General features: G+C 37.5%; 10 protein-coding genes, 1 non-coding gene and 12 pseudogenes across 14 annotated transcripts; 1 reads left to right on the top strand and 22 right to left on the bottom strand.

The window, feature by feature from the left end:
- Positions 1-13,124: 13,124 nt before the first annotated feature.
- On the bottom strand, positions 13,125-13,197 carry TRNAM-CAU. Its single transcript has one exon. It is a non-coding gene; the product is annotated as a tRNA-Met (tRNA).
- A 24,769-nt stretch (positions 13,198-37,966) lies between these two features.
- LOC113324829 lies at positions 37,967-40,084 on the bottom strand (annotated as a pseudogene).
- Positions 40,085-43,365: 3,281 nt separating this feature from the next.
- Positions 43,366-47,437, bottom strand: LOC113323871 (annotated as a pseudogene).
- A 2,404-nt stretch (positions 47,438-49,841) lies between these two features.
- On the bottom strand, positions 49,842-53,729 carry LOC113320279 (annotated as a pseudogene).
- A 105-nt stretch (positions 53,730-53,834) lies between these two features.
- LOC113320278 lies at positions 53,835-58,363 on the bottom strand (annotated as a pseudogene).
- A 220-nt stretch (positions 58,364-58,583) lies between these two features.
- On the bottom strand, positions 58,584-61,705 carry LOC113323076 (annotated as a pseudogene).
- A 1,348-nt stretch (positions 61,706-63,053) lies between these two features.
- Positions 63,054-66,946, bottom strand: LOC113323473 (annotated as a pseudogene).
- Positions 66,947-67,054: 108 nt separating this feature from the next.
- On the bottom strand, positions 67,055-71,586 carry LOC113323471 (beta-fructofuranosidase, insoluble isoenzyme 1-like). The gene is made up of 7 exons (XM_026571789.1): positions 71,375-71,586; positions 70,102-70,110; positions 69,138-69,994; positions 68,886-69,044; positions 68,546-68,784; positions 68,346-68,436; positions 67,055-67,495 (listed from the first exon to the last, which is right to left on the bottom strand). The coding sequence occupies exons 1-7, from the start codon at positions 71,553-71,555 to the stop codon at positions 67,280-67,282; spliced, it is 1,752 nt and encodes a 583-aa protein (XP_026427574.1). The 5' UTR covers positions 71,556-71,586; the 3' UTR covers positions 67,055-67,279.
- Positions 71,587-71,804: 218 nt separating this feature from the next.
- On the bottom strand, positions 71,805-74,929 carry LOC113323014 (beta-fructofuranosidase, insoluble isoenzyme 1-like). Its single transcript, XM_026571244.1, has 7 exons — positions 74,701-74,929; positions 74,000-74,008; positions 73,039-73,898; positions 72,789-72,950; positions 72,453-72,691; positions 72,268-72,361; positions 71,805-72,150 (listed from the first exon to the last, which is right to left on the bottom strand). The coding sequence occupies exons 1-7, from the start codon at positions 74,873-74,875 to the stop codon at positions 71,971-71,973; spliced, it is 1,719 nt and encodes a 572-aa protein (XP_026427029.1). The 5' UTR covers positions 74,876-74,929; the 3' UTR covers positions 71,805-71,970.
- Positions 74,930-76,355: 1,426 nt separating this feature from the next.
- LOC113323603 lies at positions 76,356-80,172 on the bottom strand (annotated as a pseudogene).
- A 108-nt stretch (positions 80,173-80,280) lies between these two features.
- LOC113323602 (beta-fructofuranosidase, insoluble isoenzyme 1-like) lies at positions 80,281-84,804 on the bottom strand. The gene is made up of 7 exons (XM_026571920.1): positions 84,592-84,804; positions 83,326-83,334; positions 82,362-83,218; positions 82,110-82,268; positions 81,770-82,008; positions 81,570-81,660; positions 80,281-80,721 (listed from the first exon to the last, which is right to left on the bottom strand). Exons 1-7 carry the CDS (start codon positions 84,770-84,772, stop codon positions 80,506-80,508), a joined length of 1,752 nt encoding a protein of 583 aa, XP_026427705.1. The 5' UTR covers positions 84,773-84,804; the 3' UTR covers positions 80,281-80,505.
- Positions 84,805-85,020: 216 nt separating this feature from the next.
- LOC113321803 lies at positions 85,021-88,145 on the bottom strand (annotated as a pseudogene).
- Positions 88,146-89,577: 1,432 nt separating this feature from the next.
- LOC113321804 lies at positions 89,578-93,389 on the bottom strand (annotated as a pseudogene).
- A 108-nt stretch (positions 93,390-93,497) lies between these two features.
- Positions 93,498-98,027, bottom strand: LOC113321802 (annotated as a pseudogene).
- A 219-nt stretch (positions 98,028-98,246) lies between these two features.
- Positions 98,247-101,317, bottom strand: LOC113323020 (annotated as a pseudogene).
- Positions 101,318-102,704: 1,387 nt separating this feature from the next.
- LOC113323447 lies at positions 102,705-106,736 on the bottom strand (annotated as a pseudogene).
- Positions 106,737-106,787: 51 nt separating this feature from the next.
- Positions 106,788-111,231, bottom strand: LOC113322125 (beta-fructofuranosidase, insoluble isoenzyme 1-like). Of its 2 annotated transcripts, none has more exons than XM_026570147.1 (7): positions 111,019-111,231; positions 109,747-109,755; positions 108,783-109,639; positions 108,533-108,691; positions 108,193-108,431; positions 107,993-108,083; positions 106,788-107,144 (listed from the first exon to the last, which is right to left on the bottom strand). In XM_026570147.1, exons 1-7 carry the CDS (start codon positions 111,197-111,199, stop codon positions 106,929-106,931), a joined length of 1,752 nt encoding a protein of 583 aa, XP_026425932.1. In that variant the 5' UTR covers positions 111,200-111,231; the 3' UTR covers positions 106,788-106,928. The 2 variants fall into 2 exon arrangements, with proteins under 2 accessions (XP_026425932.1, XP_026425933.1); XM_026570148.1 differs by lacking the exon at positions 106,788-107,144 and adding an exon at positions 107,463-107,486.
- A 220-nt stretch (positions 111,232-111,451) lies between these two features.
- Positions 111,452-114,583, bottom strand: LOC113322556 (beta-fructofuranosidase, insoluble isoenzyme 1-like). Its single transcript, XM_026570663.1, has 7 exons — positions 114,355-114,583; positions 113,653-113,661; positions 112,692-113,551; positions 112,439-112,603; positions 112,103-112,341; positions 111,917-112,010; positions 111,452-111,797 (listed from the first exon to the last, which is right to left on the bottom strand). Exons 1-7 carry the CDS (start codon positions 114,527-114,529, stop codon positions 111,618-111,620), a joined length of 1,722 nt encoding a protein of 573 aa, XP_026426448.1. The 5' UTR covers positions 114,530-114,583; the 3' UTR covers positions 111,452-111,617.
- Positions 114,584-115,263: 680 nt separating this feature from the next.
- On the bottom strand, positions 115,264-115,929 carry LOC113324827 (germin-like protein 9-3). Its single transcript, XM_026573115.1, has one exon. The coding sequence runs from the start codon at positions 115,927-115,929 to the stop codon at positions 115,300-115,302; it is 630 nt and encodes a 209-aa protein (XP_026428900.1). The 3' UTR covers positions 115,264-115,299.
- A 661-nt stretch (positions 115,930-116,590) lies between these two features.
- LOC113322557 lies at positions 116,591-124,311 on the bottom strand. Of its 3 annotated transcripts, XM_026570666.1 has the most exons (4): positions 124,188-124,311; positions 124,034-124,092; positions 117,265-123,119; positions 116,591-117,141 (listed from the first exon to the last, which is right to left on the bottom strand). In XM_026570666.1, the coding sequence occupies exon 3, from the start codon at positions 119,602-119,604 to the stop codon at positions 118,423-118,425; it is 1,182 nt and encodes a 393-aa protein (XP_026426451.1). In that variant the 5' UTR covers positions 119,605-123,119; positions 124,034-124,092; positions 124,188-124,311; the 3' UTR covers positions 116,591-117,141; positions 117,265-118,422. The 3 variants fall into 3 exon arrangements, with proteins under 3 accessions (XP_026426451.1, XP_026426450.1, XP_026426449.1); XM_026570665.1 differs by lacking the exons at positions 124,034-124,092; positions 124,188-124,311 and having other exon boundaries at positions 117,265-122,837; positions 123,032-123,900; XM_026570664.1 differs by lacking the exons at positions 124,034-124,092; positions 124,188-124,311 and having other exon boundaries at positions 117,219-123,900.
- Positions 124,036-124,898, top strand: LOC113322559. Its single transcript, XM_026570667.1, has one exon. The coding sequence runs from the start codon at positions 124,199-124,201 to the stop codon at positions 124,757-124,759; it is 561 nt and encodes a 186-aa protein (XP_026426452.1). The 5' UTR covers positions 124,036-124,198; the 3' UTR covers positions 124,760-124,898.
- Positions 124,899-124,924: 26 nt separating this feature from the next.
- Positions 124,925-131,300, bottom strand: LOC113322555 (kinesin-like protein KIN-5C). The gene is made up of 23 exons (XM_026570661.1): positions 131,106-131,300; positions 130,854-130,983; positions 130,483-130,641; positions 130,017-130,366; positions 129,798-129,936; positions 129,526-129,623; positions 129,289-129,445; positions 128,918-128,987; positions 128,710-128,786; positions 128,463-128,516; positions 128,282-128,362; positions 128,077-128,188; positions 127,916-128,002; positions 127,626-127,801; positions 127,366-127,527; positions 127,137-127,244; positions 126,883-127,041; positions 126,640-126,723; positions 126,352-126,557; positions 126,137-126,238; positions 125,848-125,957; positions 125,570-125,721; positions 124,925-125,433 (listed from the first exon to the last, which is right to left on the bottom strand). Exons 1-23 carry the CDS (start codon positions 131,162-131,164, stop codon positions 125,236-125,238), a joined length of 3,030 nt encoding a protein of 1,009 aa, XP_026426446.1. The 5' UTR covers positions 131,165-131,300; the 3' UTR covers positions 124,925-125,235.
- A 2,061-nt stretch (positions 131,301-133,361) lies between these two features.
- LOC113324826 (auxin-responsive protein SAUR50-like) lies at positions 133,362-134,776 on the bottom strand. Its single transcript, XM_026573114.1, has 2 exons — positions 134,659-134,776; positions 133,362-133,744 (listed from the first exon to the last, which is right to left on the bottom strand). The coding sequence occupies exons 1-2, from the start codon at positions 134,774-134,776 to the stop codon at positions 133,362-133,364; spliced, it is 501 nt and encodes a 166-aa protein (XP_026428899.1).
- Between the last annotated feature and the right edge of the window lie 9,403 nt (positions 134,777-144,179).

Below are 144,179 nucleotides of genomic sequence, written 5' to 3'. Positions count from 1 at the left end.
AAACTACCAAAACCAGAGTTATGAGTATAAGATACTAGATAATGACGATTATAACTGAAATGCAAAGAAAAGAAAACATGACCACAATGAAGTACTTGAAACTAAAAAGATGAAGAGATTAAGCAAACCACTTGATTTTTCCTAAACAGTTGGTGTGCAGTCTTGGTTGTGTAGAGAGGTATTTTTTGGATATAGAAATGTGAAGAAAAGGATACAAAGTAAAATCCCAGTATAGATATAGATATCATTCAAAAGTTATAGAGATGCCTAATCATAACTACCTCATAATAACAATTTAAAAAAATCAAACCATAAGTGATACATATATCTACCATGTGGTATCACAAAATCTGAGATGAAAAGTACTTTGTGATTTCTATCTATCTTGTTCCTGATCTATAGTTTGGAAACAACAATAATCCATAAGAACGAGTTTTAGATAACAAAGAACTATCAGGTAAAAGATAATCTGACTGGACTTCACGAATCCCTTAGGGAAGTCTTTCAAAGTGGTAACCTAATACGGTTTTATCAGAGTAAACCTATATATTTAGAGGACGACTCTAGCCGCAACTAGGACACATAAGTGCCAGGATTGAGATTTTAGTATGTAGGAAGTCCTCTATTTATATTGATAAATGTGGGTTGGTAGTTTACAAACAAAGCTAGGTTTGTGAACTAATTTCCGTGCTTACGAATTACTTTGTAACAAAGTATGCTTAACTTCTCCATATAGATTGCATATGTAAGCATGTGAGAAGTTTGCTTTGAATCACAAAGAAAATGTGTGCAGCCATTAGTATACGTTATGCACTAAGTGGTTTGACAAGGAACAATGGTTAAGTAGTTCCGGAACCAACAAGCATAAATTAGAGTTTCACTATCACAAGACCAAATCAGTTCCTGAACTATCCAAAATAGTTTATGAAAAATAATCATCTTGTAACTCAAGAGCCTTTTATGTTTGACAAGTTCGTGAACTGTATAAAATAATTTACGTACTTGTATACAAAAAGGTATACAAGAAAATTTCTAAATAAACCATTTCTTGAATCACATAAATCAGTTCATGTACTATTGAAAGAAATAGCGTCCAAGAATATCTCAAAATAATCCAGTTTGCGAACTGATAAAATTAGTTCTTATATACGAGTTATTTGAGATTTATTCATCAAGTCTTTACTTTTTATAAATTCAAGGTCGCGAACTGAGTAAAACCGTTTGGGAACATAATAACTAACTTGACTACTCCTTATAGCTTGAGTTCTTCATTGCAATATTCATCATAATACTGAAGTCCTACGACATGTCTCAGTGGATAAAATGGTAGATAATATGATTAAATAAGATAGTCAGCCTTCACATACCTCTATTAATGAAGTTTTCATTGACGTTGTTGTTCTTCAATCTTCAAGGTCAACTACCATGCTCTATCCCAAGTTCGAGACTTACTCTAGTAGACTACAAATCAAGATATAATTTTAATCAACTAAATATGATAACAAGCTTGACATACCAAACTTGTGAGTTTGACTAAGAAATGTTCTACACCTTTTATCTGCTTTGGGTTCAGTAGAGTTTAGTATATGTATGCTCGTAACATCAGAATTTCTGTTTTTTAGAATTTCTCCTTCCATGATTTTTTAAGTTGCTGGCTTGCTACTGATCAATTTAGTAATGTATATTTTAACTTTGTTATTCTTAGTGACGCGGTCTTTACGGTATAATAGAAATCAAGTTATTTGTATTTAGGCAAGAAATCCCGTTGATTGTTATAAAAAAGAACTTTATTAAAGAGCATTATTCCCGTTATTACTGATCTTGTGAATATAATACTCATCTTATTTCTCCTTCCTCTGTAAACCGGCTCCTCCTATGTAGTAGGATGGTTTTAAATACCACTGATTGTATTTTAATGCATGGATCAACTAACTATTTGATAAGATATATACATTATTAGATGCCACCTAAGTAAATTTACTTTTGCTGCAACTACAATATTTCAAATGCCTATTCTGTATAGTTGTAAGGAGTTACATGGAGTTCGAGTATGACTATGGAAGTTGTGGAGCTATAACTTACTCATATCATTTTGGAGAGTAATTCTCGTGTCCTTGTTGAAAAGATTGTTATACTATAGTTTGATGGTTCCTCTCTCACAGATGTTTGGTGGAAGGATGTCAAACTTTATATTTCTTGTATTAAACACTAATCAAGGGTCCCTCCTTCCCCGCTTAGGCTAGAACAAAAACTCTGTTTCATGTTTTGGTCCTCTCCTCTTTTACAGTTGTCTAGCACTTGTTGAACGTGAGTTCTATCTAAAAATTTGCGTTTACGTAAAAAACAAACTATCTAATACTCTTTCGCTATCAAATAAAACTTGTAGAAATTATTAACAAATTGTGAAATTCTAGCTCATCCAAAACCGTCTTTTTTTATGTAAGTTTTTTCTTTGATGGTCAGATGCTTGTGGGATCCGCCATTTCACCAAAAAGGGATTCAATTTTCTCATAAGTTAAGACATTGTGATCATGAGGTTAGTTTTTTTGGATGGTTTGTTTAGAATTAGTTTTACCCTTATACTTCATCTCTAAGCTATTTAATTGACTAAGAATGTGTGTACATTTATGAATTTGTGTAAAGTGTCCTAAAAACATGGTTGAAAGGGTAATAAAAAAAAGACATGAAAAATTATTGAAATCTAGGAGGTTTGTTAAAATGTTATAAAAATTCATGCGTTTTACGGGGAAAAAAAAGAAAAAGAAAAAACATTAAACAATATGATAAGAAGTCGGATTTGGGGATACCTCCACAAATTAGGAGATGCTCACGGTTAAGTGTGATGGGTTTTTGTCATAAAGGGAGGTTTTAGTGATGAAATTACTATACTATCCTTCATTTTAATGAAACTAAAAAGAATCTAAAATCCAAATTAAGGGGGATACTTATGGTTAGGTGGAGATGAATTCTCTTCTTCCAGAAAAATTCAACCAAAATCTAAAAAACAACCTAAATCCAATGAAAGATAATGGTCGATATTGTATGCATGATGAATTCAATGCCGGCAGTGACAATCGGCATTGCATGCATTATGAATGCAATGCCGACAGTGATATCGATTCTCATGTGTGAAAATACACCTTATCGACCATCCATTGGCTACATTCGACATGCTCGAAAAAATGATCAATGTCGATTGTCGACAGTCAGTTTAGAACTTATTTACGCTTCTATGCCACTCACGTCCAAAGTTTCTGCATAATATCAGGAAATGATCGCCATAGTTGATGAACACTTATTATATGCCAGATAAGCAACCAACAGTCGGTAGTGTCTTCATCATTTCGACCATGCCCAATCGTCTCTTGATGAATTGGGGAATACCTAGTATCGGCATAGATAAATGATGAATACAACGTCGATTAAATAGAGTCGACATTGGTTTTATCATTTATCTATGCCGACTGTAAGTATGTTTCTTCATTTTTCTTGCGGAACAAACCAAAAAAAAAGACATTTAACCTGGTTTTGAGTACTTGTGTGGCTCTTCACTTGACCGTCACTAAATCTCCCAAAATCCTTCTTATTCTTCTTACACCTATGGATTCTATACCTAATAATTAAAAACAAAAAAAAATAAAAATTACCCAATATTATAAGTTTAATCTTAATGTTTTCCTATTAACTAAGTAGGAAATACCAATAGGTCCTACAAAGAATATATTAGAGGGAGTCTAGTCCAGTTGACCTAGTCAACTATCCGTTTGGTCCTTGAAATAATGATTTGGTCCTAGGGTAACGTCATGGATGATGTAATTGTCATCTTGTAGTGGCAGAAATACCCTTTTGGGTCCATATATACACAAAAAAAGAGAAGAAAATATCTTATTTTCAGATTTACATTCTCTCTCTTCTTTATTTCCATATCTATTTTTTCTTCTCCCCATTTTTTTTCTCTGCTCATGATGAAGAAGATGAAGATGATGATGAACGATGATGTTTTTGGGCTCTTTTTTCTCTGCTAATGCTGTTGTTGTTGATGATGATGATGATGATGAAGACGATAAAGAAGATGATGATGATGAAGTGTTTGCGTTTCTTTTTCGTTTTTTATTGATTTTCTTCTGCTGTTGAATATAAGGAAGATGATAAATACGATGAAGATGATGTTGTCGATGCCAAAGACGATGATGATGACTTAGCTTTTCAAGAAGATGTAGTTTTTGTGTCTCTTTTTTCATCTTTATTGTTTGATGTTGTTGTTGATGATGATGAAGATGATGAACATGATGAATACGATATTGTTGGTGCTGTTTTGAAGACTATGATGTTTGCTGCTGCTGTTGAAGACGACATAAGAGTTTTTATCAGGTTGTTTTTTTAGCTTTTTATATGGAGTTCATTTCTGTAATGAACTCTGTTTTTTTTAGCTTTTTATATGGAGTTCATTTCTGGAATGAACTCTGTTTTTTTAAGCTTTCTACATGGAGTTCATTTCTGGAATGAACTCTGTTTTTTTTTAGCTTTTTATATGGAGTTCATTTTGGAATGAACTCTGTTTTTTTGACTTTTTATAGTTTTTTATGTGGAGTTCATTTCTGGAATGAACTCTGTTTTTTTTTAGCTTTTTATAGTTTTTTATATGGAGTACATTTCTAGAATGAACTCTATTTTTTTAGCTTTTTATATGGAGTTCATTTCTGGAATGAACTCTGTTTTTCTTAGGTGATCTTTTAAAAAATAAGTAGAAATTAACAGGAGTTCATTTTAAAGAATGAACTGCTACAAAAAAAAAGTAGAAATTAACATGGAAGGTACTTTTATCCATTTAATATTTTTAAATAATTATGGACCAAACATTAAAGGCGTTTTCCCAAAGGACTAAACATACATGGGACCACCTAAAAAAGGACCAAACGATATTTTCCCATTAACTAATTAGTCGAGCTTACAACTATTCTAATCAATACTAACTAGTTCATAACGCTAGAATAAGGGTAATTTAGCCATTATTAAGATTATTTGGATAAGGAGTTCTTCAAATTACTTCATAATATTATATTTTTGTTTGGGCTTTGTTTGGTAGAATTTATGATTATATATAATCATAACTTAGAAAAATGATTTTGATAGAATCATTTCTATGATAAATTTTCACAAACACCATTTTTAGATAATTGATTATCTTAGAAAAGCGCTTTGAAAAAGGAGAGGAAAGAATGAGGACCTATGATTTTTTTTAATCCCCTACTATTTCTTTTGTCTCTCTATTGATAGTTTAGAGAAAATAAGAAGAAAAAACCCAAATAGATGTTATTAAAAAATTGTTAGTTATGTTAATTTTTAAAAACAACATTATAATGAGTTTTTTCAATTATAATTCAAATATCCAATTATTATAAATTTTAACAAACACTCATATAATGGATTACGAGCCGGATAATTGATAATGATCTCAAAACCAATTACAATAATGGTTGCCAAACAACCCCTTAATTTGTGGAGGTATCCGCAAATGTGAGGAGAGCACCAATTTAGATTGGTGCTAGACAAACTGTGTTTTTCACCGAAAAAGCTCCCGAGAAATAATCTGATGGTCACTATCCGCATGCATAACAGTGGGATTGGTGCATGCAAAAGTGGGGTGCATGGTTTGTTTCAGTCATTGATTACTTCGAGATTTCTCCTGAAGTGAATGTAGAGTTATTGACCAATTTATTGATTTTTTTTGTTTTGTTTTGGAAATCAAGTGTAGTTTGCGGAGCACAACTGATGATGAACGAATGATTAATGTAATAGAGTTTTTATCTCATCAATGGATCATATGAAAAATATCAAATCATTTTTTTCTGTTTTTTTTCCTGTTTTTTTGAAAGTAAGGAACATATATTACCGCAGAGACAATAAATCTGCAGATTCAGTTTCTACTAGAACTAACTCAGGTTGAGTTTTCTTTCCAATAGTTGAATCTATATGATTAAAATCGTCTGAAACTGGTACAAAGTTGAAATTAATAATACATATATCATAAGCTTTGAAAATGTCAAAAGCTATTGTTGGAATTAAAAACATAGGTGCATCATGAAACTTAGAAACCATGTTAACTTCATTTCTTCCTTTCTTCATCAAAAGATTTGTTGCATTTTTTGCTCTTCTATCCACAAACTAGAAACCCCGAAAACATACTAGTTGTTTTCTCATCTTCTTAGCTTCCTCTAAAATTGCTACACATTGTCAACTGATTGATGATTTTTTGTATTGTAAATACTTGATAGTTGCTTGATTGTCTCCTTCAATGACCAGATTATGCAGATTGTTTGCGGTGGCACATGTTGTTGTTTGTAACAAAGCTACAACTTTTGCTTCTTCAGCTGAGGAGGTCCTACAACTTCCCATTCCCGCTTCTTGGAATGTACTTGTCCAGTTACACATGATGAAACCGAAACCTGCATCAGTCTTAGCAGATATCCAGGAAACATCACAATTTATTTTATATGTATTTGCATTTGGAAATTTACAATACTTGTCAAGCTGTAATCTTCTAATACAATTTTCTATTACTGAGTTCAGATTTCCTGGGTGCTAATAATTATAGTGTCTTGTGATACCTAGTGCTAATTGCTCTGGAGTTCTGGTTTTGTTTTCAAAGATTCGAAGGCATCTTTCTTTCCAAATAAACCAGCACTTAGTGGATGCTAGAGTTATTCATTATATACATATCTAATAAAGAGTGATTCACGGAAGTTGAGTTAGAAAATACTTCATCTGAAGGCATTAGAGGTAAGTTCCATACCGTTGTTGCATATGCACATTTAAAAAATAAGTGAAATATGGATTCCACAGCCTGTTGTCAGAACACACATTTTGCATTGACTTCCGTTACTGATCCCAGCTTCTGTCTTGTTGGTAATGTGTCTTGGAAACATTTCCAGCAAATAATTTGATCCTCTGAGAAGTATCCTCTTAGAATAACTGACCTCCATGCTATTCAGCTAATCATAGCTTGGTTAACCTTATTAGCCTCTTTGAAACCTAGCCCCACTTTGTCTCCACGTCTACACAAGAAGTCGAAAGAATTGATGTATATTCCTTTAAAGTTTATGTTTTTTCCCATCAAAAATCTCTTTGAATGCTGAAAAAGGAATAGCTTATGATGGGAAGCCGACTTTCATTAATGCTGTAGAAATACCTGATGTTTCCTACTTTAGATTTTAATAGTTTGCAAGTTTTTTGGGTGGCCTCTTTTCTTATAAATTTATCTTGTATTTACTTTTGTAACTAAAGTTTTCTTTTAATACAATTTGGATTAACCAAAAAAAACCTCATTTTCTCGACTAACGAATGTACCTAGTATTGAAGCTAAATCCTCAATACCGGTTTATCCAGCTGACCTACCTGATGGACCAGATTCTTCCCGATCACTCGGCCCAGTACCACCAATATGAGTAACGGAATTTCTAAACCTTAGCTTAGAACCAATTCCTAGAACTGACCCACCAAGAGATCCAAGGTCACCAACTAAGTTAGAAATACCAAGACGACCAGATGGACCAGACCGACCTGACTCAATAGACATATCTCGCCCTTCGCCACAACTTTCTCCAAAGCTTAAATATATTCACACAACGATAGCACGTAAGATCTTTGCTAACCTTAACTCCCACTGCCTACTTTTTATGATGGAATCGAGCCCAAGCTAGCCTTCTTACCCATCTCTAGCCCAAATTCGCTTTTTATTTGACCAAGAGTACTTGCATCTGCGATAAACTTATCTACGAATCCTGCACATACTGAGCACTTACCACCTGACCCTACTGAAGGAGTGTTTTCTTCACTCTAACCAGCAGATACATCTGACCTACATCAAATGTATCATAAACTGGGTCTCCAGAAAGGGATCTACTAATGAAGGTTTCACCATAATGACTTGGAAATGACATACCTGATGAACCAGATTATGTCCACTTCTCCCAATCAAGATGACCAAGAAGACCAGATCCCACTTTTCCACTTGCACCTATTGACCGAGATGACGTTGTATTATATTCTCCAAGATCACCAACTACTGACCTATTTGACCAAGGTCTTCCTTATACAACAGATTCTCATCCAATAGAGTCTCGATTTGACCTAGTATCCCCAACAACGAAGAAAAAATACCTACGAACGGGGCATTTTCGGGGAGTATCCCATCCTGCTTCTTATGACACTGACTGGCTAAGGCAGCCATTGAAAGGTGACTGAAAAACCAGAAACGGAGACTACCCGAGCTAATGATAGATGCAAGAACACTTTCCGACCAGGTCCCATTAATTAATCATATCGATATCGTGGAAATGCTGCACAAACCCATATATATAGGAACGAAAAGAGAATCACCTTGATATTAAACCAGATAGAGCCCGAGATCTTATTTGAAATGGGAAGATCTAGGATAGGCGGCCAACCTCTTGGGGAGAGCGATGTGCATAGACCAGGTGAGTAGGGATGCAGCTCCGTGGACCGCTCGTCGGGCCTGATACGTGGTGGTATCACACCCTTCTCAAAGGAACCGTAAGTGACACTCTCACGTTATACGGCTCCGTCCCGGAATCAGAATCTACTTTACTTTGACCAAGGGGTCCTCGAACCAACCTGTCCTTACATGAAAAGGAATTTTCATGGAATTGATAGCAGACAATGCCTACTCTACGAAAAAGTCTGCAACTAATAGAAAAAACTACAACATCGACACTAGTAGTTTAGTGGCGGGTCGTGACCGGGTCCGAGCTTCCCAAGCTCTATGTTGTTGGGGAACTCTGCCAAGGTCTTACCACCCTCTTGACTGACTATACTTGAGTCTTTGGAGTACTTTAGGATTATATTCCTGTTGATGGTGGATTTTTGTTCAGGACTAAAATTATAAATCCAAATTTAATACGCTGACATCCTGCGAAAGATAAAGCCGTTTGATAAGTGATGAGTACTTCTTCGCTTTATTGATTCACCTAGAATGGAGCATGTGGCAAGAAACCCAATATTCTGTGAATTAAATACACAAAATTCACCTAGAACGCTGCATGTAGCAACAATCCCGAATATTCTGTGAATTTTTAGCATTATTAATTAATGCATGGTTTGCCTAGTCTTTCATGTGCTGTTCCAGGGAACTCTCACTGTTAGTGCGGCATGATGACTGAGTGTTTCTCTTAATAGAGTAACATGAATATCCAAGTATCAATAATGAGGCATGCAAGAAAAACCCGTATAGGCAACATATCTCGGTGTGCTTATATTAGCCCGATTGAGAATATTTAATATGGAATGACCGTATCAGTCTCAGAAATGATCACGGCCACGCAGGTTGACCGCATGATTTAACCAGCCTAGACGATCCTCAGCAGGAGCAGGCTACCACCTTGATGACCACCAGCAGGCCTATTTATGCCCTGGACGGTCGAACATCACGTTTTACTTCCCGGCATGCTGAAAACGCCAGCCTTAATAGGGTGGCTGTGGTGCTTTTGGAAGAAGTTCGAACGAGCAAGACTGCTTAAAACAGTCTCAAAACAATCGTGACCGTCCAACTTCACTATCATTATTGGACGACTTAGATCGCCATGAAATATGGAGGAGGTGCTAACACGCACATTGGAGGGCCCACTCTATCCCTACCTGATCGGTTTGCTCACGACGTGGTCATATAGCCACGATCGCATGCCCGAAACATGGCTGGTGTGATGCTTTGCAAGCGTCACGAAAATTCCACTAATGTCTTAAACTGATCACAACCATCCAATTTCACCTGCATGTTTGGATGGCTTAGATTGCGCCTAAGACCATTAGAGAAATGCACACACGTTCACCGTCGGCCCAACGTGGGCCCCACACAATCGGTCCCTCCAAAAAGGGAGCATGACTTGCCAAACCGTTTGGTGGAAGTCGCGTGTGCGTGGCTGTTTTAAAACCCTAATTAGGGTTTGCGGCGCTGCGTAACTGTCACAGTTCGATCACGACCATCCGTCTTCGCAAGCTTAAATGGAGGGTGTAGATATAGACTTAAAAGGTCCCAATCATGTCAACATGATCACCGTGGGCCCACCTTTGCGTGGAGATGGTCGGCCTAGGCAGACTAGGACTCGACGACCTCGAAACGCGCGCCCGAAAGTGGCATGCTGGGCGGCTTCCAAATCCTTTGCGGCAATGGATTTCTGCCGTAAATCGATCACGACCACTCACCTTTGCCGGTCAAATTGAGTGGCCTCGATCGCACCTTCATGAGACAAAGAGGTATGGGCGTATACACCGGCAGGCCGTCTACAGGCATGCCTGGTCGGCCCCACCAAAACTTACGCCCAAGCTCGGATTCGGTCAAGCATAGGAGTGATGCTTGAACGCCTCCTAAAACCCAAAAAAAATCCATCAACGGTCGTAAATAAGGGTCATAAACCATCTCGTCCGTCCAACTTTGCTAGCTTGGTCGGACAGCCTAGGTTAAGAGCTAGACGACCAATGAAGCATCCCTGTGATCACCGTCCGTCACTCTTCCACATCGAGTGATCGTCCATGAGATGGCTCTCCCATGCGGCCTCCAAACGATCACTCGAAGATGGCTGGACGTGATGATGTTTTAAGACGCTTAATCCGTGACTTATTCGGTTAAGCCTTAAAATAGCGACGCTTCATACATATTGATCATATTCGATGCATTACATGCATAGAATACACACGATATTTTATAAATATCGATTTCTTGAATAACTTAGTTATTTAACTTAGCATCATATGCTACTTCCAGTGGGTCCTACGATCCGCTCATTCGAGACATCAAGCATGTCACAAACTGAGGGATACTTACTGGGGTATTGGTATGGAGGTTTACAGCGTGCAGCGTGCAATGCATCATCACAAGAACGTGTTAGGAGGCATGGACGGTTAGCGATGATGGGAGAAGTTGGCAAAGACTGATCATGTGACACTAACACGACCCCACTATTCCATCACTCCACTTCCTCCACTTCCAACGAGATACGAGGGTTGTGCTCAATAACTTGTATAAATAGGTTCTCCTCCCTATTTCCAAGACAGATAGAAATCAAGTGTTGATACAACATATTCAAACACCCAGAGATGATTACCTTCACAATCGCTTCCCTCCCTAAGATCAACCCCATCTCCTTCACTTTGTGACCGAAGCAAGTATGGAACGACCATTTCTTGGTTTAGGCCATAATTGTATAGATTGATCTCTCGAATCAGAAAGCACTCCCGTGCAGTGCATTTGTTTAGGGTTTAGATTCTTTTCTCATCCACACACACCCAAATTTACCAAAAATCGTAGAAAAGTTTTTACCCATAAAAAATTCTGCGCTGAGGTTTTGTGCTAGTGGGCTGGGGTGAATATATCAGACCAGCGAATCTGGTGGTCAACAATCGTTCGGACTTTAAAAAAGTTGTCGCGACACATGTAGTAGGACATAGGACTGATAGCGATGTCCGCGGACCCGTGAGTGAGGTACAACAAGGCCATTTCTGTCCACCGCCCTTCTCACAGAGCCGTACTTGGACATTACCGCTCATACAACTCCCAACCGACAAGCTAAAGTGACCTCTACGAAGAATGAAAGTCTGGGTGAATCGACATTAAATACAGTAAATTGAAGTAATGGAAGTCTGGATAAATCGACATCAAATAGAGGAAATTTCTCTTTTCATTATAGATTGAGATATTATTTGATTCTCTTCAGAATCCATTTCCAGAAGCCGGAAGCCATGCTCTTTCTAGGTTTTTTTCCCCTTTCCCTCGACACCACAATACAACAATGAGACAAAGGAGAAGAAAGAAAAAGAGATCGAACAGTAAGTGCACGATTCCTTCCATTTTATAGGTTGCTATTCTAAACCACAAGAAATAGCATGAGATAAAAATTGAAGTAACTGAAGAAACATTATAACAACATTCTGCCTATTCAGGAGGATGCCCCATGTTCCCAAAAGAAATAGGATTATGGAAAGAAAAAGAGTTTCCATCGGTGTCATCATGGATAGAGATTGAATGATTCCCCTTAGACAGACAGATGTAGGTGTTGTGAAGAATAAAACTCTCTTTTTCTCGCATGCCTGCAACTGACTGCGCATTGTTTTTCTGTTGGTTGTTGACCAACAAAAGGTTGAGAGTTTACTGACTTGGAAAGAGACAGATTAATGTGCTTGGCCGATATATGAAATTATATACTTGATGTAGATATATAGCATCATTCAAGTAGATACAGATCAAGATCGTAGAAACATAAGCTTGTGAAATATCTACTCCTAATTCCAGACCTGTCAATGGGAGAACTATGAATAATGGGCCTAGATCACCTATGAAGAACAAGACATCGTTCATACATAGCATTGTCCAAGCAAAGCCACTTAATATCTTAACAAGGCTATGACCGTCCATCATATTAGCAAATAACTGGATTCCCAAGCTTAATGCTCGAAAACAATAAGAGATTAGCTCAAGGAGTACTAAGAAGGGGGCTAATGCGACAGGGACTCCTGTAGGAAGCAAGAAGCTTAAGAAATGAAGCCCGTTCCTCTGAAATCCCACGATTTTGATCCGGATGAAGATCGAAAACGAGAGACCTAAAGTGACGAGGAAATGACTTGTCACTGTGAAGCTATAAGGTATCATACCCTGTAGATTACGAAATAACGAAAAAATAAAAGTGACCAAGATGCGAGGTTAAAACGTTTGTTTCACATTGCCAGACAGACCTCCAATCTGCTCGTTTATCAAGTTCAGTACGAAGTCATAGATTTGCTCGACCAAGGATTGCCAGGCATTTGGCACTAAGTTGCGTCCTCCATTTTTGGTTACAAAATGAACTAGAAGTAGGACCAAACTGAGAGTGATCAACATAGACAAAGATGGATTTGTGAATGAGAAGTACAAGTTACCTATCTTCATAGGAATGAGCGGAATAATGGAAAATTGCTCAAGTGGGATGTGTACCATTCAGACTTTGTATTTTCTCTTCCGCTTCTTGCTCTTTTAAGAAAGACTTATAAGAAATAACCGGTTGGATTTTTCCAACCAAGAAAAACATGGGAAAGATTCTTTCTTTTCTTTCTCTTCCAAAGCAAGTAATTAGCGACCTTACCTACTATTGGATTTGAACCAATGACTCTTGCCGTATGAAAGCAATACTCTAACCGCTGAGTCAAGTAGGTCCTTACTATAACAAGTAAGTGAGTCAATAACCTTGTGAGCCAAGTCAAAGAAAATATACCTATGAGAGCCACAGAGCGCTAATAAAGTGAAAGCGTTCTCACTAGACGAAATGAAGCAGCCGCGTTGTCGGTCGACTGAAGAATCTCATTTCTTTAAACAATGACTATGATCCATTTCTGAACTTTTAATAGACCAAGATCTCCCATCTTCTTGGAAACGCATCAACTAAAGAACATCTTCTAAGATCACATACAATTTAAGTAAACTGCTGTCAGAGCACCTATTCCGCTTTGTATAAGTTTCTTTATTATTATACAGACCATACTTACATATGATAAAAGAAAGACTTCAATTCAATGATCGAGATTGAAACTGAAATGCATATTCCTTCTCGATTGACATCGAGAAAACTGAATGCGTCAATCTCACGCACCAAGCGGATATGCAGGATCTTTGAATCTCCTTTGAGAATAAAGCTTATTTCGAAGAACTCCGAAACGGAAGAACTTGACTATGCGTTGTCCCCCTTGACCAACCGAGGATGTGTAAGCGGTGTAACAACCCCGCACCAATTATGGGTGTCCATCTATCTCTTAGATGCTTTTTTTACTTGTGCCCCTCGAGAAATCCTTAGAACTTCTCTACTGTGAATCAACTTTTTTTTACCCAATGTTATCTAAAGCCTGGAACTGCTGCTACTCGTCTCACTGTCGAAGCAAGTGAGGAACCGAACGATAGAAAAGGAAAGAATTCTATCCATAGGATGCATACTTGAATATCTCAACATGGGGTAAGCTTCAGCAATAATGGCAGGTCGGCTCAACTTCTTTTATTACGGCGTAAGGAAGCAAATCCCTAGCATACAATATGAGAAACAAGGAGATCGTTAGGAGAAAGGAATTATGTTCGTAGTGTTCCCAGAAAAAGAAGATACCATTTTTATCCATGAAAGAGCAATATTATAGGAACAAGAAACGAACTCAAAGAAAGAGCACGAGAACGCAAGTGAAAAAGTATTGACGATAGAATGTATAGCCGTTTCTATGGTATTAGACTACAACCATCGCACGTCGCAATAGCAGCATGATACTTATTCATCCTCGGTTTTTGTTACTTCAGCCTTTTGAGATAGACACAGGAGAATGAGCGAGCGACTTTATTAACCTTCGGAACATGTGGTGGAACCCAGCGCCCTACGGGCAACGACCAGCAGGAAATGACAGGGATAAAATGGCGTCTCGCCCGAAGTCAGGGATGCCAAAATACATTTGCCCCAGAGTCAAAAATGGGCTGGGGTATGAATGAAGTCGCCTTTAGTGCCGCAGACAGAAGCAAATATCGACAGCCACGAGAGATTCAGTACAACAGAGGACAAAGAAAATACAGATTCCAAGAAGCGTGGTGTACAAGCCACCGATATTAGATCATGTTTCAAGCAAAGTAACGAAAGCCCTAGACTGGAGTCAAATAAAATGGCATAAAAAATAAGTAAGCCTACGATCGATAGCAAGGTCGTCGCCAAAGCTTCCAACTAAATAAGAAATTCCGCACCAATAAGTATCGGTTGAGACGGACATAGCTCTAAGGTAATTTCATTCTGAGGATGCTACCGACTAAGGACAACCAGTTTCTTCAACTAATGGATAAAACCAGGTCTCCTACCTAACTTTATTCAATGCATCCTCTTCGGCTAATCTTGCTTTGCTCTCACATCCATAGGACATCCAGCTCACTCACTTTCAATCTACTTTCTGATTTACATGAGATCCTTATCGAACTCGATACTTATTATAGTTGGTTTTGATCATATCTTATGGGGTCAGCTCCCTTTAGAGTCGCCCTTTGGAGAGCTTTCCCTCCCCTCTCTTTTGACGGATTAGATCACTGGAAAGATACTTGTTAGAATGGGATGTGCACATCTTATTGATAAAAATAAATGACTTTGAAGTAAGGCCCTGAACGGTAACCGGTCAGCGGATTTTCTCTTACAAAAAGAGACAAAACAAAGAATCAACCCCCTCGCTGTCGGTCGCATTAACGATGCGCGACGATTGGGTAGTCAGTCTAAACTCTCGAGAAAGGGTTTCGAAAGAAAAAAAAAGCCCTAGTGGATAAACATCGGGGATCTATGCGATACACCAGTAGAAAGTTGTATGTTCTAATAGACCTTGCAATCTATAAAGGAAGCTACGACATATGCGGTTCAAAATCCTACTCAAGACTTGAATTCGAGAGGAGCTCATGGTACATGGTGGATTATAGTCGGTGGAAAGTAAAATACTAAGAAAAAGTCTACACCTACAACACCATTGTGCAAAGCATCTTGGCACGAGCACACTATAGTAGAGTCCCCGCGTGTATTGAAGAAGTAAAGGCATCTGATTAATACAAACATGACTAGAGCAACGAAAGACTTCGTAGAGCACCGTCGTAGCGAATCTAGTTATACCCTGGGTCGGTATTGGTTCATCTTGTGCAATCCATCGATGCTTCGGGGCACGGTCCTGATTAGGTATTTATTCTCCTGCTTGCACTATTGAGGAAGCTGCTGAGGTCGGATATGAATGCGAAAGGAATTCTTCTTTTTTCATTTTACGTAACATACCGAGCAAGAGAATAATTCTTCCACTGGGAATGGATTACCTTAGTGAGGCTTTTTATTTGACTATATAAAAACTTAAAAGTGGGGGCAGTGAGCCTTTTTATTTGACTATATAAAAACTTAAAAGTGGGGGCATTCTTCCAAGCTGTGGAGGACATGCATGCAGCTTTTGAAGCATGGGATCCGACGGGCAGAGGAACGTGCCTTGCACTGACTCTTTTTAGGAGTCATAATGCGCAGGGAAGTTCTCCGACGACCCGTCGAAATAACTGAGAACTGATTAGCCGACGTAGGCTTAACAAGAAAGAAAGCACCTTTCCCCGTTTTAATTGTCAACAGGAACGAGAACAGATATGCACCCTTTATTGCGAAATCAGGAACGAGCCACTTAGCTTGATGAAAGAGAATAGAAGGCCTGAGATTTAACTTCCTATATGACAGGGGAATTCTAGAAACTTCTTCTCAGCGTTTGGACCCCAACCCGCATAGAACGCCATTCCTTCAATCGATCGTCTTCTTTCAGGAGCGTTAGCTATAAGTATCAACCATGGAGTCGCGTTTTTTATGGAATATTGAAAAATTGAAGATAGGAAAGGTCTAAAGAGCATATGTATATGTACTGGCATGATCCCCTATTACTATTACTTTAAGATTAAACCAATAGGTGTTGATCGAATGAGCACTCCACGGTCTTTTGTTTTAAGGATGGGTAGTAAGAAGCTATAGCGCAGCGTTATGCTGCATAAAGATTGGTATACCCTTCTTTTTAACCCATACCTCGCACTGCGCAACATGATCGTCTTTTCTTGGTCCATCAGTTATAGGTTTGATTCCGGTCAATGGGCTAGTCAACCTATCAGACATGAGAAAGCCGCGATCATAGATATAAACCAATTAAGTCTACGTCTGAGATCAGTTCATATATATATTGACACTCTCTACCCAGGCCCGCGCGCGTTATCCGACGAAAGAAGGGAAGCTAACCGCATGGTTTTTCTCTCTGTCGACATCAATCTGACCCCATGCTTTTAAGATGGTGTACACAGCTAAACGCTTAAGTAGTTCTGTGCTCTGTCTTTGAGTGCGCTCTACTTTTCATCTCTTTATCGAGATCTAAGCTAAGCCTGCCGCTAACGCTTTGCGGGTCGCATTCGTCTGATCCACCAGTTTCACACGGATATAGATCTCCTCAGCCAACCTATACTGGCGCAAGGGCTAGACTCGAATGGTTAAGAAAAGAGTGTTTTTATTGCGTAGCTTAAGAATGCATGGGTGGGCCCGTATGAGGACTCTAACGAGGGAACTGGTGCGAAGCCGATGGACGCCCACTTCATCTTTGTCACTGGATATGTGCCGCAGCCTATTGGTTACAAAGAAACGAATCAATTTCTTTCGCCACAAGGAGATCGGCCGATGGCAGCTGTGCTTCAACGGCACGACCAGGCTCAGAACAGAAAGAGCAAAGCATGAGCGAAAGGTACGAAATATCTTCTATAGAAAGGCTCTTCAATCTTTTGAACAAATCGAGACCAAAATGGGAAAAAGAGAGACGAAGAGAAAGGAATAACCAATCGATGAAGGAACATGAAACCATTCTGTTTCAATAGAGGTACGTGAAACAGTTAGGGGTAATGAAGTAGGTGAAATCGTTGAATTTTGCGAGCTGTTCCAACCACTGCTAGATGTAATTCCAAGATCCGAACGAGAATGAATACCACACAGAAGAGTCAAGACTGGGCTCCCTAATAGAATGTTTAGCCGATCCATTCCGGATCGATCGAATTGGTACAGAAGTTGCAACATAGGAAAACCACAGAAAACGCGACTTATTTGAATAACCCGATGACCTACCAATTGTAGAAGTAGGATTTTTGGCAAACAATAAGTACTTAAGTAATACAATTCCAGTATACCATCCTCTTTCTCATTTCAAGGAAAAGGTTCGGTAGGAGAAGGAAACAACAGAGGGATCCGAATCGAACCTAAATGGGAATAACATGAAGAGTCTTTTTCAAAACCTATCATTAAGGGAGTGATGACGATATGCGAGAGGAATAGAGAAAAACTCGTGATTGGCGTAGAGGGGAACATCTGTTTATGGAATAGTTCAAGAAAGAGTCGTCTCAATTTCTTACTTATTCCTTCTAAATCATTCACTTCTCGACTGAACGTCGCGTAACATCGACTCTTTTTACGCAATTATGAACTAACCTTTCTCGATCCCAATGCAACTTCTCCTTTTTGAGGAGAATTCTCAAACTACGCGAGCCTCCCGACGAAGCCAACTGAAATCCTATCCGAATACAAAAGATAAAAGGCAGTTTCATTAGGGTCGTATACCAGCCGTCTGTTCTGGAACTTCCTGTTCCAATCGAAGCATATAGATCCATAAATAGTTTTGTATGTATAACTACTTCAGTCGTGCTCATCATTTCTCCAATAGAAAAGAAGTATCTTTTTTCTGGCAACATGGTCAACCAGAAATTCTTTTGTTCGCTATTTTTCATCCACCGATGCAGAAATTGCTCCAGTTTTCCATTCTCATATGAGGTTGTTGGCAAGCTTGTCAGGGCGGCACGAAGTGATGAATCATTCTCAAATATGAGCCTATCCTTCGTTAGGGACGGTTTATAGTCATCAAATTCACACAAATTCCACGAAAAGTGGGCCCATGTAAATGATAGAGACCTCGCAAAGAACAACGCTCCTTGCCCATATTGAGTTCGGAAACCAAAGGCAATCGTTGAGTGAACTGTATCTTTTTTGTGTTATACAGAAGAACACCCAACATAAAGATGCACACTCCTCCATGTGAAAGATGAATCTTCATTCTCCGCGCCCGCTCATGATTCGCTGACCTATCGCGTGGTAAAGAGAAGAGAGTACGAAAGAATAGTAAACAGAGCACACCGCATAAAGATTCTAAATATGACAAGTTACCCTTGGATTCGAGAAGAAGGAAATGAAGAAGAGGAACGAAAGGAAATGAAGCGTTTCTAACTCTACTTTTGGATGAGATTCTCTTAATTATGTATGGTAATAGAATAGGACGGCTTGCTCTGACCAAGACTCCACTTTTTGCTCCGTCAATGGAGCGTATGAATTTCCTGGAATGTAGATAGACCAAAAGAGGAAATACATAGATAGAAATAGGAATTATAGTACCATTGAAAGAAGGGGCACCTGTGGAAACATCTCTACTGACAAACCATTTCAATAATACGGGTACTTCCGTGCCACAAAGGACGACCATGGAAGTAATGAAAAAGAAAAATTTCTTTAGTTGGACCATCTGCTCTATCTGAGAACAAAGCTTCTCTAGAAAAGACGCTCAAAGTAAACGCGAATAGTTAACTGAACTTTTTTACCCATCTTGCAAGGTGCACCTGAGATCAACCACGACCAAGATCCTCTCCTTTCAGTCGAGTGACTTCGTCCCTCTCACTTGAAGGGTTCAAGGTTTTATTATTTTATACCTTAGTAACTGTTTTACTAAGATTCCGCCAAGACTTTTACCTTTAGATATGTAATTTATAGATTGAATCAATCATTTACTCCGTAAAAGGTATTACTGTGGATTTAATATTAGTGACCCACCCTAGTGATAGGTTGTAAACTGGATTTTTCGCTTCGGTAAGCGAATCTTCTTTTCGTGATCTAGCCAGTCAGTAACGGGTAACCACAAGCAGGCGCATGGATAGATTACTGAAGAAGTGGATCCGAGGAGCCTCCTTTCTCTAATATAGCTTGAAGATCTTCCTTAAGCAGCTCCCGCATACGAGAAAGGAATTCGATTTCTCGCCTTGCCTACTTAATATAGAGGGTATCTCTAATATATGGGAATAAGGATGAGTACTAACCGATTCTACTGGTAAATATGACGGGAGACCCCTTATGCATCCAGTCTTCTATTGAAACTCCCGTATCTTGGCTGAATTGCTTATAGACTCTAATGCGCCTTCCTTCTTAGAACCTTTTGGTATGTAGTGCCCCCTAACTTTAGATCAGATCCACCGGACGAGAAACTAAATTTCGCACCGCTGCTGAGTCGTCGAACGTATCCACCAGGCCAAAAGGACTGGGACAGGGGAATCGTGGACTTAATCTTTATGGATTGCGTTGGAGAAATATACCAAAGCTTGGAAGATAGATAAACTCCTTTCCCGCTGCTAAGGCAGAGCAAGAAACAAAAAAAAATTCTTTAACCAGCGCCTCGGCGGGTACTAAGAGTCCTGTCACTACCAACCAGCAGACATCATTTGGATGGGTCTTGCCGGTATCAACAACGAGAAAAAAGAAGCAAATGGAAACAACAACTCACCATGGCTCTTGGCCCAGATAAAGTCCTAGGCTTCAAGCTTGTCAGGGAATTCCTAGACGACGACGACCGTCCTAGGCTGCAGTAAGTAGATCGAGAGGTCGTTCCGCCCCTTGTCCCAGAAGATGGGTAATATGTTTTCATACAATCTTGCTCCAATCTGACCTAGCTGGCGAGCGATCCTAGTTCACTGTAGGTCGATGGCTACCTAAGGAAAATCGGATTCGATCGCCCCCCCGGCTGGGAGGCATCTACCTCATCCCGAACACAAGGATAGGTTCACCATGATGGGGTGTACTTCTTTTGGGACCATCCTTTTTTGCGTTATGCTCCTCAGATTTACGGATTTGCAAGGGGCCTCAAACCATACTTCTTTTTATGACTTCCACTTCTCGATCCCGGACCGGTGACCAACCAGGGACTTTAGTGACTCGACCAGCGGGAGAGGCTCATTAAAGACTCAAGCGTATGCGAAAGGCTCAAAGAGACTCGACTGCCAAGGAGAGGGACGAAGGCACTTTCTTTTTAAAAAGGAAGGCCCTTTCTTGTAGGACAAGAAAGTCAGTTCCTCCCTCACATGTAGGACATATGAGTCTCTAAAGAGCCTTTATGGATGAAGTCACTGTCTTTTCTAAAGGCAGGGATAGATTTGCTTGTGGGCCGTCAAAAGTAGGTTTCTGAGCCCTCTAGCCCTATAAGCCCACACCTGTGTAGAGTATATCGTTCAACACCTGCGACACATTTTTGACTCATGGGCCCTAGTATCATAGGAAACCGAATGGTCGCCCCCCTAATTACTAGACCGAGCTGCTGTAATAATTCCATAAACACCTAGTGAAGATATGGAAAACAAATAAATTATACCTATGTTCGGATCTGACAATACCATACCATAATCAAAAGGTAAAACGGCCCGAGCGACCATACTTAACATGAATGTAGCCACTGGAGCCATTCTAAAAGGGAGAAATTAGCACTACTTGGTGAAATAGGTTCCTTTAGAATCAATTTCGAACCATCTGCTGTAGGTTGTAACAATCCGAACGAACCCACCACATCATGACCCTTTCGACATTGAACAAAAGCCACGACTTTCCGTTCAGCTAGCACTAAAAAGGCGACTCCTAGTAGATGTGGTAAAATGATTCCAATGATTTCCGCAACTATGTGCGTTTTCAATTTTCTATTCACTTCTGATCGGGCCTGATCTGGTTGACCCAGTCATGATATTTCATTCAAGATCTGGCCTCTTCGACCCATATCTTGATATTGAGGGAAGGGACCTTTTCTCGAAAAACTCCGGATGTGCGAGAAGCTCCGGCCTGAATTAGACCTAAAGCTTGCGCTGCTTTTTGGCCCTGCTACTCTACTAAGTCCAAGACAAAGAACTATAGGCGCCGCGAACAATAGCACTTTTTGAGGATGTTTGTCATACGACTGGGTCCTTTCTTGACACAAGTTTTCCGTAATGCTGGAGCTATGGCGAATGCATCTCATTGATGCGTGAGACGATTTGACTTTATCTAAGTCCTTTCTTTACGTCTATAGGGTACGTGCTTGTCTTCGAGGATTTTTAAAGTCATCCATTTATTAAATTTGATCGCTTCTTGATCCACTCACCGGTCTTTTTCCCGATATCTGGTGGACTGAACAATCAGATGACCTTTCTTCTTAAATTAACTTTCATCGGTCATTGCTACCTCATTCAGAAAGAATTTTCTTGCGAGATTGAGAGAAGAATTTGAGCTTTCCTTCCTCTTGTTCTCTAGACAATCTCTCTTTCTATACGAGTTTATTCACGTTCTTATCTTGAGTCGAGTTCTGTTTAAGAACGGGTTCGTTCGAACAAAGAAAGATTATTCTATTACGATAAAAGTTAATTTCTTCCATTGAGATCTTCTCTTCTTCGGAGATTAATTTCTATGCTTGAATGATGTGAGATTCGACAACCTGAAATCGGAGAGACCTAGAATGACTATGCATAGAAAATATGTACCCTAGCAGCTGATTCAAGACCAGACAATTCAATTATAGCTACTTCGAAAAAACTTGTTATCATGGCGGACCAACTTCCCATAAAGGTTAATGCCCTATCCTGGGATTGGATTCATCCCATATGAAACTAAAACCAGAGCAAGAACCTAAAAAGTGATAACAAGCTAAAAGGTGCATCTCTCTAAGCCAAGATCGTCTGCTCCTCAGCAATTGATCCAAAAAGTACCACATCTCCTTCCTTCTTAGGCGAGAGAAGTGACCCTCGTTGGACGTTGGAAGAAATAAGCTAATAGAGAAGAAAAGAAAGAAATAGGTGAACTCGATCGGGTTAATTATCAAATCTGATCCTTGCATCATCTGATATCGATCAGGTTAACTCAAAAATTAAGAGAGTTCGCATCGAATAAGCCAATTGAGACTATCGTCTGTTTATAACAAATCAAGATTAGATGGAGAAAGAGAGCTCTAGTCAACACATTCCTATAAGCTAATATACATTCATGCCCACTTCTATTCCTAAGAGCCCATCATTCTACTAAAGGATGGAGGCTACTTTCGGGACATTGTTTGCAGCGACTTGTAGACCAATATCAAAGGTCTTCGCTCCTGTCTCGTGATTCACTGTGCATCTGAGATGAATAAATGAGGGTCATTCTTTGTTCAAAAAGAGACAACTGCCTATAATAAGTAGATATCACAACTAATATCGTAGAATAAGTATCTTTTTTCGTGAGCAAGAAGTCAGGAATCTCCCATGCTTTCCGTTGGTCAACAACCAACAAAAAAATAGAGTTTTCTTCTTCGAAACACCTACAGATGTAGGGGGAATCATTCAATCTCTATTTTATGACAAATCTGAATCGATGACTCTTCTCCACTAACCATAAAGATATATGTACTCTCTATTTCATCTTTTGCGCCATTGCTGGAGTGATGTGTACATGCTTCTCAGTACTGATTTGTATGGAATTAGCACGACCCGGTGATCAAATTCTGGGTGGAAATCATCAACTCTATAATGTTTTAATTACGGCTCACGCATTTTTAATGATATTTTTTATGGTTATGCCGGCGATGATAGGAGTATTTGGGAATTGGTTTGTTCCCATTCTGATAGGTGCACCTGATATGGCATTTCCACGACTAAACAATATCTCTTTCTCGTTGTTTCCACCAAGTCTATTGCTCCTATTAATCTCAGCCTTAGTCGAAGTAGGTATTGGTACTGGGTGGACTATCTATCCTCCCTTAAGTGGTATTACCACTCATTCTGGAGGAGCAGTTGATTCAGCAATTTCTAGTCTTCATCTATCTGGTATTTCATCAATTTTAGGTTCTATCAATTTTATAACCACTATATTCAACATGCGTGGACCTGGAATGACTATGCATAGATTACCCCTCTTTGTGTGGTCCGTTCTAGTGACAGCCTTCCTCATTTTATTATCCCTCCAGGTACTAGCAGGTGCAATTACGATTTTATTTACCGATAGAAACTTTAATACAACCTTTTCTAATACTGCTGGAGGAGGAGACCCTATCTTATACCAGCATCTCTTTTGGTTTTTCGGGCATCCAGAGGTCTATATTCTCATTCTGCCTGGTTTCGGAATCATCAGCCATATCGTTTTCACTTTTTCGGGGAAACCGGTCTTCGGGTATCTAGGCATGGTTTATGCCATGATCAGTATAGGTGTTCTTGGATTTCTTGTTTGGGCTCATCATATGTTTACTGTGGGCTTAGACGTTGATATGCGTGCCTACTTCACGGCAGCTACCATGATCATTGTTGTCCCTACTGGAATCAAAATCTTTAGTTGGATCGCAACTATGTGGGGGGGGGGGGGTTCGATACAATACAAAACCCCCATATTATTTGCAGTAGGGTTCATCTTCTTGTTCACCGTAGGAGGACTCACTGGAATTGTCTTGGAAAATTCGGGGCTAGACATCGCTCTACGTGATACTTATTATCCCGTTGCACATTCCCATTATGTACTGTCTATGTGAGTCGTTTTTGCTTTATTTGCTGGATTCTACTATTGGGTTGGAAAAATATCTGGGCGGACCTATCCTGAAACTTTAGGCCAAATCCATTTTTGGATCACTTCTTTCGGGGTTAATTCGACCTTCTTTCCAATGCATTTCCTAGGTCTTTCAGGTATGCCACGTCGTATTCCAGATTATCCAGATGCTTATGCTGGATGGAACGACATTAGCAGTTCTGTCTCTTATATATCTATAGTTGGGATTTGTTGTTTCTTCGTGGTCGTCGCAATCACTTTAAGCAGTGAAAAAAATCTACTCTAAGTGAACTGAATTGGGTTGTTAAAGAGAATTCAATCATACTGGAATGGATGATCCAAAGTCCTCCAGCCTTTCATACTTTTGGAGAACTTCCTGCAATTAAGGAGACTAAAAACTAAATGAAGAAGAAAGGAGAATAAAACATAAATGAAGTAAAGAAGAAGGTAGTGCTACTAAGAACCTAGCAGAACTTTTGATTGATCGGTGTAATGTAATGGAAAATGAGACCAAATTCCTTTAGAATAGGTTCGGGCACTTGCGTATGAGGATCGAAACATCGTGTATATGATTATAAATTTTATATAAAGAGTTTATCCGTAAGAGTAGCGGGCTAGGCCTGCCTGGAGAGGACAGTTCAGGAGCATAACCATTTATCTGGGCTACTAGATCCAAAGTTTTTAGTTCCTTAGCTGTTGCAAGCGTACAACCCGAAAGTTGATCTTATGTTAGTCCCTTTTGGGAATTGACCTACTTATTTTCTTGGTTCTTAACTATGAGGTCTCGAATATACTACCAAAGGCCCTATCTTTTGATTTCGATACTCTCGAGCACACAAAGCAAAGGAAGGGACTCACCAATGGATTTAGGATTCAATCCTGCGACATATCAGAACCGAGGTCTTTGTTTCCCGTAACGGAAAATGGCTGATAAGAATGACTACTATTATTAGGGGCAATCAAATGCCTTAACCGGAGTCCTCCTTCCATGACTACGGCTTATCCATCGGCGTTATACAACGACAACTACAGAATAGGAAACTGCAGCAATTGGTTGGATAGGTTTATCGCAAGAAATCCCATTATAATCCCTCTATGATTAAATTGAGTGGCTTCGCTCCTATCCTTGAAGTCGAGCTGTGTTGCTCCTACACAAAGGGCAGCTGTTAGCGGAATCAGAGCTCTTGGGTAAGATGGCAGGAAAAAGTTCACACTAGGCTCAGCGAAAGACGATGGAAAAGGCTACTTGTAGAAGAACTAATGAAGTGATTTCAGTAAACTCATAAGAGAAAAAAAACTTCAATATGGACAAAATAAAAGAAAGATTCACGAGAATGACGTGTCATGTTAGAAGGGATGAAATTAATTGGAGCCGGTGCAGCACTAGTAATTCAGATGGACCCGATAGTTTACTATGCTTCTTGCAAGCTTCAGATTGCAGAAATGAATTGATTAAATTGGAGGCAAGGGAGAAGAAGCGGAAGAGAGACAGAATTAAAAGTCTCTCTCGGTTTTCCCCTTGCCCTAAGATAGATTTGGAATGTAATTATCTACCCTTCTCTAGGGTTCCATTCGGACAGCTGAAAAACTTGGGGATCGTAGTATCTTCCATGTCTTAGGGATTATGCCCAAGCATGATGAATAGAGGGATCCTCTCAGTGGAGCGGTGTAATGCCAGAAAGAAGCAAGATTCATAAAAATGACCTGTCATGTTAGAGGGGATGAAATTAATTGGAGCTGGAGATGCTAATATTGCCCTAGCAGCCGCAGCCATTGGTATTGGAAACATTTTTAGTTCTTTAATTCAGTCTGTGGCGAGAAATCCATCATTGGGAAAACAACTCTTTGGCTATGCAATCTTAGGTTTCTCTCTGACAGAAGCGATTGCTCTGTTTGCTTAAATGATGGCATTCCTAATCTTGTTCGTGTTCTGATCCCTCCGAGACTGAACTATACTATAACGAACTTTGTTTACCCCATAGAAAAGGGATAATCTCCATGGACTTGCTTCAAACCATCGAGGTTTCACGCATTTCAGATGGTGCTGAGACCACAAGCAACTTTTATCACATATAATGTCATATAATTAGTTATCTGAGAAAGAAAGAGATAATAAACATCACCCCTCAGTCACTTAAGGTTCGCCAAGTACTATCTAACTAGGGAACTCAACTACAACAAAAGGGAAGTTACTCGGCTCAGGTGGGACCGTTAATCCACATGCAACGGGTGACTTAGGTAGCCAATTAGATGGCCAGAAACAACATTTTGATCAAGTTGTAGAATTAAATAAAATTAAATAAAAAAAAGAGAATAAGCAAGGTATGTAGGCTAACAACATCTCCTCGGTAAACCTCTGCGAAGAAGTGCCGATTTATAGTTTTATTTGTTAGGGTCCCCTGCAGCTGTAGCTAGTTGCTCCTTTAGGAAGCCGCGGGCATTTAGGTGGTTCGGCAAACTAAGTATCTCTAAGGTCTCTCATATAATGAGGATAAAGTAAATAATCTCCTCGAGAGCGTCCAGTACAGGAGTGCAAGACCCAACAGGAGTGCAAGACCCAACTTCGTAATCAGCCAAAGGTTTTCCTACGCGGTCCAAAAGAATAAATTGGTACCCTAGTATCAGCTGAATCTGTGAGTGAAGCTATCAATCGAAACGCAGTCAATGTTGAAACGAGCAACGAATCGTATACTGGCGAAGATCATGCCGGAACTAATAAATTAAATCTGTTTCAGGAGCCACCCCGTAGGCTTTCATTTCGGGTTCTTTCTCTCTTCCCTTACTGAGCCACCACTTCATCCAGTAGCTTCTCTCTGCGACTCTATTAAACTATTTAAGATTTTAGGTGATCGGGTAGATCCAGAAATAGAATGGGTCAGTCAAAGAGAACTCGAACTCTCGTCCTGCCTCACATTTCAATAGCGAATTGGCTTCTCAAGGTAGGAGCTTAATCGATAGAACGATGCAAGTCAAATAAAAGGCAAGCGTAATTTCTGCTGTATTCCCTTGGTCATAGCTTGTTGCTCAACACCCGTACGTGGCCTCGTCCCTAATTCTTTCATTTCTTAATCTCAGCGAGAACAACCCCGTGATTTTTTAATTTCTTTTTATGCAATACCTTGTTTTTTTTACTACCCCTGGCCAATCGAGATGGGGAATCCAAACAGCTATCTTCTTAACAACGCTGGCTACATTATATAGGATGGGGGCCACTAATGAAAAAGAAAGAGTTCTGCTCGTCCCGGGGATTGGAAACTTACTCGACTACTGGATTGGGACTGAACTCACTAGACGGATTCACTTTCCCTTGCTGCTTGAATCGAGATCCCTTATTTAGAATGCCCTTACACCCACAGACGGATCCAGTTTCTTGCTTCCACCACCACACCTTTCTCTTTTTTGGGTACAGGGTACGACGAGACTTAAGGACCAACACGATGATCTCGACGGAAATTATGACTTCAAGGACTTTGGCAACGGAATGACTACCAACAGAACTTTGTTTTCATCCCACTGCCCATTGAATCCACCTTCTTTTGTTTGGGAAGAAGAAAGAGTCGGCTACGGCTAGCGCAGAGCACAACAGAGCAAGAACCTACAGGTCAATTACCCGCAGGACCGGACACCTGACTTCTAACCCCATTTTTTTGCTTAGGTAGGCTTTTGAAGAGTGAAAGACAACGATCATACGGGAAACCGATCTACCCCACTTCTTCTTTTGATATAAGATTTCATTCCCGACTTCTGGGACATCAGTCTCAGAATGCTCATCTTTCCATATGGTATTTCACTGGAACCGACTGCTCTAAGTAAGGATTTATTATTATTCCATATCGATGGGACAAGGTTCCCCCTAGGTATCCAGAGAAAATAGAGAGACGAATTAATATTTCATGCGGAGAGAAGAGGGAACGGAGGTGTAGTCGGATGGCAAGGAAGCCCCCACGAGGGAAAGCTACGCTAAGTGATGCTCTGCTTGCTACATTCGAAGCAAAAAGAAAACAACCGGACCAGAGGCAACTATCAATATGTGTCTATGCAAAGTAAAATACTAGGAAAGAGTCTGTGACTTCATCTCAGTAGTCAGATGCTACAAAAGAAGGTGGTACGGCATGACCCTACCTCTCAAGCGAGGCCAGGGGCCCATACTTACTATTATATACGATGTTCTACTAGACACTTTCAGAAAAGAAGGAACTTAAACTTTCGTGTTGCGATGAGCGTACCTAATCAATTTTATTAATCTTTCACGACTTCTCTAATAACAAAAATCTCCCCTTTTCTAGTTACCAGTTTCAGGAAAAGAGAAGATTGCGGCACTTGTGCAACCATGTCAGCAAACATTTCCTAAGTTACCAGGATCCGGTAAGCAAGCCTCTTAAAGTAGAGACGGGAAGTAGTCTTTTACTATCTTGGGTTTTTCTTATCCTGTAATCCGGGGGACGGGGTATAAGTGCATCAATGAGATCGTCCGTGAAGTACGAACCAGGACTGCTTTTCTTGTTTGAAAGGCGTAGGGCTAAGATCCAGAAGAAGCTTCTCTTCTGTTAGCCCACTTTCTTTATTTAATAAGAATGTATTTTTCATTCCTGAATCTTTGAGACAAGAGGAAACGAGCCCAGCTCTTCACTATGCTTTGCTTCGAATGATTCATTTTTATCCTTAACTTATCTCTCTTTTTTCGGTCGATGAAGAGGAAGAGAAGGTAGGCTTTACAGTGGGAGTAAGCGGCAGTGAGATCCTTATCCAAGAAGTGCTTTCTTCCCTGGGCCCAAGCCTTTCGAAACCAGATCAACGAAATCAAGCCTCTAGCCTCGCCTTTACTAACAAGTTCATCCTGCATCCATAAGCGCCTTGCGTCATTTCCTTCCTTAGCTTGACAATGAAAGGCTATCCCTAGCAGCATCGGGGCTCCATGGGAAGAGAAATGGATGAGACAAGAACAGGGACCAATGGGCGCTATAAATCGTATTTAACCTTATCGACAATATAATCCATTATATATCTACACCTCAGCCCTGAGAAAGACGCCATGCGCTTCTATTCCACCAAAGAGAAAGCAAAACGCAGCAGCGTCTACGTTAGCAAAAGATCCGATCTGGTGCATTACAAACAATCTTATCTTTCGTCGTTGAATCAGATGAGGACAAGGAGTTTGGTCTCTCAAAATCAGAGGAGCTTTCTATATGATATAGAATTTTCTTACGGATCCCCCTTTCCCTATTTACTTCAACTGATGCTCTCCCTTCGAAAGATGATCTATAACAAGCAGCATGATTTTTTACCAGCTCTGGGTCGTTGTGCTTACCAACAGAGAGGCCCCTCCCCATCTCTAGCTGGAAGGGATTAGATCGTGACCGTTAGTCCGAGATATAGAATCACTATTTGAATTTTTGCTAGATATACGAGGATAGAAAGCTTCGATCCCCTTCCTAGGTTCAGTTAGCGGTTGTGGGTTGTTGTTCTTGTGGGGCCCTGGTTTCGCCTTCCTGGTGCTTCAATTTGAAAAATTGAGATTGGGCGTTGACTATGCATTGTGTTATTGATATACGAGTTCGCCTTAGAGAGATGCCTCTGGAAAACTATATGAACGGATGTAACACATCCTTCTTGGTTACAGTACTTGATCGGTCGACTAATGCCAACCACTATAGAATAGTTCTTTATTTCTTGAAAAATAGGTTCTTGCTCTTTGTATCAGTGAGGAGATGCACTTAGCTTGAAAGAAGAACGAGGTGGGCCACTGACTTGATTCGGTGTGTCACAAGCTGAAACTTGAGTTGAGGCGAGAGCAGCCTAGATTTATCGGTATGGGATTCAATCTGGCCAACCAGGTCCACGCATACCACACAAAGAGGGGTAATATATGCATAGTCATTCCAGATCCACGCATGTTGAAGATAGTGGTTATAAAATTGATAAAACCCAAAATCGATGAAATACCAGATAGATGAAGACTAGAAATTTTTGAATTAACTGCTCCTCCAGAATGACTGGTAATACCACTTAAGGGAGGATAGACCGTCCACTCAATACCACTACCTACTTCGACTAAGGATGAGCTTAATATGAGCAAGAGACTTGGTGTCAACAACCAGAAAGAGATATTGTTTAGTCGTGGAAATGCCATGTCAGGTGCAACTATCATAATGGGAACAAACCAATTCCCAAATCCACCAATCATCGCCGGCATAACCATAAAAAATATCATTAAAAAAGTGTGAGCCGTAATTAAAACATTATAGAGTTGATGATTTCCACCCAGAATTTGATCACCGGGTCGTGCTAATTCCATACGGATCATTACTGAGAAGCATGTACCCAACACTCCAGCAATAGCGCCGAAGATGAAATAGAGAGTACCTATATCTTTATGGTTAGTGGAGAAGATCCATCGATTCAGAGTTGTCATAAAATAGAGATTGAATGATTCCCTCTACATCTGTAGGTGTTTCGAAGAAGAAAACTCTCTTTTTTTGTTGGTTGTTGACCAACGGAAAGCATGAGAGTTTCCTGACTTCTTCTCACGAAAGAAGATACTTATTCTACGATATTAGTTGTGATATCTACTTATTATAGGCAGTTGTCTCTTTCTGAACAAAGAATGACCCTCATTTATTCATCTCAGATGCACAGTGAATCACGAGACAGGAGCGAATACCTTTGATATTGGTCTACAAATCGCTGCAACCAATGTCCCGAAAGTAGCCTCCATCCTTTAGTAGAATGATGGGCTCTTAGGAACAGAAGTGGGCATGAATGTATATTAGCTTATAGGAATGTGTTGACTAGAGATCTCTTTCTCCATCTAATCTTGATTTGTTATAAACAGACGATAGTCTCAATTGGATTATTCGATGCGAACTCTCTTAATTTTTGAGTTAACCCGATCGAGATCAGATGATGCAAGGATCGTATTTGATAATTAACCCGATCGAGTTCACCTCTTTCTTTCTTTCTTTTCTTCTCTATTAGCTTCTTTCTTCCAACGTCCAACGGGGGTCACTTCGCTCGCCTAAGAATGAAGGAGCTGTGGTACTTTTTGGATCAATTTCTGAAGAGCAGACGATCTTGGCTTAGAGAGATGCGCCTTTTAGCTTGTTATCGCTTTTTAGGTTCTTGCTCTGGTTTCAGTTCTATATGGGGATGAATCCAATCCTAGGATAGGGCATTAACTTTATGGGAAGGCGGTCCGCCATAATAATAAGTTTTTTTCGAAGTAGATGCAATTGAATCGGATGGTCTTGAATCAGCTGCTAGAGAATAGGCTGCTAGGGTACAGATTTGCTAACTGTTAAATTAACCAGTGTTCTGTTTACAATTAAATAGTAAGCGCTGCAGATCCGGATCCTAGTGCTTTCGACAGATCCTTCATTTCAGTACTTTCCCTCCCGGAAAGAAAACTTATGCGCGTGAGTAATCGCACAACATCGATGGCAAGCAGATGACTCTTTCATGATTGGACTTAGCAGCAGTGGTGGATCATCACATATCTGGCTATCTGATCTCTCCGATCTGCTTGTGTGTTCTCATAGGTCTCTCTCCTTGTCCCTATCTCTCAATTTAATGAGACCTACTGAAATGAAAGACTCGTTTCTCCGCCAATCTTTCTAGAGAGGGATCAAAATTCAACCTATTGGAACTTTAGGCGTTAAAGGATCTAATGCAAGGAGGAGGATCTAATTGTGTGTGGAAATGGAAAGAAAAGCTTCTTATTTTGTGGGTTGTTAGTGGACAAATCCAAAAAAGTAAAGGTCATATGTTAGGTATAGGCGTGTTAAGTATCGACCTAAAGGTCTTTACACACTGGACTCTTGAGGAGAGGCCCTACCCTCCTGTTTTAACTGGACTCATAAATAAGACAACCTGAAAACGAGAGCAAGAAGAACGCCGATTGAAGTATCTGATTCATGAATGTTAATCGATCGCAATGAGTAGTGCCCCATGAGAAGGACTGTATTTTATGTATTATCTCCGTACCTGGATACCGGGTCTGATTCGCGGACAGGTCATTCGGGTGCCGATCCTTACTTGTCATTACTTCATCTGATGCGCAGTGTAGATGACCTCGAACCTCTTTAAGGTGGATTAATCGCCTCTATTTTCTCACTCAAATCCCAATTAAAATCATAGGTAAGAAAGTTTTCCTTTTCATTAATTAATTATCTAGTCAACTCGACTGGACATAAGAAAATATGAAACTTTAGGAAGACATGAATTTTGTCTCTTTTTTCGGACTTGCAAGAAAAATCCGATGCTTTGAAACTCATCATAAAATAAGAAGAAAAACTCCAATCACATTAACTAAACTCATAAGAGAAGAAGTTCAAGAAAGACATGCAACTTCGATGCGAAAGGCTTTGCCCCGGACAATGCGGGTAACCGGAGTTTAGTAGCAGAAAGGATGTCCGTCTTTCATCGCTTTCTTGTCCGATGGGAAATGTAGCTGACGATGATCATATCTTTACATCTTGCAATAAGATCTCGCTCACTTTCATCGTCAGATAAGAACTAATGAAGTGAATTCAATAAACTCATAAGAGAAGAAAAACACAACCTTAAAGAACTTGGTGAAAGTACAGAAAGAACCACTTTCATCATAAGAGAAGAAAAACTTCAATCACTAGAGTTCCATGAAGCTATCGAACTCGGAGTCAAAGAAAAATGCACTCTAAAGGCACCAAGAAAAGGGATGGGCGTGCTAACGCTGCCGGTCTATTACTAAGGGGGCTATATAGGTAAGAACTATTGCTTGTTGGCCTTGGTATTCAGTTCTGAGTGCCTTAGCGAAGAGAATGCACTGGATGGATGCTCGGGCATTGAGAAGGAAGGACGCTTTCAGAGGCGAAAGGCCATGGGGAAGGAAAAACTAGCAAGCGATGACCAAGGTTCTACGTGTGCAGGGAACTGTATTGTGAAAAGGTTGGAAGATCTGGCCAAAGAAGGTGATAGCCCTGTAGATTCGTTCAAAGGTTCGATCCTTCCCAGTAAAACGCAGCGTGTTCGAATGATGATCGCGTTTACGCGAGAAGGGGGACCACCCTCTAAGCCTAAGTATTCCTCAATGGCCGATAGTGTACAAGTACCGTGAGGGAAAGGTGAAAAGAACCCTATTTAGGGAGTGCAATAGGGAACTTGAAATCCGATGCGAACAATTAGTCGAAGGAGAAGATGGCTCTAACGGCGTACCTTTTGCATGATGGGTCAGCGAGAAAATGGGGAGAGCAGCTTAAGTTATTAGGTGTAGGGACTTTCCAGAGGTTAATTTTCTAGTTCTTCTTATTTAATCCGAAACCGATCGACCTAGCCATGAGCAGGTTGAAGAGAGCCCTAACAAGCCTTGGAGGACCGAACCCACATATATGGAAAAATACGGGGATGAATTGTGGCTAGGGGTGAAAGGCCAATCAAGATCGGATATAGCTGATTTTCCGCGAAATCTATTTCAATAGAGCGTATGAAGTCGATGGCCCGAGGTAGAGCACTCATTGGGCTAGGGTGGCCAGATACCAACCCCGGGGAAACTCCGAATACGGGTCTAAATCGTTTGTACCAGACTTTGGGTGCTAAGATCCAAAGTCGAGAGGGAAATAACCCTAATTGTGAGTTGAAAAGTTGCTTTTTCTTGAAGCCAATATTTCTGGCTTCTGACTTCTGGCAGAAGTTGCTTCTGCAGCTTCTCCTCGGGAATATCTTTTCTTCCCTAATCACAATTTCATCTTTCCTCTTTTCTTTTCCATTTCCATAAACTCAAGAATAATTTGTGCAAAGAAATAAGAAGATACACAGAAGTTTGAAGATATAAAATAGTACCATTAAAAGGTTAGTTGATTATAAAAAACTGAAATTATAAATTTTCGGCCATTTTTTTTTAGGTTTTTTTCTCCTAATTGGTTATGATAGAAGTACTGAAATCTTATGTAACTTGTTGCTTTTTAATTTCTTAGTTACTCTTTATGATATCAAATCAATGGAAATTAAATTGGGTCTGATTGATATCTACGCTTGTTGAAATTTTGGAGATTTGTGTTACACTGATTGACGGGGGAGAGTTGTCTTACACTAGATGTATTTGACAATATTTCTGTGATTCATATGAAGCATGTTGTTTACTCTCCTTATGGCATTTGTTACGATGCCAGTACCGTTTGTCATACATTTTAGGTTCATATACAGTATTTGGGTCATGGCTAACTACCATTTTACGATGCCACTATCGTTTATGGACACCCATTTTCGTCGCCGATGGTTTTCTTCTACGGATGGTGAAGATGAAATCAATATGCCTGATAATAAAGTTCTTGTGCCAAAAATCAATATGCCTGATAATAAAGTTCTTGTGCCAATACCAATATGCCTGATAATAAAGTTCTTGTGCCAAAAATCAATATGCCTGATAATAAAGTTCTTGTGCCAATATGCCTGATAATAAAGTTCTTGTGCCAAAAATCAATATGCCTGATAATAAAGTTCTTGTGCCAAAAATCAATATGCTTGATAATAAAGTTCTTGTGCCAATATGCCTGATAATAAAGTTCTTGTGCCAAAAATCAATATGCCTGATAATAAAGTTCTTGTGCCAAAAATCAATATGCCTGATAATAAAGTTCTTGTGCCAATATGCTTGATAATAAAGTTCTTGTGCCAAAAATCAATATGCCTGATAATAAAGTTCTTGTGCCAAGTTCTATGCCACCATTAGATGGTAGTACACAAGTTTCTCCTCATGGTGGTGTCACAGGTGATGGGATGGAAAAAATATTGATTACAGATTTTTTCATCGCTCACGTACACAAGGTGGTAGCCGAGTGATATTTTTGAGTAACCTATTAGAGGGGCGGCATGGTTTATTAGAGGGACGGCAGTGTGATAGTAATCTCCCTCTAGTTGGTTAGGGGATGTCCTATAGGGGTGTAAATTAACTAGATTATCCCCATTCTTTAACCTAAATAAAAGCTAAATTGAAAATTTGTTTTCTTTCTTCTTCTCTTCTCCTCCTCCTCCCATCAACCGTAACCTCCATTAAAACTCAAAATTTCATCGTCTTCGATTAATCGACGATTCGAAAATTAACCAAATGTAGTGTAATGACTTATATGAGGGATGTTTTGAAAACCCAGTTACGATTTGGTTTATTTTGTTCGATTTAAGTTTAATTTCTATCAAAAATTAGGGATTTAGATGAAAATTGAAATTGAAATTTCTGGGTTTATGTGAGTTACGGTTGATTTAAACTCAATTACGAACCGTAACTGGATATTTTGATGTTGTTACAGTTGATAATAGTTCAATTACCAACCGTATGTTCTTATATCTGAGAATTTTCTTCAGTTACGGTTGGTAACCATTTTAGTTTACGAACCGTAACTCAGTTACAGTTGGTATCGAATATTTAGTTACCAACGTAACTGGTTTTACGATTGGGTTATCTTCAAATTTAACCAGTTACGGTTGGTAGTTCATTTTTTACGAACCGTAACTTCGATTTACAGTTGGTTATGAGCAAAATTCCAACCGTAATTAGCTCCGAAAATGTAAAAAAATTGAATTCTTTTACGTACTTTAGATAACTTTAAGCAACAAAAAGCTAGTTAGGACTAATTTAGAAGTATACCCGGTCATTTTCAGGTCCTAGTTCTTCATTTTGTTGGTTAATTTCTTCAACTGATTGATATTGACCTTCTCCTTTAAACTTTTTTTTTAACTCTAAAAATCTGATTTTGGTTTTGATTTTGAGTTAATATAAGTGAAATTAATCATTAACACTAAACTTGATTATCATCACTAAACTAGGTTATCAATTATGAGGGTTAATTTGTCATTTCCAGTATTTTTGTTTATAAGGGACACCTTGAATGATCATGTAATGACCCTTTTTGTCCTATTAAAATACCGCCCCTGTAACAGGTTACATTTTTGAAGCTACAATTTATGCCAATTTCTATGCAAGTGAATATCAAAAAAGACATCGCAAAATAGATTCTTATCGAGAGGTATCGGCACCGGCATGTCCTTGCATCAACGTTTACGTATGTGCAAAAATTTGTATGTTTCTATAACTTCAATAATCAAAGATTTCACAAGCATTACGTTCGGTATCCGTATATATTGTTCATTTATTTCACTATTACTTGCAAGTTTTTATCATCATTGTTAACACGGTTTTAATACTAAAATAAAACAATAATAATGATATTTTGACTTTTCTGATTCATAAATTTGCCAAACTTACTTATTTACTTTTCAACTTATAAGTTAGGTAGTTGCCAGACTCACTTATTAACTTTTCAACTTCTCAGAAGCAACTTCTAGAAGTTCAAAAACAGAAATACTTCTGCTTCTGGTATCCAAACGCGCTATAAGGTCCCCAAGCAATCACTTAGTGGAAAAGGAAGTGATCGAGCTATGACAATCAGGAGGTGGACTTGGAAGCAGCCATCCTTTGAAGAAAGCGTAATAGCTCACTGGTCTAGCTTCATGGACCGAAAATGTATCGCGGCTCAAGTGATTCACCGAAGCGACGATACATTGAATCAAGTGTCGGTAGCGGGACGTTCCGTCAATCGGTGAAGGTTTTTGGTGACAAGACCTAGAGATATCAGAAGTGAGAATGCTGACATGAGTAACGAGAAATCCTGTGAAAAACAAGATCGTCTGCCAGTTGAAGGTTTTCTGTGTTCAGTGAATCTACGCAGAGTGAATCTACGCAGAGTGAATCGGTCCCTAAGGAAAACCCGAAAGGGCTTAGTCCAATGGGTACACGAAAGTGAAGTTCCTTTGACTAATGAATCGTGCCTGTCTCTTGGAGCGTCGGATCGGGGAGCAAAGTAGGGGCGACTCATATGTTCTACATGTGAGGGGTTTAGCCCGCTAACGAGCCTTGCCTTCTAAGCAATGAAAACAATACGTCACCAAAACCTGCCATAGTCAACAAGGTTGAAACTTCCAGGAAAAAACTTCGAATTAGGAGGGACATCTTCCTGATGAACTGTGACCGTACCCCAAACCGACACAGGTGAACAAGTAGAGTATACTAGGGCGTTTGAGAGAACCATGTCGAAGGAACTCGGCAAAATGGCCCGTAACTTCGGGAGAAGGGTTGCTCTCCTATGAATTAGGAAAGCGGCACATACCAGGGGGTAACGACTGTTGATTCAACATGATTTTACTTGGTTGGGAAACTCAAGTTTTATGGATGGCAAATGGATGTTCATGGAATCATAGGGATAGGGACTCTGACAAACATGAAAAAAGAAAGTAAAAAAAAAAAAAACTTAAGGCCACCAAGAGAATCGGATTATCCAACGTAAAAAGAACTAATCAGGCTCAGAAAAAGAAAAACAACCACCACCACAACTGACAGACAGAACAAGCTCAAGCTGGCCAAACTAGGGCTGCACAACGGGTAGGGTGGGTAGGATATGGCATATACCCGTCACCCTACCCGTTTACTGGCGGTTAAGAAAATCTTTACCCGCCACCCTACCCGTCAAATAATGGATAGGGTAGGATACGATTAAAAAACTGGCGGGTAGGGTAGGGTTGGCGGGTATGGATAGGGTATGTGCACTCTTAGGTAGGGTGGGTAGGATATGGCCTATACCCGCCACCCTACCCGTTTACTGGCGGTTAGGAAAATCTTTACCCGCCACCCTACCCGCCAAATAGTGGATAGGGTAGGATACGGTTAAAAAACTGGCGAATAGGGTAGGGTTGACGGATATGGGTAGGGTATGTGCACCCCTAGGCCAAACAAAAACAAACAGCCACAGTGACGGCTATATAATAGACCGACTTCCTCCAGTTCAGTAACTCCGAGTCCAACAATCTCATTCGCGCAGCAAGTCTATCCCATCATTGAGATTCATTTCAGGTGTTTTCATCGCCCAGGCATTTAATTTTGCAATCTCAACAGCCTCTGATCCGTAGTTGAACGCATGTAGATGGGCTTCTTTTCCTACTGCAAGTGTCGGATAAGTCCTAGTTGTGATACAAGCTTTTCCTCCGGCACAGAAGCTTTCCACCACTGAGTGATCGATCTGCAATCACAGTTGAACTAATTCAAACTAACAAATATGCGCAGCAAAAATAACCATTTAATCGTATTCCAACCCCTACAAAATGATCAATGCTACAGAAGAAAACTATAAAAGAAGAAAGAAATTATTACCAGGCATCTTAAAGAAATTTCCCCATCAACCAAATCAACATCCACAAATGCCCCATACGAGGGTTTCTTTAGTCCTTCTCCTTCTCCTCTTAAGGATGACATATGTTTATTGCAAACATCAAGTTAGTTTGGTTATAAAATGGCAGCTTCAAAAACGTTTATAATTTTTTTTTGTGATTGTCACCACCAGAACCCATAAGCACTACATACTTGTCTTCAGATTTTAAAATCCTAAAGAATACTGCTGTATATTCTTCCAAGTCTTTAGAAGCTAAGGTTTACAATCCAAATGGTCCAATCCCACCTTTGACAGCAGCACCTTTTTCACCACTGAGCTGTTGGGCGTCAACCCATGAAGGATCAAAGACTTCTGCATTTTTTAAATTCGGTATGCGAAACGTAACTTCGATATCGGCCTGTGAAAATATTATAGCAAGTAAACAAACATCTGAAAACCAAGACCATGAAATAGAGTTGAGAATTGAGTTTTCAGAACATACCTGTGCCGCTGTTATGTTTTCAACTTCAAAATGTTGTCCCTCAGTCAGAAGTTTCTTAGTGTACTCCATTTCATTTATTCTCAAGGTTTCGAGTTCCTTGATTGGCCATTGTAGGAGTTGTCTTTCATTTTTATCCAGCCATAATGTCCTCGGAATCGACTGTTAGATCAAATCAAAGTTTTCGTTTAATCGTTATATTCACAAAGATAAAAACAAAAAACTGTGATAGTCTAATAAACAAACCTGAATACCAGCTCATTGACCCATCCCCACAGTATCCTTCTGTTTTTCACCTCATCGAAGAATGTTTTAGATGCATAGAATTTGCCATAATCCAATCTTAGACCAGTAACTGGAGAATAAGGATCGCCTACCGTGTTCTCAGGTACATAGTACTCACCATTGTTCACAAAATAATTCCCCACTGTATAAAAATCGGTAAATGTATCCTGAATGCTCACCTTCAAGACATACTTAATATCGTCTCCCTTTGCAGAAGTGTCTAATGCTTCTTTCCCTTTCAGTGACACAGGAAAAAAATCCAGGCATTCCCACATACCGGTATTTGGTTCCGCAGAGTGAAATGCATATTCAGATTCTGTCCATGTCATGAAGTCATTACTTTTAAACAACAAAGCAGCCACTTTGTTATTTTTCTCGCTTCCTATTAGAATTCTCCAATACCCATCTTCACCTAACCATCCAGTAGTCGGGTCTCGAAACTTATCTGGAGTAATGTCATCCGGTCTCAAGATAATAGGATTTTGGTCTAGCTTTTCCCATTCTACCAGTAAGGGATCTGACAAATCCTTTGGCACAGCAATGTTCTGAACTTGTCCGTTGTTTAAATCAATGCCTGTGTAGAGCATCACCAGCTTGTTACCAGGGAGGATAGTGGCAGAGCCTGACCAACACCCGTTGATATCATACGTTTCCGTAGGTGACATTGCAACATCAAGGCGAAACCAGTTGACCATATCTTTTGACACAGAATGGCCCCATGAAAGTGCACTTTCCCAAATGACAGCTTTGGGATTGTATTGGTAGAATAAATGGTAGATACCATTATTGTGAGCACTCAAATCACGAAGGCATCCGAACGCTCATAACCAATCATCGTATTCTAGAGTGATTTGTGATGATGATATCTTAGTGTTGATTCCTTGGCTCAAAACCTTCGGGTTTATCACAGCCTCATCTAACAACTCCATGCGAGGCGTTTGCGCACGGGATATAGTTAAAAATAAAGAAAGCAATACATACAAATAAAGATCCATGGGGTTAGGCAAATATAAAGTGCTGAAATATAAACAAGACCGAGGTTTACGTGGTTCAGCACTAAGGCCTACGTCCACGGGGTTGGTAGTTTCACTATGTTCTTCGCGGTTACAAGAGTAGTCGAATGACTTTTGGGTTTACATGTATTTTCTCTTCTAAAGGATTAACTTACACTCGAAATCTCTCTCTCCTTCCCTTCCTGATTTTTCCGATCCTTTAAATCTTGATTTTCTCTGGCCAGCAGAGCTACAACAACTGCGTAAACCTGCTGGCTCTTCTTCAATTCTTCAAGCTCATCCATCAGTCGATGTGATTGGTTGGACCCTTGATTGGGAGTCCCCGCCCGTGCCACTACGGCCATGGTGCCGCCTTCCTCTACGGTCTGCACTAAAGGTGGCAGAGGTTCAGCTTCGGTTGCTGGCATTTCCAAATCGGGGTGAGTGCCCCTCTGCTGTGCTAGAGCTGCCGGTATGGTTTGATTTTGATCATTTGTTGGTGGCATTCCGAAAGTTGGAAGGTGCATGAGTTGGTATGTTCTGGATTCATCCACCCTTTCTCTTGGTTGATGAAATTGATTCATAGCACAAGTTTTGCTAGCCTCTGCAGCCTTCGGGACTACCGCAGCCGCACCGTACTTTGTCGACGCTGCTCTGAGAGCCACGGCTGCAACTAAATTAGCGTTCATAGGTGAAGTGATTTCCGCAGTATCTTGCCTTTGACTGGTCATTTTAGCTTTGTCTCCTTTCTGCTTGCTTCGGGTGATGACCGGGGTCGTCCTGGGTGTTTCCTTTGACAAAGCTTTGGATTTTCCTGCTTCCTGCGTCTTTTCAATCACGGGTCCTTTTGTCGACAATGAAATCTCGCAGAAACTCGCCTTCTTTACTCACAATCTGTTCTTTCTGCACAAGGGAATTTCAAACAGCGAAAAACGGGAATATCCGCGTGAATCGGGTTAGTTGGCGAAATATCTTCCTCCAGGAGAGTATTAATACATACGAGTTACAATACACGGGTTAAAGTTTTATTAAAAGAGATCCTTTTAAAAATGCAAGTAGATCCTTTAAAAAAAACTATGAAAACCCCCCTGAGAGACAGGTTTGCACGAGATCTAAAGAAAAACGTAAATCCATGGATCAAAACAATAAATCTTATCGAAGATAATAGGTGCGTTTTTGAATATAATAAAGTTAACAAATGATCTATACGGTCCGAGCTAATAAATCAGAGCAATCGTATGCCAGTTTAAGGTGAAATCACAGGACAAGATAAATCTTTTACCGGGACGAAGTCCCTGTTTCTAGCGCCAAATTGTGAGCACTCAAATCACGAAGGCATCCGAACGCTCACAACCAATCATCGTAATCTAGAGTGATTTGTGATGATGATATCTTAGTGTTGATTCCTTGGCTCAAAACCTTCGGGTTTATCACAGCCTCATCTAACAACTCCATGCGAGGCGTTTGCGCACGGGATATAGGTAAAAATAAAGAAAGCAATACATACAAATAAAGATCCATGGGGTTAGGCAAATATAAAGTGCTGAAATATAAACAAGACCGAGGTTTACGTGGTTCAGCACTAAGGCCTACGTCCACGGGGTTGGTAGTTTCACTATGTTCTTCGCGGTTACAAGAGTAGTCGAATGACTTTTGGGTTTACATGTATTTTCTCTTCTAAAGGATTAACTTACACTCGAAATCTCTCTCTCCTTCCCTTCCTGATTTTTCCGATCCCCCTTCCTCTCGGTGGAGAGGGGGTATTTATAGGGTTAGAGTGTGGGACCCATCTCTGAAGGCCGTTGGAACCTTATCTTCTAGTGTCTTGTGTCCATCACGCAGAGGTCTGCGTTTGCCACTTGATCACGCAGAGACATCCTCGCTCGTCCCACGGGTTGATCGACACGTATACTGCTCAGAGTGTTTAATGAGGGTGATTGAGATGCCTGCTCGTGTCAGACAAGTGTCTTCTGCCCCTGTCACGTCCGTGTCAGCTAACTTTCTCTCCACCGTTGATCTTCTTTTGGGGATGAGATAAAGTAACTCCTTGGGGTTTATTTGGTGTTCCGTAGTGCATCGTATTTTGATGTCTTGGTCTGCATGCTTTCCACGTATCTTTCTATATACACGTGTCATGTTTCATGGGTCCTGTTTCATGAGATATATGTATACACAATTATAATACATAGGTCCTGTTTCAAATAGAAAGCAATGCGAAATCTAGTAAGAGCAACTGCAGTGGTGCGAGTATAACCAAAGACCAAAGAGGGAAAAAAGGATCAAATTTTGGGCTTAGTATGGTGTGTGACGCTACGGTGGAAAGACTAAATTTGGTCAGACGTACATTATACGTTCGCCTGGTGTGGGGCGTAGACTATACCAACGCCTGATTGGGACGTGCACTAAAAAAAAAAAAATGAAAGAAGTGGGGCGGAGGTATAAAGCCCGCCCCACTAAATTGATTTTCAAAACAAAGAATGGGGCGGGGGTATAATGCCCGCCCCACTAAATTGATTTTCAAAACAAAGAATGGGGCGGGGGTATAATGCCCGCCCCATACAAAATAATTAAAAAAAAAAATGGGGCATAGACTTTACATACGCCCCATGTGGAGCGTAAACTATACTAACGCCTGGTGTGAGGCGTAGACTATACCAACGCCTGATGTGGGACGTGCACTATATGTCCGCCTGGTGGTGGGGCGTGAAGTATATCAACGCTCGACTATATCTGGGTTTAGTCTTGGTCCCAGACCAAATATACTCTGGGTTTTAGTCGTTGATCAAAATTTGATCGATAGTACGTTCCACTATGTCTGTTCAAAAGACCAAATATTTGGGTTTACTCTCCCACTGTGGACGCTCTAAGAACACTAGCGTAACACCCTTGGAACAAATTATGAAAAGATTGCTTATGTAGTAGATTAGACAGACTTACCATTTGGGTCTGTTAATTGTTTGTTGAAGATGTTTGAATGCGAATCAAGTAACAAAAACAAAAATGTCAGAATTTTACTCTTATAAAGCTGAAATACCAATATGATGAAACTAAACTGCAAATGATTATAAGCACTAAATGAGAAAGCAGAAGAGCTTATCGTTAATCCAGTTTTTTGGGGACTGAAAGTGATAACCTGTTCTGTTAATTCCTAACCCGTCTGATGATCCAGTTTCTGACATGACTTGGTTAAATGCTCAGACAGTTCCTTATGAGATTCAGACTTTGTAAACTCTCAGAATAGAACTAAGGAAGAAACATAGAAAATATAAAAGAAGTACAGGAGATAGGAAATTACCAGGTATATTACTAGTTCAAACAATTCTAAATAATTAAGAGGACAACTAAGCAAGCAACTTTGTGCTGATTATAATATACAATGACTCTTGACTTGAAGAAATTTGTAATATTTAAATCTTTCATTAATCTTGCCTCCACTTTACATTCATCCCCTCTGTAACTTTCAGTGTGAGAGATGCTGATGCGGATAGCATACCAGCTCCCACTACCAGATCCATATGATGGTGACCATACTTGCAGCACCATCAATGGCATCAGCAGTATTCTTCCCTTAGTGCAAGAATTATATAGACCCTCGACATTGTTAATAGTATTTGGGAAAATTCAGAAGGGAAAAGAAAAACAGAAACAGGAGGGGGCAGAGAGCCAGAAACTGGAATCTATATGTTAACTGTGTTCACATGTGAAAAACGGGAAAACAATAGAGGATGCCAATATTTGCAGTACGGAAGACATTCAGCATCACTCTAAATTTCTATTGCAAGAATACAGTAACATGGACTGATTTTCCCAGAGTTGTAACTCCTCCTCTAATGATAATTGACCTTATGTTTAAGCTGCGAACAACGAACTTATCTCATGGCCAAGATTCATTTTAGGTGTCTGCATTGTCCATGCATTTAGTCTCTTAATCTCAACAGTCTCAGTACCGTTGTTGAAAGCGTATAAATGAGCTTCCTTTCCTACTGCCAAAGTTGGATAGACTCTAGTCGTGATACATGTTTTTCCACCAGCACCAAAGCTTTCTACTACTGTATGATCAATCTGCAATCGAATTGAACAAATTTAAGTAGAAATAGTTTGTTCCTCTCACTCTAAAACAACAAAGGAAGATAGATTTTTTTTACCAAGCTTCTCAGAGAAATTTCACCATCAATCAAGTCAACATCCACAAAAGCCCCAGATGAGGGTTTATCTAATTCTGCTTTTAATGATGACCTGGTACCACCAGAACACATAAGCACAACAGGCTTGTCTAGAGCTTTGAAAACCCTGAAGAATACTGCTGTGTATTCATCTAAGTCCTTAGAAGCTAGAGTTAACAACCCAAACGGTCCAATGCCACCTTGAACAGTAGCATCCTTCCTTCCGCAGAGCTGTTGGGCGTCATTCCATGAAGGATCAAATGATTCTGCACTTTCTAAACTTGGTAAACGAAATCTAACTTCGATATCAGCCTGTGAATATTCAGAATCATAGTCATAAAAATATGGCTACTAAGTTTAACACATTGCTCTTAAATTGATTCTAACTCGGAATACCTATGCAGCTGTTATTCCTTGAACTTCAAATAGACTTCCTTTGGTGAGAGGTGTCTTTTTCAACTTCACTTCGTTTGTTCTTAAAGTTTCGAGCTCTTCGATTGGCCACTGTAGAAGTTGTTTTCCATTTCTATCCAGCCACAGTGTCCTTGGAATTGCCTACAATACAAGATTGGTTAAAAACTACTAGTATTAGCAATATCATTTACAGAAGAATCAGCTATTCTATCATATTAAATAATTATCACTGATATAAACAAACCTGAATGCCAGCTAGGGCTGTTCATGGTCGGTTTTGGTTCGGTTTCTAGCCAAACCAAAACCGAAACCAATATTATTGGTTTCTAAAAATCTAAACCAAACCAATCCATTAACCATTGGTTCGGTTTCCAAATGGTTCCAGTTGGTTTCGGTTTGTCCCAGTGGTTTTTGGTTAACCAATAATTATGTCAAACCAAAAAAAAATACAAATTTACAGATAAAAAATCGTAGTTGCCGATAGTATTGGTTTACACAAATATACAGACAAAAAAAAATCAAGAATAGTTAAAGCTTACTCTAATTCTAGAGATCAAATGAAGATATATAATATATCTTAATTTATATATTGACAAATAAAAAGAAGGAAGACGGGAAGAAAAAAGTCGAATAGCAGCAGCTGTAGTTGGGGGGGAGAAGGGAGGTGGCTGAGAGAAGGAGAAAGAGAAAGAGGGAGAGTATCATAATGAAATATTAGATTTAGGGTTTCTATTTATCCTCTAAATTAATGGGTAGAATCTAATACTTTTAAATCGACGGTAGAAATTAAGTTTAAAAATTAATCGGTTCCCCAATGGTTTTTGGTTCGGTTTTCAGGTCAAACCAAAACCAAACCAGTAATGTCGGTTTTTCAACATTTTTTACCAAACCAATCCAAATCTAAATGGTTTGGTTCGGTTTCTTGCTTATTGGTCTGGTTCGGTCGGTTTCCAATGGTTAACCGACACCATGTTCAGCCCTAATGCCAGCCCATCCTTTAGCAAAATCATCTGCTGCAGAATCGGATTCGTTAACCCACGCCCACAATATCCTTCTGTTTTTCGCCTCATCGAAGAATGTTTTAGACGCATAGAATTTCCCGTAATCAAATTTCAGTCCTGTAGTTGTTGAATAATGGTTACCTGGAGTGTTATCAGGTACATACTCATCCTTGTTCAGATAGTAATCCCCAACTGTGTAGAAATCTGACCATGTTCTTTGAACACTCACCTTTAAGATGTACTTAACATTGGCTCCACTCGCAGAAGTGTCTAATCCTTTTTTACCTTTCAGTGGCACAGGAAAGAAATCTGGACATTCCCAAATACCAGTATCTGGTGCAGAATGGAAGTTATTTTCAGATGCTGTCCATGTCATGAAATCTTTACTTCTAAACAACAACGCCGTCCCCAGATTACTTCTCTCACTCCCAACTAGAATTCTCCAATACCCATCTTTACCTAACCATGCAGTTGTCGGATCCCGGAACGAAGTTCCGTTAATGCCATTGGGTGGCAAAATCAATGGATTTTTGTCTAGCTTTTTCCATTCTACAAGTAAGGGATCCGATGAATTCTTTGGCACAGCAATGTTCTGAACTTGTACATTATTTATATCTATGCCAGTAAAGCATCACCGGCTTGTTACCAGGGAGGATAGTGGCAGAACCTGACCAGCACCCATTGACATCAAATGAATCCGTAGGGGCCATTGCAACATCAAGGCGAAACCAGTTGACCATATCTTTTGATACAGAATGGCCCCAGACTATATCACTTGCCCATGCAGCAGCTTTAGGATTGTATTGGTAGAAAAGATGGTAGATTCCATTATAATACATTGGTCCTGTTGCAGATCATGAGAGTTCTTTTAAGAACACCATTGTAACTCTAAGTAACTAAACAACAAAGATTTCTCATGTATGTGTAAGAGCTAAGACTGGCTTACCATTTGGGTCTGGTGAATTGTTGTTGGAGAGGTTTGAATGCCATCCAAGTAAGAAGCATGAAACAATGTTAAAATAGTACTTCAGTTGATAACACATAGCAAGATTGGTAACAATGAGCAAGAAAACATAAAACAGTACTAGTTGAGATAATAATAATGGAACTGCTAGCAAGGGCTAAAACTTTCAATCCCATTTTATGTTAATGCTTGTGAAACACCAAAATTCCACGGGGTATGATCGCCGTTTATCTCCGAGAAATAAATGACGGAGGTCCGGGATTAGATTAAGTTGAAATGCTGATTATATATGATTAGTTAAGTTGAAAAACTAATCAAACAAACTAATGATGATATGTACAATCAAGTGAGAAGTGAGAACTTACCATTGATCCAGTTCTTGGGAGACTGAAAGTGATAGCCTGTTCTGTTAACTCCAACCCCATCCAATCCAGTTTCTGATATGTCGTTGTTAAATGCTCGAACCCCATAGTTGCTTATGAGAGTACAGCATAAGAAGATGAAAATCATTTTAATCAAATGAACAGAACTTTCTAAAATCGCCATCAGTTACAATCAAATCTAAGAACAGAGAGTAAGGAAGAAACGTAAAAAAGAAGAAGAAAACGAGATGATGATGATGATAAAAAGCCAACACCAGGCTTTTTTACTTCAAACTCTTGGATTTTTAATCAAGAAGACAACTAAGCAACTTGTACTAACCCTGATTATAATATACTACATCTTGACTTTAAATAATTGATAAGTAAAGTTTTTATTTTATTAATTATGAATTAGGAATATTCAATATAAGATAATTGTAATATAATATTAAAATCTTCCTTAACCTTGAATCTGCGTAAACCTGCTGGCTCTTCTTCAATTCTTCAAGCTCAGCCATCAGTCGATGTGATTGGTTGGACCCTTGATTGGGAGTCCCCGCCCGTGCCACTACGGCCATGGTGCCGCCTTCCTCTACGGTCTGCACTAAAGGTGGCAGAGGTTCAGCTTCGGTTGCTGGCATTTCCAAATCGGGGTGAGTGCCCCTCTGCGGTGCTAGAGCTGCCGGTATGGTTTGATTTTGATCATTTGTTGGTGGCATTCCGAAAGTTGGAAGGTGCATGAGTTGGTATGTTCTGGATTCATCCACCCTTTCTCTTGGTTGATGAAATTGATTCATAGCACAAGTTTTGCTAGCCTCTGCAGCCTTCGGGACTACCGCAGCCGCACCGTACTTTGTCGACGCTGCTCTGAGAGCCGCGGCTGCAACTAAATTAGCGTTCATATGTGAAGTGATTTCCGCAGTATCTTGCCTTTGACTGGTGATTTTAGCTTTGTCTCCTTTCTGCTTGCTTCGGGTGATGACCGGGGTCGTCCTGGGTGTTTCCTTTGACAAAGCTTTGGATTTTCCTGCTTCCTGCGTCTTTTCCATCATGGGTCCTTTTGTCGACAATGAAATCTCGCAGAAACTCGCCTTCTTTACTCACAATCCGTTCTTTCTGCACAAGGGAATTTCAAACAGCGAAAAACGGGAATATCCGCGTGAATCGGGTTAGTTGGCGAAATATCTTCCTCCAGGAGAGTATTAATACATACGAGTTACAATACACGGGTTAAAGTTTTATTAAAAGAGATCCTTTTAAAAATGCAAGTAGATCCTTTAAAAAAAACTATGAAAACCCCCCTGAGAGACAGGTTCGCACGAGATCTAAAGAAAAACGTAAATCCATGGATCAAAACAATAAATCTTATCGAAGATAATAGGTGCGTTTTTTAATATAACAAAATTAACAAATGATCTATACGGTCCGAGCTAATAAATCAGAGCAATCGTATGCCAGTTTAAGGTGAAATCACAGGACAAGATAAATCTTTTACCGGGACGAAGTCCCTGTTTCTAGCGCCAAATTGTGAGCACTCAAGTCACGAAGGCATCCGAACGCTCACAACCAATCATCGTAATCTAGAGTGATTTGTGATGATGATATCTTAGTGTTGATTCCTTGGCTCAAAACCTTCGGGTTTATCACAGCCTCATCTAACAACTCCATGCGAGGCGTTTGCGCACGGGATATAGGTAAAAATAAAGAAAGCAATACATACAAATAAAGATCCATGGGGTTAGGCAAATATAAAGTGCTGAAATATAAACAAGACCGAGGTTTACGTGGTTCAGCACTAAGGCCTACGTCCACGGGGTTGGTAGTTTCACTATGTTCTTCGCGGTTACAAGAGTAGTCGAATGACTTTTGGGTTTACATGTATTTTCTCTTCTAAAGGATTAACTTACACTCGAAATCTCTCTCTCCTTCCCTTCCTGATTTTTCCGATCCCCCTTCCTCTCGGTGGAGAGGGGGTATTTATAGGGTTAGAGTGTGGGACCCATCTCTGAAGGCCGTTGGAACCTTATCTTCTAGTGTCTTGTGTCCATCACGCAGAGGTCTGCGTTTGCCACTTGATCACGCAGAGACATCCTCGCTCGTCCCACGGGTTGATCGACACGTATACTGCTCAGAGTGTTTATGAGGGTGGTTGAGATGCCTGCTCGTGTCAGACAAGTGTCTTCTGCCCCTGTCACGTTCGTGTCAGCTAACTTTCTCTCCACCGTTGATCTTCTTTTGGGGATGAGATAAAGTAACTCCTTGGGGTTTATTTGGTGTTCCGTAGTGCATCGTATTTTGATGTCTTGGTCTGCATGCTTTCCACGTATCTTTCTATATACACGTGTCCTGTTTCATGGGTCCTGTTTCATGAGATATATGTATACACAATTATAATACATAGGTCCTGTTTCAAATAGAAAGCAATACGAAATCTAGTAAGAACACTGGCGTAACACCCTTGGAACAAATTATGAAAAGATTGCTTATGTAGTAGATTAGACAGACTTACCATTTGGGTCTGTTAATTGTTTGTTGAAGATGTTTGAATGCGAATCAAGTAACAAAAACAAAAATGTCAGAATTTTACTCTTATAAAGCTGAAATACCAATATGATGAAACTAAACTGCAAATGATTATAAGCACTAAATGAGAAAGCAGAAGAGCTTATCGTTAATCCAGTTTTTTGGGGACTGAAAGTGATAACCTGTTCTGTTAATTCCTAACCCGTCTGATGATCCAGTTTCTGACATGACTTGGTTAAATGCTCAGACAGTTCCTTATGAGATTCAGACTTTGTAAACTCTCAGAATAGAACTAAGGAAGAAACATAGAAAATATAAAAGAAGTACAGGAGATAGGAAATTACCAGGTATATTACTAGTTCAAACAATTCTAAATAATTAAGAGGACAACTAAGCAAGCAACTTTGTGCTGATTATAATATACAATGACTCTTGACTTGAAGAAATTTGTAATATTTAAATCTTTCATTAATCTTGCCTCCACTTTACATTCATCCCCTCTGTAACTTTCAGTGTGAGAGATGCTGATGCGGATAGCATACCAGCTCCCACTACCAGATCCATATGATAGTGACCATACTTGCAGCACCATCAATGGCATCAGCAGTATTCTTCCCTTAGTGCAAGAATTATATAGACCCTCGACATTGTTAATAGTATTTGGGAAAATTCAGAAGGGAAAAGAAAAACTGAAACAGGAGGGGGCAGATAGCCAGAAACTGGAATCTATATGTTAACTGTGTTCACATGTGAAAAACGGGAAAACAATAGAGGATGCCAATATTTGCAGTACGGAAGACATTCAGCATCACTCTAAATTTCTATTGCAAGAATACAGTAACATGGACTGATTTTCCCAGAGTTGTAACTCCTCCTCTAATGATAATTGACCTTATGTTTAAGCTGCGAACAACGAACTTATCTCATGGCCAAGATTCATTTTAGGTGTCTGCATTGTCCATGCATTTAGTCTCTTAATCTCAACAGTCTCAGTACCGTTGTTGAAAGCGTATAAATGAGCTTCCTTTCCTACTGCCAAAGTTGGATAGACTCTAGTCGTGATACATGTTTTTCCACCAGCACCAAAGCTTTCTACTACTGTATGATCAATCTGCAATCGAATTGAACAAATTTAAGTAGAAATAGTTTGTTCCTCTCACTCTAAAACAACAAAGGAAGATAGATTTTTTTTACCAAGCTTCTCAGAGAAATTTCACCATCAATCAAGTCAACATCCACAAAAGCCCCAGATGAGGGTTTATCTAATTCTGCTTTTAATGATGACCTGGTACCACCAGAACACATAAGCACAACAGGCTTGTCTAGAGCTTTGAAAACCCTGAAGAATACTGGTGTATTCATCTAAGTCCTTAGAAGCTAGAGTTAACAACCCAAACGGTCCAATGCCACCTTGAACAGTAGCATCCTTCCTTCCGCAGAGCTGTTGGGCGTCATTCCATGAAGGATCAAATGATTCTGCACTTTCTAAACTTGGTAAACGAAATCTAACTTCGATATCAGCCTGTGATATTCAGAATCATAGTCATAAAAATATGGCTACTAAGTTTAACACATTGCTCTTAAATTGATTCTAACTCGGAATACCTATGCAGCTGTTATTCCTTGAACTTCAAATAGACTTCCTTTGGTGAGAGGTGTCTTTTTCAACTTCACTTCGTTTGTTCTTAAAGTTTCGAGCTCTTCGATTGGCCACTGTAGAAGTTGTTTTCCATTTCTATCCAGCCACAGTGTCCTTGGAATTGCCTACAATACAAGATTGGTTAAAAACTACTAGTATTAGCAATATCATTTACAGAAGAATCAGCTATTCTATCATATTAAATAATTATCACTGATATAAACAAACCTGAATGCCAGCTAGGGCTGTTCATGGTCGGTTTTGGTTCGGTTTCTAGCCAAACCAAAACCGAAACCAATATTATTGGTTTCTAAAAATCTAAACCAAACCAATCCATTAACCATTGGTTCGGTTTCCAAATGGTTCCAGTTGGTTTCGGTTTGTCCCAGTGGTTTTTGGTTAACCAATAATTATGTCAAACCAAAAAAAAAATACAAATTTACAGATAAAAAAATCGTAGTTGCCGATAGTATTGGTTTACACAAATATACAGACAAAAAAAAATCAAGAATAGTTAAAGCTTACTCTAATTCTAGAGATCAAATGAAGATATATATATATCTTAATTTATATTGACAAATAAAAAAGAAGGAAGACGGGAAGAAAAAGTCGAATAGCAGCAGCTGTAGTTGGGGGTGGAGAAGGGAGGTGGCTGAGAGAAGGAGAAAGAGAAAGAGGGAGAGTATCATAATGAAATATTAGATTTAGGGTTTCTATTTATCCTCTAAATTAATGGGTAGAATCTAATACTTTTAAATCGACGGTAGAAATTAAGTTTAAAAATTAATCGGTTCCCCAATGGTTTTTGGTTCGGTTTTCAGGTCAAACCAAAACCAAACCAGTAATGTCGGTTTTTCAACATTTTTTACCAAACCAATCCAAATCTAAATGGTTTGGTTCGGTTTCTTGCTTATTGGTCTGGTTCGGTCGGTTTCCAATGGTTAACCGACACCATGTTCAGCCCTAATGCCAGCCCATCCTTTAGCAAAATCATCTGCTGCAGAATCGGATTCGTTAACCCACGCCCACAATATCCTTCTGTTTTTCGCCTCATCGAAGAATGTTTTAGACGCATAGAATTTCCCGTAATCAAATTTCAGTCCTGTAGTTGTTGAATAATGGTTACCTGGAGTGTTATCAGGTACATACTCATCCTTGTTCAGATAGTAATCCCCAACTGTGTAGAAATCTGACCATGTTCTTTGAACACTCACCTTTAAGATGTACTTAACATTGGCTCCACTCGCAGAAGTGTCTAATCCTTTTTTACCTTTCAGTGGCACAGGAAAGAAATCTGGAATCATTCCCAAATACCAGTATCTGGTGCAGAATGGAAGTTATTTTCAGATGCTGTCCATGTCATGAAATCTTTACTTCTAAACAACAACGCCGTCCCCAGATTACTTCTCTCACTCCCAACTAGAATTCTCCAATACCCATCTTTACCTAACCATGCAGTTGTCGGATCCCGGAACGAAGTTCCGTTAATGCCATTGGGTGGCAAAATCAATGGATTTTTGTCTAGCTTTTTCCATTCTACAAGTAAGGGATCCGATGAATTCTTTGGCACAGCAATGTTCTGAACTTGTACATTATTTATATCTATGCCAGTATAAAGCATCACCGGCTTGTTACCAGGGAGGATAGTGGCAGAACCTGACCAGCACCCATTGACATCAAATGAATCCGTAGGGGCCATTGCAACATCAAGGCGAAACCAGTTGACCATATCTTTTGATACAGAATGGCCCCAGACTATATCACTTGCCCATGCAGCAGCTTTAGGATTGTATTGGTAGAAAAGATGGTAGATTCCATTATAATACATTGGTCCTGTTGCAGATCATGAGAGTTCTTTTAAGAACACCATTGTAACTCTAAGTAACTAAACAACAAAGATTTCTCATGTATGTGTAAGAGCTAAGACTGGCTTACCATTTGGGTCTGGTGAATTGTTGTTGGAGAGGTTTGAATGCCATCCAAGTAAGAAGCATGAAACAATGTTAAAATAGTACTTCAGTTGATAACACATAGCAAGATTGGTAACAATGAGCAAGAAAACATAAAACAGTACTAGTTGAGATAATAATAATGGAACTGCTAGCAAGGGCTAAAACTTTCAATCCCATTTTATGTTAATGCTTGTGAAACACCAAAATTCCACGGGGTATGATCGCCGTTTATCTCCGAGAAATAAATGACGGAGGTCCGGGATTAGATTAAGTTGAAATGCTGATTATATATGATTAGTTAAGTTGAAAAACTAATCAAAAAACTAATGATGATATGTACAATCAAGTGAGAAGTGAGAACTTACCATTGATCCAGTTCTTGGGAGACTGAAAGTGATAGCCTGTTCTGTTAACTCCAACCCCATCCAATCCAGTTTCTGATATGTCGTTGTTAAATGCTCGAACCCCATAGTTGCTTATGAGAGTACAGCATAAGAAGATGAAAATCATTTTAATCAAATGAACAGAACTTTCTAAAATCGCCATCAGTTACAATCAAATCTAAGAACAGAGAGTAAGGAAGAAACGTAAAAAAGAAGAAGAAAACGAGATGATGATGATGATAAAAAGCCAACACCAGGCTTTTTTACTTCAAACTCTTGGATTTTTAATCAAGAAGACAACTAAGCAACTTGTACTAACCCTGATTATAATATACTACATCTTGACTTTAAATAATTGATAAGTAAAGTTTTTATTTTATTAATTATGAATTAGGAATATTCAATATAAGATAATTGTAATATAATATTAAAATCTTCCTTAACCTTGGATCCCTTATACATTCATTTATATGAGGGCCAGAGAGAATACTAAACATGACGATGACCTTATTCTATTTCTGAACTAATTCAATGTATTTAAAAATGATTATTTTGCATCTGAATCCTGATGCCAATTAGGTTAATCACGATCCAGTTTTCTTCGTGTTTGTGCTTTAACATTCATTTTTGGTCTTCCTATTGACCATGCTTTCAACTCTGCAATTTCAACAGCTTCAGTACCGTTGTTGAAAGCATACAAGTGAGCATTTTTCCCCAGTGCAAGAGTTGGGTAAACCCTGGACGTTATACATGTTTTTCCTCCAGAAGCAAAACTTTCGACCACTGAATTATCAATCTGCAGTAGAAACAATAGAACAAAAAATTTCAACCACTGAATTATCAAACTCATCATCCACCCAGAAACTAGGGATCATGGATCAAGAAAAGAATACACAAAGGGCTTGATATTGATAAGACTCATGGGGAAAGAGTCCACGTATGAAAAGACCACTGGATCCTAAACCTTGCACCTACTAACGAATTACCAGATGTCTATAAAAAAAAATAAAAACTGGCAACAGGAAATGCTACATGAACTTACTTACAGATAAGCAAGTGGAGACAATAAAAGGATTGCAGCTTTACTGTATACTTGTATAACATCAAAAACTCGCAACTTGTAGCACTTTAATCTAACTTCTCAAGAAGAACGGAGAAAGTGCTCAGTGCTGGATCCATAGAGATGGATATGAATGGTGCTACTAAACAGTAATATGTCCATGGAACTAAGATGGAGAAAGTGCTTGTTGTTGCCAATAGGCAATAACAGCAGCTTGGTTAAGGCTATTATGAACTTTTTATGCAGTTACAATTGAGAGGTCCGAAATATTACAGATAAATGCCGTAATCCAGCCAAATACTTTATCAACAAAAGTAGAAAATATGCTGTTAGAAGTAAAAAGAGGTAGTAGATGGCATAATTAGGACATGGTTACAAAAGTATTTTCCTTCTTGGTTCTGTCACCAGTACTCAAATAGGTTTAAACAGAGATACTGGCTTTAATTTTGGCTTTGGTTTCAAACTAAATCTTGGTTTAATTATTGTTCCTATTAACAGTGGAAAACAACCACACGAAACAAAGAAGAATACAACTATATTTTATTTCAATGCTACTTAATAAATACTGTAATTAAAACCATACCAAGCTCCTCAAAGAAAGCTTTCCATCACTCAAATCTGCATCTACAAAAGCTCCATAAGACCGTTTTGTAACTCCTGGTTTTAGAGAAGACCTGATTTTATACCAAGATTGCCAAAAATACAAGTCAGCTGGTGATTCTACATTTTGTTAGCATACATAGGAGAGTATCTCATGAGTATCAAAAACAAAGTTAAGCTAACCTTACACCGCCAGAGCACATAAGTACTGTATACTTGTCTTGAGCTTTAAAAACTCTAAAGACGACTGTTGTGTATTCCATCAAATTTTTAGAAGCCAATGCTAACAATCCGAAAGGTCCAACCCCACCTTGAACAGTAGCATCCTTCTTACCACAGAGTGCTTCAGCGTCAACCCAAGTAGGGTCAAACAACTCTGCCTTCTCCAAACTAGGCAAATGGAATGTAACTTCAACATCGGCCTATGGAGTAGAAATATAAAATAGTATAAAGTGAAAGCTCAAAATCGAGACTGCATAAACGCTATCTGTACTCTAAAATATAATTCTTCGTATTTGCATACCTGTGAAGCTGTTATTCCTTTAACTTCGGAAAGAATTCCCTTGGTGAGATATATTTGTCATGGCAACTTCTTCTCTTCTCAAACTTTTGAGTTCTTCAACCGGCCATTGTAGAAGTTGTTTTTCGTTTTTATCAAGCCATAAAGTTCTCGGAACTGACTGCAAATATGAAGTGATGATAAGGCATCAAATGCAAGCCAGCATTTAGCTACACTATATAGATCTGAAAACTGTATATCTTTAATAAACCACCTGAATGCCAGCCCATCCTTCAGCAATATCGTCTTCTTTGGTATCGGACTCGAGAACCCATCCCCACAGGATCCTCCTCTTTTTCGATGCATCAAAAAATGATTTAGATGCATAGAAGTTTCCATAGTCATACCTTAATCCCGTCGAATCATCAACAGATGTATTGTCAGGTATATACTGATCCTTACTCAAAAGATAGTGACCAACCGTATAGTGATCAGCGGTCTTCTCACCAAGACTCACTTTTAAAACATGTTTGATTCGGTCTCCACTTGCAGATGTGTCTAAACCTTCTTTTCCTGTTAGTGATACAGGAAAGAAATCCGGACACTCCCACATACCAGTTTGAGCAGAATGTAGTGGATATTGGACCTTAACCCATTTAACGAAATCTTTACTTTTATACAGTAATGCCATTCCTGTTTTGTTACCGCTCTCATTTCCAACTACCAATCTCCAGTACCCATCTTTGCCCAACCAAGCAGTTGTCGGGTCTCGAAATGAGGCAGCATTAATCCCATTGATTGGCTCTATCAAGGGGTTGTAGTCAGGTTTCGTCCATTCTTCTAGGAAAGGATCTGATAAGTTCTTTGGTACTGCAATGTTCTGCACTTGTCGATTCTCTGTATCAATGCCTGTGTAGAATATCACAGGTTTATTTCCCTGGAGGATAGTTGCAGAACCCGACCAACAACCATTGATATCGAATGGAGCTGAAGGATAGATTGCGGGATTAAGAGGGAGCCAATTGATCATGTCCTTTGATACAGAATGCCCCCACACAATGTTTCCCCATACAGCACCTTCGGGGTTGTACTGGTAGAACAGATGGTAGGTACCATTATAGTACATTGGGCCTGTTTTAAATCAGATAATACGAGATTAAATTGGAAAAATGCAACTTGAGGATTAAACCATTAAAAAGGTCTAGATTAACCTAAAGAAATGTAGGATGAACTCTTACCATTTGGGTCTGTTTGTTGTTGCAGGTATCAGAGTGCCATTCAAGCAAGAAACTAACGTTAGACACTAAGCAATTGAAGAAACATAATAATAATATTATGCAGTGAGAGCAGTCTAACACACTATCAAAAGAAAAAGAAAAAGAAAAAAAAAGGAGATCAGTCCATAGAAAGTTTTGTTCTTGCATACAGCTGAAGCTCAAACCGGGACCCTGCTAGCTTAAAACTGATGAATTTACGATTCCAGTCCCATTGTTGCACTAAACCAACCATCAATAACTAAAATCCGAATGAGATGAGCTGCAAACAATTTTCTACCATCATCCACCAACAAACCATGAAGATCTACCCTATTTATAAATCTCAGACACATTCTTTTCTAACAAACATAGCTGTAATAAAGTATACCCCAAGTGCCACAACCACCATGCGATTTATTACGCTACTATCACTATCAACATATTTGAATTACTCTGCTAGTTTATTACATCCGATTAATACCCCAAAAGCAACAAATCCACAAGTAATAGTGGTCCATGGTACCACAACCCAGCAGTAACCGCAGCAAAACCACCTAACTGACCGGTACGAAATCATTCCAAGGACCAACAAATAATCTTTTCCTAAACAACGCAGTTGAGGCCGCGGTACAACCAGTTAAAGTAGTAGTAACAGCAGTTCTAGATCTACAGATAGCATTCCACTGCACATCATAAATTCCACTTTGCCACAAGTTTTTAGGATCATAACAAAGGGTTAGATTCATACCAACCAAACCAAATAACATAAAAGCACCCAAAACAACTGATGGAGCACTATGGCAGCCTATTAAGGAAACAGAGCTACATGTGTGAACAATTTCTATTATAAATCAGCAACATCCCCATCCATATAAACAACACCAGAACTCGTTAAAATTCTAAATCAATAACCCGAAACCAAATAAGATATTCCAATGAATCAGTTCTTAATGGGCTAACCCCAACCATCAAAGCCACTGAAATCAGTATCTGGGGGCATCACCACCGGAATATGTAAGTGGGGATTTTAAATTAGGAAAATTAAGGAGCATGAAACTAATAAAGGTCCCCAGATGTTGGGATTTACAGATCTGAATGGAAAACAACAAACTAAATTAATAATGCTAATCACTAAATAGTTCACTACATAATCTATCACAGAAAAAAAGCTAACTTACAGTAGCTCATTTAGGATTTCATACTAAAGCACATGTAACTCAAAACAAGAACTTAAACAAGAAATAAGAACTTACCATTCATCCAATTTTTCTGAGGTTGAAAGTGATAACCTGTTCTGTAAAGACTCCAAGCATTAGATTTGTTAGTAGCCTGAATTTCTGATAGTACTTTGTTAGATGCCTGAACCCCATTGACTAAAAGGCTAAACCATAATGGAACCAGTAGCAACGGAACAAGCATTTCTAGAATCTCCATAACCAATGAACCTTAAAACAGAAAAACTAAAGAAAAAGATATTTGAAGAAGAATTATTTATATTCAAAGAAACCACAGCTAACATTTACTAATCGACACCCCCCCTGCAATCAATCGGTCCAACCAAACCTGTACCAGTCCAGTGACTCGAAGACTTTCTTTCAAAGATGCAAGACTTGAAAAGACTTGATACGGCAAATAAAAGTAAAAAGTAAAACTCAAGAGAATAAATAAGTTTACTGTAAATAAAAATATTCTAAAGGTGAATTACTTTATTTCCAATTGACACTACATGTAACATCCTTATGTACTCGTATGGACAATTTTGACAAGGAACCATCGGACAACATGATGGATATTATTCTCCTGAAACAAAATCCTACTCATTGCTCACTCAAACTAGAGGACTAATTTTTCTTCAATTCATTGAGGGACTATTCATTGACCATGCTTTTAACTTCCCAATCTTTACCGCTTGAGTTCCATTGTTGAAAACATACAAATGAGCATTATTTCCAATAGCCAGTGTTGGATAAGCCCTTGATAAGATGCATGTTTTTCCTCCAGCACCAAAACTCTCTACGACTGAATTATCGATCTGCAACCAAACATCATATATATTAGAAGAAAGAATGTAAATTTTAGAACTAAAATATATTATTATTTGAAACACAAATATATTTAACAATTAAAGTATATAGAGATTAAAAGTCTTACCAAGCTTCTCAAGGAAAGCTTTCCATTACTAATATCAACATCTACGAAACCTCCGTAAGATGGCTTGTACATCTTATCATGTGTTAAAGAAGACCTGCAGTAATTTGATGGAGAAAAGAAACAAAATCAGCTTTCTTTAGTTGAAGAAAGTATTCAAATCAAAAGAGTCCATCTTAATTAACGTACCTAATACCACCAGAGCACATAAGCACTTTATGTTTGTCATTTGATTTGAAGACCCTAAAAAATACCGCAGTATACTCTTGTAAGTCACTTGACGCCAGTGTTAGCAATCCAAAAGGTCCGATGCCACCCGAGACACTAGCATCTTTTTCGCCGCAAAGTCTTTCAGCATCAACCCATTTAGGATCAAATGGTTCAGCATGTTCCAAACTTGGTATACGGAATGTAATTTCAACATCAGCCTGTAAAATGCAAATTCACTCAAGTGAATAGATACATCATAATTCAAAGCGGAGCAAATGTTTATGACATCGTATTTAGATCTTACAAATAGCATACCTGAGCAGGAGTAATTCCTTCAATCTCAATGAGACTTCCCTTATGAAGAGGTATCTTGGTCATCTCCACTCGACCGTGACCGCTTCGTAAATGATTAACCTCTTCAATAGGCCATTGTAAGAGTTGTTTTTCATTTCTATCAAGCCACATGTCCTCGGAATTGCCTATAGTGAAAAAATAAAATTACTTAAAAAATAAACGGAAATGAAATCTTCAGACCATATCTTTAGTTCTAGAGAAGAGGATAATTACCTGAACCCCAGCCCAGCCTTTAGCAATTTGATCATCTGGAGTTCGATCGGATTCGTTAGCCCATCCCCACAAGATTCTTCTATTCTTTGACGGATCGAAAAACGACTTGGATGCATAGAAATTTCCATAATCATACCTTAACCCTGTACTATCATCAACTGAAGTGTTGTCTGGTACATATCGATCTTTGCTAGTAAAATATTGACCAAGAGTGTAATATTCGAACCTTGTAAGATCAAGGCTCACTTTCAGCACATGTTTAACACCATCACCAACCGATGAAGTGTCTAATCCTTGTTTCCCATTCAGCGACACTGGATAAAATCTGGGCACTCCCACATACCAGTAGTAGCAGAAGAATGTAACAAATGTTTGGCTTTAGTCCAATGAATAAAATCCTTGCTTCTATACAACACCGCGGTTCCTCTCATATCTCTCTTGCTACCAACTACTAATCTCCAGTGCCCATCTTTACTCCACCATGCAGTTGTGGGATCTCGAAACGCACTCGCATTCACACCAATGCTTGGTTTGATTATTGGGTTGTAATCAGGCTTCACCCATTCTCTTAAGAATGGGTCAGACAAGTTCTTCGGCACTGCAATGTTTTGTACTTGTCTCTCGTCTGGATCAATACCAGTGTAAAGTATAACAGGTTTGTTGCCAGGAAGTATAGTTGCAGAACCTGACCAGCACCCATTTATGTCAAATGGTTTGGAAGGGGCAATTGCATGTTCAAGGGAAAACCAGTTTATCAAATCAGTGGATACTGAGTGTGCCCATACAATATTCCCCCACACAGCACCTTTGGGATTATACTGGTAGAAAAGATGATAAACGCCTTTATAATACATTGGGCCTGTTAAAAAACCATAGCATGGGTAAAACACTTAACTATAATGAAATAAAATAAACGATCGACGTCTAATACAAATCAAGATAAAGAATGTAATAGCATACCATTTGGATCTGTTTGATAGTTTGATGCAGAGATTCATGTGCCATGCAAAAAAGCAAGAAAAAAACATATGGTTAGCTGAACATAAATGAAAATCTAGCATGCACAAATAGGAAAATAAACCAATATATTGCTCGAATTGTATTCAAAATCAGTTTTGAAAGACTTAGCCAAAATCCCATCAAGAATTCCAGTAGCCAAAACTGAAATGTAGTAGGGACTAAAAAAAAAATTGTACCAGAATTATTTATTTTTGATAACACAATCCCAGCTATTTATTTATTTTTGGAATAATGAGATTGACAATAAAAAAAATGTTAGATTGTTAAAACTATGCTATATTAATGCTGAAATCTGTTCAGCTTACAAATCACTGAACAGTATAAACCAAAAATGGAAGAAAAAAAAAACCTCTGATGTCTAAACAATCCTAGTCAAACTCGATGTATCTCTAGTCAATCCAGTCAAAAAAAAATTAATACTAAAAAGTAAAAAGGAACATGTGCTTAAGAAGGAAACAAACGACATGTATGCAGTAAAAATCCATTGCCCCCGTTCCTGGAAATCCTTAATTGTATGCGAAAAAAGATATCGTTTCCAAAAATCAGTGATACTGCTTATCTTTTGAATGATAAAAATACTAAAAACATGATATTAACACAGATAAGACTAATTAAATCAGATTTAGAAGGAACTGCATACCGTTGATCCAGTTTTTGGGAGGTTGGAAGTGAAAACCAGTTCTTAGATGTCCTAGTTTCACCGGTGCTTTCACTGCCACAAGTGATTGAAAATGTGGATTATTTTATGTAATGCTTCAACACTGAGATTGAAACATAAGAAAAGAAGAGTAAACCAACAAATGAACTTCGCCATTGTTTTTGATGATGATTTATGCGGATACTTGTTTTCTTGAAAGATGGATGAAAGCTTGAGAATGAATGTATGTATTTATAGAGATACTAGACAAGTTTTCCGCATATATTGACTTTACTCGATAATAACAAGGAAAGAAATATTATCTAGGTTTTATCTATAAATTAGGCAATACAGCGTATCTTGATATGTGACCGTAGTTATATCACTCAATTGCATTGCATGGGATGTAGCTGTACGGTGTCATAATGATGATTTAGATAAGCACACATTAATTACGGTAATTACTCCTCTGTGTAATCCTCAAATGAAAGAGCTTGCCAAATGTATGAAATAAATTTACCAAATTAACAAATGTGAGATTTATTAGGTGGAATACTTATCCAAAGTTTCAAATCTAGTAACTAATTCTTTTCCAAGTTAGTTTTTTTTCTTTTTGAAAAAGTTTTCCAAATTAGCTAGAATTACGTTTCCACAGGGATACCTGGAAATCCCACAATTAATGTTAATCAAGTTTTTTGAGAAATCTTATAGGGCTTGAAAATGGGACTGGGAGCTGGTTTGTTTAAAAAGCCCAATTCCTAAATTTTATTAAACCCAATACACTTAGACGCACTCATAAGACATTGCCAAAATGGGATAGTATTCTTTCAGTCATTCCATCCAAAGAATTGCAAAGAATTAAAATTTATTCAACAGCATATCAAAATGCATTACAATATCATTACTTAAAGAAGAAAGATGGTCGACACCATGAAGTTATTTTCTCTAAGGTTTGGGTGCAAGACCAGTCTTGATAGCGTGAATTGTAGCAACATCAGTTTTGAAAGACTTGGCCAAAATCCCATCAGGGATTCCAGAAGCGAAAACCGAACTAGGAACTGAAACTGTACCAGCATTTGCACTGCCAAAAGCAGAAACTGCAATGGAATAAGCTTGGGGATCAACATTTTGCTGATAATGAACAAGTCCTTTCGGGAACACAAAGAGATCACCACTTTGAAGTGTTTGAGTAAAAAGTTTATTAGCGGTGTCGATAAATCCAACTTCAAGAGTACCACTGTTAATTGTTTGTTGAAGATGTTTGAATGCGAATCAAGTAACAAAACAAAAATGTCAGAATTTTACTCTTATAAAGCTGAAATACCAATATGATGAAACTAAACTGCAAATGATTATAAGCACTAAATGAGAAAGCAGAAGAGCTTATCGTTAATCCAGTTTTTTGGGGACTGAAAGTGATAACCTGTTCTGTTAATTCCTAACCCGTCTGATGATCCAGTTTCTGACATGACTTGGTTAAATGCTCAGACAGTTCCTTATGAGATTCAGACTTTGTAAACTCTCAGAATAGAACTAAGGAAGAAACATAGAAAATATAAAAGAAGTACAGGAGATAGGAAATTACCAGGTATATTACTAGTTCAAACAATTCTAAATAATTAAGAGGACAACTAAGCAAGCAACTTTGTGCTGATTATAATATACAATGACTCTTGACTTGAAGAAATTTGTAATATTTAAATCTTTCATTAATCTTGCCTCCACTTTACATTCATCCCCTCTGTAACTTTCAGTGTGAGAGATGCTGATGCGGATAGCATACCAGCTCCCACTACCAGATCCATATGATGGTGACCATACTTGCAGCACCATCAATGGCATCAGCAGTATTCTTCCCTTAGTGCAAGAATTATATAGACCCTCGACATTGTTAATAGTATTTGGGAAAATTCAGAAGGGAAAAGAAAAACAGAAACAGGAGGGGGCAGAGAGCCAGAAACTGGAATCTATATGTTAACTGTGTTCACATGTGAAAAACGGGAAAACAATAGAGGATGCCAATATTTGCAGTACGGAAGACATTCAGCATCACTCTAAATTTCTATTGCAAGAATACAGTAACATGGACTGATTTTCCCAGAGTTGTAACTCCTCCTCTAATGATAATTGACCTTATGTTTAAGCTGCGAACAACGAACTTATCTCATGGCCAAGATTCATTTTAGGTGTCTGCATTGTCCATGCATTTAGTCTCTTAATCTCAACAGTCTCAGTACCGTTGTTGAAAGCGTATAAATGAGCTTCCTTTCCTACTGCCAAAGTTGGATAGACTCTAGTCGTGATACATGTTTTTCCACCAGCACCAAAGCTTTTACTACTGTATGATCAATCTGCAATCGAATTGAACAAATTTAAGTAGAAATAGTTTGTTCCTCTCACTCTAAAACAACAAAGGAAGATAGATTTTTTTTACCAAGCTTCTCAGAGAAATTTCACCATCAATCAAGTCAACATCCACAAAAGCCCCAGATGAGGGTTTATCTAATTCTGCTTTTAATGATGACCTGGTACCACCAGAACACATAAGCACAACAGGCTTGTCTAGAGCTTTGAAAACCCTGAAGAATACTGCTGTGTATTCATCTAAGTCCTTAGAAGCTAGAGTTAACAACCCAAACGGTCCAATGCCACCTTGAACAGTAGCATCCTTCCTTCCGCAGAGCTGTTGGGCGTCATTCCATGAAGGATCAAATGATTCTGCACTTTCTAAACTTGGTAAACGAAATCTAACTTCGATATCAGCCTGTGAATATTCAGAATCATAGTCATAAAAATATGGCTACTAAGTTTAACACATTGCTCTTAAATTGATTCTAACTCGGAATACCTATGCAGCTGTTATTCCTTGAACTTCAAATAGACTTCCTTTGGTGAGAGGTGTCTTTTTCAACTTCACTTCGTTTGTTCTTAAAGTTTCGAGCTCTTCGATTGGCCACTGTAGAAGTTGTTTTCCATTTCTATCCAGCCACAGTGTCCTTGGAATTGCCTACAATACAAGATTGGTTAAAAACTACTAGTATTAGCAATATCATTTACAGAAGAATCAGCTATTCTATCATATTAAATAATTATCACTGATATAAACAAACCTGAATGCCAGCTAGGGCTGTTCATGGTCGGTTTTGGTTCGGTTTCTAGCCAAACCAAAACCGAAACCAATATTATTGGTTTCTAAAAATCTAAACCAAACCAATCCATTAACCATTGGTTCGGTTTCCAAATGGTTCCAGTTGGTTTCGGTTTGTCCCAGTGGTTTTTGGTTAACCAATAATTATGTCAAACCAAAAAAAAAATACAAATTTACAGATAAAAAAATCGTAGTTGCCGATAGTATTGGTTTACACAAATATACAGACAAAAAAAAATCAAGAATAGTTAAAGCTTACTCTAATTCTAGAGATCAAATGAAGATATATAATATATCTTAATTTATATATTGACAAATAAAAAAGAAGGAAGACGGGAAGAAAAAAGTCGAATAGCAGCAGCTGTAGTTGGGGGTGGAGAAGGGAGGTGGCTGAGAGAAGGAGAAAGAGAAAGAGGGAGAGTATCATAATGAAATATTAGATTTAGGGTTTCTATTTATCCTCTAAATTAATGGGTAGAATCTAATACTTTTAAATCGACGGTAGAAATTAAGTTTAAAAATTAATCGGTTCCCCAATGGTTTTTGGTTCGGTTTTCAGGTCAAACCAAAACCAAACCAGTAATGTCGGTTTTTCAACATTTTTTACCAAACCAATCCAAATCTAAATGGTTTGGTTCGGTTTCTTGCTTATTGGTCTGGTTCGGTCGGTTTCCAATGGTTAACCGACACCATGTTCAGCCCTAATGCCAGCCCATCCTTTAGCAAAATCATCTGCTGCAGAATCGGATTCGTTAACCCACGCCCACAATATCCTTCTGTTTTTCGCCTCATCGAAGAATGTTTTAGACGCATAGAATTTCCCGTAATCAAATTTCAGTCCTGTAGTTGTTGAATAATGGTTACCTGGAGTGTTATCAGGTACATACTCATCCTTGTTCAGATAGTAATCCCCAACTGTGTAGAAATCTGACCATGTTCTTTGAACACTCACCTTTAAGATGTACTTAACATTGGCTCCACTCGCAGAAGTGTCTAATCCTTTTTTACCTTTCAGTGGCACAGGAAAGAAATCTGGACATTCCCAAATACCAGTATCTGGTGCAGAATGGAAGTTATTTTCAGATGCTGTCCATGTCATGAAATCTTTACTTCTAAACAACAACGCCGTCCCCAGATTACTTCTCTCACTCCCAACTAGAATTCTCCAATACCCATCTTTACCTAACCATGCAGTTGTCGGATCCCGGAACGAAGTTCCGTTAATGCCATTGGGTGGCAAAATCAATGGATTTTTGTCTAGCTTTTTCCATTCTACAAGTAAGGGATCCGATGAATTCTTTGGCACAGCAATGTTCTGAACTTGTACATTATTTATATCTATGCCAGTATAAAGCATCACCGGCTTGTTACCAGGGAGGATAGTGGCAGAACCTGACCAGCACCCATTGACATCAAATGAATCCGTAGGGGCCATTGCAACATCAAGGCGAAACCAGTTGACCATATCTTTTGATACAGAATGGCCCCAGACTATATCACTTGCCCATGCAGCAGCTTTAGGATTGTATTGGTAGAAAAGATGGTAGATTCCATTATAATACATTGGTCCTGTTGCAGATCATGAGAGTTCTTTTAAGAACACCATTGTAACTCTAAGTAACTAAACAACAAAGATTTCTCATGTATGTGTAAGAGCTAAGACTGGCTTACCATTTGGGTCTGGTGAATTGTTGTTGGAGAGGTTTGAATGCCATCCAAGTAAGAAGCATGAAACAATGTTAAAATAGTACTTCAGTTGATAACACATAGCAAGATTGGTAACAATGAGCAAGAAAACATAAAACAGTACTAGTTGAGATAATAATAATGGAACTGCTAGCAAGGGCTAAAACTTTCAATCCCATTTTATGTTAATGCTTGTGAAACACCAAAATTCCACGGGGTATGATCGCCGTTTATCTCCGAGAAATAAATGACGGAGGTCCGGGATTAGATTAAGTTGAAATGCTGATTATATATGATTAGTTAAGTTGAAAAACTAATCAAACAAACTAATGATGATATGTACAATCAAGTGAGAAGTGAGAACTTACCATTGATCCAGTTCTTGGGAGACTGAAAGTGATAGCCTGTTCTGTTAACTCCAACCCCATCCAATCCAGTTTCTGATATGTCGTTGTTAAATGCTCGAACCCCATAGTTGCTTATGAGAGTACAGCATAAGAAGATGAAAATCATTTTAATCAAATGAACAGAACTTTCTAAAATCGCCATCAGTTACAATCAAATCTAAGAACAGAGAGTAAGGAAGAAACGTAAAAAAGAAGAAGAAAACGAGATGATGATGATGATAAAAAGCCAACACCAGGCTTTTTTACTTCAAACTCTTGGATTTTTAATCAAGAAGACAACTAAGCAACTTGTACTAACCCTGATTATAATATACTACATCTTGACTTTAAATAATTGATAAGTAAAGTTTTTATTTTATTAATTATGAATTAGGAATATTCAATATAAGATAATTGTAATATAATATTAAAATCTTCCTTAACCTTGGATCCCTTATACATTCATTTATATGAGGGCCAGAGAGAATACTAAACATGACGATGACCTTATTCTATTTCTGAACTAATTCAATGTATTTAAAAATGATTATTTTGCATCTGAATCCTGATGCCAATTAGGTTAATCACGATCCAGTTTTCTTCGTGTTTGTGCTTTAACATTCATTTTTGGTCTTCCTATTGACCATGCTTTCAACTCTGCAATTTCAACAGCTTCAGTACCGTTGTTGAAAGCATACAAGTGAGCATTTTTCCCCAGTGCAAGAGTTGGGTAAACCCTGGACGTTATACATGTTTTTCCTCCAGAAGCAAAACTTTCGACCACTGAATTATCAATCTGCAGTAGAAACAATAGAACAAAAAATTTCAACCACTGAATTATCAAACTCATCATCCACCCAGAAACTAGGGATCATGGATCAAGAAAAGAATACACAAAGGGCTTGATATTGATAAGACTCATGGGGAAAGAGTCCACGTATGAAAAGACCACTGGATCCTAAACCTTGCACCTACTAACGAATTACCAGATGTCTATAAAAATAAAAATAAAAACTGGCAACAGGAAATGCTACATGAACTTACTTACAGATAAGCAAGTGGAGACAATAAAAGGATTGCAGCTTTACTGTATACTTGTATAACATCAAAAACTCGCAACTTGTAGCACTTTAATCTAACTTCTCAAGAAGAACGGAGAAAGTGCTCAGTGCTGGATCCATAGAGATGGATATGAATGGTGCTACTAAACAGTAATATGTCCATGGAACTAAGATGGAGAAAGTGCTTGTTGTTGCCAATAGGCAATAACAGCAGCTTGGTTAAGGCTATTATGAACTTTTTATGCAGTTACAATTGAGAGGTCCGAAATATTACAGATAAATGCCGTAATCCAGCCAAATACTTTATCAACAAAAGTAGAAAATATGCTGTTAGAAGTAAAAAGAGGTAGTAGATGGCATAATTAGGACATGGTTACAAAAGTATTTTTCCTTCTTGGTTCTGTCACCAGTACTCAAATAGGTTTAAACAGAGATACTGGCTTTAATTTTGGCTTTGGTTTCAAACTAAATCTTGGTTTAATTATTGTTCCTATTAACAGTGGAAAACAACCACACGAAACAAAGAAGAATACAACTATATTTTATTTCAATGCTACTTAATAAATACTGTAATTAAAACCATACCAAGCTCCTCAAAGAAAGCTTTCCATCACTCAAATCTGCATCTACAAAAGCTCCATAAGACCGTTTTGTAACTCCTGGTTTTAGAGAAGACCTGATTTTATACCAAGATTGCCAAAAATACAAGTCAGCTGGTGATTCTACATTTTGTTAGCATACATAGGAGAGTATCTCATGAGTATCAAAAACAAAGTTAAGCTAACCTTACACCGCCAGAGCACATAAGTACTGTATACTTGTCTTGAGCTTTAAAAACTCTAAAGACGACTGTTGTGTATTCCATCAAATTTTTAGAAGCCAATGCTAACAATCCGAAAGGTCCAACCCCACCTTGAACAGTAGCATCCTTCTTACCACAGAGTGCTTCAGCGTCAACCCAAGTAGGGTCAAACAACTCTGCCTTCTCCAAACTAGGCAAATGGAATGTAACTTCAACATCGGCCTATGGAGTAGAAATATAAAATAGTATAAAGTGAAAGCTCAAAATCGAGACTGCATAAACGCTATCTGTACTCTAAAATATAATTCTTCGTATTTGCATACCTGTGAAGCTGTTATTCCTTTAACTTCGGAAAGAATTCCCTTGGTGAGAGATATATTTGTCATGGCAACTTCTTCTCTTCTCAAACTTTTGAGTTCTTCAACCGGCCATTGTAGAAGTTGTTTTTCGTTTTTATCAAGCCATAAAGTTCTCGGAACTGACTGCAAATATGAAGTGATGATAAGGCATCAAATGCAAGCCAGCATTTAGCTACACTATATAGATCTGAAAACTGTATATCTTTAATAAACCACCTGAATGCCAGCCCATCCTTCAGCAATATCGTCTTCTTTGGTATCGGACTCGAGAACCCATCCCCACAGGATCCTCCTCTTTTTCGATGCATCAAAAAATGATTTAGATGCATAGAAGTTTCCATAGTCATACCTTAATCCCGTCGAATCATCAACAGATGTATTGTCAGGTATATACTGATCCTTACTCAAAAGATAGTGACCAACCGTATAGTGATCAGCGGTCTTCTCACCAAGACTCACTTTTAAAACATGTTTGATTCGGTCTCCACTTGCAGATGTGTCTAAACCTTCTTTTCCTGTTAGTGATACAGGAAAGAAATCCGGACACTCCCACATACCAGTTTGAGCAGAATGTAGTGGATATTGGACCTTAACCCATTTAACGAAATCTTTACTTTTATACAGTAATGCCATTCCTGTTTTGTTACCGCTCTCATTTCCAACTACCAATCTCCAGTACCCATCTTTGCCCAACCAAGCAGTTGTCGGGTCTCGAAATGAGGCAGCATTAATCCCATTGATTGGCTCTATCAAGGGGTTGTAGTCAGGTTTCGTCCATTCTTCTAGGAAAGGATCTGATAAGTTCTTTGGTACTGCAATGTTCTGCACTTGTCGATTCTCTGTATCAATGCCTGTGTAGAATATCACAGGTTTATTTCCCTGGAGGATAGTTGCAGAACCCGACCAACAACCATTGATATCGAATGGAGCTGAAGGATAGATTGCGGGATTAAGAGGGAGCCAATTGATCATGTCCTTTGATACAGAATGCCCCCACACAATGTTTCCCCATACAGCACCTTCGGGGTTGTACTGGTAGAACAGATGGTAGGTACCATTATAGTACATTGGGCCTGTTTTAAATCAGATAATACGAGATTAAATTGGAAAAATGCAACTTGAGGATTAAACCATTAAAAAGGTCTAGATTAACCTAAAGAAATGTAGGATGAACTCTTACCATTTGGGTCTGTTTGTTGTTGCAGGTATCAGAGTGCCATTCAAGCAAGAAACTAACGTTAGACACTAAGCAATTGAAGAAACATAATAATAATATATTATGCAGTGAGAGCAGTCTAACACACTATCAAAAGAAAAAGAAAAAGAAAAAAAAAGGAGATCAGTCCATAGAAAGTTTTGTTCTTGCATACAGCTGAAGCTCAAACCGGGACCCTGCTAGCTTAAAACTGATGAATTTACGATTCCAGTCCCATTGTTGCACTAAACCAACCATCAATAACTAAAATCCGAATGAGATGAGCTGCAAACAATTTTCTACCATCATCCACCAACAAACCATGAAGATCTACCCTATTTATAAATCTCAGACACATTCTTTTCTAACAAACATAGCTGTAATAAAGTATACCCCAAGTGCCACAACCACCATGCGATTTATTACGCTACTATCACTATCAACATATTTGAATTACTCTGCTAGTTTATTACATCCGATTAATACCCCAAAAGCAACAAATCCACAAGTAATAGTGGTCCATGGTACCACAACCCAGCAGTAACCGCAGCAAAACCACCTAACTGACCGGTACGAAATCATTCCAAGGACCAACAAATAATCTTTTCCTAAACAACGCAGTTGAGGCCGCGGTACAACCAGTTAAAGTAGTAGTAACAGCAGTTCTAGATCTACAGATAGCATTCCACTGCACATCATAAATTCCACTTTGCCACAAGTTTTTAGGATCATAACAAAGGGTTAGATTCATACCAACCAAACCAAATAACATAAAAGCACCCAAAACAACTGATGGAGCACTATGGCAGCCTATTAAGGAAACAGAGCTACATGTGTGAACAATTTCTATTATAAATCAGCAACATCCCCATCCATATAAACAACACCAGAACTCGTTAAAATTCTAAATCAATAACCCGAAACCAAATAAGATATTCCAATGAATCAGTTCTTAATGGGCTAACCCCAACCATCAAAGCCACTGAAATCAGTATCTGGGGGCATCACCACCGGAATATGTAAGTGGGGATTTTAAATTAGGAAAATTAAGGAGCATGAAACTAATAAAGGTCCCCAGATGTTGGGATTTACAGATCTGAATGGAAAACAACAAACTAAATTAATAATGCTAATCACTAAATAGTTCACTACATAATCTATCACAGAAAAAAAGCTAACTTACAGTAGCTCATTTAGGATTTCATACTAAAGCACATGTAACTCAAAACAAGAACTTAAACAAGAAATAAGAACTTACCATTCATCCAATTTTTCTGAGGTTGAAAGTGATAACCTGTTCTGTAAAGACTCCAAGCATTAGATTTGTTAGTAGCCTGAATTTCTGATAGTACTTTGTTAGATGCCTGAACCCCATTGACTAAAAGGCTAAACCATAATGGAACCAGTAGCAACGGAACAAGCATTTCTAGAATCTCCATAACCAATGAACCTTAAAACAGAAAAACTAAAGAAAAAGATATTTGAAGAAGAATTATTATATTCAAAGAAACCACAGCTAACATTTACTAATCGACACCCCCCTGCAATCAATCGGTCCAACCAAACCTGTACCAGTCCAGTGACTCGAAGACTTTCTTTCAAAGATGCAAGACTTGAAAAGACTTGATACGGCAAATAAAAGTAAAAAGTAAAACTCAAGAGAATAAATAAGTTTACTGTAAATAAAATATTCTAAAGGTGAATTACTTTATTTCCAATTGACACTACATGTAACATCCTTATGTACTCGTATGGACAATTTTGACAAGGAACCATCGGACAACATGATGGATATTATTCTCCTGAAACAAAATCCTACTCATTGCTCACTCAAACTAGAGGACTAATTTTTCTTCAATTCATTGAGGGACTATTCATTGACCATGCTTTTAACTTCCCAATCTTTACCGCTTGAGTTCCATTGTTGAAAACATACAAATGAGCATTATTTCCAATAGCCAGTGTTGGATAAGCCCTTGATAAGATGCATGTTTTTCCTCCAGCACCAAAACTCTCTACGACTGAATTATCGATCTGCAACCAAACATCATATATATTAGAAGAAAGAATGTAAATTTTAGAACTAAAAATATTATTATTTGAAACACAATATATTTAACAATTAAAGTATATAGAGATTAAAAGTCTTACCAAGCTTCTCAAGGAAAGCTTTCCATTACTAATATCAACATCTACGAAACCTCCGTAAGATGGCTTGTACATCTTATCATGTGTTAAAGAAGACCTGCAGTAATTTGATGGAGAAAAGAAACAAAATCAGCTTTCTTTAGTTGAAGAAAGTATTCAAATCAAAAGAGTCCATCTTATTAACGTACCTAATACCACCAGAGCACATAAGCACTTTATGTTTGTCATTTGATTTGAAGACCCTAAAAAATACCGCAGTATACTCTTGTAAGTCACTTGACGCCAGTGTTAGCAATCCAAAAGGTCCGATGCCACCCGAGACACTAGCATCTTTTTCGCCGCAAAGTCTTTCAGCATCAACCCATTTAGGATCAAATGGTTCAGCATGTTCCAAACTTGGTATACGGAATGTAATTTCAACATCAGCCTGTAAAATGCAAATTCACTCAAGTGAATAGATACATCATAATTCAAAGCGGAGCAAATGTTTATGACATCGTATTTAGATCTTACAAATAGCATACCTGAGCAGGAGTAATTCCTTCAATCTCAATGAGACTTCCCTTATGAAGAGGTATCTTGGTCATCTCCACTCGACCGTGACCGCTTCGTTGATTAACCTCTTCAATAGGCCATTGTAAGAGTTGTTTTTCATTTCTATCAAGCCACACTGTCCTCGGAATTGCCTATAGTGAAAAAATAAAATTACTTAAAAAATAAACGGAAATGAAATCTTCAGACCATATCTTTAGTTCTAGAGAAGAGGATAATTACCTGAACCCCAGCCCAGCCTTTAGCAATTTGATCATCTGGAGTTCGATCGGATTCGTTAGCCCATCCCCACAAGATTCTTCTATTCTTTGACGGATCGAAAAACGACTTGGATGCATAGAAATTTCCATAATCATACCTTAACCCTGTACTATCATCAACTGAAGTGTTGTCTGGTACATATCGATCTTTGCTAGTAAAATATTGACCAAGAGTGTAATATTCGAACCTTGTAAGATCAAGGCTCACTTTCAGCACATGTTTAACACCATCACCAACCGATGAAGTGTCTAATCCTTGTTTCCCATTCAGCGACACTGGATAAAAATCTGGGCACTCCCACATACCAGTAGTAGCAGAAGAATGTAACAAATGTTTGGCTTTAGTCCAATGAATAAAATCCTTGCTTCTATACAACACCGCGGTTCCTCTCATATCTCTCTTGCTACCAACTACTAATCTCCAGTGCCCATCTTTACTCCACCATGCAGTTGTGGGATCTCGAAACGCACTCGCATTCACACCAATGCTTGGTTTGATTATTGGGTTGTAATCAGGCTTCACCCATTCTCTTAAGAATGGGTCAGACAAGTTCTTCGGCACTGCAATGTTTTGTACTTGTCTCTCGTCTGGATCAATACCAGTGTAAAGTATAACAGGTTTGTTGCCAGGAAGTATAGTTGCAGAACCTGACCAGCACCCATTTATGTCAAATGGTTTGGAAGGGGCAATTGCATGTTCAAGGGAAAACCAGTTTATCAAATCAGTGGATACTGAGTGTGCCCATACAATATTCCCCCACACAGCACCTTTGGGATTATACTGGTAGAAAAGATGATAAACGCCTTTATAATACATTGGGCCTGTTAAAAAACCATAGCATGGGTAAAACACTTAACTATAATGAAATAAAATAAACGATCGACGTCTAATACAAATCAAGATAAAGAATGTAATAGCATACCATTTGGATCTGTTTGATAGTTTGATGCAGAGATTCATGTGCCATGCAAAAAAGCAAGAAAAAAACATATGGTTAGCTGAACATAAATGAAAATCTAGCATGCACAAATAGGAAAATAAACCAATATATTGCTCGAATTGTATTCAAAATCAGTTTTGAAAGACTTAGCCAAAATCCCATCAAGAATTCCAGTAGCCAAAACTGAAATGTAGTAGGGACTAAAAAAAAAATTGTACCAGAATTATTTATTTTTGATAACACAATCCCAGCTATTTATTTATTTTTGGAATAATGAGATTGACAATAAAAAAAATGTTAGATTGTTAAAACTATGCTATATTAATGCTGAAATCTGTTCAGCTTACAAATCACTGAACAGTATAAACCAAAAATGGAAGAAAAAAAAAACCTCTGATGTCTAAACAATCCTAGTCAAACTCGATGTATCTCTAGTCAATCCAGTCAAAAAAAAATTAATACTAAAAAGTAAAAAGGAACATGTGCTTAAGAAGGAAACAAACGACATGTATGCAGTAAAAATCCATTGCCCCCGTTCCTGGAAATCCTTAATTGTATGCGAAAAAAAGATATCGTTTCCAAAAATCAGTGATACTGCTTATCTTTTGAATGATAAAAATACTAAAAACATGATATTAACACAGATAAGACTAATTAAATCAGATTTAGAAGGAACTGCATACCGTTGATCCAGTTTTTGGGAGGTTGGAAGTGAAAACCAGTTCTTAGATGTCCTAGTTTCACCGGTGCTTTCACTGCCACAAGTGATTGAAAATGTGGATATATTTTATGTAATGCTTCAACACTGAGATTGAAACATAAGAAAAGAAGAGTAAACCAACAAATGAACTTCGCCATTGTTTTTGATGATGATTTATGCGGATACTTGTTTTCTTGAAAGATGGATGAAAGCTTGAGAATGAATGTATGTATTTATAGAGATACTAGACAAGTTTTCCGCATATATATTGACTTTACTCGATAATAACAAGGAAAGAAATATTATCTAGGTTTTATCTATAAATTAGGCAATACAGCGTATCTTGATATGTGACCGTAGTTATATCACTCAATTGCATTGCATGGGATGTAGCTGTACGGTGTCATAATGATGATTTAGATAAGCACACATTAATTACGGTAATTACTCCTCTGTGTAATCCTCAAATGAAAGAGCTTGCCAAATGTATGAAATAAATTTACCAAATTAACAAATGTGAGATTTATTAGGTGGAATACTTATCCAAAGTTTCAAATCTAGTAACTAATTCTTTTCCAAGTTAGTTTTTTTTCTTTTTGAAAAAGTTTTCCAAATTAGCTAGAATTACGTTTCCACAGGGATACCTGGAAATCCCACAATTAATGTTAATCAAGTTTTTTGAGAAATCTTATAGGGCTTGAAAATGGGACTGGGAGCTGGTTTGTTTAAAAAGCCCAATTCCTAAATTTTATTAAACCCAATACACTTAGACGCACTCATAAGACATTGCCAAAATGGGATAGTATTCTTTCAGTCATTCCATCCAAAGAATTGCAAAGAATTAAAATTTATTCAACAGCATATCAAAATGCATTACAATATCATTACTTAAAGAAGAAAGATGGTCGACACCATGAAGTTATTTTCTCTAAGGTTTGGGTGCAAGACCAGTCTTGATAGCGTGAATTGTAGCAACATCAGTTTTGAAAGACTTGGCCAAAATCCCATCAGGGATTCCAGAAGCGAAAACCGAACTAGGAACTGAAACTGTACCAGCATTTGCACTGCCAAAAGCAGAAACTGCAATGGAATAAGCTTGGGGATCAACATTTTGCTGATAATGAACAAGTCCTTTCGGGAACACAAAGAGATCACCACTTTGAAGTGTTTGAGTAAAAAGTTTATTAGCGGTGTCGATAAATCCAACTTCAAGAGTACCACTGTTAATTGTTGTTGAAGATGTTTGAATGCGAATCAAGTAACAAAAACAAAAATGTCAGAATTTTACTCTTATAAAGCTGAAATACCAATATGATGAAACTAAACTGCAAATGATTATAAGCACTAAATGAGAAAGCAGAAGAGCTTATCGTTAATCCAGTTTTTTGGGGACTGAAAGTGATAACCTGTTCTGTTAATTCCTAACCCGTCTGATGATCCAGTTTCTGACATGACTTGGTTAAATGCTCAGACAGTTCCTTATGAGATTCAGACTTTGTAAACTCTCAGAATAGAACTAAGGAAGAAACATAGAAAATATAAAAGAAGTACAGGAGATAGGAAATTACCAGGTATATTACTAGTTCAAACAATTCTAAATAATTAAGAGGACAACTAAGCAAGCAACTTTGTGCTGATTATAATATACAATGACTCTTGACTTGAAGAAATTTGTAATATTTAAATCTTTCATTAATCTTGCCTCCACTTTACATTCATCCCCTCTGTAACTTTCAGTGTGAGAGATGCTGATGCGGATAGCATACCAGCTCCCACTACCAGATCCATATGATGGTGACCATACTTGCAGCACCATCAATGGCATCAGCAGTATTCTTCCCTTAGTGCAAGAATTATATAGACCCTCGACATTGTTAATAGTATTTGGGAAAATTCAGAAGGGAAAAGAAAAACTGAAACAGGAGGGGGCAGATAGCCAGAAACTGGAATCTATATGTTAACTGTGTTCACATGTGAAAAACGGGAAAACAATAGAGGATGCCAATATTTGCAGTACGGAAGACATTCAGCATCACTCTAAATTTCTATTGCAAGAATACAGTAACATGGACTGATTTTCCCAGAGTTGTAACTCCTCCTCTAATGATAATTGACCTTATGTTTAAGCTGCGAACAACGAACTTATCTCATGGCCAAGATTCATTTTAGGTGTCTGCATTGTCCATGCATTTAGTCTCTTAATCTCAACAGTCTCAGTACCGTTGTTGAAAGCGTATAAATGAGCTTCCTTTCCTACTGCCAAAGTTGGATAGACTCTAGTCGTGATACATGTTTTTCCACCAGCACCAAAGCTTTCTACTACTGTATGATCAATCTGCAATCGAATTGAACAAATTTAAGTAGAAATAGTTTGTTCCTCTCACTCTAAAACAACAAAGGAAGATAGATTTTTTTTACCAAGCTTCTCAGAGAAATTTCACCATCAATCAAGTCAACATCCACAAAAGCCCCAGATGAGGGTTTATCTAATTCTGCTTTTAATGATGACCTGGTACCACCAGAACACATAAGCACAACAGGCTTGTCTAGAGCTTTGAAAACCCTGAAGAATACTGCTGTGTATTCATCTAAGTCCTTAGAAGCTAGAGTTAACAACCCAAACGGTCCAATGCCACCTTGAACAGTAGCATCCTTCCTTCCGCAGAGCTGTTGGGCGTCATTCCATGAAGGATCAAATGATTCTGCACTTTCTAAACTTGGTAAACGAAATCTAACTTCGATATCAGCCTGTGAATATTCAGAATCATAGTCATAAAAATATGGCTACTAAGTTTAACACATTGCTCTTAAATTGATTCTAACTCGGAATACCTATGCAGCTGTTATTCCTTGAACTTCAAATAGACTTCCTTTGGTGAGAGGTGTCTTTTTCAACTTCACTTCGTTTGTTCTTAAAGTTTCGAGCTCTTCGATTGGCCACTGTAGAAGTTGTTTTCCATTTCTATCCAGCCACAGTGTCCTTGGAATTGCCTACAATACAAGATTGGTTAAAACTACTAGTATTAGCAATATCATTTACAGAAGAATCAGCTATTCTATCATATTAAATAATTATCACTGATATAAACAAACCTGAATGCCAGCTAGGGCTGTTCATGGTCGGTTTTGGTTCGGTTTCTAGCCAAACCAAAACCGAAACCAATATTATTGGTTTCTAAAAATCTAAACCAAACCAATCCATTAACCATTGGTTCGGTTTCCAAATGGTTCCAGTTGGTTTCGGTTTGTCCCAGTGGTTTTTGGTTAACCAATAATTATGTCAAACCAAAAAAAAAATACAAATTTACAGATAAAAAAATCGTAGTTGCCGATTATTGGTTTACACAAATATACAGACAAAAAAAAATCAAGAATAGTATTTAAAGCTTACTCTAATTCTAGAGATCAAATGAAGATATATATATATCTTAATTTATATATTGACAAATAAAAAGAAGGAAGACGGGAAGAAAAAAAGTCGAATAGCAGCAGCTGTAGTTGGGGGTGGGGTGGAGAAGGGAGGTGGCTGAGAGAAGAGAAGGAGAAGAGAAAGAGGGAGAGTATCATAATGAAATATTAGATTTAGGGTTTCTATTTATCCTCTAAATTAATGGGTAGAATCTAATACTTTTAAATCGACGGTAGAAATTAAGTTTAAAAATTAATCGGTTCCCCAATGGTTTTTGGTTCGGTTTTCAGGTCAAACCAAAACCAAACCAGTAATGTCGGTTTTTCAACATTTTTACCAAACCAATCCAAATCTAAATGGTTTGGTTCGGTTTCTTGCTTATTGGTCTGGTTCGGTCGGTTTCCAATGGTTAACCGACACCATGTTCAGCCCTAATGCCAGCCCATCCTTTAGCAAAATCATCTGCTGCAGAATCGGATTCGTTAACCCACGCCCACAATATCCTTCTGTTTTTCGCCTCATCGAAGAATGTTTTAGACGCATAGAATTTCCCGTAATCAAATTTCAGTCCTGTAGTTGTTGAATAATGGTTACCTGGAGTGTTATCAGGTACATACTCATCCTTGTTCAGATAGTAATCCCCAACTGTGTAGAAATCTGACCATGTTCTTTGAACACTCACCTTTAAGATGTACTTAACATTGGCTCCACTCGCAGAAGTGTCTAATCCTTTTTTACCTTTCAGTGGCACAGGAAAGAAATCTGGACATTCCCAAATACCAGTATCTGGTGCAGAATGGAAGTTATTTTCAGATGCTGTCCATGTCATGAAATCTTTACTTCTAAACAACAACGCCGTCCCCAGATTACTTCTCTCACTCCCAACTAGAATTCTCCAATACCCATCTTTACCTAACCATGCAGTTGTCGGATCCCGGAACGAAGTTCCGTTAATGCCATTGGGTGGCAAAATCAATGGATTTTTGTCTAGCTTTTTCCATTCTACAAGTAAGGGATCCGATGAATTCTTTGGCACAGCAATGTTCTGAACTTGTACATTATTTATATCTATGCCAGTATAAAGCATCACCGGCTTGTTACCAGGGAGGATAGTGGCAGAACCTGACCAGCACCCATTGACATCAAATGAATCCGTAGGGGCCATTGCAACATCAAGGCGAAACCAGTTGACCATATCTTTTGATACAGAATGGCCCCAGACTATATCACTTGCCCATGCAGCAGCTTTAGGATTGTATTGGTAGAAAAGATGGTAGATTCCATTATAATACATTGGTCCTGTTGCAGATCATGAGAGTTCTTTTAAGAACACCATTGTAACTCTAAGTAACTAAACAACAAAGATTTCTCATGTATGTGTAAGAGCTAAGACTGGCTTACCATTTGGGTCTGGTGAATTGTTGTTGGAGAGGTTTGAATGCCATCCAAGTAAGAAGCATGAAACAATGTTAAAATAGTACTTCAGTTGATAACACATAGCAAGATTGGTAACAATGAGCAAGAAAACATAAAACAGTACTAGTTGAGATAATAATAATGGAACTGCTAGCAAGGGCTAAAACTTTCAATCCCATTTTATGTTAATGCTTGTGAAACACCAAAATTCCACGGGGTATGATCGCCGTTTATCTCCGAGAAATAAATGACGGAGGTCCGGGATTAGATTAAGTTGAAATGCTGATTATATATGATTAGTTAAGTTGAAAAACTAATCAAAACAAATGATGATATGTACAATCAAGTGAGAAGTGAGAACTTACCATTGATCCAGTTCTTGGGAGACTGAAAGTGATAGCCTGTTCTGTTAACTCCAACCCCATCCAATCCAGTTTCTGATATGTCGTTGTTAAATGCTCGAACCCCATAGTTGCTTATGAGAGTACAGCATAAGAAGATGAAAATCATTTTAATCAAATGAACAGAACTTTCTAAAATCGCCATCAGTTACAATCAAATCTAAGAACAGAGAGTAAGGAAGAAACGTAAAAAAGAAGAAGAAAACGAGATGATGATGATGATAAAAAGCCAACACCAGGCTTTTTTACTTCAAACTCTTGGATTTTTAATCAAGAAGACAACTAAGCAACTTGTACTAACCCTGATTATAATATACTACATCTTGACTTTAAATAATTGATAAGTAAAGTTTTTATTTTATTAATTATGAATTAGGAATATTCAATATAAGATAATTGTAATATAATATTAAAATCTTCCTTAACCTTGGATCCCTTATACATTCATTTATATGAGGGCCAGAGAGAATACTAAACATGACGATGACCTTATTCTATTTCTGAACTAATTCAATGTATTTAAAAATGATTATTTTGCATCTGAATCCTGATGCCAATTAGGTTAATCACGATCCAGTTTTCTTCGTGTTTGTGCTTTAACATTCATTTTTGGTCTTCCTATTGACCATGCTTTCAACTCTGCAATTTCAACAGCTTCAGTACCGTTGTTGAAAGCATACAAGTGAGCATTTTTCCCCAGTGCAAGAGTTGGGTAAACCCTGGACGTTATACATGTTTTTCCTCCAGAAGCAAAACTTTCGACCACTGAATTATCAATCTGCAGTAGAAACAATAGAACAAAAAATTTCAACCACTGAATTATCAAACTCATCACACCCAGAAACTAGGGATCATGGATCAAGAAAAGAATACACAAAGGGCTTGATATTGATAAGACTCATGGGGAAAGAGTCCACGTATGAAAAGACCACTGGATCCTAAACCTTGCACCTACTAACGAATTACCAGATGTCTATAAAAATAAAAATAAAAACTGGCAACAGGAAATGCTACATGAACTTACTTACAGATAAGCAAGTGGAGACAATAAAAGGATTGCAGCTTTACTGTATACTTGTATAACATCAAAAACTCGCAACTTGTAGCACTTTAATCTAACTTCTCAAGAAGAACGGAGAAAGTGCTCAGTGCTGGATCCATAGAGATGGATATGAATGGTGCTACTAAACAGTAATATGTCCATGGAACTAAGATGGAGAAAGTGCTTGTTGTTGCCAATAGGCAATAACAGCAGCTTGGTTAAGGCTATTATGAACTTTTTATGCAGTTACAATTGAGAGGTCCGAAATATTACAGATAAATGCCGTAATCCAGCCAAATACTTTATCAACAAAAGTAGAAAATATGCTGTTAGAAGTAAAAAGAGGTAGTAGATGGCATAATTAGGACATGGTTACAAAAGTATTTTTCCTTCTTGGTTCTGTCACCAGTACTCAAATAGGTTTAAACAGAGATACTGGCTTTAATTTTGGCTTTGGTTTCAAACTAAATCTTGGTTTAATTATTGTTCCTATTAACAGTGGAAAACAACCACACGAAACAAAGAAGAATACAACTATATTTTATTTCAATGCTACTTAATAAATACTGTAATTAAAACCATACCAAGCTCCTCAAAGAAAGCTTTCCATCACTCAAATCTGCATCTACAAAAGCTCCATAAGACCGTTTTGTAACTCCTGGTTTTAGAGAAGACCTGATTTTATACCAAGATTGCCAAAAATACAAGTCAGCTGGTGATTCTACATTTTGTTAGCATACATAGGAGAGTATCTCATGAGTATCAAAAACAAAGTTAAGCTAACCTTACACCGCCAGAGCACATAAGTACTGTATACTTGTCTTGAGCTTTAAAAACTCTAAAGACGACTGTTGTGTATTCCATCAAATTTTTAGAAGCCAATGCTAACAATCCGAAAGGTCCAACCCCACCTTGAACAGTAGCATCCTTCTTACCACAGAGTGCTTCAGCGTCAACCCAAGTAGGGTCAAACAACTCTGCCTTCTCCAAACTAGGCAAATGGAATGTAACTTCAACATCGGCCTATGGAGTAGAAATATAAAATAGTATAAAGTGAAAGCTCAAAATCGAGACTGCATAAACGCTATCTGTACTCTAAAATATAATTCTTCGTATTTGCATACCTGTGAAGCTGTTATTCCTTTAACTTCGGAAAGAATTCCCTTGGTGAGAGATATATTTGTCATGGCAACTTCTTCTCTTCTCAAACTTTTGAGTTCTTCAACCGGCCATTGTAGAAGTTGTTTTTCGTTTTTATCAAGCCATAAAGTTCTCGGAACTGACTGCAAATATGAAGTGATGATAAGGCATCAAATGCAAGCCAGCATTTAGCTACACTATATAGATCTGAAAACTGTATATCTTTAATAAACCACCTGAATGCCAGCCCATCCTTCAGCAATATCGTCTTCTTTGGTATCGGACTCGAGAACCCATCCCCACAGGATCCTCCTCTTTTTCGATGCATCAAAAAATGATTTAGATGCATAGAAGTTTCCATAGTCATACCTTAATCCCGTCGAATCATCAACAGATGTATTGTCAGGTATATACTGATCCTTACTCAAAAGATAGTGACCAACCGTATAGTGATCAGCGGTCTTCTCACCAAGACTCACTTTTAAAACATGTTTGATTCGGTCTCCACTTGCAGATGTGTCTAAACCTTCTTTTCCTGTTAGTGATACAGGAAAGAAATCCGGACACTCCCACATACCAGTTTGAGCAGAATGTAGTGGATATTGGACCTTAACCCATTTAACGAAATCTTTACTTTTATACAGTAATGCCATTCCTGTTTTGTTACCGCTCTCATTTCCAACTACCAATCTCCAGTACCCATCTTTGCCCAACCAAGCAGTTGTCGGGTCTCGAAATGAGGCAGCATTAATCCCATTGATTGGCTCTATCAAGGGGTTGTAGTCAGGTTTCGTCCATTCTTCTAGGAAAGGATCTGATAAGTTCTTTGGTACTGCAATGTTCTGCACTTGTCGATTCTCTGTATCAATGCCTGTGTAGAATATCACAGGTTTATTTCCCTGGAGGATAGTTGCAGAACCCGACCAACAACCATTGATATCGAATGGAGCTGAAGGATAGATTGCGGGATTAAGAGGGAGCCAATTGATCATGTCCTTTGATACAGAATGCCCCCACACAATGTTTCCCCATACAGCACCTTCGGGGTTGTACTGGTAGAACAGATGGTAGGTACCATTATAGTACATTGGGCCTGTTTTAAATCAGATAATACGAGATTAAATTGGAAAAATGCAACTTGAGGATTAAACCATTAAAAAGGTCTAGATTAACCTAAAGAAATGTAGGATGAACTCTTACCATTTGGGTCTGTTTGTTGTTGCAGGTATCAGAGTGCCATTCAAGCAAGAAACTAACGTTAGACACTAAGCAATTGAAGAAACATAATAATAATATTATGCAGTGAGAGCAGTCTAACACACTATCAAAAGAAAAAAAAAAAAAAAAGGAGATCAGTCCATAGAAAGTTTTGTTCTTGCATACAGCTGAAGCTCAAACCGGGACCCTGCTAGCTTAAAACTGATGAATTTACGATTCCAGTCCCATTGTTGCACTAAACCAACCATCAATAACTAAAATCCGAATGAGATGAGCTGCAAACAATTTTCTACCATCATCCACCAACAAACCATGAAGATCTACCCTATTTATAAATCTCAGACACATTCTTTTCTAACAAACATAGCTGTAATAAAGTATACCCCAAGTGCCACAACCACCATGCGATTTATTACGCTACTATCACTATCAACATATTTGAATTACTCTGCTAGTTTATTACATCCGATTAATACCCCAAAAGCAACAAATCCACAAGTAATAGTGGTCCATGGTACCACAACCCAGCAGTAACCGCAGCAAAACCACCTAACTGACCGGTACGAAATCATTCCAAGGACCAACAAATAATCTTTTCCTAAACAACGCAGTTGAGGCCGCGGTACAACCAGTTAAAGTAGTAGTAACAGCAGTTCTAGATCTACAGATAGCATTCCACTGCACATCATAAATTCCACTTTGCCACAAGTTTTTAGGATCATAACAAAGGGTTAGATTCATACCAACCAAACCAAATAACATAAAAGCACCCAAAACAACTGATGGAGCACTATGGCAGCCTATTAAGGAAACAGAGCTACATGTGTGAACAATTTCTATTATAAATCAGCAACATCCCCATCCATATAAACAACACCAGAACTCGTTAAAATTCTAAATCAATAACCCGAAACCAAATAAGATATTCCAATGAATCAGTTCTTAATGGGCTAACCCCAACCATCAAAGCCACTGAAATCAGTATCTGGGGGCATCACCACCGGAATATGTAAGTGGGGATTTTAAATTAGGAAAATTAAGGAGCATGAAACTAATAAAGGTCCCCAGATGTTGGGATTTACAGATCTGAATGGAAAACAACAAACTAAATTAATAATGCTAATCACTAAATAGTTCACTACATAATCTATCACAGAAAAAAAGCTAACTTACAGTAGCTCATTTAGGATTTCATACTAAAGCACATGTAACTCAAAACAAGAACTTAAACAAGAAATAAGAACTTACCATTCATCCAATTTTTCTGAGGTTGAAAGTGATAACCTGTTCTGTAAAGACTCCAAGCATTAGATTTGTTAGTAGCCTGAATTTCTGATAGTACTTTGTTAGATGCCTGAACCCCATTGACTAAAAGGCTAAACCATAATGGAACCAGTAGCAACGGAACAAGCATTTCTAGAATCTCCATAACCAATGAACCTTAAAACAGAAAAACTAAAGAAAAAGATTTGAAGAAGAATTATTTATATTCAAAGAAACCACAGCTAACATTTACTAATCGACACCCCCCCTGCAATCAATCGGTCCAACCAAACCTGTACCAGTCCAGTGACTCGAAGACTTTCTTTCAAAGATGCAAGACTTGAAAAGACTTGATACGGCAAATAAAAGTAAAAAGTAAAACTCAAGAGAATAAATAAGTTTACTGTAAAAAAATATTCTAAAGGTGAATTACTTTATTTCCAATTGACACTACATGTAACATCCTTATGTACTCGTATGGACAATTTTGACAAGGAACCATCGGACAACATGATGGATATTATTCTCCTGAAACAAAATCCTACTCATTGCTCACTCAAACTAGAGGACTAATTTTTCTTCAATTCATTGAGGGACTATTCATTGACCATGCTTTTAACTTCCCAATCTTTACCGCTTGAGTTCCATTGTTGAAAACATACAAATGAGCATTATTTCCAATAGCCAGTGTTGGATAAGCCCTTGATAAGATGCATGTTTTTCCTCCAGCACCAAAACTCTCTACGACTGAATTATCGATCTGCAACCAAACATCATATATATTAGAAGAAAGAATGTAAATTTTAGAACTAAAATATATTATTATTTGAAACACAAATATATTTAACAATTAAAGTATATAGAGATTAAAAGTCTTACCAAGCTTCTCAAGGAAAGCTTTCCATTACTAATATCAACATCTACGAAACCTCCGTAAGATGGCTTGTACATCTTATCATGTGTTAAAGAAGACCTGCAGTAATTTGATGGAGAAAAGAAACAAAATCAGCTTTCTTTAGTTGAAGAAAGTATTCAAATCAAAAGAGTCCATCTTAATTAACGTACCTAATACCACCAGAGCACATAAGCACTTTATGTTTGTCATTTGATTTGAAGACCCTAAAAAATACCGCAGTATACTCTTGTAAGTCACTTGACGCCAGTGTTAGCAATCCAAAAGGTCCGATGCCACCCGAGACACTAGCATCTTTTTCGCCGCAAAGTCTTTCAGCATCAACCCATTTAGGATCAAATGGTTCAGCATGTTCCAAACTTGGTATACGGAATGTAATTTCAACATCAGCCTGTAAAATGCAAATTCACTCAAGTGAATAGATACATCATAATTCAAAGCGGAGCAAATGTTTATGACATCGTATTTAGATCTTACAAATAGCATACCTGAGCAGGAGTAATTCCTTCAATCTCAATGAGACTTCCCTTATGAAGAGGTATCTTGGTCATCTCCACTCGACCGTGACCGCTTCGTAAATGATTAACCTCTTCAATAGGCCATTGTAAGAGTTGTTTTTCATTTCTATCAAGCCACACTGTCCTCGGAATTGCCTATAGTGAAAAAATAAAATTACTTAAAAAATAAACGGAAATGAAATCTTCAGACCATATCTTTAGTTCTAGAGAAGAGGATAATTACCTGAACCCCAGCCCAGCCTTTAGCAATTTGATCATCTGGAGTTCGATCGGATTCGTTAGCCCATCCCCACAAGATTCTTCTATTCTTTGACGGATCGAAAAACGACTTGGATGCATAGAAATTTCCATAATCATACCTTAACCCTGTACTATCATCAACTGAAGTGTTGTCTGGTACATATCGATCTTTGCTAGTAAAATATTGACCAAGAGTGTAATATTCGAACCTTGTAAGATCAAGGCTCACTTTCAGCACATGTTTAACACCATCACCAACCGATGAAGTGTCTAATCCTTGTTTCCCATTCAGCGACACTGGATAAAAATCTGGGCACTCCCACATACCAGTAGTAGCAGAAGAATGTAACAAATGTTTGGCTTTAGTCCAATGAATAAAATCCTTGCTTCTATACAACACCGCGGTTCCTCTCATATCTCTCTTGCTACCAACTACTAATCTCCAGTGCCCATCTTTACTCCACCATGCAGTTGTGGGATCTCGAAACGCACTCGCATTCACACCAATGCTTGGTTTGATTATTGGGTTGTAATCAGGCTTCACCCATTCTCTTAAGAATGGGTCAGACAAGTTCTTCGGCACTGCAATGTTTTGTACTTGTCTCTCGTCTGGATCAATACCAGTGTAAAGTATAACAGGTTTGTTGCCAGGAAGTATAGTTGCAGAACCTGACCAGCACCCATTTATGTCAAATGGTTTGGAAGGGGCAATTGCATGTTCAAGGGAAAACCAGTTTATCAAATCAGTGGATACTGAGTGTGCCCATACAATATTCCCCCACACAGCACCTTTGGGATTATACTGGTAGAAAAGATGATAAACGCCTTTATAATACATTGGGCCTGTTAAAAAACCATAGCATGGGTAAAACACTTAACTATAATGAAATAAAATAAACGATCGACGTCTAATACAAATCAAGATAAAGAATGTAATAGCATACCATTTGGATCTGTTTGATAGTTTGATGCAGAGATTCATGTGCCATGCAAAAAAGCAAGAAAAAAACATATGGTTAGCTGAACATAAATGAAAATCTAGCATGCACAAATAGGAAAATAAACCAATATATTGCTCGAATTGTATTCAAAATCAGTTTTGAAAGACTTAGCCAAAATCCCATCAAGAATTCCAGTAGCCAAAACTGAAATGTAGTAGGGACTAAAAAAAAAATTGTACCAGAATTATTTATTTTTGATAACACAATCCCAGCTATTTATTTATTTTTGGAATAATGAGATTGACAATAAAAAAAATGTTAGATTGTTAAAACTATGCTATATTAATGCTGAAATCTGTTCAGCTTACAAATCACTGAACAGTATAAACCAAAAATGGAAGAAAAAAAAAACCTCTGATGTCTAAACAATCCTAGTCAAACTCGATGTATCTCTAGTCAATCCAGTCAAAAAAAAAATTAATACTAAAAAGTAAAAAGGAACATGTGCTTAAGAAGGAAACAAACGACATGTATGCAGTAAAAATCCATTGCCCCCGTTCCTGGAAATCCTTAATTGTATGCGAAAAAAAGATATCGTTTCCAAAAATCAGTGATACTGCTTATCTTTTGAATGATAAAAATACTAAAAACATGATATTAACACAGATAAGACTAATTAAATCAGATTTAGAAGGAACTGCATACCGTTGATCCAGTTTTTGGGAGGTTGGAAGTGAAAACCAGTTCTTAGATGTCCTAGTTTCACCGGTGCTTTCACTGCCACAAGTGATTGAAAATGTGGATATTTTATGTAATGCTTCAACACTGAGATTGAAACATAAGAAAAGAAGAGTAAACCAACAAATGAACTTCGCCATTGTTTTTGATGATGATTTATGCGGATACTTGTTTTCTTGAAAGATGGATGAAAGCTTGAGAATGAATGTATGTATTTATAGAGATACTAGACAAGTTTTCCGCATATATATTGACTTTACTCGATAATAACAAGGAAAGAAATATTATCTAGGTTTTATCTATAAATTAGGCAATACAGCGTATCTTGATATGTGACCGTAGTTATATCACTCAATTGCATTGCATGGGATGTAGCTGTACGGTGTCATAATGATGATTTAGATAAGCACACATTAATTACGGTAATTACTCCTCTGTGTAATCCTCAAATGAAAGAGCTTGCCAAATGTATGAAATAAATTTACCAAATTAACAAATGTGAGATTTATTAGGTGGAATACTTATCCAAAGTTTCAAATCTAGTAACTAATTCTTTTCCAAGTTAGTTTTTTTTCTTTTTGAAAAAGTTTTCCAAATTAGCTAGAATTACGTTTCCACAGGGATACCTGGAAATCCCACAATTAATGTTAATCAAGTTTTTTGAGAAATCTTATAGGGCTTGAAAATGGGACTGGGAGCTGGTTTGTTTAAAAAGCCCAATTCCTAAATTTTATTAAACCCAATACACTTAGACGCACTCATAAGACATTGCCAAAATGGGATAGTATTCTTTCAGTCATTCCATCCAAAGAATTGCAAAGAATTAAAATTTATTCAACAGCATATCAAAATGCATTACAATATCATTACTTAAAGAAGAAAGATGGTCGACACCATGAAGTTATTTTCTCTAAGGTTTGGGTGCAAGACCAGTCTTGATAGCGTGAATTGTAGCAACATCAGTTTTGAAAGACTTGGCCAAAATCCCATCAGGGATTCCAGAAGCGAAAACCGAACTAGGAACTGAAACTGTACCAGCATTTGCACTGCCAAAAGCAGAAACTGCAATGGAATAAGCTTGGGGATCAACATTTTGCTGATAATGAACAAGTCCTTTCGGGAACACAAAGAGATCACCACTTTGAAGTGTTTGAGTAAAAAGTTTATTAGCGGTGTCGATAAATCCAACTTCAAGAGTACCACTGTTAATTGTTTGTTGAAGATGTTTGAATGCGAATCAAGTAACAAAAACAAAAATGTCAGAATTTTACTCTTATAAAGCTGAAATACCAATATGATGAAACTAAACTGCAAATGATTATAAGCACTAAATGAGAAAGCAGAAGAGCTTATCGTTAATCCAGTTTTTTGGGGACTGAAAGTGATAACCTGTTCTGTTAATTCCTAACCCGTCTGATGATCCAGTTTCTGACATGACTTGGTTAAATGCTCAGACAGTTCCTTATGAGATTCAGACTTTGTAAACTCTCAGAATAGAACTAAGGAAGAAACATAGAAAATATAAAAGAAGTACAGGAGATAGGAAATTACCAGGTATATTACTAGTTCAAACAATTCTAAATAATTAAGAGGACAACTAAGCAAGCAACTTTGTGCTGATTATAATATACAATGACTCTTGACTTGAAGAAATTTGTAATATTTAAATCTTTCATTAATCTTGCCTCCACTTTACATTCATCCCCTCTGTAACTTTCAGTGTGAGAGATGCTGATGCGGATAGCATACCAGCTCCCACTACCAGATCCATATGATGGTGACCATACTTGCAGCACCATCAATGGCATCAGCAGTATTCTTCCCTTAGTGCAAGAATTATATAGACCCTCGACATTGTTAATAGTATTTGGGAAAATTCAGAAGGGAAAAGAAAAACAGAAACAGGAGGGGGCAGAGAGCCAGAAACTGGAATCTATATGTTAACTGTGTTCACATGTGAAAAACGGGAAAACAATAGAGGATGCCAATATTTGCAGTACGGAAGACATTCAGCATCACTCTAAATTTCTATTGCAAGAATACAGTAACATGGACTGATTTTCCCAGAGTTGTAACTCCTCCTCTAATGATAATTGACCTTATGTTTAAGCTGCGAACAACGAACTTATCTCATGGCCAAGATTCATTTTAGGTGTCTGCATTGTCCATGCATTTAGTCTCTTAATCTCAACAGTCTCAGTACCGTTGTTGAAAGCGTATAAATGAGCTTCCTTTCCTACTGCCAAAGTTGGATAGACTCTAGTCGTGATACATGTTTTTCCACCAGCACCAAAGCTTTCTACTACTGTATGATCAATCTGCAATCGAATTGAACAAATTTAAGTAGAAATAGTTTGTTCCTCTCACTCTAAAACAACAAAGGAAGATAGATTTTTTTTACCAAGCTTCTCAGAGAAATTTCACCATCAATCAAGTCAACATCCACAAAAGCCCCAGATGAGGGTTTATCTAATTCTGCTTTTAATGATGACCTGGTACCACCAGAACACATAAGCACAACAGGCTTGTCTAGAGCTTTGAAAACCCTGAAGAATACTGCTGTGTATTCATCTAAGTCCTTAGAAGCTAGAGTTAACAACCCAAACGGTCCAATGCCACCTTGAACAGTAGCATCCTTCCTTCCGCAGAGCTGTTGGGCGTCATTCCATGAAGGATCAAATGATTCTGCACTTTCTAAACTTGGTAAACGAAATCTAACTTCGATATCAGCCTGTGAATATTCAGAATCATAGTCATAAAAATATGGCTACTAAGTTTAACACATTGCTCTTAAATTGATTCTAACTCGGAATACCTATGCAGCTGTTATTCCTTGAACTTCAAATAGACTTCCTTTGGTGAGAGGTGTCTTTTTCAACTTCACTTCGTTTGTTCTTAAAGTTTCGAGCTCTTCGATTGGCCACTGTAGAAGTTGTTTTCCATTTCTATCCAGCCACAGTGTCCTTGGAATTGCCTACAATACAAGATTGGTTAAAAACTACTAGTATTAGCAATATCATTTACAGAAGAATCAGCTATTCTATCATATTAATAATTATCACTGATATAAACAAACCTGAATGCCAGCTAGGGCTGTTCATGGTCGGTTTTGGTTCGGTTTCTAGCCAAACCAAAACCGAAACCAATATTATTGGTTTCTAAAAATCTAAACCAAACCAATCCATTAACCATTGGTTCGGTTTCCAAATGGTTCCAGTTGGTTTCGGTTTGTCCCAGTGGTTTTTGGTTAACCAATAATTATGTCAAACCAAAAAAAAAATACAAATTTACAGATAAAAAAATCGTAGTTGCCGATAGTATTGGTTTACACAAATATACAGACAAAAAAAAATCAAGAATAGTTAAAGCTTACTCTAATTCTAGAGATCAAATGAAGATATATAATATATCTTAATTTATATATTGACAAATAAAAAAGAAGGAAGACGGGAAGAAAAAAGTCGAATAGCAGCAGCTGTAGTTGGGGGTGGAGAAGGGAGGTGGCTGAGAGAAGGAGAAAGAGAAAGAGGGAGAGTATCATAATGAAATATTAGATTTAGGGTTTCTATTTATCCTCTAAATTAATGGGTAGAATCTAATACTTTTAAATCGACGGTAGAAATTAAGTTTAAAAATTAATCGGTTCCCCAATGGTTTTTGGTTCGGTTTTCAGGTCAAACCAAAACCAAACCAGTAATGTCGGTTTTTCAACATTTTTTACCAAACCAATCCAAATCTAAATGGTTTGGTTCGGTTTCTTGCTTATTGGTCTGGTTCGGTCGGTTTCCAATGGTTAACCGACACCATGTTCAGCCCTAATGCCAGCCCATCCTTTAGCAAAATCATCTGCTGCAGAATCGGATTCGTTAACCCACGCCCACAATATCCTTCTGTTTTTCGCCTCATCGAAGAATGTTTTAGACGCATAGAATTTCCCGTAATCAAATTTCAGTCCTGTAGTTGTTGAATAATGGTTACCTGGAGTGTTATCAGGTACATACTCATCCTTGTTCAGATAGTAATCCCCAACTGTGTAGAAATCTGACCATGTTCTTTGAACACTCACCTTTAAGATGTACTTAACATTGGCTCCACTCGCAGAAGTGTCTAATCCTTTTTTACCTTTCAGTGGCACAGGAAAGAAATCTGGACATTCCCAAATACCAGTATCTGGTGCAGAATGGAAGTTATTTTCAGATGCTGTCCATGTCATGAAATCTTTACTTCTAAACAACAACGCCGTCCCCAGATTACTTCTCTCACTCCCAACTAGAATTCTCCAATACCCATCTTTACCTAACCATGCAGTTGTCGGATCCCGGAACGAAGTTCCGTTAATGCCATTGGGTGGCAAAATCAATGGATTTTTGTCTAGCTTTTTCCATTCTACAAGTAAGGGATCCGATGAATTCTTTGGCACAGCAATGTTCTGAACTTGTACATTATTTATATCTATGCCAGTATAAAGCATCACCGGCTTGTTACCAGGGAGGATAGTGGCAGAACCTGACCAGCACCCATTGACATCAAATGAATCCGTAGGGGCCATTGCAACATCAAGGCGAAACCAGTTGACCATATCTTTTGATACAGAATGGCCCCAGACTATATCACTTGCCCATGCAGCAGCTTTAGGATTGTATTGGTAGAAAAGATGGTAGATTCCATTATAATACATTGGTCCTGTTGCAGATCATGAGAGTTCTTTTAAGAACACCATTGTAACTCTAAGTAACTAAACAACAAAGATTTCTCATGTATGTGTAAGAGCTAAGACTGGCTTACCATTTGGGTCTGGTGAATTGTTGTTGGAGAGGTTTGAATGCCATCCAAGTAAGAAGCATGAAACAATGTTAAAATAGTACTTCAGTTGATAACACATAGCAAGATTGGTAACAATGAGCAAGAAAACATAAAACAGTACTAGTTGAGATAATAATAATGGAACTGCTAGCAAGGGCTAAAACTTTCAATCCCATTTTATGTTAATGCTTGTGAAACACCAAAATTCCACGGGGTATGATCGCCGTTTATCTCCGAGAAATAAATGACGGAGGTCCGGGATTAGATTAAGTTGAAATGCTGATTATATATGATTAGTTAAGTTGAAAAACTAATCAAACAAACTAATGATGATATGTACAATCAAGTGAGAAGTGAGAACTTACCATTGATCCAGTTCTTGGGAGACTGAAAGTGATAGCCTGTTCTGTTAACTCCAACCCCATCCAATCCAGTTTCTGATATGTCGTTGTTAAATGCTCGAACCCCATAGTTGCTTATGAGAGTACAGCATAAGAAGATGAAAATCATTTTAATCAAATGAACAGAACTTTCTAAAATCGCCATCAGTTACAATCAAATCTAAGAACAGAGAGTAAGGAAGAAACGTAAAAAAGAAGAAGAAAACGAGATGATGATGATGATAAAAAGCCAACACCAGGCTTTTTTACTTCAAACTCTTGGATTTTTAATCAAGAAGACAACTAAGCAACTTGTACTAACCCTGATTATAATATACTACATCTTGACTTTAAATAATTGATAAGTAAAGTTTTTATTTTATTAATTATGAATTAGGAATATTCAATATAAGATAATTGTAATATAATATTAAAATCTTCCTTAACCTTGGATCCCTTATACATTCATTTATATGAGGGCCAGAGAGAATACTAAACATGACGATGACCTTATTCTATTTCTGAACTAATTCAATGTATTTAAAAATGATTATTTTGCATCTGAATCCTGATGCCAATTAGGTTAATCACGATCCAGTTTTCTTCGTGTTTGTGCTTTAACATTCATTTTTGGTCTTCCTATTGACCATGCTTTCAACTCTGCAATTTCAACAGCTTCAGTACCGTTGTTGAAAGCATACAAGTGAGCATTTTTCCCCAGTGCAAGAGTTGGGTAAACCCTGGACGTTATACATGTTTTTCCTCCAGAAGCAAAACTTTCGACCACTGAATTATCAATCTGCAGTAGAAACAATAGAACAAAAAATTTCAACCACTGAATTATCAAACTCATCATCCACCCAGAAACTAGGGATCATGGATCAAGAAAAGAATACACAAAGGGCTTGATATTGATAAGACTCATGGGGAAAGAGTCCACGTATGAAAAGACCACTGGATCCTAAACCTTGCACCTACTAACGAATTACCAGATGTCTATAAAAATAAAAATAAAAACTGGCAACAGGAAATGCTACATGAACTTACTTACAGATAAGCAAGTGGAGACAATAAAAGGATTGCAGCTTTACTGTATACTTGTATAACATCAAAAACTCGCAACTTGTAGCACTTTAATCTAACTTCTCAAGAAGAACGGAGAAAGTGCTCAGTGCTGGATCCATAGAGATGGATATGAATGGTGCTACTAAACAGTAATATGTCCATGGAACTAAGATGGAGAAAGTGCTTGTTGTTGCCAATAGGCAATAACAGCAGCTTGGTTAAGGCTATTATGAACTTTTTATGCAGTTACAATTGAGAGGTCCGAAATATTACAGATAAATGCCGTAATCCAGCCAAATACTTTATCAACAAAAGTAGAAAATATGCTGTTAGAAGTAAAAAGAGGTAGTAGATGGCATAATTAGGACATGGTTACAAAAGTATTTTTCCTTCTTGGTTCTGTCACCAGTACTCAAATAGGTTTAAACAGAGATACTGGCTTTAATTTTGGCTTTGGTTTCAAACTAAATCTTGGTTTAATTATTGTTCCTATTAACAGTGGAAAACAACCACACGAAACAAAGAAGAATACAACTATATTTTATTTCAATGCTACTTAATAAATACTGTAATTAAAACCATACCAAGCTCCTCAAAGAAAGCTTTCCATCACTCAAATCTGCATCTACAAAAGCTCCATAAGACCGTTTTGTAACTCCTGGTTTTAGAGAAGACCTGATTTTATACCAAGATTGCCAAAAATACAAGTCAGCTGGTGATTCTACATTTTGTTAGCATACATAGGAGAGTATCTCATGAGTATCAAAAACAAAGTTAAGCTAACCTTACACCGCCAGAGCACATAAGTACTGTATACTTGTCTTGAGCTTTAAAAACTCTAAAGACGACTGTTGTGTATTCTCATCAAATTTTTAGAAGCCAATGCTAACAATCCGAAAGGTCCAACCCCACCTTGAACAGTAGCATCCTTCTTACCACAGAGTGCTTCAGCGTCAACCCAAGTAGGGTCAAACAACTCTGCCTTCTCCAAACTAGGCAAATGGAATGTAACTTCAACATCGGCCTATGGAGTAGAAATATAAAATAGTATAAAGTGAAAGCTCAAAATCGAGACTGCATAAACGCTATCTGTACTCTAAAATATAATTCTTCGTATTTGCATACCTGTGAAGCTGTTATTCCTTTAACTTCGGAAAGAATTCCCTTGGTGAGAGATATATTTGTCATGGCAACTTCTTCTCTTCTCAAACTTTTGAGTTCTTCAACCGGCCATTGTAGAAGTTGTTTTTCGTTTTTATCAAGCCATAAAGTTCTCGGAACTGACTGCAAATATGAAGTGATGATAAGGCATCAAATGCAAGCCAGCATTTAGCTACACTATATAGATCTGAAAACTGTATATCTTTAATAAACCACCTGAATGCCAGCCCATCCTTCAGCAATATCGTCTTCTTTGGTATCGGACTCGAGAACCCATCCCCACAGGATCCTCCTCTTTTTCGATGCATCAAAAAATGATTTAGATGCATAGAAGTTTCCATAGTCATACCTTAATCCCGTCGAATCATCAACAGATGTATTGTCAGGTATATACTGATCCTTACTCAAAAGATAGTGACCAACCGTATAGTGATCAGCGGTCTTCTCACCAAGACTCACTTTTAAAACATGTTTGATTCGGTCTCCACTTGCAGATGTGTCTAAACCTTCTTTTCCTGTTAGTGATACAGGAAAGAAATCCGGACACTCCCACATACCAGTTTGAGCAGAATGTAGTGGATATTGGACCTTAACCCATTTAACGAAATCTTTACTTTTATACAGTAATGCCATTCCTGTTTTGTTACCGCTCTCATTTCCAACTACCAATCTCCAGTACCCATCTTTGCCCAACCAAGCAGTTGTCGGGTCTCGAAATGAGGCAGCATTAATCCCATTGATTGGCTCTATCAAGGGGTTGTAGTCAGGTTTCGTCCATTCTTCTAGGAAAGGATCTGATAAGTTCTTTGGTACTGCAATGTTCTGCACTTGTCGATTCTCTGTATCAATGCCTGTGTAGAATATCACAGGTTTATTTCCCTGGAGGATAGTTGCAGAACCCGACCAACAACCATTGATATCGAATGGAGCTGAAGGATAGATTGCGGGATTAAGAGGGAGCCAATTGATCATGTCCTTTGATACAGAATGCCCCCACACAATGTTTCCCCATACAGCACCTTCGGGGTTGTACTGGTAGAACAGATGGTAGGTACCATTATAGTACATTGGGCCTGTTTTTAAATCAGATAATACGAGATTAAATTGGAAAAATGCAACTTGAGGATTAAACCATTAAAAAGGTCTAGATTAACCTAAAGAAATGTAGGATGAACTCTTACCATTTGGGTCTGTTTGTTGTTGCAGGTATCAGAGTGCCATTCAAGCAAGAAACTAACGTTAGACACTAAGCAATTGAAGAACATAATAATAATATATTATGCAGTGAGAGCAGTCTAACACACTATCAAAAGAAAAAGAAAAAAAAAAAAAGGAGATCAGTCCATAGAAAGTTTTGTTCTTGCATACAGCTGAAGCTCAACCGGGACCCTGCTAGCTTAAAACTGATGAATTTACGATTCCAGTCCCATTGTTGCACTAAACCAACCATCAATAACTAAAATCCGAATGAGATGAGCTGCAAACAATTTTCTACCATCATCCACCAACAAACCATGAAGATCTACCCTATTTATAAATCTCAGACACATTCTTTTCTAACAACATAGCTGTAATAAAGTATACCCCAAGTGCCACAACCACCATGCGATTTATTACGCTACTATCACTATCAACATATTTGAATTACTCTGCTAGTTTATTACATCCGATTAATACCCCAAAAGCAACAAATCCACAAGTAATAGTGGTCCATGGTACCACAACCCAGCAGTAACCGCAGCAAAACCACCTAACTGACCGGTACGAAATCATTCCAAGGACCAACAAATAATCTTTTCCTAAACAACGCAGTTGAGGCCGCGGTACAACCAGTTAAAGTAGTAGTAACAGCAGTTCTAGATCTACAGATAGCATTCCACTGCACATCATAAATTCCACTTTGCCACAAGTTTTTAGGATCATAACAAAGGGTTAGATTCATACCAACCAAACCAAATAACATAAAAGCACCCAAAACAACTGATGGAGCACTATGGCAGCCTATTAAGGAAACAGAGCTACATGTGTGAACAATTTCTATTATAAATCAGCAACATCCCCATCCATATAAACAACACCAGAACTCGTTAAAATTCTAAATCAATAACCCGAAACCAAATAAGATATTCCAATGAATCAGTTCTTAATGGGCTAACCCCAACCATCAAAGCCACTGAAATCAGTATCTGGGGGCATCACCACCGGAATATGTAAGTGGGGATTTTAAATTAGGAAAATTAAGGAGCATGAAACTAATAAAGGTCCCCAGATGTTGGGATTTACAGATCTGAATGGAAAACAACAAACTAAATTAATAATGCTAATCACTAAATAGTTCACTACATAATCTATCACAGAAAAAAAGCTAACTTACAGTAGCTCATTTAGGATTTCATACTAAAGCACATGTAACTCAAAACAAGAACTTAAACAAGAAATAAGAACTTACCATTCATCCAATTTTTCTGAGGTTGAAAGTGATAACCTGTTCTGTAAAGACTCCAAGCATTAGATTTGTTAGTAGCCTGAATTTCTGATAGTACTTTGTTAGATGCCTGAACCCCATTGACTAAAAGGCTAAACCATAATGGAACCAGTAGCAACGGAACAAGCATTTCTAGAATCTCCATAACCAATGAACCTTAAAACAGAAAAACTAAAGAAAAAGATATTTGAAGAAGAATTATTTATATTCAAAGAAACCACAGCTAACATTTACTAATCGACACCCCCCTGCAATCAATCGGTCCAACCAAACCTGTACCAGTCCAGTGACTCGAAGACTTTCTTTCAAAGATGCAAGACTTGAAAAGACTTGATACGGCAAATAAAAGTAAAAAGTAAAACTCAAGAGAATAAATAAGTTTACTGTAAATAAAAATATTCTAAAGGTGAATTACTTTATTTCCAATTGACACTACATGTAACATCCTTATGTACTCGTATGGACAATTTTGACAAGGAACCATCGGACAACATGATGGATATTATTCTCCTGAAACAAAATCCTACTCATTGCTCACTCAAACTAGAGGACTAATTTTTCTTCAATTCATTGAGGGACTATTCATTGACCATGCTTTTAACTTCCCAATCTTTACCGCTTGAGTTCCATTGTTGAAAACATACAAATGAGCATTATTTCCAATAGCCAGTGTTGGATAAGCCCTTGATAAGATGCATGTTTTTCCTCCAGCACCAAAACTCTCTACGACTGAATTATCGATCTGCAACCAAACATCATATATATTAGAAGAAAGAATGTAAATTTTAGAACTAAAATATTTATTATTTGAAACACAAATATATTTAACAATTAAAGTATATAGAGATTAAAAGTCTTACCAAGCTTCTCAAGGAAAGCTTTCCATTACTAATATCAACATCTACGAAACCTCCGTAAGATGGCTTGTACATCTTATCATGTGTTAAAGAAGACCTGCAGTAATTTGATGGAGAAAAGAAACAAAATCAGCTTTCTTTAGTTGAAGAAAGTATTCAAATCAAAAGAGTCCATCTTAATTAACGTACCTAATACCACCAGAGCACATAAGCACTTTATGTTTGTCATTTGATTTGAAGACCCTAAAAAATACCGCAGTATACTCTTGTAAGTCACTTGACGCCAGTGTTAGCAATCCAAAAGGTCCGATGCCACCCGAGACACTAGCATCTTTTTCGCCGCAAAGTCTTTCAGCATCAACCCATTTAGGATCAAATGGTTCAGCATGTTCCAAACTTGGTATACGGAATGTAATTTCAACATCAGCCTGTAAAATGCAAATTCACTCAAGTGAATAGATACATCATAATTCAAAGCGGAGCAAATGTTTATGACATCGTATTTAGATCTTACAAATAGCATACCTGAGCAGGAGTAATTCCTTCAATCTCAATGAGACTTCCCTTATGAAGAGGTATCTTGGTCATCTCCACTCGACCGTGACCGCTTCGTAAATGATTAACCTCTTCAATAGGCCATTGTAAGAGTTGTTTTTCATTTCTATCAAGCCACACTGTCCTCGGAATTGCCTATAGTGAAAAAATAAAATTACTTAAAAAATAAACGGAAATGAAATCTTCAGACCATATCTTTAGTTCTAGAGAAGAGGATAATTACCTGAACCCCAGCCCAGCCTTTAGCAATTTGATCATCTGGAGTTCGATCGGATTCGTTAGCCCATCCCCACAAGATTCTTCTATTCTTTGACGGATCGAAAAACGACTTGGATGCATAGAAATTTCCATAATCATACCTTAACCCTGTACTATCATCAACTGAAGTGTTGTCTGGTACATATCGATCTTTGCTAGTAAAATATTGACCAAGAGTGTAATATTCGAACCTTGTAAGATCAAGGCTCACTTTCAGCACATGTTTAACACCATCACCAACCGATGAAGTGTCTAATCCTTGTTTCCCATTCAGCGACACTGGATAAAAATCTGGGCACTCCCACATACCAGTAGTAGCAGAAGAATGTAACAAATGTTTGGCTTTAGTCCAATGAATAAAATCCTTGCTTCTATACAACACCGCGGTTCCTCTCATATCTCTCTTGCTACCAACTACTAATCTCCAGTGCCCATCTTTACTCCACCATGCAGTTGTGGGATCTCGAAACGCACTCGCATTCACACCAATGCTTGGTTTGATTATTGGGTTGTAATCAGGCTTCACCCATTCTCTTAAGAATGGGTCAGACAAGTTCTTCGGCACTGCAATGTTTTGTACTTGTCTCTCGTCTGGATCAATACCAGTGTAAAGTATAACAGGTTTGTTGCCAGGAAGTATAGTTGCAGAACCTGACCAGCACCCATTTATGTCAAATGGTTTGGAAGGGGCAATTGCATGTTCAAGGGAAAACCAGTTTATCAAATCAGTGGATACTGAGTGTGCCCATACAATATTCCCCCACACAGCACCTTTGGGATTATACTGGTAGAAAAATGATAAACGCCTTTATAATACATTGGGCCTGTTAAAAAACCATAGCATGGGTAAAACACTTAACTATAATGAAATAAAATAAACGATCGACGTCTAATACAAATCAAGATAAAGAATGTAATAGCATACCATTTGGATCTGTTTGATAGTTTGATGCAGAGATTCATGTGCCATGCAAAAAAGCAAGAAAAAAACATATGGTTAGCTGAACATAAATGAAAATCTAGCATGCACAAATAGGAAAATAAACCAATATATTGCTCGAATTGTATTCAAAATCAGTTTTGAAAGACTTAGCCAAAATCCCATCAAGAATTCCAGTAGCCAAAACTGAAATGTAGTAGGGACTAAAAAAAAATTGTACCAGAATTATTTATTTTGATAACACAATCCCAGCTATTTATTTATTTTGGAATAATGAGATTGACAATAAAAAAAAAGATTGTTAAAACTATGCTATATTAATGCTGAAATCTGTTCAGCTTACAAATCACTGAACAGTATAAACCAAAAATGGAAGAAAAAAAAAACCTCTGATGTCTAAACAATCCTAGTCAAACTCGATGTATCTCTAGTCAATCCAGTCAAAAAAAAATTAATACTAAAAAGTAAAAAGGAACATGTGCTTAAGAAGGAAACAAACGACATGTATGCAGTAAAAATCCATTGCCCCCGTTCCTGGAAATCCTTAATTGTATGCGAAAAAAGATATCGTTTCCAAAAATCAGTGATACTGCTTATCTTTTGAATGATAAAAATACTAAAAACATGATATTAACACAGATAAGACTAATTAAATCAGATTTAGAAGGAACTGCATACCGTTGATCCAGTTTTTGGGAGGTTGGAAGTGAAAACCAGTTCTTAGATGTCCTAGTTTCACCGGTGCTTTCACTGCCACAAGTGATTGAAAATGTGGATATATTTTATGTAATGCTTCAACACTGAGATTGAAACATAAGAAAAGAAGAGTAAACCAACAAATGAACTTCGCCATTGTTTTTGATGATTTATGCGGATTGTTTTCTTGAAAGATGGATGAAAGCTTGAGAATGAATGTATGTATTTATAGAGATACTAGACAAGTTTTCCGCATATATATTGACTTTACTCGATAATAACAAGGAAAGAAATATTATCTAGGTTTTATCTATAAATTAGGCAATACAGCGTATCTTGATATGTGACCGTAGTTATATCACTCAATTGCATTGCATGGATGTAGCTGTACGGTGTCATAATGATGATTTAGATAAGCACACATTAATTACGGTAATTACTCCTCTGTGTAATCCTCAAATGAAAGAGCTTGCCAAATGTATGAAATAAATTTACCAAATTAACAAATGTGAGATTATTAGGTGGAATACTTATCCAAAGTTTCAAATCTAGTAACTAATTCTTTTCCAAGTTATTTTTTTTCTTTTTGAAAAAGTTTTCCAAATTAGCTAGAATTACGTTTCCACAGGGATACCTGGAAATCCCACAATTAATGTTAATCAAGTTTTTTGAGAAATCTTATAGGGCTTGAAAATGGGACTGGGAGCTGGTTTGTTTAAAAAGCCCAATTCCTAAATTTTATTAAACCCAATACACTTAGACGCACTCATAAGACATTGCCAAAATGGGATAGTATTCTTTCAGTCATTCCATCCAAAGAATTGCAAAGAATTAAAATTTATTCAACAGCATATCAAAATGCATTACAATATCATTACTTAAAGAAGAAAGATGGTCGACACCATGAAGTTATTTTCTCTAAGGTTTGGGTGCAAGACCAGTCTTGATAGCGTGAATTGTAGCAACATCAGTTTTGAAAGACTTGGCCAAAATCCCATCAGGGATTCCAGAAGCGAAAACCGAACTAGGAACTGAAACTGTACCAGCATTTGCACTGCCAAAAGCAGAAACTGCAATGGAATAAGCTTGGGGATCAACATTTTGCTGATAATGAACAAGTCCTTTCGGGAACACAAAGAGATCACCACTTTGAAGTGTTTGAGTAAAAAGTTTATTAGCGGTGTCGATAAATCCAACTTCAAGAGTACCACTGTTAATTGTTTGTTGAAGATGTTTGAATGCGAATCAAGTAACAAAAACAAAAATGTCAGAATTTTACTCTTATAAAGCTGAAATACCAATATGATGAAACTAAACTGCAAATGATTATAAGCACTAAATGAGAAAGCAGAAGAGCTTATCGTTAATCCAGTTTTTTGGGGACTGAAAGTGATAACCTGTTCTGTTAATTCCTAACCCGTCTGATGATCCAGTTTCTGACATGACTTGGTTAAATGCTCAGACAGTTCCTTATGAGATTCAGACTTTGTAAACTCTCAGAATAGAACTAAGGAAGAAACATAGAAAATATAAAAGAAGTACAGGAGATAGGAAATTACCAGGTATATTACTAGTTCAAACAATTCTAAATAATTAAGAGGACAACTAAGCAAGCAACTTTGTGCTGATTATAATATACAATGACTCTTGACTTGAAGAAATTTGTAATATTTAAATCTTTCATTAATCTTGCCTCCACTTTACATTCATCCCCTCTGTAACTTTCAGTGTGAGAGATGCTGATGCGGATAGCATACCAGCTCCCACTACCAGATCCATATGATGGTGACCATACTTGCAGCACCATCAATGGCATCAGCAGTATTCTTCCCTTAGTGCAAGAATTATATAGACCCTCGACATTGTTAATAGTATTTGGGAAAATTCAGAAGGGAAAAGAAAAACAGAAACAGGAGGGGGCAGAGAGCCAGAAACTGGAATCTATATGTTAACTGTGTTCACATGTGAAAAACGGGAAAACAATAGAGGATGCCAATATTTGCAGTACGGAAGACATTCAGCATCACTCTAAATTTCTATTGCAAGAATACAGTAACATGGACTGATTTTCCCAGAGTTGTAACTCCTCCTCTAATGATAATTGACCTTATGTTTAAGCTGCGAACAACGAACTTATCTCATGGCCAAGATTCATTTTAGGTGTCTGCATTGTCCATGCATTTAGTCTCTTAATCTCAACAGTCTCAGTACCGTTGTTGAAAGCGTATAAATGAGCTTCCTTTCCTACTGCCAAAGTTGGATAGACTCTAGTCGTGATACATGTTTTTCCACCAGCACCAAAGCTTTCTACTACTGTATGATCAATCTGCAATCGAATTGAACAAATTTAAGTAGAAATAGTTTGTTCCTCTCACTCTAAAACAACAAAGGAAGATAGATTTTTTTTACCAAGCTTCTCAGAGAAATTTCACCATCAATCAAGTCAACATCCACAAAAGCCCCAGATGAGGGTTTATCTAATTCTGCTTTTAATGATGACCTGGTACCACCAGAACACATAAGCACAACAGGCTTGTCTAGAGCTTTGAAAACCCTGAAGAATACTGCTGTGTATTCATCTAAGTCCTTAGAAGCTAGAGTTAACAACCCAAACGGTCCAATGCCACCTTGAACAGTAGCATCCTTCCTTCCGCAGAGCTGTTGGGCGTCATTCCATGAAGGATCAAATGATTCTGCACTTTCTAAACTTGGTAAACGAAATCTAACTTCGATATCAGCCTGTGAATATTCAGAATCATAGTCATAAAAATATGGCTACTAAGTTTAACACATTGCTCTTAAATTGATTCTAACTCGGAATACCTATGCAGCTGTTATTCCTTGAACTTCAAATAGACTTCCTTTGGTGAGAGGTGTCTTTTTCAACTTCACTTCGTTTGTTCTTAAAGTTTCGAGCTCTTCGATTGGCCACTGTAGAAGTTGTTTTCCATTTCTATCCAGCCACAGTGTCCTTGGAATTGCCTACAATACAAGATTGGTTAAAAACTACTAGTATTAGCAATATCATTTACAGAAGAATCAGCTATTCTATCATATTAAATAATTATCACTGATATAAACAAACCTGAATGCCAGCTAGGGCTGTTCATGGTCGGTTTTGGTTCGGTTTCTAGCCAAACCAAAACCGAAACCAATATTATTGGTTTCTAAAAATCTAAACCAAACCAATCCATTAACCATTGGTTCGGTTTCCAAATGGTTCCAGTTGGTTTCGGTTTGTCCCAGTGGTTTTTGGTTAACCAATAATTATGTCAAACCAAAAAAAAAATACAAATTTACAGATAAAAAAATCGTAGTTGCCGATAGTATTGGTTTACACAAATATACAGACAAAAAAAAATCAAGAATAGTTAAAGCTTACTCTAATTCTAGAGATCAAATGAAGATATATAATATATCTTAATTTATATATTGACAAATAAAAAAGAAGGAAGACGGGAAGAAAAAAGTCGAATAGCAGCAGCTGTAGTTGGGGGTGGAGAAGGGAGGTGGCTGAGAGAAGGAGAAAGAGAAAGAGGGAGAGTATCATAATGAAATATTAGATTTAGGGTTTCTATTTATCCTCTAAATTAATGGGTAGAATCTAATACTTTTAAATCGACGGTAGAAATTAAGTTTAAAAATTAATCGGTTCCCCAATGGTTTTTGGTTCGGTTTTCAGGTCAAACCAAAACCAAACCAGTAATGTCGGTTTTTCAACATTTTTTACCAAACCAATCCAAATCTAAATGGTTTGGTTCGGTTTCTTGCTTATTGGTCTGGTTCGGTCGGTTTCCAATGGTTAACCGACACCATGTTCAGCCCTAATGCCAGCCCATCCTTTAGCAAAATCATCTGCTGCAGAATCGGATTCGTTAACCCACGCCCACAATATCCTTCTGTTTTTCGCCTCATCGAAGAATGTTTTAGACGCATAGAATTTCCCGTAATCAAATTTCAGTCCTGTAGTTGTTGAATAATGGTTACCTGGAGTGTTATCAGGTACATACTCATCCTTGTTCAGATAGTAATCCCCAACTGTGTAGAAATCTGACCATGTTCTTTGAACACTCACCTTTAAGATGTACTTAACATTGGCTCCACTCGCAGAAGTGTCTAATCCTTTTTTACCTTTCAGTGGCACAGGAAAGAAATCTGGACATTCCCAAATACCAGTATCTGGTGCAGAATGGAAGTTATTTTCAGATGCTGTCCATGTCATGAAATCTTTACTTCTAAACAACAACGCCGTCCCCAGATTACTTCTCTCACTCCCAACTAGAATTCTCCAATACCCATCTTTACCTAACCATGCAGTTGTCGGATCCCGGAACGAAGTTCCGTTAATGCCATTGGGTGGCAAAATCAATGGATTTTTGTCTAGCTTTTTCCATTCTACAAGTAAGGGATCCGATGAATTCTTTGGCACAGCAATGTTCTGAACTTGTACATTATTTATATCTATGCCAGTATAAAGCATCACCGGCTTGTTACCAGGGAGGATAGTGGCAGAACCTGACCAGCACCCATTGACATCAAATGAATCCGTAGGGGCCATTGCAACATCAAGGCGAAACCAGTTGACCATATCTTTTGATACAGAATGGCCCCAGACTATATCACTTGCCCATGCAGCAGCTTTAGGATTGTATTGGTAGAAAAGATGGTAGATTCCATTATAATACATTGGTCCTGTTGCAGATCATGAGAGTTCTTTTAAGAACACCATTGTAACTCTAAGTAACTAAACAACAAAGATTTCTCATGTATGTGTAAGAGCTAAGACTGGCTTACCATTTGGGTCTGGTGAATTGTTGTTGGAGAGGTTTGAATGCCATCCAAGTAAGAAGCATGAAACAATGTTAAAATAGTACTTCAGTTGATAACACATAGCAAGATTGGTAACAATGAGCAAGAAAACATAAAACAGTACTAGTTGAGATAATAATAATGGAACTGCTAGCAAGGGCTAAAACTTTCAATCCCATTTTATGTTAATGCTTGTGAAACACCAAAATTCCACGGGGTATGATCGCCGTTTATCTCCGAGAAATAAATGACGGAGGTCCGGGATTAGATTAAGTTGAAATGCTGATTATATATGATTAGTTAAGTTGAAAAACTAATCAAACAAACTAATGATGATATGTACAATCAAGTGAGAAGTGAGAACTTACCATTGATCCAGTTCTTGGGAGACTGAAAGTGATAGCCTGTTCTGTTAACTCCAACCCCATCCAATCCAGTTTCTGATATGTCGTTGTTAAATGCTCGAACCCCATAGTTGCTTATGAGAGTACAGCATAAGAAGATGAAAATCATTTTAATCAAATGAACAGAACTTTCTAAAATCGCCATCAGTTACAATCAAATCTAAGAACAGAGAGTAAGGAAGAAACGTAAAAAAGAAGAAGAAAACGAGATGATGATGATGATAAAAAGCCAACACCAGGCTTTTTTACTTCAAACTCTTGGATTTTTAATCAAGAAGACAACTAAGCAACTTGTACTAACCCTGATTATAATATACTACATCTTGACTTTAAATAATTGATAAGTAAAGTTTTTATTTTATTAATTATGAATTAGGAATATTCAATATAAGATAATTGTAATATATTAAAATCTTCCTTAACCTTGGATCCCTTATACATTCATTTATATGAGGGCCAGAGAGAATACTAAACATGACGATGACCTTATTCTATTTCTGAACTAATTCAATGTATTTAAAAATGATTATTTTGCATCTGAATCCTGATGCCAATTAGGTTAATCACGATCCAGTTTTCTTCGTGTTTGTGCTTTAACATTCATTTTTGGTCTTCCTATTGACCATGCTTTCAACTCTGCAATTTCAACAGCTTCAGTACCGTTGTTGAAAGCATACAAGTGAGCATTTTTCCCCAGTGCAAGAGTTGGGTAAACCCTGGACGTTATACATGTTTTTCCTCCAGAAGCAAAACTTTCGATCACTGAATTATCAATCTGCAGTAGAAACAATAGAACAAAAAATTTCAACCACTGAATTATCAAACTCATCATCCACCCAGAAACTAGGGATCATGGATCAAGAAAAGAATACACAAAGGGCTTGATATTGATAAGACTCATGGGGAAAGAGTCCACGTATGAAAAGACCACTGGATCCTAAACCTTGCACCTACTAACGAATTACCAGATGTCTATAAAAATAAAATAAAAACTGGCAACAGGAAATGCTACATGAACTTACTTACAGATAAGCAAGTGGAGACAATAAAAGGATTGCAGCTTTACTGTATACTTGTATAACATCAAAAACTCGCAACTTGTAGCACTTTAATCTAACTTCTCAAGAAGAACGGAGAAAGTGCTCAGTGCTGGATCCATAGAGATGGATATGAATGGTGCTACTAAACAGTAATATGTCCATGGAACTAAGATGGAGAAAGTGCTTGTTGTTGCCAATAGGCAATAACAGCAGCTTGGTTAAGGCTATTATGAACTTTTTATGCAGTTACAATTGAGAGGTCCGAAATATTACAGATAAATGCCGTAATCCAGCCAAATACTTTATCAACAAAAGTAGAAAATATGCTGTTAGAAGTAAAAAGAGGTAGTAGATGGCATAATTAGGACATGGTTACAAAAGTATTTTTCCTTCTTGGTTCTGTCACCAGTACTCAAATAGGTTTAAACAGAGATACTGGCTTTAATTTTGGCTTTGGTTTCAAACTAAATCTTGGTTTAATTATTGTTCCTATTAACAGTGGAAAACAACCACACGAAACAAAGAAGAATACAACTATATTTTATTTCAATGCTACTTATAAATACTGTAATTAAAACCATACCAAGCTCCTCAAAGAAAGCTTTCCATCACTCAAATCTGCATCTACAAAAGCTCCATAAGACCGTTTTGTAACTCCTGGTTTTAGAGAAGACCTGATTTTATACCAAGATTGCCAAAAATACAAGTCAGCTGGTGATTCTACATTTTGTTAGCATACATAGGAGAGTATCTCATGAGTATCAAAAACAAAGTTAAGCTAACCTTACACCGCCAGAGCACATAAGTACTGTATACTTGTCTTGAGCTTTAAAAACTCTAAAGACGACTGTTGTGTATTCCATCAAATTTTTAGAAGCCAATGCTAACAATCCGAAAGGTCCAACCCCACCTTGAACAGTAGCATCCTTCTTACCACAGAGTGCTTCAGCGTCAACCCAAGTAGGGTCAAACAACTCTGCCTTCTCCAAACTAGGCAAATGGAATGTAACTTCAACATCGGCCTATGGAGTAGAAATATAAAATAGTATAAAGTGAAAGCTCAAAATCGAGACTGCATAAACGCTATCTGTACTCTAAAATATAATTCTTCGTATTTGCATACCTGTGAAGCTGTTATTCCTTTAACTTCGGAAAGAATTCCCTTGGTGAGAGATATATTTGTCATGGCAACTTCTTCTCTTCTCAAACTTTTGAGTTCTTCAACCGGCCATTGTAGAAGTTGTTTTTCGTTTTTATCAAGCCATAAAGTTCTCGGAACTGACTGCAAATATGAAGTGATGATAAGCATCAATGCAAGCCAGCATTTAGCTACACTATATAGATCTGAAAACTGTATATCTTTAATAAACCACCTGAATGCCAGCCCATCCTTCAGCAATATCGTCTTCTTTGGTATCGGACTCGAGAACCCATCCCCACAGGATCCTCCTCTTTTTCGATGCATCAAAAAATGATTTAGATGCATAGAAGTTTCCATAGTCATACCTTAATCCCGTCGAATCATCAACAGATGTATTGTCAGGTATATACTGATCCTTACTCAAAAGATAGTGACCAACCGTATAGTGATCAGCGGTCTTCTCACCAAGACTCACTTTTAAAACATGTTTGATTCGGTCTCCACTTGCAGATGTGTCTAAACCTTCTTTTCCTGTTAGTGATACAGGAAAGAAATCCGGACACTCCCACATACCAGTTTGAGCAGAATGTAGTGGATATTGGACCTTAACCCATTTAACGAAATCTTTACTTTTATACAGTAATGCCATTCCTGTTTTGTTACCGCTCTCATTTCCAACTACCAATCTCCAGTACCCATCTTTGCCCAACCAAGCAGTTGTCGGGTCTCGAAATGAGGCAGCATTAATCCCATTGATTGGCTCTATCAAGGGGTTGTAGTCAGGTTTCGTCCATTCTTCTAGGAAAGGATCTGATAAGTTCTTTGGTACTGCAATGTTCTGCACTTGTCGATTCTCTGTATCAATGCCTGTGTAGAATATCACAGGTTTATTTCCCTGGAGGATAGTTGCAGAACCCGACCAACAACCATTGATATCGAATGGAGCTGAAGGATAGATTGCGGGATTAAGAGGGAGCCAATTGATCATGTCCTTTGATACAGAATGCCCCCACACAATGTTTCCCCATACAGCACCTTCGGGGTTGTACTGGTAGAACAGATGGTAGGTACCATTATAGTACATTGGGCCTGTTTTAAATCAGATAATACGAGATTAAATTGGAAAAATGCAACTTGAGGATTAAACCATTAAAAAGGTCTAGATTAACCTAAAGAAATGTAGGATGAACTCTTACCATTTGGGTCTGTTTGTTGTTGCAGGTATCAGAGTGCCATTCAAGCAAGAAACTAACGTTAGACACTAAGCAATTGAAGAAACATAATAATAATATTTATGCAGTGAGAGCAGTCTAACACACTATCAAAAGAAAAAGAAAAAGAAAAAAAAAGGAGATCAGTCCATAGAAAGTTTTGTTCTTGCATACAGCTGAAGCTCAAACCGGGACCCTGCTAGCTTAAAACTGATGAATTTACGATTCCAGTCCCATTGTTGCACTAAACCAACCATCAATAACTAAAATCCGAATGAGATGAGCTGCAAACAATTTTCTACCATCATCCACCAACAAACCATGAAGATCTACCCTATTTATAAATCTCAGACACATTCTTTTCTAACAAACATAGCTGTAATAAAGTATACCCCAAGTGCCACAACCACCATGCGATTTATTACGCTACTATCACTATCAACATATTTGAATTACTCTGCTAGTTTATTACATCCGATTAATACCCCAAAAGCAACAAATCCACAAGTAATAGTGGTCCATGGTACCACAACCCAGCAGTAACCGCAGCAAAACCACCTAACTGACCGGTACGAAATCATTCCAAGGACCAACAAATAATCTTTTCCTAAACAACGCAGTTGAGGCCGCGGTACAACCAGTTAAAGTAGTAGTAACAGCAGTTCTAGATCTACAGATAGCATTCCACTGCACATCATAAATTCCACTTTGCCACAAGTTTTTAGGATCATAACAAAGGGTTAGATTCATACCAACCAAACCAAATAACATAAAAGCACCCAAAACAACTGATGGAGCACTATGGCAGCCTATTAAGGAAACAGAGCTACATGTGTGAACAATTTCTATTATAAATCAGCAACATCCCCATCCATATAAACAACACCAGAACTCGTTAAAATTCTAAATCAATAACCCGAAACCAAATAAGATATTCCAATGAATCAGTTCTTAATGGGCTAACCCCAACCATCAAAGCCACTGAAATCAGTATCTGGGGGCATCACCACCGGAATATGTAAGTGGGGATTTTAAATTAGGAAAATTAAGGAGCATGAAACTAATAAAGGTCCCCAGATGTTGGGATTTACAGATCTGAATGGAAAACAACAAACTAAATTAATAATGCTAATCACTAAATAGTTCACTACATAATCTATCACAGAAAAAAAGCTAACTTACAGTAGCTCATTTAGGATTTCATACTAAAGCACATGTAACTCAAAACAAGAACTTAAACAAGAAATAAGAACTTACCATTCATCCAATTTTTCTGAGGTTGAAAGTGATAACCTGTTCTGTAAAGACTCCAAGCATTAGATTTGTTAGTAGCCTGAATTTCTGATAGTACTTTGTTAGATGCCTGAACCCCATTGACTAAAAGGCTAAACCATAATGGAACCAGTAGCAACGGAACAAGCATTTCTAGAATCTCCATAACCAATGAACCTTAAAACAGAAAAACTAAAGAAAAAGATATTTGAAGAAGAATTATTTATATTCAAAGAAACCACAGCTAACATTTACTAATCGACACCCCCCCTGCAATCAATCGGTCCAACCAAACCTGTACCAGTCCAGTGACTCGAAGACTTTCTTTCAAAGATGCAAGACTTGAAAAGACTTGATACGGCAAATAAAAGTAAAAAGTAAAACTCAAGAGAATAAATAAGTTTACTGTAAATAAAAATATTCTAAAGGTGAATTACTTTATTTCCAATTGACACTACATGTAACATCCTTATGTACTCGTATGGACAATTTTGACAAGGAACCATCGGACAACATGATGGATATTATTCTCCTGAAACAAAATCCTACTCATTGCTCACTCAAACTAGAGGACTAATTTTTCTTCAATTCATTGAGGGACTATTCATTGACCATGCTTTTAACTTCCCAATCTTTACCGCTTGAGTTCCATTGTTGAAAACATACAAATGAGCATTATTTCCAATAGCCAGTGTTGGATAAGCCCTTGATAAGATGCATGTTTTTCCTCCAGCACCAAAACTCTCTACGACTGAATTATCGATCTGCAACCAAACATCATATATATTAGAAGAAAGAATGTAAATTTTAGAACTAAAATATATTATTATTTGAAACACAAATATATTTAACAATTAAAGTATATAGAGATTAAAAGTCTTACCAAGCTTCTCAAGGAAAGCTTTCCATTACTAATATCAACATCTACGAAACCTCCGTAAGATGGCTTGTACATCTTATCATGTGTTAAAGAAGACCTGCAGTAATTTGATGGAGAAAAGAAACAAAATCAGCTTTCTTTAGTTGAAGAAAGTATTCAAATCAAAAGAGTCCATCTTAATTAACGTACCTAATACCACCAGAGCACATAAGCACTTTATGTTTGTCATTTGATTTGAAGACCCTAAAAAATACCGCAGTATACTCTTGTAAGTCACTTGACGCCAGTGTTAGCAATCCAAAAGGTCCGATGCCACCCGAGACACTAGCATCTTTTTCGCCGCAAAGTCTTTCAGCATCAACCCATTTAGGATCAAATGGTTCAGCATGTTCCAAACTTGGTATACGGAATGTAATTTCAACATCAGCCTGTAAAATGCAAATTCACTCAAGTGAATAGATACATCATAATTCAAAGCGGAGCAAATGTTTATGACATCGTATTTAGATCTTACAAATAGCATACCTGAGCAGGAGTAATTCCTTCAATCTCAATGAGACTTCCCTTATGAAGAGGTATCTTGGTCATCTCCACTCGACCGTGACCGCTTCGTAAATGATTAACCTCTTCAATAGGCCATTGTAAGAGTTGTTTTTCATTTCTATCAAGCCACACTGTCCTCGGAATTGCCTATAGTGAAAAAATAAAATTACTTAAAAAATAAACGGAAATGAAATCTTCAGACCATATCTTTAGTTCTAGAGAAGAGGATAATTACCTGAACCCCAGCCCAGCCTTTAGCAATTTGATCATCTGGAGTTCGATCGGATTCGTTAGCCCATCCCCACAAGATTCTTCTATTCTTTGACGGATCGAAAAACGACTTGGATGCATAGAAATTTCCATAATCATACCTTAACCCTGTACTATCATCAACTGAAGTGTTGTCTGGTACATATCGATCTTTGCTAGTAAAATATTGACCAAGAGTGTAATATTCGAACCTTGTAAGATCAAGGCTCACTTTCAGCACATGTTTAACACCATCACCAACCGATGAAGTGTCTAATCCTTGTTTCCCATTCAGCGACACTGGATAAAAATCTGGGCACTCCCACATACCAGTAGTAGCAGAAGAATGTAACAAATGTTTGGCTTTAGTCCAATGAATAAAATCCTTGCTTCTATACAACACCGCGGTTCCTCTCATATCTCTCTTGCTACCAACTACTAATCTCCAGTGCCCATCTTTACTCCACCATGCAGTTGTGGGATCTCGAAACGCACTCGCATTCACACCAATGCTTGGTTTGATTATTGGGTTGTAATCAGGCTTCACCCATTCTCTTAAGAATGGGTCAGACAAGTTCTTCGGCACTGCAATGTTTTGTACTTGTCTCTCGTCTGGATCAATACCAGTGTAAAGTATAACAGGTTTGTTGCCAGGAAGTATAGTTGCAGAACCTGACCAGCACCCATTTATGTCAAATGGTTTGGAAGGGGCAATTGCATGTTCAAGGGAAAACCAGTTTATCAAATCAGTGGATACTGAGTGTGCCCATACAATATTCCCCCACACAGCACCTTTGGGATTATACTGGTAGAAAAGATGATAAACGCCTTTATAATACATTGGGCCTGTTAAAAAACCATAGCATGGGTAAAACACTTAACTATAATGAAATAAAATAAACGATCGACGTCTAATACAAATCAAGATAAAGAATGTAATAGCATACCATTTGGATCTGTTTGATAGTTTGATGCAGAGATTCATGTGCCATGCAAAAAAGCAAGAAAAAAACATATGGTTAGCTGAACATAAATGAAAATCTAGCATGCACAAATAGGAAAATAAACCAATATATTGCTCGAATTGTATTCAAAATCAGTTTTGAAAGACTTAGCCAAAATCCCATCAAGAATTCCAGTAGCCAAAACTGAAATGTAGTAGGGACTAAAAAAAAAATTGTACCAGAATTATTTATTTTTGATAACACAATCCCAGCTATTTATTTATTTTTGGAATAATGAGATTGACAATAAAAAAAATGTTAGATTGTTAAAACTATGCTATATTAATGCTGAAATCTGTTCAGCTTACAAATCACTGAACAGTATAAACCAAAAATGGAAGAAAAAAAAAACCTCTGATGTCTAAACAATCCTAGTCAAACTCGATGTATCTCTAGTCAATCCAGTCAAAAAAAAAATTAATACTAAAAAGTAAAAAGGAACATGTGCTTAAGAAGGAAACAAACGACATGTATGCAGTAAAAATCCATTGCCCCCGTTCCTGGAAATCCTTAATTGTATGCGAAAAAAAGATATCGTTTCCAAAAATCAGTGATACTGCTTATCTTTTGAATGATAAAAATACTAAAAACATGATATTAACACAGATAAGACTAATTAAATCAGATTTAGAAGGAACTGCATACCGTTGATCCAGTTTTTGGGAGGTTGGAAGTGAAAACCAGTTCTTAGATGTCCTAGTTTCACCGGTGCTTTCACTGCCACAAGTGATTGAAAATGTGGATATATTTTATGTAATGCTTCAACACTGAGATTGAAACATAAGAAAAGAAGAGTAAACCAACAAATGAACTTCGCCATTGTTTTTGATGATGATTTATGCGGATACTTGTTTTCTTGAAAGATGGATGAAAGCTTGAGAATGAATGTATGTATTTATAGAGATACTAGACAAGTTTTCCGCATATATATTGACTTTACTCGATAATAACAAGGAAAGAAATATTATCTAGGTTTTATCTATAAATTAGGCAATACAGCGTATCTTGATATGTGACCGTAGTTATATCACTCAATTGCATTGCATGGGATGTAGCTGTACGGTGTCATAATGATGATTTAGATAAGCACACATTAATTACGGTAATTACTCCTCTGTGTAATCCTCAAATGAAAGAGCTTGCCAAATGTATGAAATAAATTTACCAAATTAACAAATGTGAGATTTATTAGGTGGAATACTTATCCAAAGTTTCAAATCTAGTAACTAATTCTTTTCCAAGTTAGTTTTTTTTCTTTTTGAAAAAGTTTTCCAAATTAGCTAGAATTACGTTTCCACAGGGATACCTGGAAATCCCACAATTAATGTTAATCAAGTTTTTTGAGAAATCTTATAGGGCTTGAAAATGGGACTGGGAGCTGGTTTGTTTAAAAAGCCCAATTCCTAAATTTTATTAAACCCAATACACTTAGACGCACTCATAAGACATTGCCAAAATGGGATAGTATTCTTTCAGTCATTCCATCCAAAGAATTGCAAAGAATTAAAATTTATTCAACAGCATATCAAAATGCATTACAATATCATTACTTAAAGAAGAAAGATGGTCGACACCATGAAGTTATTTTCTCTAAGGTTTGGGTGCAAGACCAGTCTTGATAGCGTGAATTGTAGCAACATCAGTTTTGAAAGACTTGGCCAAAATCCCATCAGGGATTCCAGAAGCGAAAACCGAACTAGGAACTGAAACTGTACCAGCATTTGCACTGCCAAAAGCAGAAACTGCAATGGAATAAGCTTGGGGATCAACATTTTGCTGATAATGAACAAGTCCTTTCGGGAACACAAAGAGATCACCACTTTGAAGTGTTTGAGTAAAAAGTTTATTAGCGGTGTCGATAAATCCAACTTCAAGAGTACCACTGATGAGGAACAAAAGCTCAGCTGAACGAGGATGAGTATGAGGTGGATTAACAGACCCAACAGGGAATTCAAGAACAGCATAAGAAACACTTTGGCCTGAAAGACCTGGGAATTCAGACATGCTGGCTTTTAAAACTCTGAATGCTGGTGACGGGTCTTCTTCCAATAGGACTCTCATTCCCGTGAACGTGAAGAAATCTGGGTTGGCAGCACTTCCATTCGCTGGGGATGTAAAATCAGTAATAATGTCTGGGTCACCTCCAACTGCAATTTGCACAGTTGTGAAGGCTAGGACGAGTATAACAAGAGAACTTAAGCTGAAAATGTTAATCCCCATTTCGTGAAATACTCGTATTAGGAGGGAAATATATATGTAGCTGTGCTTTTGCTTCTTGAAGTTCTTGTTTATATAGTGTGGAGATGCATGTCCGGGGAGATTAAAAAATGATTCTAAAGCCACCCTGTTTTGTGCAGGCCAGTATGTTTTTGTGTTCAGATGCAAAGAAGAGATGGGAATTACAAGGCTGTTTTGGGTTTAATAACGTCTGGTTTTCTTGTAATTGTCATCTACTTGTCTAAAGCAGTACAAACTTCAAATTCATATCTTGTTTTTTCCTGGTTAATCAGTAAAAAAATGCTAAGGCTGTGTTTGATAGGAGTTAATTCCATGGAAATAATGTGTATTCCGTCGTTTGGTCAAAAATCTTTTTCCATGGAATTGTAAAAAAAACGTGGCCTAAAGTATGTTTTATACTTAATTTCATGGAATTCCACGAAAAGTCTTTCCTTGCTTCACCCAGGAAACTGATTTTCCATGGAATTGTTTTCTTTCTCTGCTATCAAACACATCCTAAGAAATTTTTCTCATTTTTCTCCAATGATTTGGAGACGTTTAATCATCCTCCGATAGGACCCTTTGTGTACATTATTATTTGCAAGTCCAAAAATTTAATTTGAAACAAAAAGTTACAAGTTTCAAAGAAAAGAAAAACCCCTGAGAACTATTTGAATTTTGAATCTATAATAAGCCATATCTAGTCCTACTATAGAATGCACAGAAAAAGGTCTTCCTTCACAAGTAACCCCTTCACCAGCAGGGAAAAGTCAGCAGTGAAGTTTACCACAGGCATGCTCATAACCGACGAAATCATTATTGGCACAAGCAGCCAGCCACCTTTGTCTCACAAACCAGGGAAACTTCTTGTTATTGAAAGCTTGAAAGCTTGTGTAGCACTGCTGGAGTTTGACGAATCAAAACTCGTCCCGTACCCCATTGCTCAGCCGCATCCCAGACCAGCCACAACAGCAAAAATTTCCGCCAAAAAGTTAGTCTCAACTCCAAGTGCCAAGCTTCCGCCAAAAAGTTTGTCTTAACTCCAAGTGCTAAGCTCATACCACCCTGCAACCGGAGCTTCCAGGATTCCCTCTTGCAGCTCCATCAAAGCACAGCAGCAACTCATCACTATCATGTGGAAGCCAAAAACACTCCACATGCGTAATCTGTTTAGCAGTTGAATAAGCTTGTACTAACAGTACAGAAAATCAATTCCTGTAATGACAATTATGGTTAGATAATCAAAGTGAAAGATAACTCTATCAACAAAATAAGGCTAAAAAGAACTTTACAATTTTCATTCAGCACCGTGTTTGCTGTCAGCCTACAATCGAATACCTCATCAGTTCCTAGCTGTGAGCCGGTAAAACTCCACTCCTTTATGCAATAGTACTGTGCTTTCTTTTACGGTAGCATTAATTTTCCTTTTCTTTTGTCTATTCACACTGCTTCGCTTACATTGCTGGACTTTTCTTCTTTCCCTTTTGATCGAAATCACTGGTGTACACTTCTGAAATCACGGCATTAGTGTGTACTTAACTTTTGATCGCCGCCGCTGTGCAATTCATCTGAAACCACAACATTAGTGTTCATTCCCCTTTGGTCATCAATGCTGTGCGAATCTTTCCTAATCACCGCTTCAGTATTCTTTCCCTTTTGATCGATAACAATGATGCCGGATATTCTTTCCCTTTTGAGCAATCACATTATTGCTTGACAGTGATGATGATGACAGTGAAGACAATGTTACCAGATGTGTATCATTCTGATGATGGTTACCTAGATTAGGAGAAGGCAAAGGACTAGGCACAACATTTCTCCGTTCATCATTAATATTGGAATGATGATCTTAAAATATCTGAATCTCATCATCTGGAAAAGGAGGACAACAATCAGCATCCTCAAGTTGAAATAGAGATCTTTCTACAACTTGATAGAATTCTATACCACAACAATCAACCAGAAGCTTTGTACTGAATATCCATTTCTGATTGATGATTGGAAATTCACAGCACTTCGCATCCATTTCTCTCTAACAATGATTGTATCAAAATACCCTGCTTCAATTTTCAGTATTTTCCTCTTCGACCTGGGGAACTTAATAATCACATCCATTTCTCTCTAACAACCTGCACAGATCTCAAAAGTTTCTTGAAACAAATAAAATGGGTTTCAGCACTGTAGTAGGGTTTGCCTGTTCTGAGGTAATGACTTCTGGTTTCTACTTCGACAAGTTCCCATTTTATCTGACATGTCAATCTCAACCATCTAACTGTTCTACTCTCAAGTCTAAACTAAATGACAAAGAAAATACAACAAATAAGAATCTACATTAACCAGCAAAAATAATGCTCAAATTATTTTTTATAGATTTTCTCCATGTTCATTACAACATTCAAATGAAGATTTCAAAACCGTAACACAACAGGTCTAAGACATTTGATGATTAATGAAATGACATATGGATGTAGAAGGATAAAGGATTTGTGTTCAAATTTAAGCTGTAACAATGTTTATCATACTACCTTGCTGAACCTTATAATAATCAAAAGAACATGCTTCATTCATCAGCATGTGCTCGTACACGAAAAAATAAACAGCGGGAAGCCGACGCTCGAGAAGATCATGAAACTTTTGTAATTCTTTCCTTAATTCTCCAACATTAGCCAACGGATTCATTTCCATGACCATCGTGTTTGATCCCAACACCGGGAAAACTTTGAATTGCAACTCGCTAAAAGAATTAGTATCATGACTCCGAATATTAGTAGCACTAATGCCAACTCCTTGACTAAATGGCTTTGATTTGCTAGGATCGACTATCACATTGACTCTAGAAACATCCATAAATGACTGATACACGCTCAAACAACAATTTTCGTCAAGTAGTTCAAAACCTGATGAGGTAACAATAGCGAAAACATCTGGTAACTCGGGAGATGCAACCATAATACTCTTCTTCAACTGGCGAACTGTTTCGGTTGAATCCATTACCATGGTAATCTGTTTCCTTAACAATGGTATATTAGCCAGTACAAAAAGAATCTTACTAAAGAATATGTTTGAAGTAAATGAAGCTGAAGGTCCAGTAGTTTCCAATGTACCTTGAGGATTTTGTTGGTTCACATGATGATCCTCGGGTAGAGGAAGTGAAGTTGGAGGTATGGGAAGCAGGAAAGGAGGGTAATTGGGAATATGGTGATCCTCTTCAGCATAAGTAAGAGTAGATGAAAGCCATGGAGATGAAGGAAACAAATCCAAGGAACGAAAGAGAGGAGAGAGACCGTAGAAGAAGGGATAAGGAGAGCAGGTAGAAGGATGTCCGGAACAAAATTGCAAAGGCAGAAGGCTAGGAGAAAGAGCAGTAGGATCAAGAGGAGCAAGAGGGAGAATATAAGTACCTGGGAGATGCTTATTGTTATTGTTGAGAGGGGTACTACTACTATGACTATCATGCTTGTTACAAACCAGAAGTTGAAGAATAGCACCTTGTGGCACATAGTAAGATAGAATTCGATATTCATCCCACATCAATTTTTCATTGAAGATTATTTCCTGATTCGAAACAGGAATGCCTTGAGTGTATGAAATATTTTCTTTCATTTGTAATACAGTATGAGTTAATACGACACGAATGGTGAATCCCTTACCATCAGAGGGTATGATATTCAAATCCATGTCCCTCTCAAGATCTATCTGATAAGGTGTAAATCTAGCTAGTAGTATTATATGTTATCTGTATGTGATATTGAGTTTGATGTCTAAGATATTAGCTTTTTATAGAAGGATGTGGAATGCTGCTACCCTGCATTTTCCTTGAGAGGGTTAACCATCATTAATATTGTATTGGTATGTAAACTCAGGGCTAACATTCATCAATATAGACGTGTCACCTAATCTCTTCCTATATCTTACGTTTTTCGGTTCATGAACCGAGTAATTGTCAAGGAAATTTCTCATCAATCAGTAATTACATTCCTAGTTTAAGCTTCACCGGGCATTGTGAAAGAGCGGCATAAATCTAATTTAAACAGAATCTTTAGAGGAATGATGAATGATGTGTCACGTGCGAGAGAATTTAATGGAAAAAAAATCAATCTGGGCAATATATAGAGCTAGGATTAATTGGATGAGAAACCATGCATGGAGAAACTCTGACGTATAATGACCTTAAACCTATCTACTTCTCTATGTTTAAGTTATATAAACAACAGCTTGCTAAGTAGATAAATATATGCTAGTTTCAATAGAACTGGACACTCATTTGAGAGGAGGGATAGATGAAGCTGATAACTAAATTATCTAATAAGAGAGAAATCCTTATCAAAATAGGCATTTTTAATTTAGTAATAGTAATAGAATTGAAAGAAAAGATTAGAAGGTTCGAAGGCATTCCAGTCACAAGTCAAAACCTGCTCCCTGATGGCAAGATTATGGACGATGAATCCTGTACCCCATCTGATCCACAGTCATTTCCTGGAACTCATCTTAAACTTGCAATTGCAATCAATGACGAGGATCGTACTACCCCGCATGCTTTTCTTATCCCTCACTTTCACGAATATGTTCCTCTTCATTATCAACTTGCATCACCATAATCATCCGTAATAGCACCAGATAGTACCATGACTCTGAACACTAATGTGATTACAAGGATCTCCCCAGCAAAGAAAACATCTACCCTATCAAGGAGGAATATCATAAACGTAAGTGTGCCGATTATTAGGATGCAGCAGATTGGTACTAGTTACTCCATCCCACGTGAAATAACCTATCATGACCAATTTTTTCATAGACTACGGATATTTTTAGCGGCATCGAAGTGGATGAACACTAATGCACGTGGTATAGAATCAACCTATTGTATTTCAAAGAATTTGATGTTCTATGTTAAACCACTATCCGGAAATGCAAAATTTCCAGTGAAAATCAATTCATCCAATAAAGTGTGCGATTTGAGGAACGAGTTGACTCTGATGACTACAGATTCACATTGTATTAGGCAAGGTTCTACTATTCAATGGCTATACAGTTTGATTCATTCATGATCCGGATCATATAGGAAATATACTTTTCTTCTTCCATTTTCCTATTGGGGTTTAAACTTTAAACATTCTAGACTAGATCACGAAGTAACGTCTTGATTATATTTTTCAAAATATTTAGTTGGCCTACCAGATTCCACCTATCCCACCACCCACCAAGTTAGAGTCACTACCAAAAGAACATATCCCCGTTCGAGTTTCAACTAAAATCCAAACTCTGGTGAAAAAAATGCTAAGTTGGCAATAATCCTACATACAGGAGATGAGATCGGTGGGGCAACCAAAAATTGCCATAAAAAAATAGAACTTTCTCTCGGGTATTAGCTTGAGTAGACAGTCTTTCTTTGAACCTTCTTTGAATGTGGTCTCAGACCATCTGTGATAGTCAAACTTCATTAGCTTGATTCATATAACTCGGAAACAAGTCAACGCCAAGCTTGAAAACTAACTAATCCAATTACTTAAATACAACCTTAGCTCGGTTTGGACAATTTACACCATACGCATCGTTAATCTAACATAGCTGAGGCATATGGTATATTTGGTTTTGCACCTGTCCTTGTTCGTTTCTTTATCAGCAACAGATTAGCAGTTGATTGATAAAAAATATTACCAAAAAGGGAATTGCTACAACAGATTAGAAGTTCGTTTCGCATATCACTCTAACTTCTAACAACCAACCACTAGACTATTACCAAAAGGAATTGCTACAAGAAAATGACCCCAAAAAATAATGAACCAGACAATGAAAATCTGACTTACATATTTGAAGAACTGCCTTTACATACCGAGCAACTACGTTGGGTTCACTAGCTTCACATGTTCGATAGGAGACTACTGTCCTCTACTGGATCTATGTTCTCCAATTCAAATTAGTTCTCTTCAGACGTTAAGCAAGACTCCTAGCGGGTGGAAGTAAAGGCTCCCAGAAGCCTTGGAAAACAAGGCTTACATGGAATTCATATGGTTTGATGATCATTACTTTTATCTATGAATTTCAGAGCTTCTACCCTATGCAATACACAAATATTGGTCCTTTATCTACAGTTCTTCTCATACACCCGGATAATGATGTGTGCCATGAATTACCCAGGCCACATGTGTCACCACCCGTCATTTATCAGTTTCTGCTCATTTTACTATAAATGTCCCTCTAGTCATATACCCAAATACCCACATTATTCCATGGGTCTTGCTTGGTCAAGGGGCCTCAAGTGAAGCGATATGTTTCTCTTAATTAATCACTTCTTTTTGACCGCTTCACCCATTTTTTTCGGCCATTTCATTGGCTAAGCCTGTGTTCCCTCTTTAAAACCAGTCTGACTGACCACTATAGCCAGCGTTGGTTGACTAGTCTTCAAAGACGTTGACACTTGTGTTTCACCAAACAGGGTATCAACACTCAAACTCTGATTCAAAATAAACATAACTAGGTCTCTTAACTTTCATCAACTTGGACTTTCATAGGTGCTGCACTGTCACGCACTTGATATTCAAGTATAAGATTCTCCGGTTCAGATTAAGTGAAAGGTGAACTAATGTGTTTTGATGGGTTTGTAGACGGGGTTCATTTCCTTCACGCACTTGATATTCAAGTATAAGATTCTCCGGTTCAGATTAAGTGAAAGGTGAACTAATGTGTTTTGATGGGTTTGTAGACGGGGTTCATTTCCTTCATCAACCACTTTCATGACCATTTCCCTGGCCTGGTGTCAGCACTCTTCTTACAATCTTATTTACTATTTAAAGAGAAATGCATGACTGATTTTCCCGTATGATGGCTCTCTCCCATTGTCTTGATTAAATGCACCCCAAAAGTAGCTAATTTGGAAATTTCTACTCATAGAAGCCATGAAAAACAATCAGCTGCATAACAAACATTGATTGCTTAATGTTAAATGATTTGTGATGGTCAATTTTCAGCAAACTGTTTATGAGCATTAAATTTAGAAGATTTGTTACTTTCTTTGACAATGATCTATGGGTGAGTAAATTCCCTTCCAAATCAAAAGAACACAGTTTAACCAACAAAACCAATATGTAGATAAAAAAGTGCCAACCTTTGGGAAGACGGAAATCCAATTGCTCGTTTAACATAACCAAACCAATTCGTTTTCTCTGAAGGTTTCTGACATCAGTTCCATTAACCTAATAATGAACATATAGGACCAATTTCATTGACAAAATACAACGTGCAACCTCGTCACTATTGTAACAGTAATAGGATCTTAAGACTCACATTCACAATTGTTACCAAATTTTGATCATTTCTGCCTCATGAAACAACTAATGCAACTCGTCTGTTTCCTATGGAACCTTCTCATTAATCATAAATCTTTGAGTCGACTAACTATATCACTTGAATCCATTCTATAGAGAAGATACATTATCGAAGGGGCATAATAAACCACATTCTTCGATGAAATACTAGGTCAACATTGACAACAATGTTAAGCGGTATAATCTCTTAGAACCGTGTTTATGTGACTCTTTCACAAAGCCACCAAATCAAAATTGAATTTGGCTCAACCCTTTTTAACAAGGCTTTCCACAAGTCGGTTAATAAAAATAAGTCTTCCTTGAGCACATTTTATATAGCTTCTGTGAGAGATTTAAATGTTCTTTTTAGGAAATGTCTACATATCCTAACATCATCCTTTCAGACCTGACATACAAGGCACATACATTCTATTCAATTTCTAAATGATAGTGATCTGGGTCCTAAACATCTATCCACATGATTTAAATTTCAACTTCATCGTTCCAGACCTAACAAACCAGGCTCACACATTCTACTCGGTTTCTACGTGACAGTCATCTGAAATCCTAAAATGTTGTATTCCCGAACTGAAATGTCTCTATCAGTAAACCTTTCAATTCCTCTAAAGGACCATATCTCTAACTAACAAAAACTTTTGGATGTCAATGAAATTATCAAGAAAAATAAAGGTTGCATCAAAAATTCACAAAAGACATAGACAGCATCTAACGATCAAAACATAAAGCGTACATACTCCTAAACAGTAACCAAAAATCAAAAACAAAAAAGTTAAAACACATACCAGTATAGACCCCGCGCCAATGTTACCTCTCACCTTACCCAAACCTATCAAATCCCAACCTAGATCCCCCAAATCAAAGAAAGAACACAAAGAATTAGAGAAATCTAAACATAGAAGCATTTTTATTTCCTAGAGAAGAGGTGATTTCACTTACGTTCGGAGGGGATGAGCAGTGAAAAAGGGAGATGGAGATGGAGTTGGAGTTCAGCACTGATAGGAGCAGCAGCAGCAGCAACAGCGGCAACAGCACTTGCAATAGGACGACCGAAAGATCCAACATTCGAACTAATATCAATCAAACCGAAATCATTCGACTTAAAACATCTACCAGTAGTTGATGCAGATCTTATCTTAACCGTACATGTGACAAACCCTAACATGGTACCAATCAAATACTCGTCATCTTCAATGTCTATTTTCTATAACGGTTCATTTCTTGGTTCCGCTCACATATTAGCGGGATCCCATCCTCCGAAATCTTGTCAACTTCTAAAACTTCCAGCTCGGCTTCACCTGTCTTCTCCTGCCGCTTCCCGGCTGGTATCGGATGTGGCAAAACGGGAATTGGTTCTCGACGCGGCTGTTGATATCGGTGGGACAGCAAAAGTTTTGTGGTGGGACCACAGGTTTAATGTACACGTGGATAGTCATTTTGTTGTTGATCCTGTTTTTCTTGATGTTATTCATCAGCAAAATAAGGCTAAGCTTCAGCTTTTCTCTAGTTGATTCAAGGATTAAGAACACTTTACTGTTCTTATTTATAGGGAAAATAATAGGTGTAGTTATGTCATTTTTCATTTTGGTGTTAAACGTTTTTTCTAGCTTTCGTCTACTTCAGAAATGGATTGTTTGTTTGTTTTGGAAACTATATATATTCTCATAGAGACCAAATCTCATATGAAGTTCAGCTAGAAGGATTTCACCAAAGTCAATCGCCATAATCCATCTAGCTAGTCATGTCAAGTCCGTAAAATGCACAACACTTGACCAAAGTTCAACCATAATATCAAGCAGTATTTCTGTCCATCCGTGTTTTGTTTCAAATAGCATTTACGTGAGCCTTCTCTTACTTATAAAATGATGCTCAACAGACTCCAGAAGATACATAAGAAGGGAAAAACTGCAAGCCTTTTAGATGTTACAACAAAAAAGTAACCCCGAGGTGGGATGTAATAGACTCAACATATATACAGCAGGCATCATCAATTGAGTTGGATGAGAGGTGAGCGTGGAATGAGAGATGGTTTAAGTTCTTTAGAGGGTGTTGGTACATATGGATGGTTTTCTCTAAATTCCTCGAGCAACGTTTCCATCGGCATTGCCCTGAGCGACTCGATTGTTCCCTTACTAGGTACATCTTGCTCTGATCTTGTTGGTGTTGTCCCACTTGGTTCATAGTCCTGCACATAAATGATACAGAAATCCCATTTTTATTCCCACACAACCAAGTTACTCAATTAACAACAATATGCAATTATATTGGATCATCATCATCTTTATCCTAAATTTCGGGCTACGGAGGTGAGTCAAACTTACCATATATCTTTTCTGGAAAGTGTTCTCAACTTGCCTCTCAATCTCTGATGCTTCACCTGCATGGTTTTCCAAAAGTTTCTCTTGTGTATTTGACTGAGCCTTGATAGCAGTCATTATTCCAGAGACTGATTCTTGGTCATGTTTTGATACTCCTGTGACAAATAGAAGTAATAATAACAGACTAATTAAAGATCATCAGTGTGAATGGCAATTATGACATACAAAAGAAATTAAGCATCATCTGAAGAGTAGAGAATAAGAAGTTGTTGAAGACTCACTGTCGAAATGTTGAAGGATATTCTCACTAGTCTTTGTAACGTCCTCCTCTGCTGCAGCTCGTGCAGAACTAATCTCCATGTCATGTTGTTCATTATTCTCAGAGGCATTCCTACAGTAAGAAAATATTAAAAAGGAAGAGCATTAGTTCTAATAAGAGATCAACATGCCAGCCTAATAATTAAATGTAGGAGCCCGATTAGTTTCATTTTAGAGGGCTTATCTGACCATTTTGCATTCCAAATAAACTTAGAAAACGTACACAAGGAAGAAGAAACAATTGTAACAAACCTGACAAGAAATTCCATGGCTGAGACATGCTCACTATCCAGCACAAGAACAGATTCATGTGTCTTCTTCCATTGCTGAGAAGCATTCTCAACATTGCTTAAACTGGAAAAGACAGCAGACAAATTAGAAGTGAAAGAGAATAAAGTAATATACAGGGCTGTTATATTTGAAAACTAAATTTGGTAAAAAAAAACACCCCAGTATAGGTAATTAACCATTGGTTTAGGAGTAAATCCACGTGACAGTGAGTGGCAGAAGAATAATCTGCAGCATCTTTTGCATCATTCTCTGCTTGATGGGAAAACGCCTGCCATTTCCTCTTGGCATCCGTCGTTATACCATCCACTGCCACTGTGTGGCCATCCAAAAATGCCTTGCTTTCTGTGATAGTGTTGCTCAGGCCGACAAGTTTCGTACCAACCTGCGAACGCAACAATCAACCAGCCATACAAAAACCCTTTGCAAGAAAACACACGAAAATGGAATTCCATTAGGAACTATACCAGCTCTTTCTGATGATTAATGTGGTTCGAGACCAAAATAGCCATATCAGCCAAAAGCTGCTCAGCTTCGGTTTTTGATTGTTCCTGCACCCATTATGCTAGAATGTCAGATAATGCAGGAAAATGCCTTCCCCACATAAAAGGGGAATCTTTTGTGGATAAGTCCTTTTCTGCTTTCTTTTATTTCTCTCCGAATTAAGACTGTGTACTTTAAGGAACCGTAGCTAAACTCCAAATACATACCTCATAAGCCCTCTGAAACTCAGCTATGTATTTTTGCTGAGTTTCATGAACTTGACCTGTGTGGCGGTCAAGCCTACACGATTCCTCCCTTATCCTATCAAGAAATCCAAGTATGGATTGTGACATCTCCTTGGTTTGTTCAATACTAATGTGAAATCTCTGAGGAGCACAAAGCAGGAAATTTGATGCATTAATCACTAAAGTTTGCAGTCTCAAAATTTCACAAAGACAGCAAACAGAAACGAGAGACATACCTTATGCAATTCCTTAGAGAAGAGTGACATCTCCTCCTGGTGACTTGAAATAGTGCTTTGCAGTTCACCAAGTGTTGAGTTTGTTGTTTCCGCTACTGTGGATAGAAACTGGTGCAGAGCGAAAAGAATAAGATTACTGAGAGATTTGACTAACAAAAGAAAAATGAAGATATAAACCAAACAAGACAGGAAGTCGATACAGTACACGTAGTTCAGATATGGAATTTACCTTTTCAATTGTATCGGCATTGGCAGAAGTGACAGATGAAATCTCATCTAGGCTTGCATTGCTGCTGGCTTTGTGCAAGCGCACCACGTTTTGCATTGCTTCAATATGAGAGACAAGCAGACCCCTTGAGCCTGCTACTTTTTTCTTTAAATCCACCGCCGACTACAGGCAGAGAATGGCCAAAGGCAAGAAATTGATATTAGGATTTAACCGTTTTAAACTGAAACTAGCAAATGCAAGCTATAATATGCTTACTATACCTTATCATGGTATTCAAGTAAAGACTGGCATAGTTTTTCAACACTATGTATGTGTTCATTTTGCTCAGACAATGATGTAGAAACGGTACTACAAAGAGCTTTAATCTTATCCGCAAGCTCTGCCTGGAACTTATCCACCACCGATTTGTTTTTGACATTGAGTTTGTCTTCTCTATCTATGGTAATGGTGTGCAGCAAAGCATCAGATAAAGAAGATATAGACTGGCTAAAGTCAAGGACCAACAATCGAGGTCACAGATTAGTAAATTACGGAAAATAACAATGATTACCAAGTTTCGAAAACAGCAAAGCATTTTCCTGAAGGGTCTTCTCCAAGTCAGAACGCAGAACACAAGCTTGATTTGACAAAGCAGTTTCTGCAACACCAAAGCAATAACATGAGCTGGAGTAGACTTGATGTGCGAAATTCAATTAAGACGTGTGTTCATGCCTGCTTTTTGCTGTTCTGAGATAATATAATCTCTCTCCTTCAGTGCATATTGGGACTTTTTGAGTTCCTCCTCCACTCTAGACAGTAATTTGCAAGTGTGATCCAAATATTTCTGTGAATAATTTAATATTAGCACAGCTTCAAGAATGAATTGAACAAATTCTAAAACCAGATAAATCACGTCAAGAAACATGAAATAGCTCACCTGTGTGGTATCGAGTTTGCATCTCAAATCGTTAGCTTGTTGAACTTGACCATCATATTTTTCTTGAAGCTCCTCAATTTGCTTTTGTAAACACCAAACAAATTACAGGAATGTATAAACACATAATAATCGACATCGTGGACACATATGTAAAAGGATATGAACCGGACCATGAACTAACCTTCTGATTAGCTTCCAGCGTTAGTCCCATTTGTTCAATTTGATCAGCCATAGCCTAAAGCCAAAGGAAACCACGAACTTTGTTAAGAAAATGAGTGTTAGAAATAAATGAATTAGAGGATGGCTTTAGCGTTGCTCCCTTCTAATTAGATTTGGTATCTTCTTACTCACCTAAATATGCATTGCAATCTAAGGAAACATTATACAAAGCAAGCTCGTGTAAATGTAAACAAGAAAGAAGACAATACCTTTCTTTCACTCTCCTCCTGATAGTACCGTTCCTTCGGAATGTAAACTCCATTTTTTTCACGTGTAGCATAAACCTCTGAAACAAAGTGATCAGTTAACTAGTTTGAAGAACCAAAAGAAGTTACAGTAAAACTCAAAACTATGAAGTTTTCATTAAATAAATAAAAGGTTAAATCTTGATAGTGCTGGAAGAGGCAACAAAAGTACCTGCTTTAAGCCGATCAATTTCTCCATACAAGTCCTTGATGAGAGTTGTTTTCATCATTTTCTGATTGACCTAACCATAATAAGAATGGCGAAAAATATGACATGTCAGTGGTGGAATAATGTCCGATGTGTTACTGATACAATCTTACAAAAACTAGCTCCTCTTAGTCTGTTTTACAAATAACAATTGTGATAAAAACATAACACAATTTCATCTTGTGGTATTGGTCCACTCAGTAAATAAGAGAATTACAGCACATGATCCGTGTATAGCACTTGAATACATCATGTTGGTGCCAAATAATGAATAAACAACCTGCACCTATTGACAGAGACATAACATACACAATATATGTGATAGAATTACCAACCTCCGGCTTATTTTTAATATTTTTTGCCCTGTGTGCATAGTCCAATGTACTTAACGTCTCTTCGAGACAGTGCACAGCTGGTGAGACGGTGGCGATTATGCATGTTTTTGTCCTCCCACCCAGTGAATCACGAAGTAGTCTAGTGAGCTTACTATCCCTGAATTACAAAATATCATCAGATACATAGAAAAATATTGTTAAGATAGTACAGATATAATTTAATGGATGAGAAGAAACCTGTAAGGAATGTGTCCAAGATGTTCAACTAGAGCATTTATTACACGACCTAAAGTAAGTAAACTTTTGTTTATTTCTCCAGCTTCTCGAGCACGGCCCTAGCAAAGATTCATTTCAAAAAAGAAAATACGTAAATTTCACATGCCAATAAATAGATACAGGATACATTACAGTGTAGCAAGCAATGAAACCGATGTATGATATATGTTAAATCAACCCCATTTCGAAACTGCTGAAGTTTCCCTGTAAGCAAGAAAAATAAATTTGACTACCTCTCTAGCACCAGAACGACAAATGTTCTCTGACCCAGCCAAATCGACCAAATTCAACTTCCCACATTTGATTAGTTCCTCTCCTTCTGGTGTTGTTTCTTTAATGTGGATTGTGATCGAAAATAGAGAATGTGAACGACTGAAATAGAAATGAAAAAAGTTATGAAGAATGCGAAAAAGCAAATTAACATAAACACTGAGAAAATATTGAATCCTGACCTGGATTGCTTGTTCAATAGTGTTTCTGCGGTGCGACGTTTGGCAGAACCCCTTTCTAATAAAGTGAAAATCTCACTGGTGTTTGTTACAATTTCTTCCTCTAGTCCTCTTACCAGGACTCCACCCTTGCCATCCTCCATGAGAGGTAATTGCTTTTTTTGCTTCTCCTCCACAGAAAACTTTGTGATTTCTTCATGAGCCAGCAAATCAGTAATCTCCTCATTGTAAAGCTCCAAAAATGTAACCTTGACACTATACTCAGCATTTTGACTTTCCAGTGTGTCGAAGATCTGTTTAACTGCTCTTGGTATAACACCAGCTTCTGCTGGCAATTGGTCTGAAGCTCCATTCTGTAATAGTGATAGCAGCACAAAAGCAGAAGCGAAACAATCTTATACTCATAAACTATAAAAAGAAAAGTACTCAATATTCTCAGCAAATAAAGCAGACAACATTAACTCATTACCTTGGATTTCCTGCTTTCCCCTTCCATTGTAAAGGTTTTACCGGTACCAGTTTGACCATAGGCGAAAATGGTACAATTGAATCCTTCTAACACCTCATTTACAATAGGAACTACAGCTTGATCATACAACTCTTTCTGTTGAGCTGCTGGACCAAACACCTACAGAGTCAACAATTCAAATATTTTAACTAAACAAAATAAACAAATCACAAATAACAACACATATCAGTCCAAATACCTACTGAAATCAGATTTTGTTTTCCTTATCTAATTCATTTACTAAGTAACCAGCAACAGTTATTCAAAATGCAGAATATACCTAAAGTTTCACATCTAATTAAAACCTAATTTCAAGGAAAAAGAAAAATCACCTTGTCAAAGGTGAAAACCCTATCAATCTGTTTCCCAGCAATGTTTTGAGAAACAGCAACTTCTCTTTGATAATCATTGCAGGTAACAACTTGTGGTGCGTTATTACGCAGCTCATCGTCACTAAACGGCCTGTAAAATGATTCCACTACCTATGTTAATTCAAAACGCCTAAATAAACTAACAACGCATTTCTCATAAGATAAAATGAAGAAAAAAAAATAATCAAAAAACCCTAGTTTTGGGGGATTTACCTGCAACGAAGAAGGACTTGAACATTTACGCCTTTTTCCTTCTCCTGCCGACTTGACATATTTTTCTTCAGTATATATATAGATGATCAGACGATGTGGAGAAAGATCTTTTGATGATTTATGTGTAAACCCTAGAAATGCTCTCGAATTTTAGAAGATCTACTTGTCTCTCTCTCTCTCTGAGACGGAGCGGGATTTGATTGATATTTGAATTTCTGAGACCAACGGTGGTTAAACTATAGATACGAGATTAGAAAAATGCATATGACTATTTTAACCCTTATGAACTAATTTAATTTCAGATGCTAACCTAAATTTGAATTTCAGGAAAGCTTCTCGATACTGTGCGTGTGACAGTGTTTTAAGGAAATATAGGTGACACGCGTCTATTATCGGTACCGTGAACCAGAAATTTTGAAAAGTTGGTGAGATTCCGTCATTTACCAATGAGAGCAAGCCTTTCTCGCTCTGTAGGTCCTAGTCGTAGAGTTTTGTGCGTTTCAGGGAGTTTGACCAATCAAGTTGTATTGTATTGGGTCCAAAGTCAAATCGTCACAGTTAGACTAGTAGAATTTTTGTCCGTCACTTGCCCAGCTGTATAATTTTACCTCCAAAACATGTTACTGGTCTTGGCCGATTTTACATTTTTACATTGTAATTTTCTCACACCAAACGGTTGAACCCCGATTTTGGGCATACCTAAATCTTTCTAGGCATACAAAATAATAGTTCTATCTTGGGTGACCTTATAAAAATACTCTATGGGTAGTTCAATTAACTATATACCCTTAATACAAAAATCTAAAATCAGTTTTCTAAAAAATCAAAATCAGTTTCCCTTAACATCTCTCCTTCCTCCTCCTCCTCCTCTAGCCGAACTCTTCCCCCTCCTGTGAAAAAAAAAATTCATCATCGTGATTAATTGTCGATCGTCGATTAAACTCAACCACATAATGACTCGTACAAAGAAAAGCAGGGACTAGGCAAACCAAATCGTCTTCTAATCCATCAATTGAAGAAGAAGAACCAATTGAAGATGAAGGTGTAGAAACTGAAAATCAACCACCAATTGAACCAGAAATTGAACCAATTGCATCTCCAACTCTGGAAATGAGGATAAGAAAGTAAGTTTTACAAACCCAATCTCCTATTTGTTGTTTTTCATCGATTAAATGACGGTTACAGTGTTGGATTCAGCTCAAAACTGAGTTGTATTTTTAGCCGAATTGTTCTTCACAAAAGCTTCATGTAAGTGTATATGAACAATTCGGCATGAAATTTCAAGCCGAACCTAGTCACAGATAGAGATGCATAGGGGTTCGGCGTATTCGATAATCATAATATGTGCCGAACCTAGCACATTTACGAGGTTCGGCTATTACGATATTCTCGATATGTGACGAACCAATAACAATATTTTAACCCAAAAAATAACAAATTGATGTTCGGCTCATACAATTTTCGGAATATAAGCCAAACCAGTAATTTTTTTGTTTTTGTTTTCCGGGCTATTCAGGATGTTGTTCGGCTTACTATGAAACTTTCATATAAGTCGAACTAGTGTCTAGCAAAAGGGTTGGAATTGAAAATTATAGGTTCGGCGCATGCAGTAAACAGATTCAGTGAGCCGAACCGTTCATCAATTGGTAGATTCGGCTCATAGATGTGAGCCGAACCTCAACTTGTTTCGCCGAACCATGATCCAAAAAATCATCTAAACAACCTTTATAATTCTGAAAATTATCTTAATCACTAAACAAAATATTTAATCACTAATCAATATTACTATCACTAATATGTAAAGGGCAGATTTATCATTAAAAAAAAATTGGGTTAAGGGATAATCTGATTTTGCTATTTCACAACCTTTTTTTATCCTTATGCAGTATGCCTAGTAAGATTTCAGTATGCCCAAAATCAGAATTCAAACGGTTACACGAGCCCATCCTCAGAAGAGGAATTCTCCCCTCAAAAAGAAAGAAAGAAAGAAAGAATACGTTTTTTACTGCAAGGTGAAGACTATGAGCCCAAAATTGATCAAAAAAAAAAAAAGAGAAAAGTAAAAAACGGGAATTGCTTCAAGAGTTCAAAAGTAAAAACGAACTAAATTGTTAGTTCTCTCCATTTTATATTCGTAAAGCAAACTAATGCACTGCTAAACTTATTTCGAGGACTCCATATGATTATTATTTACATTCTATGAAAACTTTTACCAAAACATCTGGATTTTCTCTAATTTAGTTTACGTAAAAACTACTAATTGAACTCTTCGACCAAACCTGCAAGATCAAACTGCCCACGAGTACATTCAACAGCACTCACAACTTCTTCAAAAGTGGAAACTGAACATGGAACAACCAGTCCATCTCTCTGTGTATATCCAAATTCATCGGAAGCTTTCTGTAACAACATCTTGAAAAGAGGATGATCGAGAAAACTAGTCGGCACAACAAACCGCTGCCGTTCTTCTCCAACATACACTGCGAAAAATCCTTTTGGAGTTGTTGGTGGTGATTCTTCGTAATCGCAACGTACTAACGATTCATAACGTGATGTCTGCCGGTTTCCTGTCTTCACCTTCATCATCTTAGCAAGTTTCTTTACTGAATCAATTCTCTTTAGCATGATGACTTTTGGAACTAAAACAAAACAAAAGAAAAAAATAACAAGGTTAGAGAAAGGGTTGGAAATTGGTTAGTTCTTGACTATGTTTTTGTAGTGGAATAATTGAGGTTGAGAATGAATTTATATGCTTTTTGTAGTGGAATGATAATTGGAGAATGTCTCAGTATTTTGACTTGTAGAAACTGAAACCTATGGCTGTGAATTGTGATGGGTTTCAAAACTGCCTTTTATTCTTCCGAGTCGACTGAGCTGACTTTTGTTTATTTCTGACTTACTAACAGTGTTACAAGAACAATAATGAATGTGACCTCAAACAATCAAACTCCATGCCTTCAACGGGGTGGGCTTTTAAAACGGAAAATAGGTTATTTGTCCAAATATTTTTAAAACATGGTTCAAATGGAGGAGTGAAAATTAGTATGGGTGAAATGGACACTAAAAAAATAGCAAGGATGAAACAGGATTCATCCCGACTTAAACTTAAAAAATAGTAAGGATGAAACTGGATGCATCTTGATATAAATCAAAAACAAGAAAAAGTATTTGAAAATAGATAGGATGAAATTGTTTACATCCTGACTATTTTTATGTTTTTGTCCATTTAAACAGTATCAAAATCTAAATATCATTTTCACGCAGGAATTGTTAATTTTGGTCTTCTTAACTAATTTTGTGCTTTTTAAAACCATAATGAAACTTCAAAACAGGAATCAACGGTTAGATTTTATAGGTCCATAAGCTTTGGTTCGCCTTTATGTTTATTTTTATTATTTTTTGTCATTTTTTGACATGTAAAGAAAATTTAAGAGTTTACGTGGTTAACATTACACATCTTTGCTAGAATATGCCCAGTTAATCAATCAAGTTTGCACTTTGCATTATTGGCCAAACCGGCAAGAAACTTGTCAATCGTCACTACTAATAATACTACTTAAATTGATCTGCTTAGGTATTTGGACACGCACGACATCTCTACTTAAGTAATCAGGGAACTCCAATCCAATCACAGTCGCCACGCGCTTATGTGATGCATATCGTGCTACCATTATTGAGGAAATCCTTCTATTTTTAGTTCTCTTGTTCCAAAGGAATAGGGCAGCACTAAGCATTGCTGAGAGCAAAGAGGGGAATCTTTTAGAAGAATGATTTTTTTTTCTTTATGAATAAATGTTAAAGGAAAACTCGTATAACATTCATTGTCCATCCACCACCAGGCTACGCCTAGGCTCTTCCTAAGTTGGCGTGTAAAGTGGTAGGCTTAGAAACTTATGATTATAAACCGCAAGCGCACGGTGTCTAGAACATAGATAGCGGCAAATACAGGTCGGTTTTGCGGGGAGCTGGAACTATGTGACACTAAATTTAAAGGTTTTATTAGTAATAATTTCAATCGAAATGGGTGTCGAATGACCAATAGATGGATTTTTATGCTAAAGAAGCAAGCTTGAAAACAATATAAAGATAAACCGGGGCTTTGAATCCACCCCCTAAAAGCATAGAGCTTTGAATCCACCCCCTAAAAGCATAGAAATTCCCTAGTTGATATGCTAGTTCTCTTTTCAATCAAGGAGCTATAGAGATGCTAGCCTCAAACTACCTTGAAGATGTGATATAATCACTTGTACATATGAATGACTTAACCTCAGCAAGATATGCCAATCCCTAGCATTACTCGTCTTTCTAAGGCACAACTAATCAAAGATTGAACTAAAATCAGTTCACATAGGCTTGAATTTTGACAAAGAATTAACCAAACTACCTAGGATGCTTGACATACAAGGTGAAAGCAAATTGACAAAATTCAGAAATTAAGACGTATTTATCAATAAAATTCCATGAAGAAGAACAAGTAAAATCAAATAAGAAAATTCTAATTATTAAAGGGTTTCATCTCTGCCCTAGAAGATATTCTTAGAACATAACACAAACTGATGAAATTAAACCTAAACTAATACTACAGATTGCACCGGCTAACCCGGGCTTCCTTTTTTCATTCACAACTGCTTCCTATATTTATACAATCTTCTCATAATTCAAACCATCCTGGACAGTCAACAATCATACAACCAAAATTTAGGAAATCGATGCTCTTGGTACTACTCATCACTGAACCGCCACATTGTCTTTATTTTTCTGTTGTTGTACATGGTGTTTCAGAGATTTTAGACCTTTAATTAGACAAACCTTGCTGCTTGGTTTACTCGTCTATTCTCAGTTGTCTTTGTTGGTGCTTGAAAGAACAGTAAAATCAGATCTCAACTAGTCAATTCTTCATTCTTGAAAACCAATTATCCAACCTAGTTTTTTACAATTCATAGTTGAAGGCTAGGTTGAAATGAGTGCAGAGATAACAATGGAAATTAAACATCTAGTCTGATAGGGGAAAGATGGTGATTGAGGTATGGGTTTGACAGATTAAAAGAGAAGGAGACAGAGGTTGGCGGTGCTGGAGGATGCGGGATGCAGTAAAGATGGGTATAAGTTTCATAGAGAAAGGAAATGGGGAGCTAAGAAAGATGAAGAAACATCTGTGTTTCTCATGTGAAGAGGATAAGGATTAGGTTTTGCCTTTCGGTGTATTTTGAGCATCAACTTTTGATATAGAAAAATGTGTAGCAAAAGATTACTTGTGAATCAGTCATGTCGGCCCATGAGTCCAGCTGTTAGTTCCTTTGTACAACAGTCTAATTTAGCCATCTGTAGCAACATCTTTTCCCATTTGATTAGCCAACAAACCAATTTCCCACACCCTCTTCATATCATCTGCCATATTGATTAGTCTGTTCAGCCCATCCAATTCTTTCTGATATGAGTTGATCCTTTAGTCCACAGTTAATTCCACTCTCTTTATTGTTACCATTTTGACCTCCAATCACCTGCTCACTTTATGAACCTCCCATATTTATCAATCCTACAAATACAAAACAAACACAAAATATCAATATTTGCAACAAAAAAGATTATTGGTGCCTCGAGACGCAAAATACCTAATTTGACTTAAAATAGGACATCAAAGCACTCGAAATGTATTAAAAGACAACAAAATGATCTATAAATATGCATTATTAGACATCAATCATAAAGTGACTTGGGAACAGCTTGGGAAGAGCCATAAAACTCAGCCATATGGAGCTTCCCAAGCTCTTCCCGATTCTCAATCCACGTCAGTTAGGGAAGCATCTAGGCGCGGGGATCATTCTTGATTATCATCGTAGACGGATAACTATTATCCGATTCAAAGAAAAAAAACGTACAATCATTACTCTTTTTCTAAAATTGGAGCATGATTATCTATTTCCTAGAAAACGGATAATGGTTATCCGTTTGAACCAGTTTAAAATTTCTTTATAACTTTGTCGTTCCCTCCAAAATAAATTTACAAATTTCCATGAAAAGTAAAACAATGACTAACGATTAGAACAGAATAAATCATTTGAGCATATATATATAGCATTGAAGGAAACAAGTTTTTTCCAATTAGCTTTTTAATATGATTTGGAGCATTTTTACACTTATCACAAAAATTCACTAGAAAAGGAAATAATACAAGATCCTAGAATCTTAGAATATGTTGACACTCTAACCGAACGTTTTGATCTTCTTCCCACTTAAAAGAAAATACATCACGGTTACAATACCTGATGACTGTCATTATCCCCTTCAATTACAACCTTCTGAAAGTTTATCTCCTTAAACCATTTAAGAGATTTCAACATAACAAGAGTTTAGCTTGATTCACATTTCTGGATTTTACTGACAAGGTCATTGCTTCCAAGAATTTTCCTGTAGAGTCATGAATGACCAAAAAAAAAAACTACATTAGATTTTTCATAAGTTTAAGAAGCATCTATACTCATTTTAGCCCAATTATGAGGCTTCCGCCAAGTTTCAGCATGTTTGATATGATGCATATTATGAGTGTTGGTATTAAAGGATATCTGGTTTGTATAGCTCATAATATGAGTGATAGACCTAGGATGATGGATCATATTATCAAACACTTTTTTTTCACATTTTGCCTTATGAATCAGCAAAAGAGTGCAAGTAGCAATGTTAGTTACATGTTTATTAATAGCTTCTACGAAGTTTGGATTAGAAAACCAAGAACCAATCCACTCTTTAAGAGAATAATGAGAAGACTTAGAATGATACAAGTAAGTAGAAATTCCAAACCAAATAGTGTCTGCATAATGACAGCTCATAAGAAGATAGTGTTAGAGCACTGCTTGGTCGAACTCGCAAGCGTTGCTATCTCAAGCTTGTTTGTCAAGTTTAGTTAATCAAAACTATACACTTGATTTTTAATCTACTTATAGCTATGTCTCGGATTAGGATAGAATGTGTAGTTGAGCTTTATACTTCACGACGTTCACCAATTGAAGAAGAAGATCTACAAGGATCTTGGAGGAACTTCATCAACAAAAGGTATGTGGAGACTAAAACTTGTCAATTATTCATAAGTCTATTCTATTCTATCTTCTAATGGGACTAAGTCGTATAGCTATATGGACTTTTACATTATACACATTTGTCATTTCGAGCCGGGTTTATCTCGCGTATATATTTCTCAAAATACGTGTTGGGAGCTTTTTGCTTTAGCTATGTCCATCATATTCTTGACAATTTTAGTTGGAAACAATTTATTTTTCGGAAACTAAAAATTAAGCCAAAAGATGATCATGTGAAAATTACCTTGAACATCTTATATGATTTGTGTGAGACAGTCATTTGATGTTAGCTCGGGAAGTTTCGCATTGATCATTCGGTCACTTGAAAATTACTTGAAGCTAATGGTATGTGTAATATTGACATTGTCGTCTTCTAAGTATGTTTCAATGATTGGAATAAGAGTTTAGAACAATTACTCATGTCTGGGTACAACACGGTATGCATACCCAGTATGCGAACTGTACATGTATTGTGATGATTCAGGTTTGGAACTCTTGTTTGCGTACCTAGTAAGCGAACGGATTTACCTGAGAAGGTCTGGAACTCTTGTTTGCTTACCTAATATGCGAACGAATTTACCTGAGTTGGGTCCGGAACGGTTGTTCGTGAACCGAGTTTGTGAACGGCTTGACTAGGCCAAGGTCCGGAGCTGTTGTTCGCGTACCCAGTTTGCGAACACAGTCGATAAGTTCTAAAATCGGTAATGTATGATTATCATACTCATGAACTAAAACATTTTTGACTTAAGGAATGCAAATTAACTTTGCAAACCGTGGCTTAATGTTCGTGAATTGATTCTTGTATAAGTACTTTGTACAATCACGAATCAAACCGGTTTCGTTTCAATTTGTTCATGAATATTTCTATGAGATAATGAACAATTGAACAACTTTATTTGAAATACAATTAAATTCACTTGATTATCTATCATGATTGATTGATCATCATATTTGATCTAGAAGTGTTATATGAATATGGTTAAGTCAAAAGTGTTCATATAGCTAACTTCGGTTGACTGTTATTGAGCCAACCAAATATAAACGTTTAGGTACGATTACATATCTAAATATAAGTATATTTCATCTGTGTGTAACAAGATAAAACTATCTAACGGTGGAGATTAATTGCTTAATTTCTAAGCAGACTTAGCTTGAATCTTAAATCAGGAGTTCATCTAACGGTGAATATTGAATGCTTTGTTACTAAGTTATCTTATCTTTGATTGAAAGCAACCCTGGTTTGAAAGGTTATATAAGGGAGAACTCTAATAACTTAAAAATATAATCCTGACACTTCCGTGTGTCCTAGTTGCAAACTAGAGTCGATTCTCCTTTAACCTAGGTTTTCCAAAACCATTATTGGGTTAACGACTTGAAGACTTCATTTGGGATTCGTGAAGCCAGATCCAACTATTTTCTCTGTAGTTGCGTATTCTGATATTACTTGTTCTATCATATTGAGTTTTATCTTCTCTAACATTTACTCGAGATTTATCTATAAAAAAGTAATCAAAACAGTTATTAGTCTCAGACTCTTGTGATTCCTCAATAACTTATTCTGTTAATTAGTTAGGTTATTGTAAGGTGACCAATATTTTTAGGCTGCTCTTCGGGAGTATAAGACTGGACTATTAGTTGGTTCATATTCACCTTGATCTTTGTATCAAAATACGGAACAAAAAAGAATAAATGATAGACATATCCGTGGGAGACAGATTTGTTTATAAGTCTTCGTCTTTGGGTCGTATAAACTCTTAGTTGTGGGTGAGATCATCTAAGGGAATCATGTGCGCAGAATCTGGCATGGTTCTAGAGGCGCAAGGAACGCCACTGCACCTTAATCGGTATGAGACTTGGTTAGAGATAAACTACATTACAGTCCGAAGTTAACTTGTAGTAGGCTAGAGTCTGTAGTGGCTTAATACAGTGTGGTGTTCAAATCTGGACTAGTCCCAAGGTTTTTCTGCATTTGCGGTTTCCTCGTTAACAAAATTTCTGATGTTTGTGTTATTTCTTTTTCACAAATATTTGTTTATATAATAGAAATATCACATGTTGTGCGTAGTTCAATCACAGTTGATAAATACGACCCTGTTTGTTGGATAGAACTTGATTGACACTTGGGAATTGGTCTTTGGTACCGTCCAAGTTATTCTTATATCAATCAGTCTCACAAATTTCTATCTTGTTGATTTACTAATTGTATTGAGAAAGAGATAAATCTCTTTGATATCTTTCTTGATTGAGTCTCACTTTGAAGTTGGTGCTCTCGGAATTATATTGGATTTAGTCCATAAATATTTCTGAACGAAGTATTGGGTGTGGTGGTTGTACCCCCACGTTTTCAGATGGTAGATAGTTTATCTTGATTGCATAAAGGCACAAGTGCTGATATTTCGAATAAATTGACTCATTTTATTGTTGAATAGAAGAATATCATGACAGCTATAAATTTTTGAACCTTGTAGGGAATTTTCATATACCATAATTTCAGCCGATGCTTTTCATGGAATTGATATACTCCATGCCTTTGATAACTTTTAGTTAGCTCTTTATATACTGAGATGGTAGTGAACACCCTACACCTTGTTATAGTCCATCGAAGTTTATCTTTTTCTGCGGGAAGGAACTCTAATAGTTAATATTTTCTGCACTTGATCTTGACTTAAGTTAGCATTGAGTTTTAGAATATTCCAGCTATAAGTAACTTGATGAATAAAATATAAACTTTGATATTGAAAATGCGGGGGTACCAAAATACACCACCAAATTTTTCTTATGCAACCTGTATGGACAAACTTAAATATAATTCTAAGAGTTCAATTTAATGAATCTCAATCAAAGAATAATATTTAGAGTTATATCTCTCTCTCCCACAATCAGAAACTTTATAGAGACAAGTCTGTGAACCTGATTTACGTGTGAGAGTACTTGGACGATTTCAAAGATCAATATCCAAGAATCAATCAAGTCGTATCCAACAAACAAGGATGGATGAATATACATTGATTGATTTACGTACAACATGTGATATTTCGATTATAAAGATAAACAATATAATATGAAAAAGAAATAACACAGACACCAGAAATTTTGTTAACGAGGAAACCACAAATGCAGAAAAAACCCCGGGACCTAGTCCATATTTGAGCACCAAACTGTTTTAAACTGCTACAGACACTAGCCTACTACCAATTAACTTCGGCCTGGAATGTAGTTGAGACCGAATTAAACCCTCACAATATTCAGTTACAGTCGTGTTCTTTACGCCTCTTGAATTCCAGCAGGACTTCACGTAATTGACTCCCTTAGCTGACATCCTTTACATTTCAAATCAATTGAAGACTTTAAACCAATATTCTCCCACAGATAAGCCTATATGGTGATTTTCTTTTTGATCATAGATCAAGGTAATACTGGAAATCGATAGCAATAGACAAAGTCTAGCTAACCTCAAAATCCGGACTTATGCTTCCCGAAGATCATTGTAGATTATCATTCACCTCACAAGTATTAAACCCGAGGAATCACAAAGTCTGAGACGAAGAGAACTTTGCAATTTCTATATATTGTTGGGTTATTTGATTTTTGGTAATCAGGTTTTGACCAAAACCTGGGTTTGGTCTAACATTTGTCCAGCCTTTCCGTTTGGTCTAAAGACCAATGTTGACCCGCGTTGACTGTGTTTAGTCCTGACTTTTGTTTTTTATTATTACTAAAAAAAAAAAGAAATTCTAATTAGTTAACGCTGTTAAGGGTACCGTTAACACGTGAGAAACTAAAAAATCACATGCCTGATCTAATTGTTAATCATGTTTTTCATTCACCTTCTCCGATCTCCATTGTGATTCCGGTTTCTCATAAGACTTGTCTTCTCCCTCTCTAGTAATTATCATCAAGCCCTTGCAGAAAATCGTGACTGCAATAAAAATCTCTTGATTTATTTGCTTGCCTTCTCACCAATTACACCATATATAAACGAACCAAAGATATTTTCATTCGGGAACAAACCAAACTGGGTTTCTGTTAGATCACTGCTCGGTCGAACTCGCATGCGTTGCTATATCAAGCATGTTTGTCAATGTTAGTTATCAAAACTATAAGTCTTGATTTCTAGTCTACTTATAGCTATGTCTCGGACTAGGATAGAAAGTGTAGTTGAGCTCAAGACTCCATGGCGATCATCATACAAAGACGAACAACTACTCAAGGAATTGGTGGAACTTCATAGACTAAAAGGTATGTGGAGACTTGAACTTATCTATCACTCAAAAGTCTATCTACTCTATCTCCTATCTTGAGACAAAAGTCGTTTTGCTATATAAACTTTGATTTTACACATTTGCTATTTCGAGCCGAGTTTATCTCGCTTATCTATTTCTCGAAATATGTGTTGGTAAGCTTTATCTTTTTCCAAATTCATCTTTACTAGTGACGAAAGTCATGTTAAGTTTCAATCACTTGAAAATGGCTTTGACGAAAAATGGTTTGTGAACAACAACTATATAACGTCCTCTAAGAATGTTTCAATGATTGAAATGAGAGTTTAGATTATATAACCATGGTTGGATATAAACATTGCGTGGTAACTCATACATGTATAAGTCCTTATTCCTTGAACCAAAGTATGCGTACTTTGCTGCTCAGGAAAACCGCGTACCCAGTCCGCGTACTGTTAGAGGTTCTCTTCCCGAGAAAATCTGCTGGAGTTTGTGAACTGTTTACAAACTTATTCCGGGTACTTAAGTCCGCGTACCAGTCTGTGTACTTAAGTTGGTTATTTTCTAAAAACGATTATTCGTGAACTTAAACTTATATAAACTAAGAAATGCAAGTTTGTAAACCGTGGCTATACAGTTCATGAATCGATTCGAGTGAAACAAATCGTTTTTGTTTCAATTGTGTGTATTATAAATATCTAAGCAATTGAACGACTCTCTAACTAGTTAATTTGAGTCATTTGAACTAGTTGTAGTAAAGAAGAATATGGTTGATATGAAAGTGATCATATGGCTAACTATTTGGTTAACTACTGTTGAACCAACTATATGTACATGTTTGGGTACGGTTACACAAACCTAAATAAACATGCATTTCATTTGTGTGTAACAAGCTATGTTTTAATCTAACGGTTGAAAGATAGCTTGAATCTAATCAGGTTTTCATCTAACGGTGAATATTGAATGCTTTGTTACGAAGCTAACATTGATTGCAAACCCTGATTTGAAAGACTATATAAGGGAGAACTTTAACAACTGGGAAACCTAATCCCCACACCTCCTGTGTGATACTAGTTGTATTAGCTAGAGTCGATTCTCCTTTAACCTTAGGTTTATATCGATACCCTGTAGGTTAACGACTTGAAGACTTCATTGGGATTCTGAAGCCAGACCGATACTAGTTTCTCGTAGTTGTGTGATCTGATCTTGTTATTTCTATCGTACTAAGTACAATCGTAAGGATTGGCTTGAGATTGATTTCTCCGATAGGCGAGATATAAAATAAGTCACAAACATCTTCGTCTCATCGTTTGTGATTCCACAATATCTTCTTTCGCTAGTCGATTAAGATTATTGTGAGGTGATTGATAATACTGAGATGTTCTTCGGGAATATAAGTCTGGTTTATCAATTGGTTCATGTTCACCTTGATTTATCAAAAGACAGAACAAAACTCGTAGGTATTTCTGTGGGAGACGGATTTATCTATTATCATAGACTTTTCTGTGTGATACATATTTGTTTATTAAAGTCTTCGATTTTGGGTCATAACAACTCTTAGTTGTGGGTGAGATCAGCTAAGGGAATCAAGTGCGTAGTATCCTACTGGGATCAGAGATATAAGGAGCGCAACTGTACCTTGGATTAGTGTGAGATTGATTGGGGTTCAACTACATTCCATATCGAAGTTAGTTTGTAGTAGGCTAGTGTCTGTAGCGGCTTAATACAGTGTGTGTTCAATCTGGACTAGGTCCCAGGGTTTTTCTGCATTTGCGGTTTCC

This window comes from Papaver somniferum, chromosome 11, assembly GCF_003573695.1.
Source record: "Papaver somniferum cultivar HN1 chromosome 11, ASM357369v1, whole genome shotgun sequence".
NCBI classification, from domain to species: domain Eukaryota; kingdom Viridiplantae; phylum Streptophyta; class Magnoliopsida; order Ranunculales; family Papaveraceae; genus Papaver; species Papaver somniferum.
Note: the sequence above shows the minus strand (reverse complement) of the source record. Positions and strands in the feature narration are given on the sequence as shown.

Bases quoted from the DNA above. Each gene is read 5' to 3' on its own strand.
- LOC113323471 (XM_026571789.1), bottom strand. From the start codon at position 71,555: ATGGAGATTCTAGAAATGCTTGTTCCGTTGCTACTGGTTCCATTATGG. The intron at 68,785-68,885 runs GTATGCAAATAC...TCTACTCCATAG, and splicing joins AAGGAATAACAGCTTCACAG to GCCGATGTTGAAGTTACATT. The intron at 67,496-68,345 runs GTATGGTTTTAA...TTTCTACTGCAG, and splicing joins AGCTTTCTTTGAGGAGCTTG to ATTGATAATTCAGTGGTCGA.
- LOC113322557 (XM_026570666.1), bottom strand. From the start codon at position 119,604: ATGGATTTGAATATCATACCCTCTGATGGTAAGGGATTCACCATTCGT.
- LOC113322125 (XM_026570147.1), bottom strand. From the start codon at position 111,199: ATGGAGATTCTAGAAATGCTTGTTCCGTTGCTACTGGTTCCATTATGG. The intron at 108,432-108,532 runs GTATGCAAATAC...TCTACTCCATAG, and splicing joins AAGGAATAACAGCTTCACAG to GCCGATGTTGAAGTTACATT. The intron at 108,084-108,192 runs GTTAGCTTAACT...GTATAAAATCAG, and splicing joins ATGTGCTCTGGCGGTGTAAG to GTCTTCTCTAAAACCAGGAG.
- LOC113324827 (XM_026573115.1), bottom strand. From the start codon at position 115,929: ATGGGGATTAACATTTTCAGCTTAAGTTCTCTTGTTATACTCGTCCTA.
- LOC113323602 (XM_026571920.1), bottom strand. From the start codon at position 84,772: ATGGAGATTCTAGAAATGCTTGTTCCGTTGCTACTGGTTCCATTATGG. The intron at 82,009-82,109 runs GTATGCAAATAC...TCTACTCCATAG, and splicing joins AAGGAATAACAGCTTCACAG to GCCGATGTTGAAGTTACATT. The intron at 80,722-81,569 runs GTATGGTTTTAA...TTTCTACTGCAG, and splicing joins AGCTTTCTTTGAGGAGCTTG to ATTGATAATTCAGTGGTCGA.
- LOC113322556 (XM_026570663.1), bottom strand. From the start codon at position 114,529: ATGGCGAAGTTCATTTGTTGGTTTACTCTTCTTTTCTTATGTTTCAAT. The intron at 112,342-112,438 runs GTATGCTATTTG...TGCATTTTACAG, and splicing joins AAGGAATTACTCCTGCTCAG to GCTGATGTTGAAATTACATT. The intron at 111,798-111,916 runs GTAAGACTTTTA...GTTTGGTTGCAG, and splicing joins AGCTTTCCTTGAGAAGCTTG to ATCGATAATTCAGTCGTAGA.
- LOC113323014 (XM_026571244.1), bottom strand. From the start codon at position 74,875: ATGGCGAAGTTCATTTGTTGGTTTACTCTTCTTTTCTTATGTTTCAAT. The intron at 72,951-73,038 runs GTAATTATCCTC...TTTTCACTATAG, and splicing joins AAGGCTGGGCTGGGGTTCAG to GCAATTCCGAGGACAGTGTG. The intron at 72,692-72,788 runs GTATGCTATTTG...TGCATTTTACAG, and splicing joins AAGGAATTACTCCTGCTCAG to GCTGATGTTGAAATTACATT.
- LOC113322559 (XM_026570667.1), top strand. From the start codon at position 124,199: ATGAGCAGTGAAAAAGGGAGATGGAGATGGAGTTGGAGTTCAGCACTG.
- LOC113324826 (XM_026573114.1), bottom strand. From the start codon at position 134,776: ATGGTAGCACGATATGCATCACATAAGCGCGTGGCGACTGTGATTGGA. The intron at 133,745-134,658 runs GTATTATTAGTA...GTTTTGTTTTAG, and splicing joins TAAGCAGATCAATTTAAGTA to TTCCAAAAGTCATCATGCTA.
- LOC113322555 (XM_026570661.1), bottom strand. From the start codon at position 131,164: ATGTCAAGTCGGCAGGAGAAGGAAAAAGGCGTAAATGTTCAAGTCCTT. The intron at 129,624-129,797 runs GTAGTCAAATTT...AATCTTTGCTAG, and splicing joins GTCGTTCTGGTGCTAGAGAG to GGCCGTGCTCGAGAAGCTGG. The intron at 128,517-128,709 runs GTATTGTCTTCT...CTTTGGCTTTAG, and splicing joins AGGAGGAGAGTGAAAGAAAG to GCTATGGCTGATCAAATTGA.